Genomic DNA, 144,179 nt, shown 5'->3' with positions numbered 1-144,179 from the left:
CCTACACGAATTCCTGGACGTTTGTGTCATAGTATACATAGACGACATCCTCATTTACTCTAAGAACTCAGAAGAACATACCCAACATGTTCGTGCAGTATTATCAAAGTTAAAAGAAAATCATCTTTTTGCTAAGTTAGAAAAGTGTACTTTTAATGTCAACAAGGTGGACTTTTTAGGATACTGCCTGTCACCTCAAGGAATAACTATGGATGTAAAGAAAATCAGTGCTATTGCTGATTGGCCAGAACCATCCTCTGTAAAAGATATTCAGAAATTTCTGGGTTTCGCCAATTTTTATAGGAGGTTTATTGCACATTTTGCAGACATTGCAGCCCCAATAACTACCTTGTTGCGGAAAGGGCAACGATTTCTTTGGACTGATGAGGCGGCACACGCCTTTCAACTCCTAAAACAAAAGTTCACTTCAGCCCCAATTCTGAAACATCCTGATCCTGACTTGCCCTTTTTTGTTGAAGCGGATGCTTCACAAGTAGCTTTAGGAGGAGTTCTCTCTCAACGAGATGCAGTAGATGGCCAGTTACATCCTATAGCCTTCTACTCCAAAAAGTTATTACCAGCTGAACAAAATTACACTGTGGCTGAAAGGGAACTACTAGCTATCAAAGTAGCCTTTTCAGAATGGAGGCACCATTTAATGGGAGCCAAGTACCCAGTTACAATCTTTTCTGACCATAAGAACCTACAGTTTTTTGGATCACTTAAAGCACTAACACCACGTCAGATGCGCTGGTTAATTTTTTTTAGCACATTTGACTTTGTTATAACCTATAGACCAGGTGCACAACAAATTCCATCTGATGTGTTATCTAGATACGGACATACCTCAGACATGAAACAAGATAAAATAGGAGAACCCATTATTCCTCCCCAAAAGTTGTTGGCACCAGTACAACAGAAGGATTTCATCACAGATCTATATAATGCACACATGCAAATAGCACCTCAGGATTGGTTAAAGGATTCCCATAACACAATACAACGAGGTTTATTGTATCACGACAACATGCTGTTAGTGCCCACCTCTGAATTACAAACACAGGTGATAATTTGGCATCACGCCTCACCGTTGGCAGGTCATCCTGGTTGGGTAAAAACCCTGGAAAATGTGCAAAAACACTTTTGGTGGGACACTATAAGAAAGGACATTAAGCAATTTGTCACTACCTGTCCAATTTGTGCAAGACATAAATCTTCTCATAAGGCTCCTGACGGCTTGTTAATACCAATGCCAACACCCAAACAACCTTGGCACACTGTGAGCGTAGACTTTATTGTAGGTTTACCACCTGTAAAATCCTTCACAACAGTGTTGGTTATAGTGGATTTTTTATCTAAAATGGCACATTTTGTACCATTACGGAAATTACCCACGGCGGCAGAATTTGCCGATATTTTTATAAGGGAAATTGTGCGTTTACATGGTTTGCCAAGCAAAGTGGTGTCAGACCGAGGGAGCCAGTTCAACTCCAGATTTTGGAAAAAATTATGTGAAAAACTGAAAATAGATGTGGCCTTATCCACTGCTTTCCACCCAGAGACAGATGGACAGACTGAACGACTGAACCAAACCTTACTTCAAACGCTACGTTGTTTATTGGCTGATTATTCTAGTGAATGGTTGGAAGCTCTTCCTGTAGCAGAGTTTGTTTATAATAATACTGAGCATTCAGCTCTACTTTGCTCACCATTCTATTTCTTGCAGGGGTATCATCCAAGAGCTATACCCATTTTGTTAGAAGATTCCCTGTTGCCTACAGTAACGGATAGACTAACGAGGTTAGGTGACATACAAGACAAAGCCAGGAAACATTTATTAAAGTACAAGGAAAGCATGAAAAGACAAGCAGACAAACACAGGTCTGAGGCCCCAATGTATAAAATTGGTGACAAGGTATGGCTCTCCACAAAAAACCTAAACATAGAGGGATCCCGAAAGCTGCAACCACGTTTCATTGGACCCTTTAGTATAACTGCCATAGTAAACCCGGTAACAGTAAAATTAGATTTACCAAAAGAATATCCAGTACATACTACATTCCATGTGTCCTTGCTTAAGCCGTACAACTCAAAAACCCGACCTGAACCACCACCTCCACCCATACCAATTAAAGGAAATCTGGAATATGAAGTGAAAAGCATAAAAGACTCAAAAAGAATTAGTGGACGTCTGTTTTATTTAGTCGAATGGAAAGGATATGATGAATCTGAGAATTCATGGGAACCAGCATCATATGTACATGCCCCACAGCTGATTAGACGGTTTTATTTAAAAAATCCAGGAAAACCCCGTCCTGTAGGAGGGCCTTTGAGGGGGGCAACTGTTAGGGTTTGTACACAGCAAAGAGCATGTCCCCTCTCACTGCACTAGTGGGTTCTGTAATAGCTCCCTTTTAAACTTACTATTCAAAGCCTTTCTTGTTATCTCACCTTCCCCCCCCCTAGGCTTCTGTGTATGTTGTTTAATGTGCTGTTTTGTTTACACATTGGGCCTTGCTTTTACCAAGGCTTCTTTAAAACACTCCTCCCTAGGCCATGTGTTAATCCAACTCATTTGCATAATAACTGAAATTCTGCACACCTTCCAAGAACATGTGCAGCATGTGAGGACCACACCCAGCCCTTCAAACCACACCCAGCTCTTCGAACCACACCCAGCCCTGTCTATAAAAGGCATCCCCCGAGCCTCACCCAGTGCTTGTGCTCGTCTACCTCCCGCTTACCTGAGAACAGATCCCTCGGCGCTGGCACTCCTGCTCTTTACAGACTTTCTTTGACTTCAATTGGCGCAGCTGCTGGCTCTTCCTTCTTCCGGTTTCCGGTTCCTCCTTGCCTCAGCCTCTCTCCTACGAGTAACCTGCAAAAGAGAAAGAAGACAAGGTTAGACTGATCAGTATCTCTTGCCAGCAACAAGTAAGTGCAAAACTTTTTATTACCTGAGGGAGCTTTGACGGCAATTTCTGGATTCGTGTATAGGCGAAGTGCCTTCCACGAGCATTGTGATTAAGGCTCTTTGTTGCAGGATTATTTTGCAGGACTTTGTGAAGCGGACATTGTTTTTTTTCATGGAACTTTTGGGAATCGAACAGTGGAAACCATTGACAGCAAGGAAAACAGTAAATCAAGGACTTGCACAAATTACATGCTGTATTTTGATGTAAAAGTACAGTATTTGTTTTATAAAAGATTCTGGAAATATGCGAAAAGTGAGTCTGCTATTGGGAATTTAGGCTTTAGTTATATTATGATGAATGTTTGATATTGGTAATTCTGATAACGGTATTTGTTTAATTTTTTAGAAGCTTAACAGTAATAGAAAACACATCCCAGAGCAGTAACACATTCCAAACCTGGAAACTAGAGACCAGGATCCAAGAGGTACTTTTAGAAGAGAATTTCCAATAAATAAAGGGATAGTCAGGAACCCATTTAGGAATAGGTTGCACTTATCTGTTCTTTGTTTATGTTTCATTAGGCACCAGTTTCTACAGAAGTCAGAAAGGGCCGCAGATTTGTGCAGCACTTCAACAGTGGAAACGCAAGAACGGTGTTGTCTCTCTTTTTTTTATTTTATCCACTTCCCCCCTTCCCTTGAGCTTCTGTTCTTAGTGCACTGTTTTAAAAACTAGTGTGCTGGAACAAGCAGTTTCAGGGTGGGGTCGGATTGTCTTCAACCTCCATCAGAACTGAACAAGAACTCAGGTGAGCTGGGCTTTGACAGGATGCCATCATCTCCTCGCATGTCCCAGCGGACGGTGCCTATGAGGGACAACAGGGAGCACAGAGTCAATCAACCCACAAGTACGTAACCACAGCTTGCACAGAACACGATTCTTAATCCATAGAATGGCTTGTATGAGTGTTGATGCAAGGCCTAGGTATGTGTGAAGCAGTAAAAAGTAAGCCATGTGGGCCCCTGAAATGGCGGCTGCCTGACCTGTAAAGTGCGACAATTGGGATGTGACGTAACTGCGCTGGCGTTGCACACCGTGGCGGTAGGCGGTCGAAGACCGCGGCGCAATGCAGCATTGGTTAACATTGAACCCTATGGGTCTCAGGAGCCAATGACGATGTGCGCCGGCGGTCGCGGTACGCACCGCCGCAGCCGTGACCGCCATTTTCTATCTGCTTAATCACTCGATACCTGATCTTCGACAGGAGAGGACCTACACTGCAAGTGCTGCTGTGACCTCGGTCTGGAAGAGACAATGGCTCATGCGACTGGGGAAAGGGCCCCTGCCTTCACTGCGGAGCAGTTGGAGAAACTTGTGGATGGGGTCCTCCCCCAGTACGCGCTACTCTACGGTCCTCCAGACAAACAGGTAAATACACTGGGAGCATGCTTTATGGGCTATGCCTGTGGCGAGTGGGGTGGATGAAAGATGGGGGGGAGGGGAGCGATTGAGGCATGCATCAAACGACGGGGAGAGCATGGCAAGGGTAGGGATGGGGGGCCACTCACATTTAGGGTGCAGAAGGTAATGACTATTCTTCTCCCCCTGTACATTTCATATAGGTCAGCGCCCACCAGAAGATCAATATTTGGCGTGCCATCGCCAAGGACGTCCGGACCCTGGGGGTCCACCACAGACGGGGCACCCACTGCCGGAAGAGATGGGAGGACATCCGCCGCTGGAGCAGGAAGACGGCGGAGGCTCAGCTGGGGATGGCCTCCCAACGTGGGAGGGGTGCCAGTCGGACTTTGACCCCCCTGATGTCCCGGATCCTGGCGGTGGTCTACCCTGATTTGGATGGGTGCGTGAGGGCATCACAGCAGACACAAGGGGGTGAGTACACTCTCATTCTGCTGACTTTGCGCGCAGTGGAGGTGTCTGGGTGGGGGAGGAGGGCTGTGGGTATCCCTAGGCCAGGCTGATTTCTGTAGGCTAGGCCCCTCCGTAAGGCATGGCCCTGTGCCCCCACCCACCACCTCTGTAGGGTGCCAAGTACAGCTATTCATGGCCCTGTGTCATCTATGTGTGCAGATGTCGTCCATAGGCTTGTAGGCCATGTCCCAGGGATTGAGTAGTCGACCCGAAGTGCGCGGCGTAGTGCAGGGGGCTTCTGTGTCTGTCCTGTCCACCAACGGTGTCGCCAATGCATGCACTCAACATGTCTATATTCTGTTCCCCCCCCCCTTTTTTTGTGGTCTTCCTGTTCATGTGTGCATTAGCATCATCAGGCGGAGGAGAAGTGGCATCGGAGCACGAGGGAGCTGCATCCCACATGGCCATGGAGGGCCACGCAACGGACTCCGAATTCACCAGTGGGACGGAGGGCGAGGGGAGCTCCACAGCGGGGACTCGGGCAGACATCAGTGACACCGACTCGTCCTCTGAAGGGAGCTCCCTTGTGGTGGCGGCAACATCTGTGCCCCCCGCAACAACAGGTACAGCCGCCACCCACCGCACCAGCACCGCCCTCCCAGCAGCCCCTCAGCGTTTGGCCCGTGCCCGCTCACCCAGGAAGGTGGGCATCTCCTTTGCCCCAGGCACCTCAGGCCCTGCCCCAGTCACCCCTGCTGCCCTCAGTGAGGAGGTCATTGACCTCCTGAGGACGCTCTCTGTTGGGCAGTCTACCATTTTGAATGCCATCCAGGGTGTAGAAAGGGAGGTGCACCAGAGTAATGCATACCTGGAGGGCATTCATTCTGGTCAGGCGGCCCTTCAGCGATCGTTCCAGACTCTGGCCTCGGCACTGATGGCAGCCATTGTCCCTGTCTCTAGCCTCCCCCCTCCAACTTCCTCCACCCATACCCTATCACCTGTACCTCTGCCTATCCCAGACACACCATCAGACCAGCCTGCACACACCTCAACACCCAAGGGAAGCTCAGCCAGACATAAGCACCACACATCCCACAGGCAGTCAGACAAGCAACATCCACATACAGACATACCAACACCCACTGCCTCCACTGTGTTCCCCTCCTCCACGTCTCCCTCCTCCCTCCCTGTCACCTCTCCCTTCACACCTGCATGCCACACCAGAACCCCCTGCACACGTGCAGTCACCACCCCAACTGCCATTTACACGTCCCCTGTGTCCTCTCCCAGTGTGTCTGTGACCCCCCTCTTCCAAGATACACAAACGCAGGCAGCCACCCACCCAACAGCCATCCACCTCACGACAGCCTCCAGCCCAAGCACCTGAACCCAAAGCCACCAGACTTACAATTCCTACAACCAAAACCTCTTCCTCCACTCCCATACCCACTACACCTACCCGTCCCACTGCTCCAAAAAAGTTTTTCCTGTCTAAACTCAACCTCTTTCCACCAACTCCCCCACCCCGTCCATGTCATAGGACTACAGTCAGCACCTCAGCCACGACAAAACCGGCCCCTGTCATCACAGTCTGCCATGGACAGTGGAGTGCCCCACCCACCAGGGCAGCCAGTTTGGTGCGAAGCCAAGGCACGGGCAGCCCACCCCCGGAGAAACATCCCAAGATAGGCAGTGGCCGGCGGGAGAGGGTGAAAACACCAGGGACTAAAACCCCTACCAGGGCTCCGGCAGGGAGTGTGGAGACAGCTGGCACACCGCCCAAGGTGGGGAAGGGCCACAGGCGATCAGGGAAGGCTGGGAAGGGCAGCACGCCCGACAACACCGCCATCAGCCCAGCTGGCCAGGAGGGCCCCGCCAGCCCCATCCCAAGTGGGCAGGAGGCCACCAACAGGCCCAGCACAGCTGCCCAGGAGGGCCCCGCCAGCCACAGGACAGATGGGCAGGAGGGCCCCGCCAGCCACAGGACAGGTGGCAAATGACCTCCCCGCCATGGCCGGAACCGCTGAACTGGGCCCTTCATCTCAAGCACCGCTACACTTGGCACCGCCGTCTCAAGCACCTCTGAACTGGGCCCTTCATCTCAAGCACTGCTGCACTGGGCACCACCGTCTCAAGCACCGCTGAACTGGGCCCTTCATCTCAAGCACCGCTGCACTGGGCACCGCCGTCTCAAGCACCGCTGAACTGGGCCCTTCATCTCAAGCACCGCTGCACTGGGCACCACCGTCTCAAGCACCGCTGAACTGGGCCCTTCATCTCAAGCACCGCTACACTGGGCCCCGCCGTCTCAAGCACCGCTGAACTGGGCCCTTCATCTCAAGCACCGCTACACTGGGCCCCGCCGTCTCAAGCACCGCTGAACTGGGCCCTTCATCTCAAGCACCGCTGCACTGGGCACCGCCGTCTCAAGCACCGCTGAACAGGGCACCGCCGTCTCAAGCACCGCTGCACTGGCCACTCCATCGGAGGCACCGCTGGCCCATGAGCGGCAGGGGCTGGGCCGCATCTGTGTCGGGCAGGGCTGCACGAGGCACTCTGGGCACCAGGCCCCCTCCAGAACCAGTGGAGACTGTTATCCACTTGTGAGACTGTGGCTTTGCACTCCCCAGGATTGAGCAGTGGGCAGCCCACCCACTGTATAGACTTGTGAGACTGTGGCTTTGCACTCCCCAGGATTGAGCAGTGGGCAGCCCACCCACTGTCTGGGCTTGTGAGACTGTGGCTTTGCACTCCACAGGATTGAACAGTGGGCATGGAGGCCCCTCGTGGATCTGACGTCGTGCACTCATCTGGCTGAGGTGCCCCCCCTTCCCTTCCCCCTGAGGTGCCTGTAGTTTTGCTATCTGATGCCCCTGCAGTGTTCTCTCCGTTAGAGTCAGGTATCCTGTGTGGGCTTTGCCCATGTGATTTGGGCCCAGTGGTCCACGGACAATGCCTGCTACAATGCTCAGACTTGTACATTTCTGTATATAAGAGTTTTTGATGTGTATATATATTTTTTTGGCAGTATTGCAATATATTTCAATGTTTAGAATCATTTCCTTTTGTCTTTGCATTCTTCCGGGGTATTTGGTGGGTGTAACTGTGATGTATTGCTATGCATTGATGTGTGTGTTGTAGTGGGTGAGGGTGGGGGTGGGTGTGTCGCGTATGTGTGTCCCCGTAATTTTTTCCCTCCCCCCTCTCCTGTGTCGTAGGTGCAGTACTCACCGTTGTCTTCTGCGCCAGCGTTCATGCTCCTGGTAGAGAAGCAGGAAAACTATTGCTGGGAGTATGTGGAGTTCGGGTTCCATGCTGTCCTGATTCCTCGTGGGGTGTATGGAGGTGAGCGTTTTCCCTTCGAAATGACTGTTTCCGCCGTGTTTTTATCGGCGGGGCTACCGCCCCGGAAAAGGTGGCGGATTGGTAGGTTGTGATACTGTGGGCGGTACATTGACTCCCGCCTGTCTGTTGGCGGGGACGGCCGCGATGTTTGTTTGTACCACCGTGGCGGGCGGTGTGTTAATGTGGCGGTCTCTGTTGGCGGTTACCGCATTGGTCGGAATTCCATTTTGTTTAGCGCCAGCCTGTTGGCGGTTTTGCCGGCGCTTTAACACCGACCGCTAGGGTTGGAATGACCACCTGAATGTGTTGGTTATTAATGAGTGGTATATCTGCGAGATTCCTCCCTTGCCTAGGTTGCCCATTAGTACCTTCGCCTCCATTGGGGAGTGATCTGGGACGGTTGCGTCAGTTCGTATGTGTGTCGCTAAGGCGTGGCGGATCTGGAGGTACTTATAGAATTGCACTTTGTTCATGGAGAAGGCTCCCTGGAGATCATCAAAGGACCTCATGTGTGATCCCTCCCAGACATCCCCCAGTGTGAAGATCCCGATGGCGTCCCATTTCCGGAACCCCTGCAATCCCGTGACCTCGGCAAGAAGATTACCATGCCACAGTGGAGTTTGTTTGGTAATTTGTTTCCACCAACCGGTGATCCTCTGGGAGTCTCTCCATCCCAATAGTGTCATCTTAGTTACCTCGGGTGGAACTGGGAATTGGGCACCCATAGAGGGCATTGAATACTCCCGAGTATTTCAGTGTGCCGAGCTCAAGTCTGTATGCAGGATCTGACCAGCCGCCTCCGACCCAGTCATTGACAACGATGAGTTGCGTTGCAAGGTGGTAATAGTATAGGTTTGACATCGCTAGACCTCCATCGTATACGCCTCGCTGGCATGTAGTGAGTGCCAGTTGTGGGTGGGAGCCTTTCCATAAAAAGTGATGGATCGTTGAGTCCAGGTTTTTAAACCATCTCTTGGGGATTCGGAATGGGAAATTCTGCAGCAGGTAGAGAAATCTAGGGAGGACCATCATTTTAAAAAGTGCAACTCTCCCAAGTAAATTAAGGGGTACGGTTTGCCTACGCTGGAGGTCGGCTTTAGCTTTGGTTATGAGTGGCGTGACGTTGAGTTCCCATGCTAGATCTGGCATGAGGGAAACAGAGATTCCTAAATATTTAAAACTGTTTCGACGGATGGGAATGGTCTGTTGCCAATCAATGCAATCCCTTGTGGGATGCAGTGGGATCAGCAGGGATTTGCGGTGATTTAACGTAAGGCCGGAGGCCTCTGAGAAGAGGTCTAGGATCTGCAGAATACGTGGACCGCTTGTGGCCGGTTTAGCAATGTACATGAGAACGTTGTCTGCGTAAAGTGCCACGCAGTCTTCTGGACCAGAGGGCCAGGACCATCCCTCGATCAGAGGGTCTTCTCTGAGCAGCTTAGCAAGCGGTTCTATTACGAGCGCGAAGAGGAGTGGGGAAAGGGGACAACCCTGGCGTGTGCCTCGTCCTATGCGGAAAGGGTCCGACACAGCTCCGTTTACCTGCACTCTGGATGTAGGCTGAAAGTACAGAAGTTCCACAAGTTTCTGAAATCTGGGACCAATCCCGTTGCCCTCCAGTATCTCTCTACCTGGGGCCGGGGGTGTTCTCTGTATAGGTGCGCATAGTAAGTCGCGAAGCTTCGCGCAATGTCTTTAGGGGTTCTGGAGAGCACTCCGGACTCATCCGAGACCTCGGATATGATTCTGTTGGCCATTGGTCACGTGGCCAGCCAGTGCAGGAGTTTCCCATTTTTGTCTAACCACCCATATATTCGGGCGGTGGAGGCCCTCCACATATGCTTGGCTGATTCTAGGGTGAGGGCTTTGACCTCTTCGTGCACCCTCAGGAGCTGGCAGAGGCCTTGGGCTGAGGGAGAGGCAAGGTGTTTGCGCTCATGGAGCATTGCTCGTGATTCTAGTTTGGCTATTTGGGAGATACGGGCACGTTCTCTCACTCGGATGAGATGTTTGGCATGGCCTCTAATTGTCACCTTGCATGCTGCCCAGATCGTGCCCGGGGACTGCACTGATCTTATGTTATCTTCAATCATCAATCAAAATCTCTCACTGCTTCCCTGTATTCCTCCTCCTGCAGGTACCAGGCGTTTAGTCTCCAAGTAGGTCTGCTGGTTGGGTCGGCTAAGCCCAGGTGCACCTGTATAGGTGCGTGGTCGGAAACCCAGTGGGGAAGGATCTCGACTCCTGTAACACTAGCTATGACTAGCGCCGGGGCGAATATGAGATCGATTCAGTCGTGCGACCCATGTGCAGCTGATGTGTGTGTGTATTGTCTGGTTTTGGGGTGCCAGGTTCTCCATATTTCACATAGGCCGAGGTTGTCCGCCCAGTCCCTAAGTGTCGATGCTCTGGATGACCGGTTGGCTGTTCTATTTCCTGATATGTCCAGCTAGGGGTGTAGCACTGCGTTGAAATCACCTCCTATTAATGTGGTACCCTAGGGGAGGTCCGCTATGATCTGTCTGAGGGAGGTCAGGAAAGTCTCCAGTCCTGCTAGGGGGGCGTATATACTCACCAGGTTTAGGGGCCGCCCGTGTATTAGCCCGGTTACCACCATATATCTACCTAATGGGTCGGTGTTCATGGCCGTTATTGTAATTGGTAGTGAACGATGAAGTAGAATAGCCACTCCTCTGGAGCCTCTGGAGAAGCCCGCGTGATAGACTCTGTCGTATCCCCCTCTAGCTAGCATGGGGCATTTGGTCCCAAGGAGATGTGCCTCCTGTAGCAGGATCGCAGCGGGCGTATATCTGCGCATGGTGTTATATATCACTGATCTTTTAATTTTGTCCAGGAGGCCGTTTACATTCCAGGACAGAATTTTAATCATTGGGAGCAACGCGTGAGCGGGGTAGAGTGTGCAGAAGCTGGGCCTCGCCCCAGGTGTGCCTGTCTAGACACTTCACATCATGGAACAGGAAAAGAAAGGAAGAAGAAAAAGAAAAAGACAAATCCTCATGTCTAAGGAAACCTATGTATACATTAACTTGTAACTGAGGTGTGAACGTAGATCCCCCCAACCCCCCCCACCCCATACTTCCACCCAAGAAGCATCTGTAGCCCTAGTGCCCATTCTAACCAGATTAACTACTAAAGCTGGCTTTAGTGTGGAGTGGTGGACCCTCCTGGTACACGGATCTCTTGCAATGTTTGTTTAGAAGGTTAACCGTACCACACCCAATAAGCTTTGGGGCTTTGTCTCATAGCAAGCGTTCAGCACATACTCGATGTGTCCACATCGGGCCCAGTCCAACAGGGCTCAACAAGTCAGCCCAGCGTTGGGGATTAACTTAGATTGTCCTCTCTAGTTCCTTGACTCAAGTCACCCCCATCTAGGGTGGCTCCCGATGTTTCTCCTGGGTCAGGCCCCGGATCGACCCCTCGGCTCTCGTTCGTTAAGGCCACGGGCTCTGCTCCGTCTCCGCGTCCGGGTCCAGCGCGTCTTCGGCTTCTTTTCCTCTCTCTTCGGGGGAGGGAGTGGTCCCCGACCGCGGCATCTGTCTGTTCTCTGGGTTCTCTACTGGGTTTCGGAGCCTCTTCGTCAGCCAGGTCCATGCCTCCTCCGGTGTGTCGAAGAAGTAAGTATTTCCATTTAAGATGACCTTTAGGCGTGCGGGGAAGAGCAACATATAGGAGAGCTGCATGGCTCTTAGCTTCTGCTTGACTCGCTCATAAGACCGGCGCCTATTCTGTACCTCATGGGTGTAGTCCGGGAACACCAGGATTTTGTGATTGTCCCAGAGGAGGTTGGTCGTGTGTCTGGCCTCCGCAAGAACCCTGTCTCGGTCCTTGAAGTTAATAAAGCGAGCAATCATCGGCTGACGTGGGCCCCCGGGAGGTGGTCAGGGGGCCAGTGACCTGTGTGCCAGTTCGATCGAGAACCATGGCGACAGTGTCTGGTCCGGCATCCAGGACCTGATCCAGCTCTCCAAGAACTCTGACGTTTTGTTCTCCTCCACTCCCTCTGGGAATCCCACGAAGCGTAAGTTGTTCCTTCTGGAACGATTTTCTGCGTTCTCGGCTCTTCGGTGGAGCTCACCAGTCCCGGTTTGTAATTGGGCCACCTTAGCTTTAAGTTCAGCGAGGTCATCTTCCGTTTGCGAGACTCTGGTTTCCACCTCTGTTATGCGGCCCACTGCGTTTCTGAGGTCTTGCCTAATGAGGCCCATATCCACGCGCACCTCTCCTATCTTGGACTCCACTGCTAGCTGTGAGGATTGAATAGCCATGAGGATTGCGTTTACTCCGTCAGGTGTAGAGGCTCCCGGCAGCATGGTGGCTTCTCCATGGGGGTTCGCCGGGATGGTGTACTGTTCGATTTTCTGTTGTGAGGCAGGGGGTTGCCTGGTGGCCCTGTCTTTTCCCATTGTGTTTCTGGTTCCCCTCCTACTCGAGGGGAAAGTCTCTCGGGGGCCCCGGAGCTCCCGCAGTGAAGGGAGGACAGGCGGAGGGGCGGCCCCCACTCCGGTTCGGTTTCGGGCACGTGTCACCCTGGTGTACAGTCTGTGGCTACACAGGCCCCCATGGCAGGCCGGCCCACCGCGTCGGTGCCAGGGCTCTCCCACGGCACCCCCAGGGCGGATGCAGTAGGGCCCCCGCTGTCCCCGGATGGGGTCACGGCCCGACACGGCTCCTTCAAATATTCGTCCCTCGCGGGGCAAAGAGTCCGCTCACTGGGCCCCCGGTTGTCCTCTTGGGCAGCCCTCACGGGCAGGCTTCCCTTCCCCAGACGCCTCTTCTACTGGGTCCCCCTCAATGGCACTAGGGGCCCGGTCACTCACTGCATGGGCCTGGCGTCCAGTCCGGAGTTTGTCCGCGAATGCCTCCTGCTCCAACGGCCACCTATGACCCGTGGGGGCCCCCCCACGGCAGCCCCCCCCGTTGACCTCCAGCTCCAGGCCCGGGGACAGGAGATCCCAGGATCCGCCGCCACCGGCGTCTCAGTGCAGGCGCGGCCCCGCAGAGGCTTGCAGGATTCCGCTTGGTTCCCTCGGTCGGCTTCTGGTCCGGGCCGGTGTCGAAGGGGTCGGCCCAACCGCGGGGCCCGACCCCAGGCCCAGCAGCCCTCAGCTCTTCAGGGCCGAGTCGCCGACGCGACCCGCCAGCAGAGCCCGGCGCAGCCCCACTGCTTCTCCGGCCCCGCCCGGACACGGTCCGGCACCTCGCAGCCGGCGCCCCCTTTCATGCGGTGCTCGGACTGCTCGGCCCGGTTCCACACGGGGGCAATCACCGTAGCCCCTAGGTCCAAGTTTTGGTCTGATTCGCTACCTCACGGGGTCACGCCGGGCTAGCACCGACTCCGCTCTCCTCACAGCTCCCGGCACAGATCGCCTCGGGCATATTTCGGCATCGGATTTTCTCTGGCTCTTCTGCTCCCGGTCCAGCAGTGCCAGAAGACCCTCGGAGGATCCTTTAGGCTGCCTCCTCGGGTGTGGAACGGTTTGACCCTCCAGGCGGATGACGGAGGGGTCCAGAGCACTCTCAGAGTGCGACCGCCATCTTGACGCCCCCATCACTCTGTTTTATAGCATGACACTTTAAGACATTCTACGATATGCCAATCTATGCACTCTTCTCTATGACATACCTTTCTATACCACTCCATCTACGTCTCTTCATTGGATGCCACTCTGATGTACACCAGTCTACACCACAGCACTCTACGCCATGACACTGTACGCCACTTCACTCTATGCCACAAATAAGGGTGGGTCAGCAGAATTTTTAATTCTGCTGGCAGAATTGGAATAATTTGGTAGCTCCACATTGCTCATTTAATGCAGTATTGCTAATTAATTCCACCATTCCACTGGCAGAATAAAATCAACACTCTAATGGTACTTAAATATTGCTGAGAAGGAGCAGTCCTCTGTTTAAAAACCACTGCAGATTAAACTTTAATCTGAAGTGTTTTTTAAAGAAAGAGGGACTGCTCACTCTTCCAGCTCTGCTTAAGTATCACTGCCTTGCATGTACCCCTTGGTGCCCTTACCTAAGCGAGGTATGCACTGGAGTGGATATGGCTTGTTGGCCATACATACTCATGTAAGGGCACAGAGGGGTATGCACTACATTGTGGTGCACTGCATACCCCTCCGTGCCCTTAAATAAGAATGTAAGGGCACTAAAGTGCACTGCATACCCCTCAGTGCTCTTATATACTTATGTAAAGGCACCAAAGGGTATGCACTGCATTACATTGAAATTGCATACCCCTCTGTGCCCTTGCATAAGTATCTAAGGGCACTGAGGGATATGTACTGGAGTTGATACCTCTCTGTGCCCTTTTTTACTTATGTGAGATTGCCAAGAGGTATGCAATGCACATTGTGGTACCCACTTTGCCCCTAGTGGTATTCTGCAGAACTTTAATATAATTCTGCAGAATTCTGTGGAATGAAACTCCCCAATTCTGCCCACCCCTAGTCACAATACGCCTCTCCACGACACTCTACACCACAACACTCTATGCCTCTCTACAGTAAGATTCTGTAGAACATGACACTCCACCCTATGACACAGCACTTCACACTATGACAGGCCACTCCACTCTATGACATGCTGCTCTACTGTACGCCTCTCCACTCTACGGCTCTTCACTGTAAGACACAGTACCATATGCCACTCCACTCTACAACACCCTACTCCACTCTGTGCCCCTCCACTCTACACCAATCTCCTCTACTCTACTCCACTCTATGACACACCACCCCTCTCCACTCTATAACATGCCATTCCACTGCTCTCTGTGACATGCCACTCCACTGTACGATATGCCACACAAGCACAAGTCTATGATATGCCACTCCACTCTATAACACATCACTCCACTCTATAGCATGCCAGTACACTCTATGACCCTCCACTCTAAGACATTCTAGGATATGCCATTCTGTGACATGCCACTCCACTCTATTCTACTACATGCCATGCTACATGCCACTCCACTTTGCACTACTCCATTCTACACCACTCCACTCGATGCCCCTCCGTGCTACACCCCTTCACTCCATGCCCCTCCACTCTAAGACACTGTCTGACACGCCACTCAATGGCACACCACTCAACTATCCTGTACAACATGGCACTCTATGACATGTCACTCTGCTCCATGTCATGCCTCTACAGTGTACAGTGCTTCACTCCACTGTACGGCACTCCACACCACTCAACTGTATGACACACCACTCTACTGGATGGCCTTCTACTCTAAGACACTCTGTGACATGACACTCTATGACACATCACTCTACTCTACAGGGTGCTACTTCATTGTACACCTCTCCAATCTACTCTATGACATGCCATTTCACTCTACAACACCCCACTCTACGACACTCAATGCCACTCCACTCTACAACAGGCCAGTCCCTTCTAACGCAGACCACTCCAGTCTATGACATGCTACTCCACTTTACGCCCCTCCACTCTATGACACCCAGTCTATGACATGCCACTCCAATCTACTCGACGATCACCACTCTATCTCACTCCACTGTACTGTACTGAATGGCACTCCACTCTACTACATGCTTCTCCACTCTATGACACTCCAATCAAGTCTGTGAGACTCCATGCCACTCGCTCTACGACATGCCATTCCATTCTAGGACAGGCCACTCCGCTCTACGATATGCCACTCTACTCAATGCCACTCAACTCTACACCCTTTCACTGTAAGACACTCTATGACTTGCCACTCAGTCACCCACCACTCTACTGTACAACATACCACTCCACTTTATGCTACTGCACTCGTCAATACTCTATGCCACTCTCTGCCAGTCTACTCTACTTTATGACACACCAATGAACTCCTCTCTAAGACATGCCACTCTACTCTATAATATGCCACTCTACTTTACGACATGCCGCTCCACTCCACTCCATCATACTCCAGTCCACTCTACGACACTCCACTCCATGTCACTCCACTCTATGACTGGCCACTCGAGTACAGAAACACACCCCACACACTCTATGACATGCCACTTGTTAAAAATGGGGTCTCAGGTTAGTAGTCAGTTTGCACTCTGTCCAAGAAGGGATCACTCTAGTCAAGGTAAGAAAGATACACAGCTCAGATGATCCCTGCTCACCCCCTTAGTAGTTTGGCACAGGCAGTCAGGCTTATCTCAGAGGCAATGTGTAAAGTATTTGTACAAAACATACAGTAACACCGTGAAAACACCACAACAGGACTCCACACCAGTTTAGAAAGTTAGCCAATATTAATTTAAATTAAACAAGACCAAAATGACAAAAATCCACCATACACAAGCAAAGATATGAATCTTTAAATAAAAAGAGTCTTAATGCATAGAAATCAATGGATGCGTTGTTGTAGCACAAAGTACCTGGTATGCTTCAAAAAGAAAGCCGCAACGGCAATGGTGCATCAGAAAGGCAAGCAATGCATCGATTCCTTACTCGCAAGTGAGGCAGACCGTTGAGTCTTTATTCGCACCGGAGGCCGTGTGTCGATTCTTTTCTCACAAGGGAGGCTGTGTGTCGATCCTGGGCGTGCAGCCTCGGCTCCATTCAAATTTCTGACGCGCTGTGCAAAGAGTCTGCAGTGAGAACAGGTGATGCATTGTTTCTCCAGCCTCGAGGCAGGAGCTGTGTCAAATTTTCAGCTGCGGGAGGGGCCTTGCATCAATTCTTATGACGCGCACACAGCTGTGCATGGATGTAACCCCCCCAGGTTGCCAGCTTCCACTTCTAAAGGCCCAGGGACTCGATTTGGCACTAGCAAGTCAGGACTCCCAGTAGAAGAGCCCAGGCACTGGCAGATGAAGTCTTTGCTGCCCCTGAGACTTCAGAACAGGGAGCAAGCTCAGTCCAAGCCCTTGGAGAAACTTCATAAGCAGGATTCGGAAAGCAAAGTCCAGTTCTTTCCCTCTTCAGGCAAAAGCAGCAGTGGCAGGCCAACACAGCAAAGCAACAGGCAGAGGGGCAGGTCCTCCTCAAGCATCAAGCTCTTCTCCTTGGCAGAGATTTCTCTTGATCCAGAAGTAATCTGAAAATCTGGGGTTTTGAGTCCAATACTTATAATCATTTCTGCCTTTGAAGTTCGCAAACTTCAAAGGAAAGTTGCTCACAAGATCCTGCCTTGCCGAGGCCTGGACCCAGACACACTCCAGGGGGTTGGAGTCTGCATTGTGTGAGGACAGGCACATCCCTTTGAGGTGTGTCAGCTCCTCCCTCCCTCTCTAGCTCAGGAGACTTATCAGGATATGCAGGACACTCCCCAGCTCCTTTTGTGTCACTGTATAGTGGGAATTCACAAACAGCCCAACTGTCAGTCTGACCCACACATGGTTTCCACAGGCAGAATGGTTAAGCAAGAAATGTCCACGTTCTAAGACAGACAATCTAAAAAAAAACTCTACCAAAAGGTGGATTTTTAATTGTGGGTTTAAGGTCCCCAAACTCCATATCTCTATACACTCCCAAATGGGAGAGATAGGCCTTACAATAGTGAAAATCAAATTTGGCAGAATTTCACTATCAGGACATCTAAAACACACCAGTACATGTCCCACCTTTTAAATACACTGCGCCCTTCCCATGGGGCTACCTGGGACCTGCCTTACATGTATAAAAAGGGAAGGTTTGGGCCTGGCAAGTGGGTACACTTGCCAGGTCGAATTGGCAGTTTAAAACTGCACACACAGACACTACACTTTACGGCACAACACTGTGTGCCACAACACTCTACACCATGATGCTCTATGCCATGACACTCTATAACACAACACTTTATGCCATTTCACTCTACACCACTTCAGTCTATGCCACTCCATTCTACGACATTGTATGCCACTCCACCCTACCACACTGTACAACACTATACTCCACTCTTTGCCACTCCACTGTACAAAACTGTTCTCCACTCGATGCACTGCACTCTACTACACTGTACAACATTCCACTTTACAACAATCCACTCTATGAGACCCCACTCTACAAAAATGAACTCTACAACACTCTTCTCCACTCTACAACACTCCACTTGATAATACTCCACTCTATGATGCTCTACTTCACTCTACTGCACTAAATGCCACTCTATTCTATAACACTGCACTCTACACCACTGCACTCTGCCCCATTCTACTCTGCACTACTCTACTGTACTCCATTGCACTTTGCACCACTACACACCATACTACTGCATTCTACTTTGCACCACTCTACATCATGTCAGTGTATGCTAATCCACTGTACTCTACTGTATGCCACTCCACTCTATTCTACACCACCCCACATCACTCCATGCCATTCTTTGCCAGTCCACTGTTTGCCACTCTACGCTATGCCATTCCAGTCCATACAGTGGCCCACTCTACACACTCTATTTCACACAGTGCCACTGTACTGTACACCACTTTACTCTGCACAACACTATTCTATGCCACTCCACAGTGAGCAACTCTACACCCCCTCATTTTACTCTACCCCTTTTCACTCTACCCCACTTCACAGTACGCTGCTCTACACTATGCCACTATACTCTACACTACTCCAAGTCACTCTACACCACTGCACTGTATGCTGGTCTACTCTGCACCACTGCCGTCTACTCCACTGCACTCTACGCCACTCTAATCTACAATACTCTATTCTATGCCACTCTATGTTGCACTGCTCTACTCTAAGCCACTCAACTATACACCACTGCACTCTGCACCATTGAAACAACTGTGCACTGTATGCAACTATACTGTACTTTGCACCACTCTACTCTGCGCCACAGAACTATATGCCACTTTACTCTGTTCCACACTACTCTGCACCACTCTACTCTGCACCACTCTATTCTACACGTCTGCACTCTACTCCACTGCACGGCATGCAACAGCTCTATATGCTGCTGCACTCTTTTATACTCCACTCTATCCCACTGCAGTCTACGCCACTCGACTGTACTCTGCACCACTGTATTCTATGCCACATCCCTCTACACCACTGTACTCTACTCTGCATCACTCTGCTCTATGTCTCTATGCACTCCACACCACTGAACTGTACTGCAGTTCTGTCTACACCACTCTACTGTACTCTGCACCAGTCTACACTACTTCACCGTATGCCACTATATTGCACTCTGTACCGTTCTACTGTACATTACTGTACATTACTGCACTCTACACTGCTGCACTGTATGCCACTGCACTCTGCACAACTCTACTCTGCACCACTGTACTCTACACCACTGCACTATATGCCATGGCACCGTACACCACTCTACTCCACTGCACTGTACCACAGTGCATTATATGCCACGGCACTCTACTGTTTTTGCACCACCCAACTCTCCACCACTGCACTCCAAGCCACTCCTCTGTACTCTGCACCACTCTATTCTATGCCACTGCACTTTGTGGCAGTCTACTGTAAGCCACTTCACGGTACTCAGTGCCACTGCACATCACTTGATGCCACTATATGCCACTCCATTTTATGCCACTCCACTGTACGTCACTCTACTCTATGCCACACCATTCTACTCCACAAGTACTACTCTACTCTCCGCCACTCTACTGTATGCCACTCAGCTCTATGCCACTGTATTCTACCCCACTTCATGCTACCCCACTTCACTGTATGCCACTGTAGTATATGCCACTGTACTCTCCGCCACTGCACTCTACGCCACTCCCAGCACCCCAGTCCACTCCACTGAATTCTTCTCAACTCTTTGCAACTCCCCACAACTGTACGCAGTGCCACTCCACTGTACGCCACTCCAGAAGAAATTATCAATAAAGTACCACAGTAGTATTAAAATCTAAAATAATATTTTACATTTGAATGGTTTACACCAAAGAACATTCTATGATTAGAAACTCATTTTTTATAAAAGAAAAATAGAAATTCAATCAGAATCCCAAAGGTTGAAGATGAATTATAGTTAAGTAAAAATGTATTATTTCAACAGAAAAACAATTAAAACTACACAAACCTTACAAATTAAAACGTTCTAGTTATAACTTTGTTATAATTTCTGCCCCACTTACTAAAACCCAAACACCTACATACACGGTTTTGCTAACTTGCTAGCTAAACTATAGTAACTATAGATTGCACCTTCCCCATTCACAGCCTATACCTTTTCCTAAAGCATCACTTATACAATGCTAAATCATTGGTTTCGTAGCAACACTCATGACATCTCAAATAACATCTTTTAGGAGAACACTGTGCATGGTAGCAGGGTGAGTTATAGTTACTATTGTTTGGCTAGTGAGTTTACAACACTGTGTATGTAGGTGCACAAATGATAGTAGGTTTTGGGTGGGGTGGAAATTCTAACTTAAAGTTATAACTACAACTTTTTAGTTTCTACGTTTTCTGTAGTTTAAGTTGTTTTCCTTTAGAAATAATAAATTAAGTTTTTTTTTTTATGAATATATTTATATATATAAATATATATATATATGTATATATATATATATAAATATATACACATATATATTTATATATATACATATATATTTGTATATATTTTTGTATATATATGCATGCATGTCTATGTATCCATAGCTAGCTCTCTCTGTCTGTCTCTCTCTCTATACATACATATATAATTTTCCAAAAGAGGTGCTCTCTAGGTTCTTGTTGTGCATGGCAAATTTGGGGTGATCCATCAAGCAAAAAGGAGATCAAAAAAAGTGCATTTGCTATGTTAATTCCCATAGACACTTTAGACATGCCTGCAGCCCGAACCCTTGGACGGAATTGCACCATATCTGGCAAAAAGTAGCTTTTGGTCCGCAGATCACCCCTTTTTGTTATTTGGTGCAAATCTGTCCAGTAGTTTTTGATATATTAAAGAAAATCAAAATTTGTAGCATACACACAGACATCGGAGGACAAAGGAGGGTGGGTAGGGACACCAAGGTAAGTCAGAGGCTAAGCAGGAGGGCAATTATGGGACATAGAATTGGGCAACGAAGGGCAGGACGAGTGGGCAGGGACATCAAGCTAAATGGAGGGCAGTGGCAGCACATCGGACCAGGCAGGGCAGGAGGGGGGGGGTTGACGCATGGACATGGACCTCAAACACAAAAGAGAGTCAAGGGAGTTTTAAAGATCTGCAGAAGTTAAATCCTCAATCAATCTCATCAAATCACTACAAAACTCCCTCGCCCACCATAGGTGGCATGCTTCATCATTGGGAACATCCTCACACCTTGACACCTAGTCACAATGTGGGCTACAACCCCCTACAATCCCAGTTTCATCTGGGATGCACTAATAAAATGTTTGCATACCCTGTAGTCAGTTTTAGTTTCATTATTTTTGTTTTCTTTACACCCTGCTGCCCTCACCCCTCTTCGCTCATTATTGGATATTGTCTACACCTCTCAAAATATCTGCAGAGCTCCTCCCTTGCAGTGAAACGCATGCTTTAGAATTTGGCTTTTATCATTGATTGTTGCATGGACTTCTTTTAGAGGACTTTCATAGCTTGCCCAAAGTTTCCAGATCTGTTGAATGTTATCACTCAGTACGTATATTTGGGTGTGTTTCGATAGATTTTCCACTCATGGCAACCTTGTGTTAATTGCTGCCTACTTTTCATTTCCTCTGTTTTTCATTTTTGTTTATTTTAAGCTGAAATGTCACAGTCTAAATTTGTTTAGGTATTGTAATGCACTTATTCCATTAGAAACTGTAGAATCAAAGCATCTGCTTAGAAAAGGCGAATATTTGTTGTGCCTTTCAGCCATCCACACTGTGTTGATTCTTGTTAAAGCACTGCTAGGTTGTTTCTGTAAAAGTTACTTGGAATTGGACTGAGGCATCGTCGATGACTTGCTCCCATTTAAGCTGTCTGACATCAAGTTAATACATTTTACGTTAGTCTTGTTTGTGGGTACATTTGTTTAATTCTATTTTATACTTTTAAGCTATTGCAATACTTGTATGAGTTTTAGCAAGAATCCAGTGTACCAGATTACATCAACTGCAACAAAAAACAAATTGATGACAGGAATGCTTGAATTAATCTCTTTCAACGGCAATCACTTTGCGCTAGATACCAATCCATCATGTCCAGCCAGTACTTCTAGGCAAGATCCCCTTCAGACATGATGGACTGTTCCTACTGGAGCTGGACGAAGACTGATTTGCATATAGCTGGTGTCTGTCTAGCATTGTATAATCAGAGTAAACAGCAGACTAGAAGCATTTAATCCATGTCTTTGTTGCAAATTGTATCAATTATCTTTTTTGGACACTGATTAACCATGCATATAGGCTCCCGTCCCGAAATGTGTGTCATATTCGGTAATATGCCCTTCTGGACTTAAGTATCATGCTGAAACATTTTAACATTGCCAATTGTAGTTTAGGGGCTCTTATGTTAGAACATTTCATTAACTGCAGTGCAAGACTTGGAAAATATTGACTCGGGAACACATACATTTGGGATCAAGGTGTGGCACTAGAAAGGGGTGGAGTCACGTGGGATGGAGCTCGAAAATTAGTGTCTGACAGTCAACTTTTTCCTTTATTTTTCTGCTGCAAAGAAATTGGCAATAAGGACATGTGAAAGTAAATAGATTACATAGTTGGTCACAAGGAGGCTGAATTTAAATTATATTACAAGGTTAAGACACCTGCTGAAGCGATCATTGTGTGCCCGGCAAACTGGAGGGGATTATAATTGCAGTAAGATAACTCTATTGGTTAACAGGTCTGGGAGAGTCCTCTGTTTTGTCCTGTCAGCTTTTGCTCTTAAAGTGATATAGATGATTGATGTGCCTGCTGCAAAGCACATTGTGTAACATGCAGATCACCGATTTGTTTTTACTTAGATAGGTAAGTGCACTACTACTTTTGACACTGAGATCATTTTGTTACTTCCAGTTCACAAGATGCAAGTCTACTAATAAAGCACAATGCTCTATTTACTAGCATGAAGGAGCAGCGTGAAAACTGAAAGTCATAAGTTTAGATCCTTGTGTTTTTTCTCAATCTGGTGTTATCCTAAGATTACTAAGAAAGATTCCTTTGGCAAGAAATAAAGTCTTATTAGTACAGAAAATCACAGTGTTAGGCTTCATATCATGAATTTGTGTTTCTCCCATCTGTTTTCCCTTAACATTTAACATCTATAAGTATGGATGATATGGTATTCTTACACCTTATAAGTTATAACTCTTATTGTCTTATGTAACATTTCCTGTACATTGGTTTACACACTGTATCGTGTATTGTGCCTCTGTGTGTGATGTAAAGTGCTCTGACACCCTACAATGAGATGAGTAGCGCTAAAATAGGGAGCAAAAGTACATGGAAGTGGTAACATGTTGTGCACCTTTGTTTTCTTCTATTGCTTTGACGTTTAGGTGTCAGGCTCCTGATAGCTCCCATTCACTCAAACAAAAAGGAGGGCTGATAGCCCTTTAAATCCGGCATTTTTCAACACCAATAGCATTAACTATCATTCCAGCTGGAAGTATAAATAAGGAAGCCCCCTCCCTGCCTGCACATTGCTGCTTTGAACAGAATGCAGACAATTTGTGAGCACTGTTGAATTGTGTCCTGGTGTCAGAAAATGACACCAGCACGAATTCAGAAAGTTTGCTTGGAACTACATGGATCCCGGGTCTTACCAGAAATCAGTGGTGCCCACTGCATATGTCTAGCATCAGCGAGGGAAGGGGGTCAATGAGGGGCACGATAGGGAAAACAACATTAAAAAAAAAAATACTTACCTTTTCCCCCGCGCATCCGTCTCCTGCCGTCGCCAGCCGCCTCACTCCTCTTGTGGTGTCACAGCTAAACACAGCATGTAAGCAACTTCAGGATTGTTGTAAGCGGCAGTGACCGCCACTCAGACACAAGCCTGGGGTCTGTGCTGTTTCTCCAGCCCAGTTGCGTATACAGCTGGGTTGGAGAAATCTAAGTGCGCATGTGTGTTTGGCCGCCCTCAGAAGACCGGCCAAACACATGCGCACTTAGTGCACTCTCCCCACCTCCTGTGGCCCAGCCCGCCCCTCCCTGTACACTCTGCTGGCCGAGCCATGAGATGAAAAATAATGCAAAATAAAACAATAGCAAGCTATCCTTTCATTTTTTTATCTGCTGGCTCAGCCAGGGGGTTGTTGCCCCTCTGCCAATGCCAGAAATCACTGCCAGAACTGGAATCCAGTGGGATCCCCCTACTTTACAATACTGTTTATCTACCATGCCTGGTCTGTTTGCTTTGTTTAATTTTATGCTGTTCAGTTACTCATGCAGCTCAGCTGGTGTAACTGAAGTATACAGGGGTTATGAAAGTTTTTGATGGTGCTTTCCAGTTTAAGTAGCATGTTGGATGTTTTCATCTGGACTAGTGTCCAGCAACAGCTGTAGTTACGCTCTTCTTTCAGGAGAAAGGTGACAGTCCTTGTCTGGGTGCAGTAATGCCTTGTCCTAGCACTACGTGTTTAGTCAGTGGTTGCACTGGTTGTTTGGGTAGCTGTGTTAAAGTGTCAGCATGAGTCTTCAATTGTAGCAGTGTGAAATTGTGTTTATTCTGGAATCCGGCATAGCCCTGTCAAACTATTACTCCACCGTCCTTGTGTGTTGTAGTTTTGTAAGGTCGTTGTACACAGTAATGGTGTTGCAGTAAGTTGTAGGTGTTTCGTAAAACAAGTTGCCAGCTGCTATTAGAATATGTTTATTTCTCGTCAATTGAGCTTTGCAAGCTAACCAGCAGTCCATTTAGGAAAACACTGCATCCTTTAATTGGCAGTTGCTGTGCTGTACAACCTTCTCCCCAGCAGAGTTTGTTGCAATCTTTGGAACAGTTATGACTTCCTGATGTAGTCACTAATAATGGTGCCAAGTTTATTTTTAAGTAGATGAAGACCAATTTTATTTTTAAAACCTTAAATACCATTTTTCACAATTTTAATGAAGCGGAAACGGGAGGGAAGATGGAGGTGGGACAAAAACCAATGTAGCCATTGCCCACCAAAGAAAAGGCAATAAGTTCATGCATAAAGTTTTAAGGTAATTTAGAGATTATCTCTGCCTGACCCTGATATGTGACAACATTTTTCATCAAGGAAACTTGAAAACTCACGATGTTGAGCCATTATTCATTCTAAATTTAACACTCATAGCAATCAGTATCATTCCTTGTGGTACTCTCCACTTGGTGCTGCCGGCTATTCTGCCTCATTATACTGGTATTGGGTAGGGGCCATAGTGACTACATTTAGAGGTCTCAGCAGTTTTGTTACATTCTCATCCACTTGATGTATTACAGTTTATATCTGTTCTGTTCTTTTTATGGTCCTGGCAACAATGGCTGTCAGGACAGTCACTTGCAGCTTTTGAGGGTCATATTGCTTATTCACAGCAGGTGTAGAGGTGCGCTTAGCCAGCAATGCTCATTGACTGACAGGTAAACATGCTCTTTGACACTGACTATGCCCCCTTCTCATTGCCTGGAAGATGTACCGGGTCTACTCTCCCTCATCTGACAGGGGGAGCTGACTCTGCCAAAGCTGAAGCGCCATCTCACAGTTTAGCCCGAGTGCTCCCTTCCACACAGGGAGGAGTATCATTAAACCTATGGATGAGGGAAAGACAACCAGGAGATAACAAGTCAGTTCAAGCCCTTGTTTACAACCAACCTGCGAGGTGGCTCTGGGCAAGGCCTGTACCCTGGAAAGTGGCATCTAACTCAGGCCGCAGCGACACTGGCGCATTAACAAGCGCGCTGCTGAGGATGTTTGCCTAGTCTCGGTAACAGTGCGGAGAGTGGGGGTCAGAATTTAGTAAGAATTCAGCCACCAGATGAAGGCTCTGCTAGCGAGGACTGATTCTGTTCATATGGCTTTCTGCCAGTGGTGGGACTCGAAGTTATCCCGTCCTAGGCTCCAAGTTACTGAAAGTGGCATGAAAGTCTCGCAGTGGAGAGCAAGTCCGCCTACCCACTGACCACAGTGGCTCAGCAGCCAATGAGCAGCATTTTGCTAGGCAATTCCAGGTCACGGTGCGGTCTTCTAGAACCCACAGTCACAAGAAATTTCCTGACCCATTTCCAGTGCCAGCCTTCAAAGTCTGGTCAGGCAGATACCCTACATGACAAAAAGCTGCTCAAAACATAGGGGTAACAGAGTGTATTCCCCCAATATTAGCTCCCTCGGTACTGATCCTATTAAATATGCTTATGCTGATTAGTGCAATAAAAAAAACTCCGTATATCATGAGGGTTAATGGAAAATAACCAATGGATACGCAATGTCAGCTGATCAATATGTGACTGACTCTGATAACAGCCAATGGTTGTGAGGCTGGACATTTCCCACTCTCTTTATAAATGTCATAAGCATTTCTAAGACAGCTAAACCTGTCTTCAGCCAGACTGAAAATGGGTAATTGGTATAAATCAGGTTGGTGGAAGCCCTTGATAGATCACACTTCTAAATAGTGTTATATAAAGTTTATGTGATCTGTCCTCGCTTCCGCTTAATTGAATGGATCATAAATAAGTTCTACAACAGAATTATGACAATTTCATATTGCATGTCACAAAGCAAAGTAGTTCATGTGTATATTCCCAAAAATGAAAACTAGCTCATAGAGGTTATAGCTACTTTGTGCAAGTGGCATAGCCAGTGCCCTTGTGCGAGGAAAGAAATTGTCCTCTTGGCTGCTGTTTGAATTGTAAAATCAAATGATAAGTGTTCAGAGGACCACTCAGGCCTCTGGGTGCCACTGCACCTGCTGCACCAGTGGAAGCTACGCTCCTCTCTTTGTCCTGAGCTCCAGAGGGCTTCAAATTTGCATAAAGATAATGTTATTCAGAACTTTGATTTCCTGTCTTGCCTTTACCACTCACTATTTGCACTACACACATGCACACACATAGAGAGGCACTTATGCATGCATACAAACATAAAGAAAGTTTAGCTGAAAATACAACAAAATCACAACAATCTTTTATTAATGTAAATCAGATCATCACTGGACAAGAACCAATTTCTACCCATTACCATAACAGTTTGTTTCTAACAGAACAGAAAAAAATCAGAGGTGACTACCTAAGGTCAAGCGTGTTCCACCCATTCACAGAGGTATAGTTTCACAGATAAATAACCCCATGTACTTGCTCGTCATATTTACAATTTCCCATTAAATTAAGCATAAATAAATATATACAAACTTAAACATGGTTTGCCCACCCGCATTTTGAATGAAACTGACACTGAATCATGTTTGCTACATTAAGAAAATGAATGTTGTTGGAAGGGTTTGGTATATAAACAAAGATGGCCACCATACATGCCTTAAAGGGAATAGAATCAATTTCCATTTCATTTTCATCAAGCAGATATTGGCACAGGTGAGGAAAGTGACTCTCTAAGTTTTTTGGACTCTAGGTTGGTTTCCATTATGTTTCTCAAAGGTACTTTTTCATTTTTAATTGCATTACTTTGCAGCAAGTAGATATATTAAAAGCGAAAATGAAGTCTAGCACATGGCATCTTTCTTAGAATAAAAGCAGCAATAAACAGGAACAATGACTGACCATCTATTCTTAAAAGTAGATGAGTTTAGTTAAATAGCAGAACTTCAGAAACACACAAAAAAGGAAAATATAAACGTATAAAAATAAAGGAGTGGGCCACCAGCCCTGGCACTGAAGTGTTTTTCTTTACAGACAGCTGTGCACAAGCAATCAGGCTAAGTGCCATGACTCATAGTGCAAATCAGCCAATGGCTGAAGTGGGCTGACCCACTGATGGATGCTGTTTTGGGTCGAAGCAAAATGTTAATGACATCTCAAGAAGAAGGCTGAACAAAAAACCCTTTATTTATTTTTCTATATGTGTATATTTGTATTGTATTTTTTGAAAACAGAGTGGCAAAACAACCAAAGCGGGCTGTAGGCCACAACTAAAAATGACCCCATGAGCATAGCTTTCTGCACCCTACGTGACAGTAACAGAAGACACTATTCATATAGGTGAAAAAGCTGGTGTAACAGGCCGCCGCTAAATGGCTTGTTTTGAACCATGCAATAAAGAACTTTGAGGCTTATTTACAAGCCCCTTGCACCGCCATAGTGTCACATTTTTGTGACACTGCACATTTGACACTGATATTTATAAACTGGCGCAATGGGACCATTGTGCCAGTTTGTAAAGCCCTGAGCCACATTATACCTGCACCAGGTATAATTATGCAGGGTGGGTGTTCCCACGTTAAAAGCCACACAAAACCGGCACAGTGAAATTTAATACATTTCACTGTGTCGTTCTGCGACTTCACTGCATCAAAAATGTCATGCTTGCTCAGAGCAGGCGCTAAACTGACGCAGGGCTTTTTAACATGGGAGCCTTCCACGCATAGCTGGAGTAGAGTCATTTTTTGACGCTATTCCAGCAATGCATCAGTTTAGCATCACAGAAGCGTCAGTAGGGGGTCAAGGGCTGGCGGAAGAAAACTGGTGCATCGATTCCATTGCACCAGTTCCTTGTAAATTAGGCCTTTCATGTCTTCTGATCAGGTCATATTTGAATATGAATATAACTGAAAACCGGAAGCTGCTCCTTAAAGGCTTTTTTGTAGTTGAGAAGGGCTAGACAGTCTTTACTTTGGGGTGATCTGAGGACTGAGTCACAGACATCTTTTCAAAAGTTCAAAATGCACTCATATTTTCCCCATATACTCTTGCAGCTTTACAAATGCATTTTGAACTACATTCCAGACATTTCTAAGGCTTACAAAATGTCATTCGAATTTAAAAAAGACATAGCTTGCCATGAGTACTCCTACTGAACCATTCTTAATTATGTGGAAAATCCTTTAGCAGGGAACATATCTTCCCCTATGGAGAAACCACTTCCTCCATGCGGACACTAAACGTGGAGGAGATAGCTTCGCCTTCCCAGCATGGAAAGCACACTTTAACCTATTTTCAGGAGTAATATTGATCCATGTGGCTTCAGAGAGGGGAACATCGTGGAGAACTTTTGTGAATACCCACAAGGGTCCATCCTTGGGGGTGGGGGGGCGCTTATGAGAGTTTGCCTGGCTGTTCACCGCTCTCCACCCCCTACAAATATCTTTTGTCCCTTTTTACCTTTTTTTAGTTTCCCTTTCCACAGACTTACACAGGTGAAAAAGTCCTCCAAAAGTGCACTTTTGCACAGAAGTAAGGTATATTTGATTATGAAAATCAACACACCCTGATAAGGTGAATCAGAATTTAGATTTTACGAACACAGGACCACTTTTTATGCACGCAAGTACCCATTTGGTACAAGGTCGACAGACCACTTCCACCTGGGAACTGCAGGAATAACACCTGACTAGTGGACAAAGCATGTGGCTTAGTAGTATTTTGTTCTTAATAGAGCTTTGAGAGGATATTTCTGAACTGTGCCAGACTAATTCAATGTTGCAAGAATAAATGTGTCTGTGACTCTTTCCATTTCATAACTGGTGAGAGGAAGAGTTTTCTTGTCCTTTCTCATATTCTAAGTGATGCTTACCTTTTGCTATGTATGACTGTCTAGCACAACGAGGCGTGCCCTGGCTGCACTTTGGATAGTCCTTTAAACTGAAAGTGAAACTGAACCATGACCGGTATGGGCCTGCCCATCCTCTGCTGTGATGGCCTTGTGTGGCAGATGTAAGTTACTGTTGACTCCACTGCGGGGCTTTTTGTAGTATATTACTCTGTAGTCCTGGTAGTGCAGCTTGTTCCATTAAAATTGGAGTCCTTTATTTAACAAACAGAGGCATACTGAAGTCTTACAGGATAGCAAGATGACTGTAGTAGTGCAGTGAAGAACAGAACCGCGAGAGAAATGTACTATTTTGCAGAGCAACGCAGCAGTCAAAGTTGCCAGGCTGAGTTATGCTAAGAGTAGAAAGCAGGGCAGTGCCATATCTTCTAAGAAATTGTGCTGTGGCTCTCTTCCACAGCACTGGCACTCTTCCAGGCTGCCCAGCTCCCACCCCCCCCCCCCCACACACCTTAGTGCAAAGGAGTGCGAGTGATATCTACCAGAATTTGTACTGAAAAGGCACCATTGAAATAAAAAATCTATTCTTAGACATAATTTAAAACTTTTCCTATGTGATATCTGTGCCCGTAAGGTGCAGCACACACGCAATTAGGAGAAATAACATCTCTTTACTAGGACCTGGCGTAAGGAAAATAATTTTAGTAAATACGTCTACCACTGTAAATAAGTAGGGATTTGCATCAAAAGCCCTGGGTGGTGGCACTGGAACACCAACGTACCACCCATGGTATACTCCTCCGATGCTAAGTAACGCAAACCCAGCGAAAGTGCTATTTGAATTAAATTGTTGGGACGCTTTCCATTGCAAATAATGTTTTGCACTGGAAATAAAAAATAAAAAATCAAGACTTTGCACCAGCTACAATCACTTTTTGTGCCTTGAACCAGTGTAAATTATTGATAAATCTATCCCTGTGTGTGCACTATCAGGGCATTGAGACCAACACCCATTATCAGACTCAAACTAACTTCACATAGGGCTGGGGACACTTGTATTTTTAAGATGTCATTTGAGGGGCACACTACAAGTACTGAACTTCTGATTGAACAGTTCTGCACTGGTTGGCGGGCACTTTTCTCACCAGGATTTGCACTGTCCTGCAAGCGCAATGTGACATTTGCACTGACAGATCAGTGTAAGAACAACGATTTTACCAGCTGAAATGACGTTTCGTATTGTTCAGAGGGTGCGATTGCTGCTGCAAAGTTGGTTACTATTGTAAAACTGCTGACTCAGTGGCACGGTGTGTGCAACCCAGACCCTGGTGCACTGATAATGGCAAAGAACCGCAACTAAACAAGGAGTCTGAGTTTGAAAGAAAGGAATCATGCTCAGTGAGCTAAGCGTTCACTGGGTACACGGTGATTATTAAATTGGGGAATGGCAACAATTGTTTTTATAGCATCTAGAAAAGACAGAAATGGGGCACAGACAGTGCTTAATTTGTGCTTGTTGTTTCTGGTGCTGAGCACCGGCACTTATTTTTGCGGGCTGGGGCTTAATCTTCTGCCTAAAGCATTCGCTGCGAGCAAAATACATGTTTGGGAAAGATGGAGAAATAGAAAAATGAAAAAACGTGACAAAGTTAGAGAGCAGAAAGCTGCAAGAGCGAGCTGAGGAGGCAGGGAGTATCTGTAAATAGATGAAAGAGGCCCAAGGTGGCTTCAATATTACGCTGCCTCGGTATTCCGCGCTCGGGCAGCCGTGTGTTTCAGAGGAGAGCTTTGAGCACCGGCACGTTTCTATTTACAAATTAAGCACTGGGCACAGATCAATAAATAGCAAGTTACTAATATTATTTATTCATCCGAGGTAGTGTGAAGACGATGCTAGAAAGTTTTTTGATGGGCTAAAAGTTTTCAAAATAAAACGAAAAGGAATTCAGTGCACTTTTGTCAGTGAAAGCCTTTACCTTTCTATTGTGCTATCACTCAAACTGTTGGATAATACACACAATAAACTGGTGTTAAGTAAACAGAATCTGCTGAGGAGAGTTATTTAAGCTCGACCACATGTTCTCGTACTAACACATTAAGCCAAAAATACTGGCCAAAAATATGACCCTCTCCCTTTAAGGAACAGTGGCTGGAGTTGACATGGGGCGCGGCCTAAGGTACAGGCATCCCGACAGAATCCCAGCAAATTTCCACACTTGGTAGAGACAGCAGTACATTTCCACACGTTGCATGTGATTAAAGAACACCCACGTTCTTCCCCGACCGGAAGTGACAGGCAAATCATCAATGACCAGACAGATCATGCAAATCTCGACATAAAAATCAGCTTCCAATGTTCCAGTAGTTAGCCTCTTGTGTGAGAATTAATTCCCTATCTTCGCACTCTCACTTATGAAAGGCAAACCATTTGCATCTGTATGGCACAGCCTGGCATTCCATTTATCACAATTTGAAAAGTTATTTAAGTAAGAAGTATGCTTATAATGTAACTTCTTTGACAGGCCGCTCGAACTACAGACCAGTTTAATGGTGTATTGTTTTATCATGTTCAAGAATTTCAAAAAGCAGGTGGGCAAACACTAAAATAGTTGAAAAGCAAAACAACTGCTGCATTCCCACAGTAGAACGCAGCCATAGAAAGTTTTTTTTGTTTGCAGTTTTTAAAATTGTCAGACCACACAACATTGTAACAAATTAAATATATCGGGTAATGGACACGATGCTGGAAATATAAAAACTCCCAAATGAAAGTGAAAAGTCTTTCTTCCACGTGATTGCCACTGGGTACTTGTACGTGTTCTCCCCGAACAAACGAGACATCCCTTTGCCAAAAGCAGGCCTCTGCCTGCCTTCCTCAGTAAGTGCCTGGAGCTGTAAACACTGCTTCTGGGGGCTAGTAGAGGGTGGTGTTGCTGATCAGTAGAAATCAAGAGAGGACTAGAAATGCAGCAGCCACAGTTCCAAATAGTAAAAATCAAGAGAGGACCACAAATGCACCAGCCACAGTTCCAAATAGGAGAAAAGCTGTTCAAGGAGATGCTGAAATATTTTCATAATATGTGTTTTTAGTGACTGTGCGTATGGGTATAGGTGTGTGTGTGTGTGTGTGTGTGTGTGTATATATAATATATACACATACAAACAGGTATATGTTTATTTGTGTGTGTATGTGTGTCTATTTATACACACACACACACTTTAACATTTATAAACACATTTAAATGTGTACATAAAATATGCACACATTTTCTATAGAAATGCGTGTCATAAATATGTGTATGAAGGTTCATACGCACATATAGATTTATACACGTTTATATTTTCAATTTATAAATACATACACCAGCACTCACACCCATGTTCTATTCATACTGCAAAATATAAAACCAAAGGAATGACCGTACTGGTCCCAGCTCTTCCTGTAGATTTAACTTCTTTTTGTTTTGTTTTTAAATTCGTGTGTTTACTCCATTCCAAAACAGGTGAAAGAGATGAGAAATCCTGGACAAACGTCTCCAAGAGTTTTGTTGCAAGAGATTTGCTCCTTTGCGCACCTGGGATCTTTTTTGTGGCACAAGTTTCCTTCTTATATTTTTTTTAATTAAATGTTCTAATATAAGTTTTCCAAAACCGGTCCAAATATTTTAAAGCTAAAACGGCAGTGTGCGGAGAGCGCTTTCATTTCCGGTGCTTCTCCTCCTTGTCTCCGTTTTTACTTCCTTCCCCGGAAGTGTGCCTGTTGCTGGAATTGTTGTTCAAGAACATCTTGTCCATCCCTTTGAGCGCCTCTGTAAGGTAGTTCTGGAGGGCCGTGAAAGCGGCGCAGATGGCCGGCGCCCCAAACCCGTGTGTGATGAGGCTGAAGTGCGTCAGGCAGCTCTGGATCCCCGGGTCCAGAATGGGGGTGGGCCTGCTGTTGCCTATGGGCGTCCTGTCCTGGGCCAGCAGATCTGTGAACTCTTTGCAAAGCTGCCTGCAGAAAATAAAAAAATCGTAGAATGGTCATAACCACAGAATATTGTTTTGCTTTTGTACATAGTGCATTCCAGTACTTTTATATTTGCTTTGGTGCACAAAATGTTTGAAATGTATTTGCAATGTATCGCTACAGCTTTGCAAATTCCTTTTCACTACTGGTCCAGAAAGAGTTAGGGGAGAAAGCATTCATTCCTGGAGGGACAACATAGTAATGTTGGGGCTGCTGACTCCATGGCACGGGGATACCACAATCTCACTCCTGTTTTGTATTTTGTTCTGTAAATCAGTTTCACCAAGTGGTTGTGTCAGTGCTATTGGTTCAATGGAAACAAACTAGGACTACAGAACACATAATGCATTAGGCTGGAACTGGAAAGGTGACGTGCCAGTGACGCGGAGTAAGGTGGCAACCCTAACAGAGGAACCTCTTTGGGGGCTTGCTGTCACTATGTGGGGCTCTAACTGAGAGCCATCAGTGTGAATGTCAGATTCTAAATCTGATCATTCACTGCTGCGTCTCTGCAGTGGTGGGTTACAGATCTCATAACTCACAGCTGCTACCTCCTAAAGAAATTCAAAGGAATTCCAGGCTGGTCTGGCTGGGCTTTATGGGAGCCTGTCAGAGCAGCTTGGAATGCAGGGAGCTTGCACAGAGGGCGGTGGGGTGGGGGACAGGAGGTCAGGTATTGAGTTAACGTTTGGGACAGGGAGGAGGTGCCATGTCATGTATGGCTCCTCCATTACTCCTCTACCCCTGCATAGCAGTTTGAAGCAGAGGCAGATACATTGGGGGGGGGGGGGGGGGGGGGGGAGGGATATATAACATAAAATCATAAATGAGTAAAAAAGTGAATTACAGAGATATTTATAACCCAGGGTTCTGAGTGGCATCACAGACAACACTATCTTCACTCTCCTTGGTGAGAAACAGCCTCGTAACTCACTGTTACCTTTCTATAATTCCATATAACTATCATCTCTCAGTTATGTCAAGTACTCCAAAAACTCAATTAAAGCTGAATCCTCACCCCTGGAACGCTGTTTCGCTGGAACCCTACCAGTGGGTAAGAACGGTCCAACTGGAGAACCATAAATGGTTACAGATGCCTCAGGGCGTACACTCTTTTTCTATATTTAAAGATTTGAGATTGAGATAGTTCCAGTTATTGCTAGTTACATCTCTGTGTGTGCCCGGGCTACTTTGTACCTGCAAGCATTTTATCATGAAGAATATTCACTATTTATCCTGCTGATCATATGTAGTTCAACGCCACAGAACCTACATGAAATTTGTCAATTGGAATTTCCACCAGCTGAGGGACTTTGAGCAATAAATACATTAAGATAACACATTAAAAATGAGAAGAGGCTTTCATTAAATTGCACCATGCACGCATTAAATGTTTCACTTTGACATTTTTCTTGCTGTTAACTTAGAGATTTCTGCAGCTGAACACTAGGATCTGCAAATCTTAAAGGAACCTTAATTTTCCCACGTCATTTAAGGATACCGCCTGTGGTCGTCTGACTTCCTGAAACAGTTCTTGACATAAAAAACAAGGCACTCTTTGGAGGTGGGACATAAGAGATGTTCAGACAAAAACAACACTGCGTGTTTTGGGATTTAGAAAAAATGGTGCTTCCTACCCTTCACCTCCACCAAAAAGAAAGTATTCCAAAAATTAGAAGATGGGAAAATTGTTTAATGAAAGACAATCAACGACCACCGATAAGGTGAATAACATTTAGACCTGTTTCTAGATTGTAAATCAGTTGCTTACATTTCCCTGCAATTCCCGTGCTCCCACATGCTTCTCAGTCACAATAGGTAGGTATTAGTTGTCAGATAATCAGGAAATGCATAGTTTAAGATATACGAGGGACAAAGAACAATGGATACATATAAACAACGATAGATAGATAGATAGATAGATAGATAGATAGATAGATAGATAGATAGATAGATAGATAGATAGATAGATAGATTAGTTGCCCTTTTCTAGAACCAAACCTGCATGTCACTGGGGTCAAGGGTGTTTACTATAGTTAATTAAGCTGCCCTATTTGCCCGTGAATATTTCTTACCAATGTCCACGAGGTCATTCATTTAGCTTAGTTTGTTGCCTGGGTTGGGAGGCGTGTTCTAGCTCCATTTGCAAACTATTTTCAAATAAAAATCAATTTCCAACATTTCTAGATGAAGTACATATATATAAGCTTTAGGAGTCGGTCACTGCATTCCAATTCTGGTTTTCAAGCGTTGGTCCTGGGGCTCACTTAAGCTGTATAATATTTCGTGGTACTTTCAGGAAGGAAGACAAGGCGGCTGACGTCATGAGTCAGACTGGACGCCACTTCTCCTTCCACAAAGTGGTTTTCTTCAAAGCACAGGAGGCACAAGAAGTGGAGAGAGGTGAAGAAGGGGTGGTGCCCTCTAGAAGTCCTCTTTCCATCACGAGCTGACAGGGTGTTTGAAAAGTAATCTGAAAATCATGTGGGTTCAAGGTGTTATGGAGACCCTGGCAAGGGTCCCCGAAACATGTCTCATTCACTACACTGCGGCAGAAAGGGAAACTCTGAATATAGCGAAGAAATGCTAATGATTCAGAAATGTGAGCTCTTCAAAGCCCTCGCAAAGGCCTGCAAGCAATTAAAGCCCTGGGACATTAATATCTTTGGATCCAGCGGAACAGGGCAATCAAATTCAAATCAGGACCAGAAAACATCTGGACAAATGTGAGCAAATGATTTTTCATCCATCCATACATTTCTGTAAATGAGCATGTCAGGTAGCCCCCGCCCCCCACTCTCTGAGAGAAGTAAACGAATGACTGGTGCTGAGGCTGTGCAGGCATGATGCGCGTGTGTGGTCTGTCTTACTAACCGTCTGACTATCCATATGTCTGTTGCCCTACCTTTGGTGCTGTTTAGTTTTCTCCCTACTTGTTCTTTACTCTCTCTAGCTGGCTATTACTCTGTTGCTCCAACTGTCTGCTCTATCAGTCTGGTGTTCTCATTCAGTCTGCATATCTGTCTAATGCTAGCTGTTGCTATCTGTCCGGGAATCAACCTATCTACATACTCACCTGCTCATCCAGCCACACATTTATCCATGTGCCTCCTTTAATCCATCATTTCTCTGGGTGCCCGTCCATCCATCTATCTCTCTCTCTCTCTATATATATATATATACACTTCACCTATGATGCTGCTTTACCTACTGGAAACAGAGCAATTGCCCATTCCTGAGAAGGGTCTCACCGTCAGCTGGGACGGAGAAAGCCCGTATTTAGATTTGTCAACTAAGGGCCTGCTGAGGTGAACCCGACTACCACTACACTCAGAAAAAGATCTAGGTAGTATTTATTGCACACAAAAAACGTCTTAGTATTTAAAAAAAACAGGCCCTACTCCAAAGGCATTCAGTAAGCTTTTCTCCTGCATCAAAAGTTGTGCCCTCAAGCCCCGGTCCCGTCCTTCAGCACAGGTTTGTGCAGCAGTTTGTCTGAATGTTCTTTGCAGCTCTCAGGTTATTGGCCTGGGCCAATATAGGCCCTTTTATGTCTGTATACCAAACATATTGAATGGGCAACCAGTTGCTGGCTTTTATCCCGCGCTGCAATGAATGACTGGTGGCTCCACAGTAAAATCCTGCAGTCTGAGGAGGAGTGCTCCCTTGGCAGAGGCCCAGCTTCCAGGCTGCAGTGAGGCTGTTGCTATGTAGTTTATAGGCCAGGCAGAAGGTTTTGTGGGGCCCTGGGCAAAAACTACTTGTCCCGGTGGCCCCTGCTCGCCATCACTTCCATTTGCTGTTGGGAGGCACGAGGGAACTGACTTGCCTCTTGGATTACTAAAGACACTGTGATCAGGGCAGAAGGAAGGTGGTTCAGCAAGGTTATAAGTTAAAGTATAAACACTATCACTTCCAATAAAGGCCACTCCTAGCAGTGATAGAATCTAATATACAAAAATAATCGCAATTTTTAAAAAATGCATTTTATGAAAGTGAAAGTTCATACCTCATTTAAATAAATACATAGCAGTTAGTCAGCTCCCTGCTGAAGTGATTCAGGCAGTTACACAAGCAGCTGGTCTCAGAACTTCTCAGGGCTCTCTGCCTGTCTACTCAGCTGCTGTGGCACTGGTCTTGCCCACGGAAAATGTGGGACCTATCAGTGTTGCCCTTCTGGTGGTCGTAGCAAGGTGGCTGACTCTTGGCCATGTGGAGCATGGGCCCACGGCCTATGCATATCCACACACCAGTCAACCGCAGACACGTCTCGTCTCATAATGCAGGCATAGCAAGTTTCACAGCGCAGGCCAGGATTACAGAGACTTCTACGGTGACACTGCACACCCATGCAGTGTATCACCTACAGCGTCACCCTGGTGCGGAACCTCTTTAAGGAGCGTGTCTTGGGAAACAAGCCTTGTCTGTCCCACTTTTGAGGGTAGTGATAGTTTAACATAGCAACCGAGTTACTTTATCAATAAAACAACAAATTGTGTGCTATGCTTATTTATGTAACAATTTCAGGTGTTTTATACAGCACCAGCAGGCAGTTTGTGGCCACTTCCTGCACTTAGCTACATGCAATCATCACGTACTGCTGTGACTTAGCTCACTGATTTGAATGGTGCAGACAGTGCCTGAGAGAGTGCACCACAGCGAGAAGCTATTGTGAACAAGCAAGCGCTCACTGCCAGTCCAGTGTTAAAAGGGTGATCTGTTAGTTCATATTAAAAAGTGGAGATGGGGAGTCATGAACTTTAGATGGGATCTGGAGCAATTACAACCTATCAAGGGGAGGTGTGGTTTCACACTCTAACTTCCATCAATCATGACTAGGGGTAGGCGGAGCTCTCGTAGTTTCACTGGTTACATAAGAACTTTGCTAGAATCCACAGAGTTCTGCCAATGGGTGGACAATAGGCCGCTTGCTTTGCAATTTAGCACTGGTAGCATGAGCAGCTCTGAAAAATCAGCGCGAACGGCACCATGCACTGCGCTACTCGAGTAGAAAAATCAACAAGAATTGGCTCAAGTTCTCGTTGGTGCTTGCAAGGACTTCCAGTTATATATTGAAACTTATGTGATTGTAGGTCATGTAGAAGATTCCTTCCTACAGAGTGAGGGTGATTGAGAGCAGTGGCTGGGTCAGCTTTATGTTTGTTTTTATTATGAGGTTGAGGGTCAGTTCTCTGATGCATTCTTATGTTGATTTCCTTAGAAGGTACTACTCACAGCCAGAAGGGGGTTGTTTCCGCAGCTGCAAGGGGTGTTTTTTGGACCCTGTGTGTCCTTTCTTCCAGTACCGTCAGGTAAAGTGGCAATACTTGGGTTGAGAAAAAGGTCTGTATGAATCTGCCAGTGGTGGAATGTCCAAGTGAAGATGGCGGAATGAGATACAGACGGTTTAAGGGAGAAGAGGCCTCTAGAGAGGGTGTTGCTTTAGAACCATTAAAGAATTATCTCCTGAAGAGGCCCTGTCTTGGAAGGATCCCACAAAGGATGGGTCGAAACCAAAGGTTAACCCAAGAGCGAAACAGGCAGCCCTTAACTCCATCCTTTTCCACTAGCGTCTATTCTCCTGGAGCATCACCTTTTCTCCCCTCCAGTGGATGAAGTGGCCTAAATCTACGGGGTGACAATATACAACTGAGTCAGATGAAAAACAGTAAATGGCCATGTACTATTCACATAAGACCATCAACCCCAGTGTTGGGTCTGGGCACCAGGCAGCTCCTCCTTGTCCAGGTGGGTGGTGTTCTTAAAGACTGCTGCACACTGACATAAGGTTGAGACAGTTTCTTAGCAGAGGAGTCATGGCAGCCAAATTCATCATCATTTGCAAGGCAAGTTATTTACTGATGCAGAGTTGTGTGCTGGGTAAAGCCAGAGGTCCTGTCTTCACCTCACAACCATGCTGCGTTCATACCCATAGGCCTTTAAATGTTTCATTATGGAAGTGACTGGAAGCCCAAAGTGGATAGCCTGGAAGGCCTCACAACAGATGGACTAAAATATCCAGAGTTTAGAGCCTAGTTCTGCTCTCGACATCTCCAGGAGCTCAGATGCACTGCAAAGTGGCATGTGTGATCCCCCATGAGTTTATACACATGTTACCCAGAATTGACTCCCACTCCTGAAAGTTATTTTTTCATACAGAATTCCACATTCAACAAGCAGCCATTTTGTGTACCCTGCAATAAAGGAGGGTGGCATACAGAAAATGAGCCTGTGGTTGATGAGGGTCAGCAGATCATGATTTGCTACTAAGGATATAGGGACAGATGTACCAAAGGATTTTACCCATTCTGTGTCTATAGGAAAATGCTTTAGTACATATGGCCCATAGTCACAAAACCTGCACAACGTGCCACTCCTGTTATTCTGCACAGGTTTTGCCTCCTTCTGTTTTCCAACCAGGATAAGGGAGTAAGGCCCAATCTGGAGGCCTTACTACATGTAGGTGGTACGTGGGAGTAGAGAAAATTACATTTGCATTAGTCTATGATGTGTTTTTACTTGCGGCCATGTGCGTTTTTATGCTACATATTATTGATGGCTTATATTGTCTTAGATGCAACTCATCAGAGTTCATAAAAATACTTCAGGGAATTTTCTGATGTAGCTGAGAAAAATGAAGTGCTTTTACTTTCTCAGAACACGATTCTGAAAGGATGAGCTTTCATAAAGCAATAGATAGATCACTAAATCAGCCCATTGCTGAGCCATGTGAGATGTCACAGCTGCCACATAACACGAGAAAAGTTCATTAAATATTGATATTGGTCATGTTGCCATCTATAGTCCCCGGAGCAGTCTTATGTCAGACGTGTGAAACATTTTAACAAAAAAAAACACTTGCTGGTAACCTCACATCAGTGTGTAATTTTTAAATAATATGTGTTGGTGCCCAAATTATTCCTCAGTAGCATGTAGCCAGAGATGCTGAATGTCAGGCTTGCAGAATATTGAGGCCTCCTAGTCCTGATTGCACGTCATGCCTCTTTCATCCATTACCTTACATGTCCTGCCCTTTTACCACGAAGTTGTAGTTTCTTTTTCTCCCCTACTTTCTCCCTTTGGCACTATTTTTCTATCTCTCTCTTCCTCCATCTTTGCCCCTTTGTTTGCCTTTCTCTCTCTTGTTCTGGATCAAAATCTGATAATGAAAACTAAGCGCTGGTATCCGAAAAAGGAGTCCCTGTGGGCTCCACCGGAAACCACCGGCTCAAATTAAGCACGGCCTTGGATGGTGTATACAAAAACCCTGTGGCATTCTCATCACTACACCCACAGCAGCATGAAACATGTGGAATGTTCCGGTGGACCAAGGCGAGGCATTATCCAGCGTTTCTCCCATCCCTCAATGTCTTACCAGTGAGTAAAAGGGGACCAGGGAGTTAGAGTTGGAAATACAAATGATAGCCTGGTTCCCCTCAAAGTTGTATTGCTCCCATTTGCCTATGAGGTGCATGAGTTGCTGTCAGGTTCTCAGACCTGCTAAAAGGCTGAGACAAAACTTAGTCTCATATTACGATTTTTTATATTGCACCAAATCACCTGCTCCTCAGAATGTCTCAGCCCAGGCAGACACTCCACGCCATCCAAAGAAATACCCCACGAGGCTGAAAACACCTGCGTATGACCTAAACAGCTATTGATATGTTTTACAGTGAAGAGCCAAGTTTTGATGGAACCTGGAAAATATGAAGCTGTGGGATCTTTACAAGAGCCAAAAGAAGAGTAATCTCATAACATTGGCCTATTCCCGGGGGGGGGGAGGTCACAGGGCTTCCATATACAACAGTTTCCAGGTTTGGTGCTTGGTACCACTCAAGGGTTCATTTCCTGTGCCTGGGCACCTCCACAGGAACTCTATGAAGCAGAATGAAGAATTTAGCTCCTGTGGGTTGCTAGGCAACCAGTGCATCACCTTTACTTTGGGGCCAATGAGATTGAATCAGCAGTCAAGAGGGGAGCACAGCTTTGCTATAAGTAAAGCGTGTGGCACATCACCTTAGCAGGTCAAATAGAGAAGCATTCCAGTGTCACTTTTGCCCCAGTTCGGCTTCTGTATTGCTGGGCAAACAGCTCAGTTAAATGGGTTTCCAAGCCATATATAGTCCTCCGAGTATGAACATCTGAAGTCTAAAAGAATATCACTCCAAACTACCACTTGTGTTTGCCACCACTAACAGTGAGACAGCCACCCATCACTTCAGGAGAGGTTACTCTGGTGCCCTGAACTTGTATAAACATATGTGCAAGAGATTTTCATTTATTCTGCAGAAAGAGATAGAATCTTCTTTCTAGTGGTCTGTCTTCGAGATGTTAGACGCTCTGTTTCCCTGAATCCACTTGATATGCCACTCAGTAACTTGGATATAGGTTTATTCATTTAAATATTTTATAATTTGCATATGTGTAGATTTGTGGCTAATGCCCAGTAGTAAAAAAATGTGATCCATGTCTAGGCCATCTGTGAGGTTGTTGGGAAAAAAGTGCCAACGTCCCTCTGAAACTCTAGAAAACTAGTACAAGGGGGAAAACCAGACTTTCGATTTTCTTTATAAATAATGATAGGGTTTAGGTCTGCCTCTGAAAAGAAGCAGATGGCATTACATATAGAGGAATTCAGGGGACCTCTCACTCCTAACGTCATCCCACACGCTAGAAGCAAGTGAAACCACGTGCGAGTGTAGCCCACGTGCTCAGACGTGACGGCACGAGAAAGGGTGGTGGTGGGGAAGATTGTGGAAGGAGACCGTGGGCAGCTTCTCTTTGTAATTTCATGAAGCTGAAAAGTTATGGTCCCTCTTGGTCCCTGAAAAGTACCAGATGGTTGGTGGGGAGGGATATATGAGCAGTGGAGGCCATGTGTGTACATTTAAAGTGTACGTGTGTGTGTGTGTGTGTGTACACACGTGCGCAATTTTATGTGCGCAAAAGTACGAAGTCCTGCGTGTGTGTAAGTGTTTGTGTGAGAGCTGATGTGCGTTACTAATCTGTTTGTGTGTATAGGCACAAAAGTACGAAGGTCTGTGTGTATGTGTGCGTGCTGTGCATTATTCATCTGTCTGTGGGGGGCGACACCCACGGAAATGGATGAAGTTCGCGTGTCAGAGGGGAGGGTACGTGAGCGTTAAGTGACGACTGGCAGTTTGTGCATTCCAGCAGATTTCCCACTTGTGATTTCTTTAACCAGAGTACCCTTCAGCAACACGAGTTCTCTTGGACTATCAGTGTGTTGATAACCGGATTCATACAGGTGTGGCTGGGCGTGGGGGCCACATTGTGGTTAAAAAAACAAAACTTACTTTGTGGCGAGAAGCATGTTTTTTCGGGAGTGCAGGTCGCTGGGGTCCGTGTGCTGTCGGTTCAAATACTCGGAAACGGCCTTGGCTGGGAATTCCGTCTCGCAAATATATCCGAAGTCCCGTGCTAAGTGGACGGCTTCACCTGGAAGGGAAAATAAAGAACGCTGACGTCACTGTCCCGTGTAAAGATGCGAACATGTCACTTCAGCAACTCACATTCGGATCCCGGGAAATGCGATATTCGGCATTTAAGATACAATCTGAACCAGTGATAAAATGTATTTTTCTACACTAAGAATTTCTGTGGCTTGGGTTGTATAGTTCTCTGTTTAAAGGGCCATGTTTTAATTGAAAGGCTGTATAAAATATTTTCGTTCTACCCAGTTTAAAGCGCCAGAAAAAAACGCTGTCTCTGGTGGGCGCTCTATAATGTTCTGTGTTTTTATGGCCATGCGATGGACTCTGATGTTTCGCTGAGAACTCTGGTACGTTTTACTATAAACGACCAATGGCGTAGTTGTAAATGTCATGGTCTGAAGAGATGTCTGTGATTTGCAGATGGCGTGAAACTGGGTGGGATTAGACGGGCCGATCTTTAATGGTGCGTGAACAGCGTGCGGAGTTTACTAACACGCACATGAATAGGGGGTCATTATTAATAAGAACAGTTATGCATTTCATCTCTGCAGCCAGCCAGGCATCAGGCTTCGTGTCATCAACCCCCACGGATGCACTTTGTAACGGGGGACAATGCACGGGAGCTGTGCTCCGGGGCATTCCTGCAGATGGCGACTCTGACCCCAGCAGAGGGCTTGAAAGGGGCGCTTGAGGGCGGGCGGGGTCGGGGGAGGGTCAAACTATCAAACACACAAAGGGGAAAATCTGGCCTCGGTATTTTACTGACCCGGTCTCTTTAAATATGAAAGCGCGTGGATGCCCGATTGGGTGGACCTGTCTGCGTGAGTGGCAGTGGTGGTGAGTTGGTGGTGGGGGGGCACATCCTCTCAGCCCTGGGGAGCTGGCACGCGGTTTGGTAGGCCAGGGCACAAATTTCCAGTGGTGTCTGTCAATAAATGCTGGGGGTAGGGTAAGGAGGGGCCAGTCACTGGTGCCAATTTTTATGCCAATTTTTATGCAGATTTGTATAGTGCGAACTTGGCCGAAGGCGCTTTACATGGCCATCAGATTACATTACACAAGGTAAGATTCTCTTGGGTTTTTTTTAGGCACGGGGAGATTATGCAATTTCCCAGAATCACAGGATGTTGAGCTGACACCGGGACTCGAACTTGGTTCCCCATTTCCAAAGTCGATCATATCACCTAATTGTGCTTCTGCTGCGAAAATATGGGGGTCTCGTGATAGGCTAAGCGTGCAGTTACAAAATACTTTCTTCATATCTGAATACTCTTAACAATGCCTTTTTTAATTTCCAAATACACATTCAGCTAAATTCAGACATCTCATCAACTGGCACAACACACAGAAAGAAAACACCTAGACACACACCAACAACCCAACCGCACTTCAAAGCATTTCACACAGGCTTGCACATACACGCACGAAATACACACAACAAACACGAGTAACACGATAACACAAGTGCGAGCACACATTCTTAAACACACAGGCCAAAAGACACACAATACACGCATCTTTTCACACGTAACTCAAGTCACAAATACGCTCACACAACTTTCCACTTAAAACTAAAAGGCAGCACAAAATCTACACCGCAAATCTACAGACCAAAACACACACAATTCACGCCGAAAACGATTAAAGCTGTACACACAATCTCCACTGCAAACAGCACAAACTGTAGACGCAGTCTATATCAAACTCAAAGCACGTGCTTGCCTACGCCGCCATCTCACATCCACTCACGGTAAATCACACACCCGAAAGTGCAAACTACACTCATACACAGCACTACTGTGCACATATCGAACAAACTCCCAGCTCCAACACAACGCTTGTGCACCCAAACACATATATAGACTGAGTCCCACATCAATACACACACGCTGTAATGTTTGCCAAACACTTAAAACCACCCTAAACGTTGGCAAATGCATTTCCACAAAACATACACAGGAATACACACGTGGATGTACTCACAATACAAAGAGGCAATTTTCCGTGCTTGCGTACACACAAGGGGGTGCACACAGAAACGCACGCACAGAACCATCGTAACAAACGCTCAATTTAGTGCACACGAACCACCAGGAAGCATGCAGCCATACAGATGATGACAACCTCAGCATTCACAGTAACACACCCGCGGAGCGTGCGACATCCAATTTAAAATGTTACTAATTTAAATGAGCTGTGGGGCAAACGCGGGCTTTAATTATGCATGAAAACGAATGGCTTTGAGGTGGTATTTTAAACACACACACATCGCCATAACACAGGTTATGAAGCATCGAACATGCATTTGAGTCTTACTTTAAACATCCATGAATCAATCCGTTTGTTGCGTCCCCTTGTTTGTAAGTGTTACTTTATATTTGCGTGGTCCTTTCTGATGGTTTATCTGAACTGCCTCGGTTTTAAAATGTATAGGAATACATATACTCGGGAAATTAATTACTCCCAAAACAGGTCTTCTACATCTACTCGTGGAAACGCGGGTATCATCTTTTAACTTTGCTCTGCATATACAATTATTTACATCTGTACATGCGAATACACGTGTACCGCTCTGAACGGACGCAAGCAGAGGCATATAAAAATAACAATGACCGACACACGCGGAATTGGCGTATTTGTAAAATGCAGTTTTGAAATTGACGATTAGTAACTGTGTGATTGTCACCGGATGGACAGACCAGATTTCTTCGAAAGACGCACGGATTCTCCCAATTAATATTGTCTGCCTGTTTCTCCTCCGCAGACCGGCGGGACAGCCCAGCCCTCTGCACCGTATACCTGTGGCTCGCAGTGCAGGTGCGGAAGAATACCCGTGGGTCGCAGTGCAGGTGTAGAAGGATGCCTGTGCTTGCAGGTGCAGAATGATGCCGGAGGGTCGCAATGCACGTATGGATGGATACTGTGGGGTCGCAGTGCAGGTGCGGAAGGATACCTGAAGTTCCCTGTGCAACTATGGAACCCGAGGTTCGCAGTGCAGGTGCGGAAGGCTACCTGTGATTAGCAATGCAGGGGCGGAAAGTTACCTATGGCTCGCAGCTGCAGTTCAGGTAATGTGGTTGACAGCGGAGGTGTAGAATGATACTTGAGGGTCGCAGTACACGTATGGATGGATACCTGATATTCATAGTGCAGATGCGGAAGAATACCAGTGGTTAACAGTGTAGGTGCAAAGGTAACCTGTAGTTCGCAGTGCAGGTGGTTCGCAGTGCAGGTGCGGAAAGATACCAAAGGCTCGCTGTGCACCTGTGCTTGGATACATGTGGTTCGCAGTGCAGGTGAGAAATTATAACTGAGGTTCGCAATCCACCTATGGATGGATACCTGTGGTTCGCAGTGCAGGTGTAGAAAGATACCTGAGATTCGCAGTGTAGGTGTGGAAGGATACCTGAGGTTCATAGTGCAGACGCGGAAGGATACCAGTGGTTCGCAGAGAAGTTGCGGAAGGATACCTGAGGTTCATAGTGCAGACGCGGAAGGATACCAGTGGTTCGCAGTGTAGGTGCTAAGGTACCCTGTAGTTCGCAGTGCAGGTGGTTCGCAGTGCAGGTGCGGAAGGATCCCTGTGGGTAGCAGTGAAGTTGCGGAAGGATACCTGAGGTTCATAGTGAAGGTGGGGAGGGATACCTGAGGATCATAGTGAAGGTGCGGAAGGATAAGTGGAGATGCAGTAGGATACCTGCTGTCCATAGGGGAAGAATACCCGAGGTTCCCAATCCCGGTGCGGAAGGATACAGTAGTTCGCGGGGCGGGTGCGGAAGAGTCCCTGTGGTTCGCAGTGCAGATGAGAAAGGATCGCGGTGAGCGCTGCTCTTACCTTCCACCAGGGAGGTCAGCAGGGTGACGTTGGCGGCCTTGCGCCGACCCGCCGGCAGGTTCAGCCCGATCTTTTCTAGCCGCTCCCGCAACGATCTGCCTCCGTTTTTCGACTTGGCTCTGGAAGGGAAATACTATCACGTCAGAGGTGGTGATCCCCGGTTACAGCGCACAAATCACCACTTTTGGTAGCTGTCTGAAGGCGGGAGGCGCTTCCAAGCAGAGAGGGGAGCACCCTCTCCACACGGCACCCGCACTACCTGCTGCAAGATGTGAGTGGGTGTATTTCTGTGGGTGTCTCTACAGTGTGTATGTCTCAGATGTGTGATGAGTGTGTTTTAATTATTATTTTGAATTTGTCTGTGGGTCTGTTTATATTGTGTGTGTTCACGTGATAAATGTTAGGTGGCCCTCATGGTGTACGTCGGGGTGTACATACAAGATGCTTGTGGTTATGTGTTTGTGTGTGCACGTTCAAAGTATGTCTGTATCTGCTAACGGGGTGTACGCTGGACTCAAGCATTGCTCTGTGCGTCCTCTGTTTAGTGCGGAGATTGGAAATATGGGTTTCTGCGTTTATTGCATACATTGGAAGTGTGTGTGTATTTACAAGAGTAATTAGTACTTCCTTTGGATCGTGGGTGTGTGTTTTGGGTGTGGGTCGCCTATTGGGTTCATTAAGCCTTGATTGTGCATGTTGAGTATCTTTGTATTCGTGTTAAGTGTGAGGCTGTGATTTTCTCAACAGAATAAATAACACATTCATTCCAGCGCGTTAACCAATAAACCCACATTACAGATGATGACTGGTAGTAAAGCATATCTGATGTCCATATATATTGTATAAACACGTGCAGGGTGCGTGCAGTGCAATAATCCCAGCCAGCAGCAACCACCTGCCTGAGCACAGCGCAGCACCAGCGCTGAAAGTTGTTGTGCACACAGAACGGAGCCTCGAAGCTGAGTGACAGACCGCCAGACACACACCAGACCTCCCTTGTCATTTGTTACTCTACTGTTTACATCACAGAACTTGGAAACACCCTCAAGCAGTGGGAGGGGCGTATGGAGGACCTCAGAAAACGAACCCACACACGTCTAACGACAGTGAACATAAAGAAAACAACTAAGGCCCGTATTTATACTTTGTAAGTGCCGCGTTTGCGTCATTTTTTGACGCAAAAGCGGCGCAAACTTACAAAATACCAAGGCCCGTATTTATACTTTGTAAGTGCCGCGTTTGCGTAATTTTTTGACGCAAAAGCGGCGCAAACTTACAAAATACCAAGGCCCGTATTTATACTTTTTTTAGCGCCACATTTGCGCCGCTTTTTGGCGCAAAACGGCGCAAACATACAAAATACAATGGCAAATGCGGCGCTAAAAAAGTATAAAAACGGGCCTAAGCATTTTGAACTATCACGCTAACTTGACCAAATTGTGAGATCATTATCAAGTCGCTTTATCCGCCGAAAATGTAAGGGCTCCTAGAAGCTAAGCACTTTTAGAACGATTCTTGCACATTGCACACAGCGTGGGTGAGCTGTGTCCGACGTCACCCGTGCAGGAGGGGCAAAACTCGGGTGTCTCCTGGCTCAGCGGGCACTTAGGCCCATATTTATACCTTTTTAGCGCCGCATTTGCGTCATTTTCTGACGCAAAAGTGGTGCAAACTTACAAAATACAATTTACAAAATACGTTTGCGCCACTTTTGCATCAGAAGTTTGCGCCGCTTTTGCGTCAGAAAATGACGCAAATGAGGCGCTAAAAAAAGCATAGATATGGGCCTTTGAGTCTACTCTCGTCATAACTTCCGGCCGCATCCCAAGTGCATGTACCGTAAAAATGAAATCCTGCTTTGCAGTGAGGCAATGGCTGCTGCATCAATACTTGTTTTCTTTAACATGGTTTGTAACATATAAAACTAAAATGCAGTGGTGAAGTCTCCTTCATTTTAGCCATCGTGCACACGCTGGTTTATTCGTTAATAATTTATTCAGACATGCAGCCCTTGATTCACTCATGCATTTGTTCATCCCTTATTCATGCGCCGATGAGTTAAACTAGTTTGTTAGCACGCTCGCTGCTTGCTTCCTGAATTTATTTTACCGGGCACACTTGCATTCATCCTTTCGCTATTAACGTATTCATTCACTCGTCCTTTCTGTCGCTGTTTCATTCACGCTTCTTTATTTATTCATCGATAGATTCTGCCAGCCGATTCATTCATCCTTTCGTGCCTCCATTGGTGAATGCATTCATCCATGGACCCGCCCACTCACTGGCCGGCTGCTCATTCCATAGGGGGCTGTGCGTCAGTCTCACCTTCGGAGGACCCCGCCGAGGAGGGAGGCGTTGAGGCACTCTGGGGGGGAGAGGCGCCTCTGCACCTCCCCCACGGTCACCTTGTACTTCGAGGTGGAGCTGAGCAGTGACAAGCGGCCGGGCACAGAGCAGAACACCTCCCCGGCGTTCACCGACATGCCCCCCAGGAAGCCATCTTTGTTCATCATCAGCGAAGTCACCGACTTGGGCGGAACCGGAACTGCAGAGGAGAGAATGTGGGAACAGTGAGAGAAGGTGAAAAAATGGCAGGCAAATTCCAAAACAGATCTTCACAGGAAAAGGTTCTTATTTACAAGCTTGCACCGGGGTCAGAAGACATTTTAAGAACAGAGAAGTAAATCAAGTTTTTAACTATTGCATTTTGCTTAGTTCATTTGCCTAATTCATAGGTGGAGAAAGGAAGTGCCTATTTTATGAAAGGTTTTGCGTTTCCATCCTCTCTGTGCTAAGGTGGTGTCGAGTTCCTTCTTAAAAGCTGCCCACAGAAAGGTGTACAGCTAAATACGCCATGCAAATGAGAAAGCCTATTAAATTAATGTGATCAAATATGTATTTATTATTAAAGCACCCCTTCACCCTCCCCACCATATTTAAACTTTCATTGGCCGGGGCGTGGTCCATGGGTGACAGACGTTCACCTGGCGCAGTCATTCGTCCCATCCGCTTATTCACCCCTAAAAGTAATGAGAACAATTGCAATGGGGTGCGCGGCCGCACACGCACCCATGCACGCGCCTAGACGCAAGCACCTTCAGACCTATAAAGAGCCCAGCAAGCACACGTGCACCAAGCACACGCTTCATAACACATTCTTGTTATACCGTATTAATATATACCGTATTAAGTTATAAGAATGAATGAGATCCTATCTGTTTTTAAGCACAGTGTGACACAAAGGGTAAGTATACTGTAGACGATGGCACGGCCTACGAGTGCACATTTTCTTTCTGTGTGACATGCACACACTTAAGCACCCACCACACGAATAGTGTAGCAATGATACCACGAACCTTGGAGCAATAAATGAAAATGACCCCTTCTATTGCTGTAGTAAATACAGCAATTATCAGGGTCAATGGCCCTCCCTAGGTCCCGGTGCAACTGCACCGGCTGAACGAAGGTAGCCACGCCTTTGCACCATACACACTTTTTTCCTCTCACACTTTCTCTCTCTCTTTCTCTTTTACTTATTAATGTTTCCGGGCACAAAATTAATTTAGCTGCAGAAAGTGTGTGCCAAAGTTTGCCCTTAACATATTCATCGATGTACTCCCAAAAACTGTGCCAGCACCCACATCAAGTTACCAAGGCAAACGGAGCCAGGCAAGGAAAAAGGCGAATGTCTAAAAACAAACAGCCGAGAACAAGAAAGACTTTAGTATAGTAATTGCTCCACCATTTTGAAGAATTTGATGGCCCCAAGCGTGAACAAATATTGTTACAACAAACACTAAATGGAATATCTGCGTGAATGTTGACCGGGCATCCAAATTGATATTCATTCTAGCGACAATATTATGTAAAGCGTGCCTTCATTAAATATACCATAAACATAATTGCAGGTTCAAATAGTTCTTAAAGAAGCATTAAACTGGTGACCGCAGCTCTCATTTTGGGGCCAATTCAGCCTTTAATCCTCCGGAGGTGGGCAGACTGTGTACAGTGAATTACTCCGGTTATAGTCATCGCCTTAGAGCAGCCCATTTTCCATATGTAGAAACTGCTTCAGTTCAGGGATGGGTACCTAACTACAAGTTCTCTGTCTTTCCCAGCCTGGAGGGCACAATAATTCTAAGAGGGGCCCCGCACCGGGCAGCAGAAGCCTCACGCAGCTTTGCGCTGCTTCTCTACTTTCCACTGCCTGCTTCGGACGCGGTGACGCACTTAGGTCGGGTGACGCACGCAGACACCCAACCATAACACAAGTATGGCGGGCTGCTGGGAGTCTTTTACTCCTGTGGTTGTGGGCGTGGAGGGAGGGTGACTTCTATCACTTCACACCTACCTATTCTCTTCCCCAGTCAGTCTTTCTTATTTGCTTGCTTTTGCGCTTTTCTCCCTCAATCATTCCGTACCCCCTAATTTCTTCACTCTCCCTCCCACCCCTCAAAAGCACCCAGAAAGTAGCGGATTTTCTCAAAACAGCCAGGAAAATCAGAAAGAACAAAATATACTGCCAGTCACCTCCACAAAAGAAAAAAAGACACAGGAGGATACAAAAAAAATATGCTCACGTCAACATACAGCCCAAAACTACAGGTGCAAGCACGATTGGAAAGCAGGGTGAAGCCACCAAATCAAAACTAAGGCCTGCTGCTTGCTGCAAAGGCATCGTCGTCACCCACTACTTTGCATCCATAAACCACTGACACCTTGAAGGCAAATCAGATCCTAATGGCGAACAAACCGGACAAGACTAAAGACCCTGATACTGACCTGAGGTGACAGACAAGAACCTGGAAATATAATCATCACTGCATGGGTTCTGCACCGCCCCCCACCCCCAATCCTAGATGATCATGATTGCACAAACAATGCAGCGGCATGCTAAAACAATATTACAAATATAAATGAGCATGGGATGCAAGACTTAGATGAACTGATACCCTCTCTCCTTGGGGTTCTATGGCCTCCATAATATGACATGACTGGGCACTTTATTCCCCTCACACTGATCCATCCTCCCTACCCAATTCCCCGCACATCTTCTAATAAGTGTTTTTTTAAAACATTTGCATGCAAAGGTCGTAATGACGAAATGCAATAATAAATAAGCTGAACCAGTGACGATAACACTGCATCGCTTACAAATAAAAAATAAAAACTCCTGCACATAAAGTCGATTAATTTCCCTTTGCACTACAACAGCCCATGCCGGCTATTCTCATATTTAAAATGTCAAGAAAGTGCAACACGTAAAGCAATGTAGCACAAAAGCACGTGCCCCAGAAGCAGAAACCCGTATGGATGCATTACAGGCTCTCTCACGTTGGGAGTCAGGATTTCCTGCGCTCAGGAGCTCATTGTGAACTCGTACCAATCCCGCATGAATATTCAGCGCTTCATCGTCCAATGAACTGACAAATTAGAAGGAAGCAGGACCCAGGAAGTGTGTTCCAGCCCAACATGCCTTGATGTCTTCAAAGTAAGCGTAGGAATAGAAATAAGGTCACCAGATTGAAAACCAAAACCCGAATTATATCCCAGACAAAGACGTAGGACTGCAATTTCACAGTGACCCTAAGGCAGATGACGACTCAATTGACAGCACACATGGGCATAGAAAAGTGGTCTCAGGTACCAAGATTGGGATTTTGTGCAAACAGCACATACAAATTTAATGCACACACCACCAGTGTCACTTGAAATGCTTCACTAAGAGTGCTTCTGACTACTTCTGCAGAGGTACACGTTGAAAATCCTTCTACTTGGTCGTCAGTCTACTCTTTTTTTAAATCTAAATGTGCATTTACAAACAAAAAAGTGGCGAAGCTTTTCTGACAAATCTGGCCACCCAAAATGAAAATCACGCTCTTCCATCCTCTGTAGCTGCTCCATCAATACTCTAGTCAGCTGCACACAAAGCCAACCCCTTTATACAACATATCAATACATGTATGTTCATTGGCAGGGGAGTGCACATTCATGGCACCATTTTGAAAAATGTGGAAGGGAGCCTCACATTCTCCATACCTTCTTACTGCCTGAGGTCAGCCAGGATACCTGACAGGTATGTAAGGGCTCTGAGTCAAGCATCACTAAATGGTTTCTAAGCCATCATACTGAAAGCTCATGATCTCAGAGGAAGTGCTTGGTGGCTAAATTGTTCCTCTTGCTTAGCAAAGATGAGAGCAAACAACTGCAGCACAAGGAAATACCTTTGGCTTAATTTGGTCACAGTGGTCCCCTTGTAGACTGGCCTAGGGCACTCCCATTTAAGCACATCTTTGGCCTTCAGTCAATGAACACATATACATACATCCCATGTCAGAGCCAACCTACATACGTTCCCAGGAGTCAATCTAAGAGTAAGGCCAAGCTAAAGTGTTTCTATACTTGAAGGTGGTTAAATTCCCGGTCAAATATGGCACTTTTAGTGCACACACTTCAAGCTCAATCACCAATTGTCATCACACCTATTGGCCAAGGAGAATGAAGAAGAAACAGAAGAATAGACAGTCGAAAGTATCTACGTAGCTACAAGCCCTTCCTTATCCTCCGTAGACTGAGAGAAGGCAGCTAAAAAATGGCTTAGAAGGGCCTCAAGGCACTTCATCTTGGCTATAACAGTTAATGGGGATGGAGAAAAATCAGGAAAATGTGTCAGAAGGATTTCTAGGTACTTTGTCATCAACAATAAAGGCAAACAAAGTAGAGAAGTAAAAGAATAACATTTGGGTTAGGAGCGTCTGTAGGCACTTCATCGTCAGCCATAATATCCAAAGAGCCTGGCAAATGTTAGAAGAGTAGGGGATGCGAGAGCATATGAACACTTTGTCACGAATACTGCCAGCCAACAAGAAAAGAACAGCATCAGAAAGGAAAAAAAAGTTGTCAGGTTTAGGCTTCAAAGGCAGGGATTTTCAAATCTGTGGTCTTGCAATAGAGACACTGCTATGTGGTTTGGAAAATAAACAAGGCATTTGGGTATTCAATATTCATGCGGTTTGGAATATGAGCTGTTGAGAAGATAGGCGGGGCCTTAGCTGTGAATGCGCTACTGCAAGATACTGAAAAGCTTAACATTGATGCAGCCTTTGGTTGGTGCAGATGAGCAGTGCAGGTAACGTAGCAGCTTAGAAATAGTGTTTATGGGTCCTTTGAGTTTGGTCGAAGTCACTGGTTTCCCAACAGTTTATAAATACAATTGCAAGAGAACTGCATGATGGAGCTAAGGGTAGAAGAATAAGTGTAAAATGAGAGGGTGAAAGGAAAGAAGGGAGGATGGGATGAAGAGAAGGATGTGTGGATGGTAATGTAGAAAGATGGGCAGCAGAGGGATGGGTGGAGGAGGGATGCAGGGATTGATGAACACACTGATGGACTGATGCATGGAGAGAAGAATGGAAGGAAGGGGAGATGGAAGTATGAAGACCATGATGAATGTGATGACGGAGAGATGGATGGATGAATGTAGAGGGTGAATGGATGGACTGATCGAGCAATGGATGGGTCTATAGAGGGAAGTGGTGGTGGATGAACAGATGGAGCAATGGATGGGCAAAGAGGAAGAAAGGGGAAGGCAGAGAAGGATAGAAGGATGGATGGGAGGATGGAGGGATGGAGAGATGAATGGACGGTGAGAAGGATGGATGAATGAATGGATGAACGACTAACATACTTGAGAAATTCAGGTGTAAAAGACACCACCTAGTCACATTGCTTTCAGGATTTCCTCAGGCCCCTGTTCACAGTGAGAGGGGGCATTTTCTTTCTTCTGGCTACTCGTTTGTATTGAGTACCACTGAGAAGAGTAATGCTAACACTTCTTGTTTAACAGAGACATGAAACTGAGCACCTTAGCTTTCACATCACTCGGAATCTAATGCTCATCACTACTGTAAGCCTTGTAGTTAGTCACAGTCTGCACCAACTTAACAGACTAAAGAATATCTAGCAATAGTTTCTCAACTCTGTTTAAAATGTGCCAGAATAACATCATTGATGACAGAATGATTTAATATTTTGGATGCAGTTAACTCCCATGTGGACTGTCGATCTCAGTGCTTTGAGTGGCCAAAACTCAACAACTGTGAAAGAAGACTATAATAGTTTGACTGCAGTTAATTCCTGCATGGACTACTGAAATTCAGTTTATGTTGGGTTGTCTGCCAAGCTGGCTAGTGGCCTACAGAAAGCCACAAAGCAACCCTTTGGCCTTCCTGGGAGATGGGAAGAGACAACTGTCAGGCGTGCAATGAACTATCTCATGTACGTTGCCTGTGATTTCATTTCAGAGCAATGCTGCATGATTTTGGTTCCTATGGAACTACATGCCACTCTCTTGCCATTAAATGCTGTAAAGGACCATTTGTTGTTATCCAATTTAATCACACTTGTATCAAACTCAAAATGATGAAAGTCTGAGTTGGCCTTGTGGGATTCAAATGTGTGACCTGGCGATCACAGCTGATACCAATTGCAAGAGCTTAACTCAGTGAGCAATCTTGCCGGAGCTGAAATCCCATGTGATGATAGGGGGGGTCAAAGATAATGTAATGTCACTTCCTCTGATGCCATCACTGACCAAAGGATGTGCAAGCTTGCGTCTGGCGCCTCTGTGGTTGGGGAAAAATGAAGTCAGTATGGTCTGAAGAAAGAAGGAAGCAGGAAAACATGGCATGCGATGTACTCATATCATGTTTGTGTGAGCAATCCTATAACTGGGCAGCCATTAAACAAAGATCCCAGGGCCAAAAAAACCCACAGTTCCATCAAAATAACAATACAACAGACAAGCGCCTTTGCACCCCAAACCAATTCCCATTTAGATTTTTTAACGAATTATGGGATTTTTGTTGTGATCACCTGTATATAATGTTGACGAGTCATGTCTTATGTTCTGTAAAGTTCCAAAGCATCCAGAAGTGTTCATAAGGCAGCATGTCCTCGCTATACAGATCACAACAAATACAAAAATAATTGTATTAAATAAGGGGGTGGCAAGCCTATTCTGAAAAAAATGTTCTTTATTGGCAGACATTCAGATATACCAGTTACAGATGGTTTTAACTCTACCCAGGCGCACCATGTGAACTGCACACCATGAAAAACACAAGGGAAAATCTACTGAGTAAGTAGAGATATCGGCTAGAACTAAAAGCACACTGTTAAGCACCAATAGCGAGCTCACGGAGGAAACTAGATGGATGTCTGTATGTGTGTTTATTTGCAAAGTGTAGGCAGTGGTTGCGAGTGGCGGGCCACAGCACTGTCTTTTGTCGACCAAGACTAAGATGGAAAAAAATGAGGAAAACTGAGACATAGTGAAAAAGCAGCGTTGAAAAGAGCATGCAGGAGCCAGACAAAGAGACAAGGGGCAGAAAAAAAGAAGCAGTCGGTGATTAGAAAACTAGGCACTCTTAGTATGTGGCGACCCGGCAATCAACAACGCTGGCAATAGGCTCCCAAAATGGGTCATGCACTTATTTCATATCTATCCATCTATTTATTAGACAAATTAGCACCTGAGTGCAGACCTATATAGACAGAAACAATGCCTTGTAAAGAATTTGTGTTCTTTATGGATTTCTGCAACACATTTGAGAAAGGTGTGAATCAACAACCTCCACAGCAGTTCATTAAAAGTAAAAAAAAAAAAAAAAACTACTGTACTGGATGCAGTGCCAGCCAAGGGTAAACGGTCACTTGGCATATCCACCGGAGTTTACAAGGGGGGCGGGCTTTCCTGCCTTCCTCTCCATTACATATTAGCTCAGGCCAGTGGCTTCCATCCCATTTCTCAGCTTCATCAATCGCGACAACAGCCGCGCCGCTTGATTTGCTCGTAATTATGAGCCCCCCGCCCCCGCGCACGGAGAAGCGAGGCGCCTTGTAGCGACAGCAGGAAATGGCAAGGAAATGGAGCATGGCAGCGCCCCGGCGCGAGCCTCTCCGCTCTCCGTGTTTACAAACCCCCGCGCATACATTAGCGCGAGCTGTGTTTAAGATCTCAGTTGGGTCCCTGGACGTGACTTCGACGCAGCACAATAAGCGCGGCGCGGGTGCGTGATAGCGGCGGATTCCGGAAGTGATACCCGCAGCACCTCACCAATGTTTAGGAAATTTCACTGCAAGCGGGTGGCAGACAGTTCAGCAAGTCGAGGCTGTGGCCTGTACCATAACGAGCACATGACTTACTCGGACAGTCTAGTTCCTCTATCACTCCTAGTGTATATGCCAACTGCTTTTTCTAGAGTTAAAAAAAGCATTATGGTGCTGATTCAAAAAAGCATTTATGAGTATGGGAATTAGTACTACTGGAGTGCTCTTTCACGCACTTTGGTATGTCTTTGTGAATCAGTCCTAAAGTGTACACCCCCTTATTAGTAAAAGTGGATAGAAATTACAGTCCTTTTAACTTGCACTATTTGTACATTAATAGTCCCTGGCTATTCCCGTTTCGGCCCCACTTTAGATGCTTTGGGGCAATTCACAAGGGCACCTGCAAGTACATAAAGCAACAATTCAGCAATACTACTTTACTGCACAACGCCTTTCTCATTAGACCTGGGCGAAATTGGAGGAATGCAACCATAATAAGTTTAATATTGATAATTTAGCATTGCTTTTGGTTACACGAAATTCCCAAAATTACACGAATATGCCATATTGTTTAATTTTGAACCATTTACAGTAAAACAAAATTCTGCAAATATGCTGTCAGCAGTAAACATTTATGACAAACACAAGGGAACAAATCAAGCAGCAGAGCAGGAGCTGCTGCTGTTCGCTGTGGATTGTTTTTTTGCATTTTTCTTTTAGCACAAAATAAATCTTCAACGTGAGGACTCATTTCACGCTCCAATACAGCACTAAATGCCGGCTTTGCAGTTCACATAATTATGTGTAATTTCATGTGATTTTGCTGAAATTTCATGTAATCATGCAGAAGAAAGCACGATTCACATACCCCTGTTTGTAACAAGGAAATATAGAAATAATGGTGGAAAACTCTGGGCAATGACCTGAGGTTTTGAGTGGGATTGCTCTTGCTGGGATGGTGGCCAGGACCTGGGAGCATCCTGGTAATTGTTAATACACAAGCATGTGGTCATTTTGGGACAAGTAAGATTATACATTATTACACAATTCAACAGCATATAAGCAGCCCGGGGGCTATATATGCACTTTTGTCTCTTAAAATTACTGTAAACCAAACACCTTAAGGAAACCGTACACATTATGAATGCATCTAATTCGAACTAAGATTTTCCGCCCTTTCCTGAGGCAGTATAACCCTTTGCAGGGTTAAAAATCATGGTATACTCATACAGAGGAACACTTGTAGGCGCAAAAAAGAAAACAAACATTTGCAATGCAATGGGTCTTGCATTTGCTCCAGTTAGAGCTATTGGTGTTGTAAATTTCTAACTGGACTTTTTTTCCACATAAATAAAAAATGAAAAGCAAAACATTAGTTGACATAAGCGAGCCGATTGAAAGCGCCATGGCTGCCATGAGCATGCGTGCAAAGGAGAGACACAAAAGGAAAAAGAAGTTTCCTTGCAGTCAAAATTATCGTCAATTGTGCAATTATCCATGTAACAGGGTCAGTCTGGAATGCGGTAACACCACCTCTCAAAGGCAGGACAAACGTAAATCATTTACAAATAATTGCAAAGAATTTTTGAGAGGCAAGCCCACAAACAAGTGAAAGTGATGGGCGCATGGTTAAAAGCCCACAATACTTACAACAGGTCAAAGTGCTTGCGCGCTCGATCAGAAAAGTAAATTCTATTTGGCAGTACCTTGTATTGCCATTTAGTATTGTGTTCCTCCCTATTTGTGTGTGAGCTGTTTCATAGCTGAATTTAGTTAAATTAAAATAGAACTAAAACAATCTAAGAGGCCTAAAATAAATTGCGGGGAATGGAATATAATGTGTTTACATTCTTTTTTCTGTCAATTTCCAGGACACACCTCCTCCACTTATTACTTCCCATTCACTTTTCTTCCTTCTCTAATTCTTCTTCCTCTTCTCATTGTCCTCCAAAGGGGTTTAGCAATTTATAAGTCAACAAAAAAAGTAAACAACTCTAAATGAGACATCCTATAAAATTTAGTATGTGAAATGGGTATGCAAATGAGAACTGTAGAGCCCAGAAACAAAGTGGTAAGGAATCATAGAGTGTAGAATGAAAAAAGAGCAAAAGCAATTTTTTATGTTTATAAAGTTATTCAATTTATTTTATAGATGTCATGTAAGCGCTGGGGCATTAAATGATGTTTGTTACTAAAGAAAGAATACATTTAATGTTTTGATGACGGAGAATACACAGCTCCCTAAAATAAACCTTATAATGGTGCTATGTTGACTGATAGAGTGGGCACAGTGGGATTATCGAAAATCGTTACGTTTCTGCTGTTTTTTTCTACAAAGAGGTGATTTGTCTCAGCGGTGATGTCCGGAGGCTAGACCGCCTGTCTTAGAAATGCCTCATATTCTCATGGTTTTGCAGTAAGTTTAGATTGGATATAAAGAAGCAGGGTCCATAGGTGTACTGCTGTTTTTGAGTCTCACATACCAAACAGTGTACGTTGTCATGTTTGCGAAAAACATTTTGTCAGCTCAGAGTGGACTTAGGGACCATCCATTGCTTACCACTGTATGTGTTTCTTTTGCCCCCCTCTACCGCAGCTTGTCCGCTGCTTAACCGCCACCCCAGTGTTGCTTCCGGCCACAATCCCCCACTTAAAAAAAATGCTCTGTGCATTATTTCTTCATGTTTATCAATCTACCTCAGGTTAGTTAAAAAAAAAAAACACTTGCATTATTTAGTAAGTACGCACAAGTGGTGCACATGCATCATACCCTTTAAAAAAAAAAGAATCCTCTTTAGCCATTCTGTCCAGCATCAGGGATGTTGTACCCCAATCACTAAAAACCATTGACAAAGCCAGCAGGTCAGAAAGGCGAGATCAATTGGCTTTTTTTATTTTTTTGCTCACCTGTATTGGGTCATCTATATGGTTACATGACATAGGCTTTCAAAGTTATTTGTGAATCGACATAGAGACAGTGATGTGTTTTTGTGGGTAATAAGGTTTTTACCAGCCACATCCCGATATGAGGACCATTGGACCACATACCACAAAAGAGTTCTAACTTCTGGCATTGCAGAGATGTACAGCTAATCACCCAATAAACAACATTTTCTGGCATAGGAGAGGAAAAATTACAACTGGTCTAATTTTTCTGGCATCTAAGCCTGAGCCTAGCCCTACATGCTCATAACCTTTGCATTGCTGTGATTCCTCATGCTTACAGATGGAAAATAATGTAGTTCAAAAATATAATTATTTCTTTTATGTGAACTATTGTCTTATGAAATATCTACTATCGCTATGTCTCTGGCTGAAAATGGGCTATTATTTTACACTATCCCACCCAGTGCAAAATAATAGGTGTCGGTGTCCACAGCGCTGCTCAGACACCCGCAAAATGTCAGCTTGCCGAAAACCAAAGATGAACATATGTTGCATCCTATGTGCAATATTGCTAGGTTACGTAGACATGTTTTATCTCTCCTATGTGTAAGTCAGACTCATAGACCTAGGACCATTTGTGAATTGAGCCCTGATTGGTTTGAAATTTGCCTACGTAGAAGGAGGTATGCGAAGGTTGTATTGGAATGTGCTGACTAGAGATCCTTTCTGAGAATGAGACCTCACTTTATTGCTTAGAGTAACTCTCAGGCTTCCTCCTTGCTGCTTGGAGTGGGAGGATGAGTTTGATTGGAAGTGAACGGATGGTATGTTTAAATATGAGAAACAATAGCTCAGTTGCCGTTCAATTTGTTTTCGGAAGGTCATTATACCTAGTGACTTTATAATGGACATGCAATATTGGCCTAATAGCGACATATGTATTGCTGATGCCTAGCAAGAGCAATGTCATTACACAAAACAAGGTGCATGTGCTTCCAGAAAGAGGTGTAGCTAATACTGAACATTTTAAGTGATAGTGTCTGGTATAGGCCAAAAAGGTTGGGGGTTTTCTTGAGTCACGCACGACTGGTCAGTTATGGAAGACATGCTCTGTATTAGAGAGGAAAAGATGACTCCCACATTTAAAGCAAATTGTTAGCGGAGGATCTCATGACTGATGTATGTATGTTGGATTTCTGTAGCACAAACGTAGTCAAAAGACAGTGGAGTATAGTGCAGGGTCAAAGACAAACAAAGTCAACGAATGAGAGGTGAGGTAGCTGGGTTGTGGATGGTTAATGCATTGTGGCATAGTGTTCTTTAAAGAGATGAGGTACTGGTAGATACAGGGATGTTGTTCTAGATTCTGGGTTCATAGATTCAAAAGGCTGCTGCCTTGTTTTTTTTTTTTTACACTTCTTAGTCTGCAGCCTGATGGCGTCCTAGCTATTGGTGTGCCAAGAACCACCAGAGATGGTGAGCTTATCTGAAAGATAAGTGGGCGTACGGGTCATGAAGGCTTTGCAAATGATGCAACTAGTTTTGAAGCAGGTGCAGGCTGGCAAGGGGAGACAATGGAAATCCTTCAGTATGTGGGTGAGGAGATTAGACGTGATGCAGGACGTCAAATGCATTTAAGGGGTGCCAGTGTGGTAAACAATGGAGCAGGACATTATCACCACTAACTTTGGCAATTGTTTCACTCAGGTTCAGGAGCACTAGCAGGCATGTCTTACCTGTGTCAAATATTGTCACAAATGCTGCTCTTTCCGTTTGTTGACCCAGAAAGGAACAGTGTTTTAGTCACTGGTGGCTTTCATAGGTGTAAATGGTCGGTTCTAGTTCAGAATATGCCATTGTGCACTTTTTCCTCCAGTAATTTGCATACTGCTGGACAAGGGCCGCTTAAGAGCATTTGGGTGCAGATTATGTCTGGATCAAAGAGTTTTTTAATTAGGGATGTCACAATGTCTTTTTGGTTATAATTGGCACAGTTTGCTCTTTGTAGGAGCTACTGATTGCAACAATTATTAAGGTGATGGAAGGAATGCTTAAATTAACATCAGTCACTGGCGATTGCTCAGGGCCGCATCCCAGGCCATTGTTTTTATCCACTTTGCCACTCTAAACAGAGACCAGCCACATGCAAATCATTCAAATGTCTGCTCCTGCAGGAACAATCCTACACTGCCAGGCCAGGTCCACTCCGCATGGGGACACAGGCCACCCCTGACCAGTTTCAACTTACTTATGTCTAGTCAGTGAAGTATAGTTGAGTCCTGTGGCACAATTAACATGGGTCTTCGTACCCTGTTGCACTTAGGGTGTCTACTGCAACAAACAACAAGGTGAAGGAAGGAATGCTTGCATTAATTTTAGCCACTAGCAATCACTCGTACTGCATTCCAGACCATTCTTTTTCTCCCACTAATTACTCATCAGTTGATAAATGAGTTAAGGCGTTTGCCCATTTCTTAATGGTTTAATGACTTTGGCAAGTGTTATGTTGCTGAATGAGGTTAGTCCAATTGACATCTCAACATGTTCTTGATGGTGAACTAAAATATAAGTATGAGTGAGAAATTAGCAGCTATTATTTGTTCTGCCGCAGAGATATTAGGCAGGTAGGGGGTGGCACCTGGGTTCCATTGACTATCACTACAGGTTTGACAGTTTTATCTATGAAGAAGCATCACATTTCATCCCACAAATGATAGTATTCATTGGATGTGGAGTTCTAACACACCAACTGCACATAAGGCAATTAATTCTGACATACTAGTTGCTTGTACTGGTGCTATTAGAAGCAGGTCATGTTTTCTTTGTTTGTTGCATTCGTGGTACTCAGACATATGCAATTCAATTTCAAATGTCAGATGCAGTTTTGATTTGATATGTTAACATCGTGTAAGTGTGGACTTTATTGATGAAAAAGTCAACATAACTGTTAATTGGTGATGCAAACATTCATTCAGACCAGAAATTTCAATATTTTGTGGCCTTCATTACTGATATGTTTCATGGTCTGATAAAAATGGTGCACGCGGTAGAAGACTTTCCATGTCATAAGTGAGCACAGATTCTGTTGTAGTCAACCCGATTCAACCATAGCCAAACAATCCAAAAATATCAATGTTTTACCAACTCTGTCCCTATTTAGGAGTGCTAAAAAAGTATCAAATGCATTTGTCTGCTATTCTCAACCAACTTTTATGCCAAAGCAAAAAAAACTACAGATAGAAGCACTTTTTTCTGCTCTACCTTCTCAGTCACTATATGAAGAACATGAGTTGCTGTCCCTTTAAGGTGACATGCCTCTCCAACATATTATTTTCGACATAAATGTTGTCATGCAACATTTACAACACAAAGTTCCCACATTCCCAACAGAAGCTAATGTAGTTCATCTCTTTGGAGGCTGGAAGTGGCAGTTAGTCTCACAGGTTGCTAATTGTGGGAAACCTTGGGGGCTTTGAAGTCCCTAAGTAATGTGCCACAGTCCACTCACTTGATTTCTATGATCCTCGTTTAATCCTAAAGACCATCCCATTTTAGGTCTGGCTTAAAGACAGGTTTAGCTGTGTCACCGTTCTCATGTTTTCCTAAACAATGGTTCCCCAGTTCCAAGGCAGGTATCCCATTAAGCCACATCTTTTGAGTGATTTGTAAGATGCTGCATTCTTCTAGTGGGCCACTGCAGGAGAGGAGGAGGCGAGTGAGCCTTTCTATAGTATGGACATAATTTAGTACTGTTAAACGGGTGCAGGTAACTGTGAAGGCCGGAGTCCAGGTCCTCTTTGTGCCAATGACCGAGGCTTAGGGCGATCCACCTGGGATGGCCTTTTGGAACAGGATGGTGTCGATTACTTTTCTGAAACTCTTCTGCTGGGGGTCGTTGCTTTGGTCACAAGCTAATTATATTTTTCGTCTCGATGAAGAATGGCATACCCACAAAGATTCTGGGCTTGATTTAGATCTCGGCAGAGGAGTTCTCCGCCACAATGGTGTTGGGTATATGCCTCCCGTCGAAATCTAAATACCATAGAAAATAATGTTTTTTCGATTTCGGCAGATGAAATATCTGATACTGTTGTGATGGAGTAGCCCCTCCACTGAGATCCAAATCAGGCCCTCTATGTTTTTGGGCATGACATTTGTAAGTAGTGGCATTTAATGGCAAAAATCTGGCCTTCCATAGTCAGTAGTTTAACCTAACTAGGACCGAAGATTTGTGGTTATCTCAGTTTTGGGTATTAGTCTTCACACACCGTGGTGTCACAAGTGTCTAAATGGTTCTGCTAGTCTTAGCAGATGACATGGGCAACTTGGAGAAAAGATGCCCGAGAGCTGCTGCTCACTGATGCAAAATGGATGGCAAACCTCTTTCCCAAGCTCATTGCTACCTAATGTCACCTGTTGTTTTATAAGTTACTTTAGGCTTTTAGGGGGCAGGCTTGTCCAGTTCATGCATTTGTTTCACGACTGTACAGAAATGCCTAATGTGGTGAAAAAGGAAGCATTGTTTAGGAATAGTCTAATGCAGGCATCTCCAAGAAGAAGAATGTGAGCTACTTCTAAGCAGCTCTCCTATGTGAAGCCCAGCCTACTAAATTAGAAGCTTTTCTTTGGTTGAGTTCATGTATGCCTGACAAAATTGTTCACTGAAGACAAACTGTGTTATTTTCAGGATCCATGATCTGATGTTTGGAGAAAAGCGGCTGTATTTATGTTAAGATATATTTATATAAATATATTTAAATATGATTATTCAGTGATAACTCATGCGGGGAGACTTATTACTAATATTATTACTTTTGTGCCTGGGGACTGCAGCTCTGGCTGTAGTGTTACACATGTGAAGGCATGTAAAGGTATTCCAAATTGACACAGACTTTTTTAACATTACTGTTGGCAACTATGCCTGATCACCGAGGTGATCTTTGTTAGTAATTTTAGCATTAGTAGCTCACAATGGATTTTAGTGGACATAAGTAATTCTTATTACACAAAAGGGTGGAGACTCCTGCTCGAATGGATTAATGTAGGGGCTGCGAATGTTCACTCATCTCTCCAGCCTTTTCCATTTCAAACACTTATAGTATTAAAAAGTCTCAGGTAAAATTATCAATTAGATTGTAATCTTGTGGTGGGGTTGTTGATTTAAACACTGTCTATCGTCACTTCGTATAAAAACAATTTGTAGGTGCCACTAACAATTACACAAAGTTCTTTCCTCTTGATCTTGGGTTTAAGATTGGTGCTCTGTGTGACGTCCGTCATGCAATAGTTTGCTCGATGTAAATATACAAAGCTTTATTTTGTTCCAAGCATATTTTACTCTGTGTGTTTTGGAAGATCACCAGCCTGGCACCTTAGCTGCCTTAAGCTAGAGTATCGTAGCCACTTCGTCAGACTTGTGAAATTGAGCGACTGAACCCTAGAAATTCACCAGGTGTGAAGGGTTGCCTGCAGAAAAATTCAATAATGGAAATTAATAATACCTACAGCAAACCACATTATTAATCAGAATTAATTGATAGAGGGAGATTTATTTATAGCTGGCGCTCACGGCATATCCATCATACATCCTATAATGCGCAAAATTTCAATAACACGGTGCTCCCGGAAGGAGGATCCTCCCAATTCCTCCACACTTCTCTAGGAGAGAAACATAACAATGTTCAAAGTATCCGAGGCACTCATGTGAATCAATATGTTGATGTTCGTGTTTATTCTAGAAGATCCAATCTTCTTCTTGTCATAAGAATGTCCCAATACACACCAGTCAACAGCCAACAGCTTGGATCCAATCTTCTTATTGTTTATTTAGAGATGTATCAAACAACAATAGCTAAGAGTCAACACTGTTGTGTATTGGGACATTCTTATGACAAGAAGAAGACTGGATCTACTAGAATAAACACGAACATTAACGTACTGATTCACATGAGTGCCTCGGATACTTTGAACACATTATTAATCAACTTTGTGTCAGACTCCTAGTGTGAATTTACATTTTGATGTGTACATTCCAAAAATTGTTATTTTGTGGGAAATAAAAGTGAAAAGTTAAGATGAAAATTATGCAGCTTTTTGTTCACCCAACTTTAATGAGTTCTCCAAAAGTTATTAATTTTAGAAGTTTGTTAGGAATGCACTGGAAGCCCTTGGTGTGGCCACTGTAGAGTGAGTTTGAAGAGTTGAATATGTCAGGACACTGTCAGCAATAAAAGTAGCACTCCTTCCACTAGTCACATTTTATTTCTGATATCCTTCTTTTTCCCATTCGGGAATGAAGGCACACTAGTATAAGAAGCCATAATTAGTGCCTAACCTCATTAGTGACATTCAAAAATTGTTAAGGGGGGCCACTGGAAAAATGAAAGTCAACACATAGAATAGTTTCCCCTATGTGTATTTAATGTTTAAATATGGCAAACATAAGCACCAGGGACAGGGGATAACAAGCAGTGAATCTGACAACATTACAGGTGTTTCTACACGTTGTTTGATTCCCTGCTACAGCACTTAGTGCACAATGGAAGAGTAACATACAAAATTGCAATGAGTGCCCTCTCACAGGAGCCTCCAGGATTGAAAGCATGTGTGCAATGATAACCCAGGTATGCTACATACAGAAACACAGTCTCACGTCAATGATGTTTCAATCATGGCTAAGCCAAGAATACAACAAAAATGATAGACCATACACCACAAAGTGTCTCTATTCTCATTTTTTGCCTCCATACTATTAAAGGACTATCTTATTTTATTTGTGAATGCTTCCAGTTGTTAGACACATGCATTATGTCACGATTTACTATTCAATGCAAATTATTAAATGCTATGTTTACCAATATAATAATGCAATTTTTGACAAAAAATCTCTCTTTTAAAACTGTAAAAAAAACTTAACAATAAGTATATTGGCGTTTAGGAGTTAACACATTAAGTAAATTTTAAAATACCGTGAAGCTGTAGACCACCCATTTTTACCAATGCAGAATGACAGCTGTGAGACTCAACAATCAAAATCTATCGTGCACAACTAGCACAGGAGAAAAAGGTTAACAACTAACCACTCACCTAATTTTCCTAAATGTTTAGCACAACAGAGTAATTTTTTTTTTTTTTATCGTTTTTAATCGTTTATTGAGTCTTAGCCTCTTGCCGGCAATACAGTCTCTGTCATCTTTCTCACCAGATCTGCTTCTTCAAGTGGGTGCAGTTTTTCTCAATTTTTGGCCTTTTCAAGATAATTGCTATTTTTAGTCTGGTAATTATTTTGATTAGGGAAAAAAGCAGGCTTCTGTGCGTGGGGGTGTATCCACGTGAGGAACTGAACAATTCCATTTTGTAATCCCCCTCATCTTTATTTCAGGGATACCTCTTTTTGTGAGAAAGCTTGGTTTACTTGACAGGGGTGAAAGTTATTATCTATATGTTTTGCAGCGCGAATCCCTCTGAAGCCTGTAATCTTAAATGAACACTTTAGGAATGTGCCAAATAAACACGCTCTCATCAGGAAAGAAATTCCTGATTAACGACATGTAGATATTTGCATTTAATAATGTAAATATTAAGAGGAAAAACCTTTCATTTTCTGAAGTGTACTGTGCTGTCTTAAAACAGCACCAAACGTGAGCATAGTTAAAACAGAGGATAGCATTGACAACATGCAACTCATGCTGAAATTCTTTCCCTTCCCATCTAAATCCCAGGTTTACAGCTGTCAGTTCACATGTCAGCATGAAGCACCTATACCTGTGTGAGGCATGTAACTCTCAAAAAGTCTTAGAAACATTTTCAAGCACCAGAGGCATTATTGGGACTTGGACGAGCAAGTCCATTATCCGGGTAGATGTCCCATCTAGATCCTGTCCTAAGATGACTGGTTTCTTCTCTAACCAACTGCACAAGTGGTAAGTTTTGTCTTTGCAAGTAATGGAACACGGAGTAATGCATACTGATAATAGAGTGATTTGTTCTGTACGTCTCTGGACGAGGGCCACTAGTGTGGATAACTAGATTCAGATCCAGTAACCCACTGCCACGAAGTAATGGAGTAGCAACAGTTTTTAGCAAAAGCGGTTACCCACTGTTGCTGCATCAAAAAGACGGCCCCGGTGGCGCTGGCTGGGCTCCCAGCGAGCCTGTGAGAGCAGCACTGGAAACCAGGGGGCGCCACTTCTGGATGAAAGGGCCCAGAGAGCGGTGCAGGTGGGTGGCAGAAGGCTAGCTTTTCTTTTAAAAATGTGGACACCAAATAGAGGCCATGTTATATATGGTTCACCCATTACTCCTTTGCTCCTGCTGAAAAGAGGTGCTGATGATTTTGGGGGTCGCACGACATAAAATTGTAGATGGCTTAAAAGTAAATTACAAGGATGTTTTGCATCTCAGAGTTCTGAGTGACATTATAGACAACTCGAGCTTCACTCTCATTGTCTAGTTGATGTCACCCAGAATCCCTTGGTGAAAATATCAGCGTAATTCACTGTTACCAATCTGTAATTCTATATGTTCATCATAGTCTCAATATGGAGGGTCTAAGTAGAAAACCTACCTACATGACACCACAAACCACCTCAAGGTTTCAAAAGCATATTTCTAACATAAAACTACTGGAGTTCCAAACACAAAATATGAGGCATTCTTATCCTCATACACTAATAGCAATAAAGTTCAGGAACAAACAACAATACACACAAAATTCAGTGAGTGATGCGTTCATTGTAGGTATCTAGGAGAATGTGGCAGGCCATTTATTTATTTCTTGATTTCCTATAAGATTCAAACTTTTGAGTCAAATTGTAAGTTTCTGTTTGAGAGGGGAGCCCCCAAAAGTTCAAGTTGTTTTCTTTTTTGGTTCAAGTTCTGCACAGGTGAGCAGACCCTCTCAGGGCAGATTAGGTTGTTTTGCCAGATGTTGTGGATGAAGGCATCACTACATCACAGCTGTGCTTTTTGTTGGACTCAAGAAGTCTATGGCATGACCACTGCCCACAGAGTCAGTACAACTTTGTTCTTCTTTTTTATGGGGCAAGTTTTCTTTTTAAACACAAGTGTGTGTGTGTGTGTGTTACAAATGGGTACCACCTCCCACTTACCCCTTTACTGTTCCATCCCAGATTCTTTTTGACTTAGTACATAATTTGTTTAATGTGGCCGGTTACACAATACACAACATAACTGGAATGTGGGGCAGCCAGGTAAGTAAATCAATTAAAAAAAATCTGATTTCCTCTGTGTATCTACTTTTCCATGCAGCACTCGTGCCAAATAAATTGTGCCATGCCCTGTGAGTGGTGCTGTGCTTTAGGCTGACTATAATAATGAAAAATCTGGAATGCCCTCAAGAAGCAAGCCTTCTCCCGCTCGAAGGGGGTGACCGTAGAAAAGGTCAACACATGCTGCTCTGCCCTTCCCCATAGCGTCTCGCTGCACGATCTGAGATTCCCCCTCTCTAGCGCCCTCTATGGATATCAGGATCTCAGGCTAGTCAAAAAGCCGAACTTTGAGGGTGAGACACATCTTCAATCACGCACACATAGTGATGCAAGTTTATGCCGATTCGATTTAACCAAGACTAGTGCAATCAGGAGCAAACAATCGTCTCCTTCTTCCCGGAAACCGCTTCTTTGTGGCTGTAATCCTCATTTGCATTCCCTGCTTTTGGCCATTTCAATTTTGCATATGAAAATAAGATGATTTATGCTATTGTATCCATTTTCCCACCCACGCTTTTACATCGACCAGCATATTGTGCATGTGTAGGTTGTGCAAATTCAGCACATAAAAGATATGCAACTTACAGGTACAACTTAAGCGTTTAACCTTTGTGACTTGCATGTAGTTTATATAGTCACAACATGTACATATTTCCATGGTTTCCAACTCCTTGCAAACTTAAAGTAGATTTGTGAATTAGACTAGATGTATATGATTACTAACTTGCATGTTATGTTTGTGTTCCTTATAGAAGGTATACCAGAAATCAACCATATCACACACATTTAGACATTAATGTTACTCAAGATAGATAATAATAATGATATTATTATTGTCAAATAATTCAGCTTCCCAGCTATGGTCACAAATTGCGTGTATAATCATAATTTTAATGTGTACTATCCATAATTCCTCATTTATCTTATATCGCAGAGATCGTTTGGACTGATTTAAATGTGCTGTGTCCCCTGTGTTGGTCCTTAAAGTAAATTGATAGCCAAGGTCATTGCAAACAATAATTAGAAAACATTCAAGCATGAGTACATGCCAATGGCAGAATGCACGCTATATAAATATGCCTTCCACAAAATAACATAACTTTCATTACACTAAATACATTTATTGTGTAATAAGAGCACATTGTCATAGGTTAGGTTTTTCGTAAAATATTAAAGGTGATGGGACATCTTCTTAATGTTATATTTATGCCATTCTTTAAAAAAGATGGTTCTATTTAGGGAACCAATAGCACAATTGAGAATCTGCAATGTGAAAATTGTAACAGTTTCATGTGTCTGTTTAGAACTCTAGAAGCCACCACATCACCTTCCAAAGTATCTCATGCTGCAGCCATATTGTTGCATTATTAAAATAGAACCATCTATGCAGTGTCAGCTAAATCACGGTGGAACTGTGTAGCTTAACTACTCGTTCCTTGGAATTATACACAAGGTGTCTGATTCACAAAGAATTTCACAAATATGCACTTTGACATTTATACCTATGTGTGAGTGCAGATTTATGAATTTTACAAACATTTCCAACAATTCGCATGAAGAGGTGTTCATGGAGCAGATATTCAATTTGGCTTCCTTGGAAGGTCATGTGACATTCCCACTGGGATCATATTCCAGCTTTATGAAGCTCTCCATAGCGGAGAAATCCAAAGAGGGGGATTAGGCTCCCCAGCGCAAACACACTTTTTGTCCTCCAAAGGAAATATTTTTTTTTCCTCAAGGAGAAACTCCTTCCTATAGACCTCAACAAATCTGGGGTGATCCATTCCCTTTCCAGCTTTTGCAAAGGGATTTAACCCAGCGCTTTGAGTCCAAATGCAACACATATCATGGTGGGAAGAGAAATGAAAAGAGTTTACAAATGACGCAAACATACTTGTTTATGAGCATTCACAAACTTCCAAGGCTAACCACATCCTAAAAAGCCTTCAAACGCATCTCTTCAGCTCTTTAATGGACATTTGTATAGATGGTTGTGCTTGCCAGGAATCCCTGTGTGAACTCCTGGCTGCTGTAAAACAGGTTTGTGAATAGGGCCCATAGGGTGCATAAGTTATTGTGCACCATATGAACCACCGCTGTAAGATAACAGTAACAGAACCAAGCTTTGGAGAGTTTGGAATGTCCACAGTAGACATTGCAGTCATTGGAACTTATCCTAAGCCATTGCATTATCCTGTATTGTAGTTTTTCTATTACCTCTGTACAGAAGTGTTGAAAAGGGAGCTGAGAGGAGCAAAATATCAGACATTGGGTGAAATGCACGAGGGAGGAGGGGGGCCTGTATTAGTGGAAAGGCGTTCCACTGCTGTTTTTAGCCATCAAGTAATTCTGCTTCTTATTACAGATCTTTCCGCAGTTGCTAATACCTTGTGTTTATACAATTGCATTTGATAATAAGTCTTGCTATTTTCTCTTTGAAGCTCATTCTATCGGCCCAGCTGGGAGGTGGTAAAGTCATGCACGTGATCCTGGGAAGAGCTGCTTTCTTGCTGTGGATGAGGGGGCCCCAGATGATGCATGTGGAACAAGTCAATGCTCTCTGTTGTGTGTTGCCCAACAGGGAGCAAGGGACCCTTATGTCCACACAAGGAATTACTCAAATTACACGCCTAAGCAGTGTACAGTACCGTAATCTTTATTGTTTAGTTAATAAAAACCATAAGAATCAACTCATGATGTACAATATATAAAATTCTATAAAATTCCATAAAATCATTACTACTAAAATTATTACTAAAATCCAGACAAAAAATATATCTATAATCATATTTACAAAGCTAAAGTGCAACGGGCTGACTTTTTAACAGCTTTCAGTTCTAAGGCAGTAGAGAGACAAGATTAACCATTGAACATTCATTAAGACACACTTTGTACAAAACCCATATTAATACTACAGAGTAGAACAATTCTACTGTCGTGCCTAAGGAGTTAAAACATGTGAGCACAGGTACTGTGTCATCACTCACTTGTAGTGGGGTTTTTGCTACAGTGCCTCTTTGGGAGAGTCAAACCAAAACATGCGTAATGGTTCTAGATCTCAGAAATGGGACTGCCTGTTGAGAAAGGCAGAGTTGAGTGGATTGAAATAAAGAGCTGAAGAGAGGGGCATAAAGTGAGCTTGAAATCCCCTGTCAGAGGTCAGTGAGCAGCAGTGGCTTTAGCAGAATGACCTTGGAAAGTGCTTGTAAGATGGCTCAGTGAGCTGCATTCTCCCTGGTGACCTTTGTCGCGACCTGAAGATCATGGGTTCGATAACCAGCAATCCCCATCAGCCATGTGGATTTAGTATATTATGTGCCACTAAATTTAGAAATAGTGACGCCAGTTATTTACAATGGCTACAGACAGAAGAACTGGATTACAAAGCGCGTAAAAATATTAATTAATGTTATTACAAACCTAACTTTCATTAGCAGTGCAGGTAACCCCTGATTTTATGTTCAGGAAAAAACTATAGTCGTTTTATTTGCGGTTCAACATGGACGCTCATGGTATAACCTGGCTTTACTGCACATTTCTCAAGAGTCAAAATGTAGTGTTTATTTTTCATCGCAGACATGTAATAAAAGTACCCTATGGCACTCTGGGGGTCATTCTAACCCTGGCGGTAAAAACCGCCAGGGCGAACGACCGCGGTAGCACCGCCAACAGGCTGGTGGTGCACCGCTGGGCATTCTGACCGCCGCGGCCAGAAACGGAAAGTCGGCAGTGTCCCGCCGACTTTCCGCTGCCCTTGAGAATCCTCCATGGCTCCGCCGCCATGGGGATTCTGACACACCCTACCGCCATCCTGTTCCAGGCGGTTCTCCCGCCGGGAACAGGATGGCGGTAGGGGGTGCCGCGGGGCCCCTGGGGGCCCCTGCAGTGCCCATGCCAATGGCATGGGCACTGCAGGGGCCCCCATAAGAGGGCCCCAAAATGAATTTCAGTGTCTGCCTAGCAGACACTGAAATTCGCGACGGGTGCAACTGCACCCGTCGCACCTTCCCACTCCGCCGGCTCAATTCTGAGCCGGCGTCCTCGTGGGAAGGGTGTTTCCCGCTGGGCTGGCGGGCGGACTTTCGGCGGTCGCCCGCCAGCCCAGTGGGAAACCCAGAATGACCGCCGCAGTCTTTTGACCGCGGTACGGTCTTCTGGCGGTTCCCGCTTGGCGGGCGGCTACCGCCGCCCGCCAAGCTCAGAATCACCCCCTCTGTTCCTTAGAAGGGAGCTTGATGGATTCCCCTACCCTGCTAGAAATTACATTGATTTTGTACTACAAGGTATTTATGGTGTAGTTGAAAGCTAAGAATAGTTAAAGGGCTAATGCTTTAAAGATCTGGACTAATTTAAGAATAGGGTAATCTCATGATTTTCTTGCCAGTTCTTTTAAAAGTCTGTTTGGTAACTGCCAATCCTGAGCTGAAACCTCGTCCAACTTAAATTGTTACTTTTTCAACTGCTTAATTTTGGCAAATGTGCTCTTCGGTGCACTGTTTTATCCCAAACATAGGATGCAGTTATATTATGTTTTTTTCTTGACCATCATGGCTGTACTGTACATTCCTCTTTTCTTGCATAGCCCACTATTAACAACTCACAGTTCTGGCAAACGTCAACTGTGTCATATTGAAATAATTGTAAGTTGTATTTGCCATGGTCACTCAGAACATCAAGCTGAAGGATACAGTAGTCTTAGATTCACAGCCCACGTAAAGCCCATCTTCGACAAAAGCAGTACATTGCCTTTTTCTTGGATAACTTCAGTCATCTTAGTTCTTAAATTCATTTGGAGCCCTTCGAGTTTTTTTAAGTCTTATTTTTGTTCCTAAGTTCTCCATAGTTTTGGATGCTCAACCTTTCAACAAGTAAAGGGCCCATCCACTGAATGATGCCGCAGCAGCGTTCAAAACCCAAGATGACGTCATCAAATAAAGCAACATTCTAGAATGCCTGTTGTTGATGATTGTTAGGGATGTAGGGATGAGTAAAGAGAACTGCTTCTTATCTACAGTGGACAGCCACTTTAATATGGAATTCGTTTTTGAGTCTCCGTCTGCATCTCCCAAAGACTAGCCGATGGACCGTCATGTGACGCAACAAGGAGGAACAGCAATTGTGACAAGAACTGATTGCGTAATCTGACTTCACCTCACACCCATAAATAGTTTTCCTCTGAAAAATATACAAGCCACTGGGTCACTAGTTTAACACTTGCAGGAGTAATCTCTAAAATATGACATTAGAACAATGAACAAGATCAGAAGAGTTTTAAGTTATGCTTTCAATCTTAGGTCCATGCATTGTGGTGTACTGATACTGGAGTGCTGGAATTCCTTATTCTGGACAGCATTCCTGCACCGAAATCCACGGACTACAACCTTGTCCCCAGAATGGGGAATAACAACACAGAGCCGGAGATGCTCGTTCCTTTTAAGCATGGTTTCCCCAATTCAGGGGAGACAAAAGCAGACATTTTCAACCTGCTCTGCAGGTGTGAAGTGTCCGCAAAAGGACAGGTGTGGAATGGGGGTTAACTGGAGGGATGGGCGGTCAGGACAAACTTCAGTCGGTCTACCTGGAGCATTGTCTGCTCCCTTCCACCGCGGTAGGGTTGGGCAGCGGCGAGCGGTGGTGCTGTCCATGGGCCTTTCTGCAGCAGCATGTAATTCTAAGCCTGGAGACACTTGGAACTGCAGGTAGTAGAATTTCATTCATTGTTATCTATCCATGTGAACTCAGTGAGGGTCTTTGAAGTTACAAAGAAACTTTTTTATTCTTCTCCGTAACAAACCAGAATAAAACCCTTCAGGGTCCACTCCTAGGAAGACGTTAGCCCATCTACCTTGCACCTGTAACTACCCACCCACATCCCTGGAGTGGACCTCCCCAAATGTGGTTTCTCCATCTTGCCCGTAATTACTTTTTATGGGTTCACAACACTTTTTACCTCTCCGCCTCTTACATAGAGTGGCGATCCAAAAGGCCAACGGGTATTTACTCAAACCTGGCTTTTCGACTAAGACTGCGACCCAGCACCTCGATACCCTCAGGGGTGATTAGTTGCACTATACAAATATCCATTGATTGATTGATTGATATTTAGGTAAGTTGTGCAAAAGAAAGTGTGAAAAAGAAAATTAGCGCACTTAAGTATAGTTTCACTCTGAAGCTTAGCTATATATGTGCTAGCAAAACATACTTCTGTATAAGACAGCCAGAGAGACATGAAGACAAACGTATGAATGGTCGCAAGGACTAGTGAACAACACACACACGGGCAGGCTGGCAGGTAGACGGACAGACGGATAGATGGATGGATGCCAAGCAAGTATGCAGGCATGCCGACACATAGCTGTTGGGAAACAACTTTTATTTAACGTAATGTTAAGGATAAGCTCTTAAATGTCAAAATATAATAATAAAAGAAATGATGACCTGCAGGGGTGGCTCCTCCATATGGGCGGGGAGCGTCAGCCCCCCCGCTGCCAGCAGCAGAAGCTGCAAACCTTTCACCACGAAGGGATAATAAACATATTGTATGTTTATTATCCCTTTCGTGGTGGAAGGGGCGGGGCCATGTGGTGAGGAGCACCAAGGGGAGTGCACTGTGCACTCCCCTCAGAGCGCATGTGTGTTTGGTCAGCCATCTGGGCTAGAAGATTAGGGTCAAAAGAAGAGAAAATCAAGGTAGATTTGCTCAAATTTGTGTTCAGTTTTGAGGCATGAGTGGTTGCAAAGTCACTCGAAGCAGGGATAGGTTGCTTTGCCATTTCTTGTCTAAGTGAGTTGCTGGTGAAAGTAGTTGATGAAATGCACCCATTAGAGAACAACCCGTTTCGGACACTTTGCTAACATAATAGCCTTCATCAAACTTGTATGTCATTTTTGCAGTCTACCAATGTTTTATTTTGTATAACAAACTGGTACCAAATTAACAGCTGTAGTTCAAGCCAAATAAAGGTCTAAAACAAACTAAAATAGATGACATAATAGTGAATTAACACTCTACATGGCAAACAACAAAAAATATGAATCTCCTCTTGGTTCTCGTGTGATAGGAGCTACCATTGCCTTCTACAGTGGTATTTAGTTTAATCACCATTAACTTTACCGACCTTTTCTTTCCTGACATTTGTGTGCAGGGTCTCCCACCTATTCTTTAATTGGATTCTTCCAGGGTGCCCTGCTCATGTAAATACAGGCATAAAGTATTTACAGAAAACTGCTGCAATTTATCAACCTTCCTGCATGGGGAAGTGGTTCATGCAAAATACATTAAAATAATGAATTAACAAAGCATATCTCAGTGATCTTTTTTTTCCTCTGATATTAATTATACATTTCCTGTGCTGAAGTGCATGTTCAAATATATCACTAGGAAGAAATGGCTCAGAAATAGCTTACCTTCTGTGCACCAAACGTGTCTAAGTTTTCAGCCGTGCTACTAAACGAGTCTCTGAATTTGGTGCTGATGTATTCACCTCTTGTGTTCTGTGTGTCCACTAATATAGTCCATTGATTGCTGTGTTTGGGAACCTCCTACAAATGTTGATGGCTGTGTGACTCAGCTCTACAACTGTTAGTGTGAATTATTTTTTTCCATTTGAGTCTTGCCATAGTTACCAAATATACTTTAAAACTACAGAAACTGGTAAAAGCTTTCAGGGGCGGAAATATATCTGCTCCTTTCTGCCTTCATCTGTGTTCTATAATGAGGTTTGGGAATTTGGGTTGAGCTTGTCCCAGTCTATTTATGGGTCGTGACTTCAGTAGGTGAACAGTGGGAGGCAGTGTATTGTCCATTACCTATATGATCACCCACAGGAAAAGAGCTACACGGTCCCCCATGGTTCCCATGAGAAATGGATGCTTCCAACTGGTGCTCATTTACACAACAGGTCAAGAAAGGAAAAATGACTGGGATGTTAACTACACTATCCAATTAATGTCAATTTGTAAATTACAATGAGTGTTTTAGTTTTGTCTATGTTTGTGATTTGCAAGAATGAATTGGTATGTAATATTGCATCACTCCACTGCATGCCTCATTAGTATTATTTTGTGAAAGATCAACATTTTTTTTTCTTTTGTAATTTGGTTTATCCTTTCACTGGTGATTTGTAAATTTGAAGCTGGTTGATGATTAACTTTGTATTAATGTTTAGTGTTTATGGTTGAAATGTAAGGCACATAATTTAACAAATATGCAATAAAGGGAATCTTTCAGCATATAAACCTTTTGGATTGATAGATTTAGTCATGGTTGGTAAATACATGGAAAATGTAGTTGGTAAATAAAAGGGTGCTTTGACATAGTAAAGATAATGCAACACTGACCATGTGCCCTCCTGACTCATGCAATTAACATCTCCAGCTTAGCAAATACTTGCCTTAACCTTGCCAGCTTTTGCATTTCTTCTGATTTCAACATCACATATCAAGCAGAGAAGACCTCGTTAATCTAAAGCATACATTTAAATTCACACTCATTCGGGAGGTACCACAGTGAATTGCCAGGGAATACATTCTCTGCTTTCCCTGTCCAAAATGACCGTTTATAACAGAGCATTTCTAAGGAAGTTCAGGCGAATTAAAATTCACCTTTAGGCAAACCCTCTGTAAAACTGTGCAGTCTGAGAGGAGTGAAAGTGTCTCCCCAGTACAATAGACCAGGGCTCTCCAGCATGGGTTGAAGTAACATATGACAACATTTGTCAATGTTAGGTCATGCACTTAACCTGTACATCTCAACTTTCACATGTGTTTTGATGGCAAATCGGGCAGGGCATTAACCTATTCTCTGTGCCATGTTACAGATTGGCATAAATCATGCATGCAGCTGTGAGAGGTCCATCACTGTTGAGTTAGGGGGGAGTGTCATTATAGACCAATTAAAGAATGCAACCATATATAGCACCAAATGTAATATTGCACTTCTGGTGGCACACATATCAATCAGTTGCTGCATATCTCTTGTTCTTTCTCTCATACATTGGGTGACATAATCATTTATATCACAGAGGAGGTCGTTTATGATATCACAAATGTTACTGTAAATAAATTCACGAACTATTTGCACATGTGTTAATTTATTTTATCTGGCTTATTTTGGAGCTTTGGTTTCTGTAGTGTAAAGTGTAATATTTATTATCTGTTTTAAATGAACTGTTACATTAATTAAAGATTGTTCTTTGAATTCCATAACTTTTTAAATAGCTATTGGTTTCGGAATTCCAACCGCATAGTCAAAATAAATAGTACAAGTTTTGTTCTGTTATTAGGTTTTTGTAAATTGATAAGTAGATCAGTAGTCAATATTTGCTTAACGTTATTGAAAAAAATACTTTCTGGCCTTTTCACAGTGTGAGTTTTGAAGGCGGGAGTGCAAAAGATTTTAATTTCAGAAGGAGCCATTTCCTGCTTTCCATCACTGAGAGAGTGTGTTTAGAGTTTCACTCAACTGTGTATTTGCAAACTGTTTGTAGTGAGGGCTAAAACAAGTTAATTGTAAGTAATGGTCATCATACACTTTCAAACTTCTTTGCCGGACAACTTGAGGGAAAGGTGTGTAAAGACTCACAAAGTTACTATTTTTGCTAGTTTCAAATGCTAATTTTATAAGTTAGCAAAGAGGCGTGTGAAGAGGTCACTTTATGACTTTTTGGTATGTCCCAAGACACGTGTGGCTATATCACTGAAGTATGTGGCATTTAAAAAAAGATAACATATGTGAGACAGGTGGAGAAAGGGTACTTTGTCTCACTCTTTTCCTTTTGACTGGGCACCCAGAACACTCCTTTCCACCCCATGTCTAAGAAAGTACAAATCTAATGAACCATTGGTATATCCTGAAAACACTTCTCTTCTGGAGAAGGTTCAATTCCCCCAAACCAGCCTCTCCCACCATCCAGTACAACATTGTTTCAACACAGTCATTTAGGGCCAGATGTATCAAAGGGTTTTATCCATTCTGTGTCTATGAGAAAATGCGTTCATACATATGGCCCTTAGAGTCTTATATTTAGTTATATCATGCTATAAACTAACTTCGATGATAGTTCGAGTACTGTACCGAGAATAGGGAAAATGAAAACAAACAAAAGACTTAACAATGGACCAGAAATTCAAGAGGGGTTTGATTTAGAAATTGTTTACTTGGGAGAGTGCTGATGCGGAGACAGCTTCAGATCAGGATTATGACATGTTTTGAAATGGAAAAGATGTTATGGCAATCTACCTTGAACCTAGTGCATTATTGTGCAGCCCCAACATGAATATCACAGTATTAGAGCCAACAGCATTGACAGTGGCAAACAGGCACCAAATGAAACAATAGGCAGCATCGACTCAATGGTACCTTTGAATGAAATATGCAGTTGTGGCACGGATGCTTGCATATTCTAGCGACATATCTTATACTACATATACTCTGTGAAGCTAGGTATCAACACACTAATTGTAAAAGTATAGAGGAAAACCAACTGTTAAATAACTAAAGAAACCAATGATGAGTGTGTGATCATATTGCAGAATACTTTTCTTTCAGGATAGTTATTCTATCAGAGATGCCGACAAAGTCACTACGTAAATAATCCTGCACGGAAATAAGCTGAGGCTAAATTAAGTTAAATGTTGAGTAAGAAATAGTATATATTTAAATATCTATATTTTCCTACGCCTTCAACTCCCAATAAAGGTGACAGCAAGTATTCCACTTGGCTTGAACTCGCTCAAGAGTGTGTGTCTCATATCACTAGAGGTTGTAAAATTGTGGTTGATGTCATCAACCATATGAAGGTATTTATTGTATTACTGGCGCGTCTTATATTATGTAATTCAAAGTGTGCTTATGGTATAGTTAATGGCTGACTTTTAATTGCAGCTACACATTTTGTATTAATTTGAGCATCAATTTAACTTTATTGCTTTTCAAGAAACGTATATATTTAAATGAATGTAAAAATATAAAAATGAAGCAATGCACACTCCGTTTACCTTTTGTTACATTATCACATTAATTATGTTTTTATATTTACTGTGAGCATAGATGACTTTTGGGGTTCTTTACTAAACTACTACAGCTCTTGAGATAATGTGTGCATTATTTGTCTATTTATGGGGGTCTTAAGACAGATAATGGAACAAGACTGGTAGCAGCGCCCCAAATTCACTGTGGTGAATAACACTGCACACAAGATCCTTTCTTGTGCATCCGGTGAAGCCAATCACATAAAAGCCACTGTAGTCTTACGCAATAGCCCCTCTCCTTCACATTGCATTTGCTGCACATTGCAGCCTTCAGAAGGCAGGGGTCACAGTGCCACAACGAGAGGGACATTCTTACTTGGTTATCAGGGGAGGAAGTAACATTCCTAAGGTACTGGTACCTGCTCCATCAATAGTGAATGCCTTCCAGATGTTACCCACCCAGTGTTACCTTGCAGTTATTACACACCACTGTGCACCATAGACATAGGAGGCACAGAGAACATTGGCACATGGATGTGCAAAAGTATTTAAATGGATGCTGGTGAAAAATAAATTCATTTTTCTAACAGGTTGTCTAAGAGCCAGTAGGGAATAGCACCTGTTCAAAGCCTGCACATTATAGCTGCGCACTGTTTCCTGATAGTTAAATAGATGTGTGTGTGCTGTGTAAAGTGGTCTAGTAAAAAGTGATCCCTGTGCAATAGTTCTGAAAGCATCATTTTTACTGATCCCAGATGCTCGGCTGGGATTAAGTAAGAGTGGCCTTACTAGTGCTGATTGTTTCCCTTTGAGTATACTGTATGCATCAGTCCAAGACTGTGGTGCATATACCGGGTTGAGCGTAGTCTGATCTGGCCTCTACCTTTAATGTGAGAGGATGTGATTACTCATTCCAAACGTTTCAGACTCACAATAGAAGTTGGTGGAGAAATAAAAACCTGTATTGATTGTAGCAGGAATCACCAATGTTCCTAGGTGCCCTGAAGGAGGCGGGATGGGTCTATGAAGGTCTCTGCAAAAGGCCATGAGCATCAGTTACCTGGAGATAACTTACTTGAACACAGTGTGTGTTGGGAAGTGTGGGGATCATGAAAGAGACAGAAACAAAGAGAGGGGTTGGGGGAGAGCACCTCCAAAGAACAGAGATATCATCAGCTGATTGGAGCGGCTGCAGTATGGGACAACAACTAGATTTAGTGATCTTGATTATATGCATCGACACTTCCTCCCTTTCAGCTGTAGTGAAGAGATCATTATGGCTCTATGGACAAAAGTAGGCCCAGTTTTGTGTCATTCTTCAGTGGTCCTTCAGGGGCTTTGAGATTGCTGCTAACTTCACAAGGCATCTAAGTGTTTTTTACGGTGCACACCAATGGCAGCCAGGCAACGGTACAGAGAAGATGGGAGGATGCCCCATTCATGAGAGCTTCTAGTCTTATTCAGATGGATGAGATAGAGAAACCAATATCTACATGAAAATCCAGCTGGTGTATCTGTGCAACCTCCTCTTTCATTGGATGCAAATTCTGGGAGGTGCCCCAATGAACTCCACAACATGCAAAATCTTACGAGTTTAATGTGATCAGGATCTCAAGATCAAGTATCTGCAGTGTGTGAACGTTTAACTTTCAACTATATCTCCCTGACATGTCATTCACTTTTGGTCTGTAATCCTTAGCGATTGTCCTGTCCAGAGTGAGCTACTAAAACTCTGTTTACTCACGCCTGCTGCAACCACAGGGACTTCCGCTTATAGACAGCTAGAGCACTGTCGGATTGGTATAAAAAATACAACTTACCACCCTGGTGCTGGACAGCCCTCACTGATTGCCAGTTAACAGGACAGTAAATCTCTACACCATGCTCCCACACACTTGTAGGACACACTTGACTTACTACTTTAGTTAATTTATAAGATACATTCCAGCGAAGTCACTGAGGTCCAGTGACTTGTTTATAAGCCTAGCGCCCTGATTCCTTAAAGTTAGATGATAAAGCACTCTCTGACTAGCCAGGGGGTAGCCCTGGAGTAAGCTGCAGAAACAATCCAAAGGACAGAAGCTCATAGGGCAGCAGGTGCAAATGCCCCATGGCCAGGGTAATTTGGTGGCCGATTAAACTCAAATTATGACAGTCATTTACTCTCCAAAAGTGGGGTAAAGGGGCGTATTCCGTGCTTTCTGAATTTCCTGTGGCACGTTTGCTACGTTGCCATTTACCGATTCAGTGCATATATCAGCATGGAGACCAGTTTCTATGTATAAACTCTTGCCCCAAAGCAGAAGGCAGCTTTCATCTCCGGTCTTTCACTCATGCTGTGCTCTAATATTCTGTGCAATTCTGAGAAGGTCGTGCACAGCTCGCACTGAAAGCAACATAGCGCAGAGAATCCCTGTGCTGGTGGGCAGTTGTACGAAGCAAATGCTTCTCTCTCTTATGGCTTCACTTGAAAAAATATCTATGTAGATGTGTGTATCTTACACTTCTAAGTGCTTTAATAAAGACTGTGTGTGTGTGTGTGTGTGTGCGCGCGCGCACTTGTGTGTGCTGTGTGTCTGTTTACACATGCATGCAATAATGAGAGAGACTCCACGTTGTATGGCTTGGTTAGTGAACCTCAGTGCTGAAACATTTGTGCGCAACCAAACATAAATATATATCAGGCGCCCACAATTCAGCACAAACCCACAGGTTCGGCGACCAGCTCCTCCTCCCCAAAGACCACCAACTCACCCAATATCTGCGATGAATCTTATGGTCCTGAGCAGACAAGAATCATGTACAAAGGAGAAATACTGAGTTTTTATTGCAGAAAATGTCTTCAAGAGCCATCCATTCACTCATATATTCCAGATGTGCAGCTCGCGGTGGCTTTATCACCTTCCACATATAAGTAGGTGGTGTGTGGTTTGGGAGCTCTAGACATGTTTTCACCATTATCTACTTTTCTTCTGAACACCTGTCCACCTACTATCTTACTCCCTCTTTCAGAAACTTCTCACAACATCAGTTCCTGGATTTCTTGTTTTTGAATGAGCATGGAGGAGGCAGGCGATAGCAAGAGGCGTTCTCCAGTAATCAGTGGCACTTGGTGGCTTTCTGACACCTCAGCGCTTTATAAAGCCATTAAGCAAATAATGTAAATACAATCTGACTATAGATATTATAGTGTTTGGCAGAAGGGATCATGTAAGTACTCAAAAAGTACAAATAGTGTGCCAAATTGGTCCCTTTGCACTGACCATGCAGTCTGTGAAATTACTTCTAAGTACAGTTCAAAGTGATGACCTGCGATGATCCTCTGAGATGCCATGGTTATAATCAAAGAGACCGGGCTGGGATCGATTACCAATTGCAATTAGAATTTCTGAACTACTGCCTTTACGAGTTCTAACATTTAAATTAGATTAAATATGGTGTATTCTGGATGGATTGAAAGGGAAGTGTGGTGGGGGAACAGATCGAAAGTCCAACTGATCATCAGGCGTATGGACAGAGAAAGAAAAACAGATAAACAAATTCATTGATATATAGCTACCTACCAACAACGCACGTATGCAATCACACATATGTCCATACATTAAAATATACATATTTTGGATATATTAGCATTCCCGACTGCTCATAGCAGAGATATTGTTATATCTTGTTATTAATATTGTCTTTTTTATGTGGTGTTTCCAACAGGTCTTTTCTGTGGCATTTCATGACAGAATCACCAAAAAACAGCACTGGCCGTAGTTCTGTTTGTAAACACAGCATGGCTATCCCTCACACGTTACCGACCATGATTTGTAATGTCAACTAACTAGTTATGTGTGAGGTCAGGAGCAGTAAATAAGGGGGGGTTAAGGATGTGTTGATAACCGCTAAATGCTGAAATGTGTCCAGTTTTGCTTTAAAATAGTAATAGTCTTCGGTAGTATACACGTCTCTAAAAGAGATATTGCTGAAATATGCACAAAAACGGTGACAAGCCCTTAGTCACATACTTAGAAAATAGAAATTAGTATGGATTTGCAAGCGTTCTGAAACAACTCAAGAGCAAGAGATGGATGGAAAACTGATGGTTAAATCTAAAGGATGATGAAACTAAGACCTTTGTCTTTCTCTGGAAGCACCCAACAGTTTTACAAACTTCTCTAATTAAAAAAAGACATTGAAACTGCTGATAAACATCTGGCGCTTCCTGAATTGAGTTATTCTACTGATATTTACAAAGGCCATTTTAGCTCCTGGCTATACTGCTGAACAAGTGAAAAAGACACAGAAGACAAAAGCAATGGGAGTTGTAGAAAGGTAAGGAAGCACATGTTCTGAAAAGTCACAATACCTTCCCTACATAGTTCGTGTCTCTTACAGGAAAGCATCAAGCCTACAGATGTGAGCTCTTAGTCTATGGGTCTGAATCCTAAATCCCAAACTTCACCATTCAATCTAGAGAGAGAGTTGTTTGTTCTGAGCCTGACACAGATTGACTTGAGGTATTGATCTTGAACATTTGAACAGTTCGATTCTCCAAACGTAGTCACCTCTAGATAAAGACTGAAGACTCACGAGAGGAGAATAAAAGTACTAAGAAGTGGAACCAGAGCATCAGGTAAACAGGAAAGTGATCCTAAAGGAAGTCTAATGTGGGGTGAGAAGAATGACAATCCGGGGGAGATACATAACCAGGGATCTGATCTGTAAATGCCTGTGCCTCTCAACCACCGCTTTTGAGGGATCTTTGAGGGGGTATGGTTGATGGCTCTAAGTCAGAGGCAGAGGGCAGGTTCGAGTTGTGAAGGGCAAACCATTAGGATTTTGTGTCAGACTTTTAAGGAGAAGGAAAAAGTTGTAGCAGTCTATCAGAGGGCGACACTGCACAACACTCATAAATCAAAGATAAATCAACATGCTTCACAGGGAAATTTTGAAGGAACTTTGAAGAAAATAGAAGAAGAAATTATCAAAGATTGCTCTCATGAAATCAAATATAAAATATGCAAATTAATCTAGGACTATACAATACAACAGAAATAGGAAGGTAAGCAGACCTTTAGTGAGTGGGGACATTTGCGATCACACTCTGTAGTATAGCAAAGTTCTGGAAAATCATGATTGGATCTCCATTCAAATTCTTGACCTTATGTATAAAGAAAATCACACTGCTAAAAGAGAAAGGGTGGTTTGCTCTGGATAGATCAATAGAGTAACTAGCACAGTCCAAGGAGCAAAGCCCTCGTATTTTCTCTAATTTTTTTTTTTATTTTAAGCAGAGTGTAGTGTGTCCCCTATGGCCCCAAGGACATTGGGGCAAATATATCAAATAGAAGCCACGTGCCCTCAGGGGGAAAGATCAAACCCTATGAGGGTGCTGGCTGTGCATTGCTTGTTATTTGCAACACGCTAGTCTCTCTGACAAGGCCTTTTATGCAATCCACAGACTGAAACATGTCTCCACTCCTAAGAAGCCAATTCATTATAAAACAATGGATAATTTAAAGACTTGCTTTAAGGTCTGATTGACTTTGGGATAAACCACCTGAACCAATACAACTGTGGACCTCCATACATCGAATCAGCTCTCGTACTAATCACTGAATTTTCAAAAGATCACCTCAAGGGCATTTTTTCCTTTTGATACTTCAGTTTGATACATAAATATACGAATGTTTTTCATGCACCTTTTTGTAATATAAATTGTGATCAACGCACGAATTGTTTTCAACATAGTTGTGTCTATGATATAATGTGTACTTAAAAATGAATGAATTTCATATTGGGGATTTATTTTGATATGTTGTAAACAACAATTAAGGACACTCACTTTAATCCACTCCAAGATAGACTACAAACTCTCCAACTCTACTCTGATTTCCTCCTAAGAATGCCAAAATACAGATGAATCTTAGGGCCTCATTTACAAAGAAGTGGCGCAGCCCGGAGCTGCACCAAATTTGTCAGCGCTGCAATACTTCAGAAATGCGGAGATGCGCCATATTTAATACAATGCGGCAGACCCCTGTGTTTTCCCTAGCACTGGTGCTAAAATTAGCTGCCTAGCGCCAACGCAGGAACCCCTGCACTGTAGTGTAAGGGTGCCTGCATTGCAGGGAATGATTGTTTATGTGCAGGAGGGTATCACTTCCTGCACATAAACAGTCAATAATAACGATTAGCTAGTCCTATGTGTGCTGCATTGTGCAGCACACATAGGAAGAGCAAATCATCATTATTTAATGATTGTTTATGTGCACGAAGGGACACCTTCCTGCACATAAGCAATCATTAATGATGTTTTGCTTTTCGTATGTGTGCTGCAGAACGCAGCACACATAGGAAAAGCAAAAATGAGGAGAAATAAAAGGAATTTCTCCTCGTTGCACCAGGCTAACGCCATCCCTGGGATGGCATTAGCTTTTGGTGCTGCCTCAGGTTTACCAATCCTCGTAAATCTGGGGCAGCGTCAAAATGCAATGGGTGTTGCAGTGGAACGCCCACAGCAACACCCATTACACGCCCCTTTCATGCAAAGTGATGCGTGTAAAGGGGCTGTATTTACAAAGCGGCGTAAAGCCACAAAAAGTGGCTTAACACCGCTTTGTAAATATGTGGTAAAAGTGGCGTTCCAGTGGCACAGGACCCTTGTAGACGAGGGCCTAGGGCACATAGTTATACTTTTTTGGCTCCGTATTTTTCAAGTTTGTGCCATATTTGCATCAAAAATTGATGCAAATGCAGCACTAAAACAGTATAAATATGGGCCTAAGTGTCTTTCCCATAGCGATGGGGTGGGAGCAAGAGAGCTCTTGCATTATATGGTGTAGCGTTGCATAAATGTTAAGCAGTGGTGAGAGAAGGGAGCCGCAGGAATTCCTCAGTTCACAGGTGTATGGAATAATTGTATAACTCCTTCTCCAAGCACACTTCCAAATTGGAAGCATTGCTGAATGGGTGCAATATGGAAATGTCTAGGTTATAGAGATTTTCGATGAAACACTGAAGTTTCGAAACAAAATCCTTCTCAGGCATCTCTGACAGCTGTAGGAGACCATCAGTGAGAAAAGCTACTCTGCCTTGTAAGGTGTGAAAATATCTACAACTCACCAGTCAGACCTTTCCACTCAAACAACCATCTACACCAGGTCATTCTCTACCTCCAAAATACTCTGGTACTGGGAAAAGACAAATCACTGTACAAGAAACCAAAGTCATATACAGACCTACTCCAGTACATCAGCACATTACCCATCCTCTCCCTTGTCATAACAAAGCTCCCATTTTACCAAGAGCACACTAATGCCACTGCAGGTATCCCCTCTGTGAACTGCTCTTGGCTGACCCTGCGCAACTTCCATGCCCGGCTGCAACTTATTGCCTGCCTATGTTTCCTACCCTATAAAGTGCCAACAAACTGTGTAACTATTGAGTTTATAGCATGGCTAACTTAAGAACTATGAATGAATACGATCATTTCCTAATTTCATTATTTGTGGAAGGAGCGCAATTCCTTCGGGGTCTAGCAATTCTAGTCATCTACAGTTGTTGATAACCTGCAGGCCAACTACAAGTTGTCTAGGAAAAAGCCCAGTATTTCCCTTGCCTGTCGAGAATTTTTGTGAACTCACCTAAAGTTTTAGCTTTCCTAACACTCCTGATTTCTTCCATCCCATTGGCCTTCTAGTGGCATTTTCCATTTTCTTATTTAGGAGCAGGGATAATCTATCCACCTGATCAATTTTCCAATCATAAAATCCATTTGTGACTGTAAAGATGGTACTGTAAACATCAACAATTCAGTTTCAACCCAACAGGGGGGCATAGACACACTAACTCAGGTCCAGTGATCAGAAGACAAATTATAGACAAGGATGGCCACACCACCATTGTGGAAAGTGCACTGGGAGTGATGGGGTTAACAGGGGCAGAAGGATAGATTTCCACTTCCATAAGTATTTGTTTCAGAATGAGCATCTATTGGCAGGGCAAGGTCCCATTAAGGAAGAAAACTTATAGATGCTATCAATGTCTGATATTTAACAGAAACCTGCAGCCCTGGCAAGGCCTAGTCCATAAGAAAGCAACAACTTTCCAGAATTGACCTGACGATACCCAGGTGGTGTTACCTCTTTCCAGAGACCCAGGAAAACAATACGAAAACAGTGAGGGACATTTTTCCAAACCGAAGGAATTGATGGATGATGGTTAGTTAAGCCTTGGTGAGGAAAATCTGAGGTCCTCAGAATAGGTTCTGAGTAGGGACTCAGGAAGATTAACAAGAGTTATCCACACTTTCCAGCTGGCTCATCTTTGAGTAAACCACAAGACAAGGTCAACCTTAGGAGTACTTGTGCCTCTACTTTCAATGCCTTACTGTACCTGCAGCAAAGTTTCATCTGAAAATGCTAATTAAAAAAAAAAGTGTGACTATTGCTAGATGACCAAAGGGCAGTGATAAAGAGATCTGTCACTAGGTTATTAGATTATAATTTTCTCAGTATGGCTGAAGCAGCAAAATAGGATGTAGAACAGTGTTTCCCAACCTTTTGACTTCTGTGGACCCCCACTTTATCATTACTGGATCCCAGGGACCCCCACTGAATCATTATTGGAATCTGGGGACCCTCCCCAATGAGTCATTACTAAATGTTGGGCACCTAATCTGTTAATATAATTTCATTTTCTAAGTAGTTGCGAACCCCCTGAGGAGGCTTCGCGGACCCACAAGGGTCCCCAGACCACAGGTTGGGAACCACTGATAGCTCAGAAATCAGCAGACATGACGGCAGCCAATCTGCATAATTCACAGATCCTTGGAAGAGAACACTGGTCACAACAGGGTACACGCTACCCAACCCTTAGAGATGTGTGCTGGTGACAACAGGGAGCACAGTACAACAAAACAAGCGTGCACTGACCAAAACATGAGCGTATTACATCAACTTTTAGAAGACTGCATTGGCCACACTGTGAACATATTACACCAGCCCTCACACGTGTGTACTAGCCGCATTGTGAGTATATTACACCAACCCTTACAAGTGTGTACTAGCCGCATTGTGAGTATATTACACCAGCACTTACAAATGTGTACTAGCCAGACAATGGCCATATTACACCAACCCTTACAAGTGTGTACTAGCCACACTATGAGTATATTACACCAGCCGTTACACGTGTGTACTAGCAGCACTATGAGCATATTACACCAACCCTTACAAGTGTGTACTAGCTGCATTGTGAGTATATTACACCAGCACTTACAAATGTGTACCAGCCAGACAATGAGCATATTACACCAACCCTTACAAGTGTGTACTAGCCGCACAATATTACACCAACCCTTACAAGTGTGTACTAGCCACATTATGAGCATATTACACCAACCCTTACAAGTGTGTACTAGCCGCATTGTAAATAAATATTACACCAGTACTTACAAATGTGTACTAGCCAGACAATTAGCATTTTACACCAACCCTTACAAGTGCATACTAGCCACACTGTGAGTATATTACACCAGCTCTTACAAATGTGTACTAGCCACATTATGAGCATATTACACCAACACTTACACATGTGTACTAGCCACACTATGAGCATATTACACCAACCCCTACAAGTGTGTACTAGCCACACTATGAACATATTACACCAACCCCTACAAGTGTATACTAGCCGCAGTGTGAGTATATTGCACCAGCCCTTACAAGTGTGTACTAGCCACACTAAGAGCATATTACACCAACCCCAACAAGTGTGTACTAGCCACAGTATGAGCATATTGCACCAACCCTTACAAGTGTATACTAGCCACACTGTGAGTATATTACACCAGCCCTTACAAGTGTGTACTTGCCACATTATGAGCATATTACACCAACACTTACACATGTGTACTAGCCACACTATGAGCATATTACACCAACCCCTACAGGTGTGTACTAGCGGCACTGTGAGTATATTACACCAGCCCTTAGAAGTGTGTACTAGCCACACTGTGAGTATATTACACCAACCCTTACATGTGTGTACTAGCCACACTATGATTATATTACACCAACCTTTACAAGTGTATATGTCATACTATGAGCATATTACACAAACCCTTAGAAGTGTGTACTAGCCAGACTATGAGCATATCTCACCAACACTTACAAGTGTGTATTAGCCACACTATGAGTATATTACACAAGTGTATATAAGTCATACTATGAGCGTATTACACCAACCCTTAGAAGTGTGTAATAGCCAGACTATGAGCATATCACACCAACACTTACAAATGTGTATTAGCCACACTATGAGTATATTACACAAACCCTTACAAGTGTATACAAGTCACACTATGAGCATATTACACCAACCCTTACAAGGGTGTACCAGTCACACTATGAGCATATTACACCAACACTTACAACTGTGTACTAGCCACACTATGAGTATATTGCACCAACCCTTACAAGTGTGTACTAGTCGCACTATGAGCATATTACACCAACCCTTACAAGTGTGTACTAGTTACACTATGAGTATATTACACAAACCCTTAGAAGTGTGTACTAGCTACACTATGAGTATATTACACCAGCCCTTACAACTGTGTACTAGCCGCAATATGAGCATATTACACCAACTTTAGGAGAGTGCACTGGCCACAGTATGAGCATATTTCACCAACAATTATAAGCGTGCACTACCCACAATATGAGCATAATACACAAACCCTCAGACGTGTGCACTATCCGAAGCCTGACCATGTTACACCAACCCTTAGAGGTGTGTACTACCCACAATATGAGCTTATTACACCAACCCTCAGAAGCGTGCATTGGCAATAATATGAGCATATTACACCAACCATTATAGTTGTGCATTCACCAAATATGACCATAGTTCGCCAGCCCTTAGAAGAGTGCATTGGCCACTGTATGTGCATATTACACCAACAATTATCAGGGTGTAGTAGCCACAATATGAGCATATTACACCAACACTTTACAAGAGTGTGCTGGCCACAGAATGATCACATTACATCAACTTTAGAAGCATACAGTGGCCACAAATCAAACATATTACACCATCCTTGTGAACATGCACTGGCCACCATAGGAGCATATTACGCCAACCCTTAAAAAGGTTGCTGCCACAAATTTGACATATTACACCAAAATGTATAAGTACGAACTGGTAACAATGTGAGCATATTACACCATCCCTTAGAAGCATGCACTAACCACAGTACGAGTATATTACACCAACCCTCAGAAGCGTGCAATAGCCACAGTACGAGCATATATAACACCATCCCTCAAAAGCGTGCACTAGCGGCAGTATAAGCATATTACACCATCCCTCAGAAGCGTGCAATAGCCACAGTATGATCATATGTAACACCATCCCTCAGAAGCGTGCACTAGCCACAGTACGAGCACGTTACACCATCTCTCAGAAGCGTGCACTAGCCGCAGTACGAACATATTACACCATCCCTCAGAAGCGTGCACTAGATGCAGTACGAGCATGTTACACCATCCCTCAGAAGCGTGCACTAGGCACAGTACGAGCATGTTACACAATCCCTCAGAAGCGTGCACTAGCCACAGTACGAGTATATTACACCATCCCTCAGAAGCGTGCACTAGGCACAGTACGAGCACATTACACCAACTCTCAGAAGCGTGCACTAGCCACAGTACGAGTATATTACACAATCCCTCAGAAGCGTGCACTAGCCGCAGTACAAGTATATTTCACCATCCCTCAGAAGCGTGCACTAGGCACAGTACGAGTATATTACACCATCCCTCAGAAGCGTGCACTAGGCACAGTACAAGCATATTACACCAACTCTCAGAAGCGTGCACTAGCCGCAGTACGAGCATATTACACCAACTCTCAGAAGCGTGCACTAGCCACAGTACGAGTATATTACACAATCCCTCAGAAGCGTGCACTAGCCGCAGTACAAGTATATTTCACCATCCCTCAGAAGCGTGCACTAGGCACAGTACGAGTATATTACACCATCCCTCAGAAGCGTGCACTAGGCACAGTACAAGCATATTACACCAACTCTCAGAAGCGTGCACTAGCCGCAGTACGAGCATATTACACCAACTCTCAGAAGCGTTCACTAGCCACCATCCCTCAGAAGCGTGCACTAGGCACAGTACGAGCATATTACACCAACTCTCAGAAGCGTGCACTAGCCACCATCCCTCAGAAGCGTGCACTAGCCGCAGTACGAGCATATTACACCAACTCTCAGAAGCGTGCACTAGCCACCATCCCTCAGAAGCGTGCACTAGCCGCAGTACGAGTATATTACACCAACTCTCAGAAGCGTTCACTAGCCACCATCCCTCAGAAGCGTGCACTAGCCGCAGTACGAGCATATTACACCAACTCTCAGAAGCGTGCACTAGCCACCATCCCTCAGAAGCGTGCACTAGCCGCAGTACGAGTATATTACACCAACTCTCAGAAGCGTTCACTAGCCACCATCCCTCAGAAGCGTGCACTAGCCGCAGTACGAGTATATTACACCATCCCTCAGAAGCGTGCACTAGGCACAGTACGAGTATATTTCACCATCCCTCAGAAGCGTGCACTAGCCACCATCCCTCAGAAGCGTGCACTAGCCGCAGTACGAGTATATTACACCATCCCTCAGAAGCGTGCACTAGGCACAGTACGAGTATATTTCACCATCCCTCAGAAGCGTGCACTAGCCACCATCCCTCAGAAGCGTGCACTAGCCGCAGTACGAGCATGTTATCCCACCCATTAGAAAAGTGCACTGGCCACAAGCTGAAGGTGTTACTCCAACCCTTGGACGGGCGCACGGGCCACAACATGACAGACACATTCCGCCAACACTTTGTAGACTGCATGGGCCAGCGTTTGGAGCGTATTACACCAACCTTGCAAAAGTGCAGTGGGCTCAGTATGGAGTGCGTCACTACAACCCTTACGGGAGGGCACGCGTTCAGGTATAGATCAGATGACCCAAGCGCCCTCTGGCCTTTGTACCTTCAGCTTGACAACTCTAAAGGTTGGGAAGCTGGCATTGAAAAAAAACACTCCTAAACCAATGTAGCATTTCGCAAAATTTTAAAAAATAAATAAATAAATAAATATTGCTTCATTTTATTACATGCGGTAGGCGAAATACTCGCATCGTAGCAGTGTTATGTATTGAACAGTGTTCGGCAGCGCTGCGGTGACTTCTAAGCGCTGTAGCGCTAATCTTATGTTTTTTCTACTTAGGCACACTGGCAAGCCGTCTTCTTGCACATTGGCCTCGTGCTTTAACGCTCAGTGTTCAGCTGTGTTATGACTGTTACACGATAACACCACATATAAGAACACCAACCCCAACCCCCCCCCCCTTAGCCCAAATAGAGCCGCGAACTCGCAATGATTTTTTAATGTCTAGTTACATGTGGCGCGCGCTGATGTCCCCGGCCCCCTTCTCATTATTGCTTTATTGATCGCCCCGTGGCCAGCCCCCTTCAGCCCGTGTTAAGCAGGGGCCAGGGGGCTCTCAGGGGCGGTGTTAACGCACCGGCCATTATCCCCACGCTGGAGTCCGGGCTCGGCAGCGTAATGTTGGCGCTAATGGGGCCGCGGTCCCTGCCTGCTGCATTAATGGCTCAAAGGGGGCTAATACAGAAAATTAGCCTTAAACGAGCTCTGGAGAGCGCCAAATGAACGAGCCATTTATCACGCTGGCTACCTTAACTCGACTCGTTTGCTCTCCCTACTGGGAACAACTCATTTCCTCTTAACTAAATTACTCGAGAAATGTCAGCCGAGCCCGGCTTGGAACCATAACAAGGGCGAGCCTGTCAGGCAGGCGGCGTGGGAGCAGCGCGGGCTGCGAGGCGCTAGAAAAGGGGCGGCCACGTTTGTTCAGAAATATTGGGAAATGTTCTGGGACCGGGCAGCGGGTTTACACGCACCGCGGTGAGGAATGAGTAAGGATCTGCCGGGGCTGGGTATGTTTGTAACTTAGTAAAGTCTGTAGTGCATTCTAAGGGCACCCCTCTGTGCACCCCCCTCCCCAATCACCTCAAGGCGGATGTCACATTGATGGTGTCAACCACATCCACTGAAGTGCGAGCGTGTCTCGAATCCCAGCTTTGGTGCGTTTTTTTGTCGTGACCTTTCCTTGGGATTTCGTTCTGTAATTTTTAATACGCGTGAAGAACCTTCATGCAAAAATATTGCCGCGCGCGCGCGTACGTGTGTGTGTTATTTTTTTTCTATAAATAGCCTCTACTAGTAGGTGCTCATTTTTTTTTACAACACAGTCTTGGTCTGTTAGCAGGCTGATTTGTTTAGATTTTATATTTTTCGTCAAGAAATCTATATACTACAAATCTGCACGTGTTATAATGGAAGTTTTCCTTTTACAGGGCCAAACATTAGATGTTTTAACACACAGCGTATTCTGATAAGCTTTTTCTAGCAGCGACAATGTGTGTATTTGTATGCATACATACACGCACGAGCACAACAACATGCAAAGAATTACGCCATTTTATTGGCGGCCGCGCGCAAATACTGCAGGGCCGTACGCGCACCTGAGGAACTCTTAGTAAATAACCCCCAATATATCAACATAACGTGGCTGGGTGAAAATCGTCTATATTACGTTGCTTCTCTCGAGGCACGAACAAGAGCAACCCCCCTGTTTTATTTGCTTAAGAGAACGCATAAACGTGTGCAAATCGAGGCACTACTCCACGTGCCACGAGTGCTTCCAGGTAAAGCGCTTTATAGGACCCTGCCAGGTCATGTTTGGTCGTAATTTCCCAAACCATAACTTTGCGCCACCTAACAAAGGGGCTGTATGGGTTTCACCTAATACTCTAAACCGAACAAACGTGTTCACTGGCAGACACCTTACGAACCCCAACTCTTCTAAAGGAGCGGCGGCAAACGTCACGGAAGCCCCTCTCTGCGAGAAGACCTCGGAATGGCGCTCGCCCCCTTGAGGCCGCGCATGGAAAACGAATCAAAAACTCCACGAAAAGCCCAAGGAGCGCTCTTCAAAATAAAGGCGGAAATGACACAAATTGCTACGGCTGCCCTGGCAAGCGCGGGGGCCTTGTTCTGTTTTTTTTATCCGGCCCCCACCCCCATCACACACACACAAAAGAGTAATACGAGCCCCCCAACTACCGAAACTGTGCCACACGATCCAATGTCTGCGCCCCCGCACTGCCATGCAAAATAATTCGCTAATTGAAATAATTAGATGAAATTACAATAACTCCTTTCGGTCCTTCTGCAGCTGTTTCACCCCGTCCTGTATTTCTGGGATACCGGGGCCGTCGGTCCGTTTGGGGGCCGAGGGCCGTGTGTGTATGTGTGTGTGTGGGGGGGCGGTTGTTTCACATTTGTTTAGTGAGGTCAGCAGGGTGCCTCTGTGACCTGTTCAGCACAGATATGGTCCCATAGCTTCGGTATGCTGAACTAAGCTGGGGATACCGTCCTTGGTAGTCATAGGTGAAAGTGAAAGCAGTGGCCTAGCGCCATCTGCCCAAAAGCCGACTAATCGGCGCTACGTGCAATAATAAAAGCCGCAATACCTGTGTTCCCGATTCTACAATTACCAGAACGCTATTCCGAGCTACTGTGCGTCTCCCCGAGATACCTGTTCGCTAAAACAAATAGTATTGTGAAGTAAAGCGCTGGGAAACAGGCAAACGAAAACATTCGGCAGTGTTCGAAACACCTCAACAAATACCTGCGGTAATAGCGAAGACTTATCAATCGCTCACAGGTGGCCATCGGTCGAGGCAGTGTAATATTGCGTCATGGAAATATACTGCGATTGCGAGATTTTTGATTACAGCGAGTACCGCACTATTGCAAACGCTAAAATGTTCGTGGTAAACGCATATCACAGTGCATGAGGGGAGGGGGTTTGTGCGCGGGGAGGAAGGGGTTGCTTAGGGGTATAGGTGGGGAGGGGGGCATGGTACCTCAAATCACGGTGTATCAAGGTGCACGTTCTTTTAATTGTTAGGCAGTATTGAAAATAATAGATCTGTGCCAAATGTTATGCACTTAAAACCCAGGACAGATCGATAATACATTTGTTTACGGTATTTTTGTGTGTTGTGTATTTGAGGTAATGAGTACACCGCAGTTTGTTCGGTGATACCCTGAGGCGAAATAGCTTGACACAATTTGGCGATGTTACAACGCCCCATAGCAATTGCATGCCGGCAAAAGTCAAACATAACACAACCAGCAATCCGGAAGCAGACATTTTAATGTGTTCGTCGTTGTGTACTACAACGGGAAAGCGGGCTTGTGCAAGAACATTTGAACCCAACGATTGTGTGCCGATAAAACACGTATTTAGGTAACCACATGTTTTTATTCTGGCGTGGTATAATGATACGTGTAGTGTTTGAGGTGCATCGCAGCGCTGCCTCGCTTTTAGTACTGTCATTGGCGACAATCACAACGCAAACACAACAGACCACGCCAGGCTCTTGTGGTCAGCCCTGGTGTGAGATGGCAGGTTAAATAAAGCGCCAAGCAATTCACAGCCGGTTCCAGGATGAACTGGGGTTTTCTCCGCGGCGCTATCTCCGAAAACTCTTTGGGCAGTTACTCGATCAAAGAGACACCATTTGTAACTGCCCAACTGGGACACCACCCAGGCACAGATATGTGTCTTCAGCACGCAGCCTGACTGAGTCAAAAGTACACATCGTATTTTTTCACTTAGAGACATCTTTAAACCGTCTTATGGAAAAAACACTTCAAATTCAGCACGGCATGACATGCATTTTAAACAAAATTTATGAGTGGAAAAAACGGTGCTTAGTTATAACCTGCCGAGCTTTTTTTCTGACAAGGAAAATGCCTAATGTCCTGTCTTTCAAATCCTCAAATATTTCCTTTTTTTTCTAAAAAGGACCATCCGCTGTCTTTTGTCGTGCAGTTCTACCACAACTTTCACTATGAAAATAAAGATATAAACTACACCCTCCCTCCCCCAATTTGAAACATTTGCCCGTCACGCGCCTCCACCCTCTCCAGGGAGCCTAGGCGACCGGCTACTGTTTGTGGGCCACGTGTGTCTCCCCGAGTCCCCGACCCCCTTTTCAGTGCCGTTCGTGGTTGTTTCCAAGAAGCGGTAACAAAGGTGCGCACAACGGAGTAGTCCCCTCAATAGACGCAGACCAAGCCAGGCATTTAAACAATAAAAACCAGAGACGCCACCTTGAACCAGCCCCAGGTTTCCACTTCCGGGTGCCATTTGTGTGAGAACACGAGAAACCACACTCGATAACTAGCTTCACACACCCGATGGCTCGTACACAATTCGTAAGACACGTTGCACACCCACACGTAGGTGAACCGTGAGGGGCGCCACCCTTCACGCGAGGAGGGGGAGTGTGCACTGTGAACCGTGGCCCTCCTTTGCAGCCAACGACATTAAAACAAGAAAGACTAAAATAAAAACAAATACTTGAGGAAGACGGAGTTGTGTTGTACATGGTTTTCGTATATTACCTCACGCGCATGGAGCGAGCTGGTTTCTGATACTGGTTGAGGTGGAGAGTTCTGCTCTGGTGTCCCGAATCAGCCAACAGGAGGGGTCATTTAACCCCTTCACATGAAAGTTATTCAGAATATCACGATTACACGACACAGTCTTTGGTCGGGAATGGCGTCAGTGCAAGGAGCCCGGGCAAGGTGTAAACCGCCTGGTGGACAGGCCTTGATTAACTACACAACAGAGACACACCCACGTCTCGGAGGCATCAGAAACTAGTGCCTTCTCTAGGGTGACCACATCTTTAGAGCCAAAACCCGGGACATTTTGCGAAAATAGAAGACGGACTATAAGCTGTCATCAACATAGCGCCGCAGAATGACCGCTCTCATCAACATACAAGATACACTAAGAAAAAAATGAAATTTTTAAAACCAGCATCATACCTGTTAAGTAAATTGATTACTTCTAAGAGTTGCTAACTAGCACAGCTTTAGAACAGCTGTTCTAAACACATGGGAAACACAGTTCCCAAGTCGCCCCCCCTTAAAATCCAGGACATGAGTCAAATTTGCCAACATCTGAACGGACAGCTGGAGAAAAACCCGGACTGACCCTGCAAATCCGGCATGTCTGGCCACCCTAGCTTTGTCGTCCAACAATGTGCCTTGTTGTGCAACGGTAACAAGAACACAAAACACACAGTTGACATCCCCAGATGGACATGTTTTGCCACTGGACGTGGCGCGAGCCATGCACGCGGCAGTGTAGAACCATTGAGCAAAGACTCGCCCCCCCCCCCACACACACACAGGTCTAGGTGTGAGGGGGGTGACCTACACAAGAATGGGTGTTGGCGCATCTCCCGGCAGCTGCGCACGCGTGTGTGACACAGAGCCTCTGGGACTAGGTATATTTGCACCCGTGTGTATGTGATGTTTTCATTGTGTGTGTGAACTTTAATGTACTTTGCGGCTCTGGATGGTTAAAGACACGTGAAACATGCCCACACCATATCCGAAACACGCACATTCTATATATCCGCCCACAACACGTGTGCAGTTGGACCGTCTGATGTCACTGTGGTGGGTGGATGGAGAAATGGGCACTAAGAGGCCAGGCAGGGAATGACGTCACGGTAAAGGTCAACACGAGTCAACGGTATATCGATAAAGGAGGGGAGATGATAAATGGGAGATCCGGTAAGTTACGTCATGATCAAGGTCAAGAACACCCAAGTATCAAAGGGGAGAAACAAGATGATAAAAGGAGATCCAGTGGTGACGTCACGATATATGTAAAGAAGATGTAGTTGGGCGCAGTGAGACGAAGTCGGGCGGGTGACTAACAGGGACGTCCGGTAAATGACATCACAGTCGGGGTCATGACACAGCTATACACTGCTAGACTCGGGGTGAAACGGTGCCGAAGGGCATATCCAGTAAATGACGTCACGGTAAGGAGGTCACAATCCAACTCAAACCAGACCCCGCCAAGAGAAGGGAGCCCTGGGATCCTTACTGGCGGCCACCGCTGGTGCCGCTGCTCGCAGGACTGTGTAAGGGAACTGTGCTTGGCTGGATCGGCCCTTTCGGACTCACTGACGCCCCCCATCGGTCGCCGTCACCCAAACCATCAACAGCAAAGGAGCTATGGGCGACACTGTTGCCCCGCTTGCATCAGCACCCCCTACTTGTGTTATGGTTTGTGCCTCGACACGCGTTTTCACCTTGCTCTCTTTAAAGATGCTTCCAGCCAACGAAATAACAATGACTCTCAAATCCGTTCCAAGCGTAATCAAAGGGACCCCTGGGAGATGATAACGTTTGTGCGCGTGAGAATTGAAAAGGTAACTAATTGTTTTGAATGCATTTTATTTTATTAATGGTCGGCTCATTTAAACATTGTGCGGTTTCAGGATCTTTCTTTTCAGCTCGACTTTAGCTTGCCCGAGTGACTGGGCGGATGTAATTGCCTACCCTCCCTAGCTGTGGCAGCGGCCGGGGTGCACCTGGCTGTCAGTCTGTCCCTCTCCGGACCCAGCTGTCCCAGTGCCTCCAAGAAATGAATGTGTCCTCGTGTATTCCAACTGGTGCTAATGTAAAGAGCTCCAATACCTTCCCATCGAGTTCCTACTATAGAGAAACTGCAATAAATGTGCATCCCACCCACCGAATAATGAACAGCACAGCTGCCACAAGCAGAACCGCAGAGGGGCCACTCCTCGCCAGGCTGGCACTCTCTGTCTCGTGAAGGGGCCGCGGCTCTCTCTCGTTGAGCAGTGTCGAGGCCCCGCCCCTCCACATGCAACGTCCATAGGTAGCGGTTTACTTCTCAATGTATTGCTCTTATATGATGTCGGTGTGTTATACTGTGAATGGACCCCCGCTACAGCGCACAAGGACGCGCCGGTGTTCGCGGAACTTTGTGCTGGACGAAATTCTGTAAACTGTAAATTATATTCCTAACAAAGTAAACTCATCCTTCATCCTTCAGGGGTGGGTACACTAAGAACTCCAATTTGGGTAACAGCGACAACTGTTATTGGCTGGCGCTTAGGAGAGCCAGAAGTGCGGTACTTAGCGCTATACAAAACAACTTGTTAACGCGCGCACTCATGCAGGTGTAGGTCTACAGAGGAGGAGGGGGCTCGGTGCGCCTATACAAATCCATATGTTAACACTCATACATTAATGCACACCTGAGAAATCCAATCCATACCTTTCTTGATGACAGACTGGTCCAATAGGTTCATCCCGTTGTTGAGCTCGTCCACGGACTGTGGATGAAAGAAAACAGCAGAGATTACTCGCCGCCCCACTTAGCCCCCTCTCAGTTTAACGCGGTCTGTGCAAGTCTTCCCCCCCCCCCCCCCCCCCCCCAGCACTCCCCCGGAAGAAGCCCAGAGTGGGTTATTTCCATTTATATTAACTCCACGGGGGAGCGCTTATTATTCACAGCGACCAAATGAAATCCCACCAAATTGCCTGTCGCGCTATTAAAAATAAGGTGGGTGACATGCGTGATACGGGCTGTCACGATAATCAGTTGAATTGCACGCACACTTTATGCGATATATCGATTTAGCGGTTGGTAAAAACTGCATCGAGAGCTGGTAAAGCGTCAACGTTCATTTATTGTTCTTGCACGATGCATTATATGAGGGGCTGCTCTTGCATCAGAGTGCGCTGTGATATACACCCTGTCGTCACTTCTGGAGATAACAAAGGCGTACTGTATATGAAGACACCCCCTTCAGAAAGACCCCCGCTTCCTGGGGGAGACTCCTGAAGACTGTATCTACCCAGCCAGGGTGGGATTTGGAGATCTACAGAATTACCGTGGAACAAAACCTTTATAATACAGTATATAAAGCTGTTTTTTCTTTGACCGGTCAGTTAAAAAATAAATAAATAAAATAAATCTAAGGGTGTGACTGGATTCTGTCAAAACAATTTCTTTTAGGTAGCTTGGAATATCCACCAAGACACGCGTCTGGCATGGCGGCATCATCCATTCTTGAGGTATAAATTAAACGTTTAAACACCACAACTAACATGGGAACACTGAATATATAAATATTACTGCCTGTCCACTGCGCCTTTAACTTAGATTCAGGGCAAGCAAAGTAAAATGGCGGCCCTGTTGAGGCGAGACAGAAAGTAATGTCCATGACGTCATTTCATGCCTACCCTGAGGGTGGGCGGGGCCTTCATGCAGGTCGCAGGGGATACCAAGGAAGCCACAGGTGCAGGGGAGGAGAGAAATCTGCAATATGGCTGCATTTCCAACACTCACACACAGTGTAGCTGTAGAAAACTCCAGCTGACATTTTGCGAACTGTTTCTATGGGAGCCAATAGATGTGTAAAATATATCTATATAAATTCAGTGCTTTAAATGGGAGTGCAGAATTATTGGTACTCACTTCTCACAGTACCTGTGTTCTATTGGTAATTCCCCCGTTAAGGCACCCAGGACCATTTAAAGCACGTTTTATAATGAACTTATGTGGGAATAGTTTGGGGCGCTTCCAGTTGCACTTTAGACCTGATCAGCCCATTTATTTATATCGATATTGCATTTAAAGCGCTATGTGCTGCCTTAGAGTTACTTCGGAGAGCTTCTGGGTCCCAGTGATGCCTGATGGTTAAGACCGACATTTTTATTTAGTCCAAATAATTTCTCTTGTTAAACTGTCGGGACGAGTTGAGTTTGTCAATATGCAGTCATTGTGTCGCTCTTCATAGACACTGGGTTTATTCATCTCTACACATCACACAACTTCTTTCATTTCTGCACGGTTTCTTATATGGCGCAAGAAAGGCAGTGATCCCTAAGTTGCTCTAGTGTTGCGAATTGTTCTAATACTTTTTTTCAACGAAATCGTGTAAGTGAAACAATTTACTACTGTAGCAGAAAGACACACTGCCTTGATGAGGGCACCTTCCTTTGATGTGAATTCTTCTTCACAAGTTGCAAATGGTTTCTCCTGAATTCAGCTGAGGCGTTTTGTTTTTATTTTTTTATTTTTATAATCCGGTCTAAATATACCCACAGTGGAGACACAAACTAAGCAAAGCCAATGGAGCTCTGCCCTGAGCCGGTGCAAACGTAATCATCTGCCATTGACTGCTTAGCATTTCAGCAGAGCTTTAACAACAGCAACTACTACTCCGGCAGCTACTTCAGCCACCACTACTACAAGTACTACTCCTGCTGCTCGAACCACTACAAGTACTACTACTGCAGCTGCTACTTCAGCCACCACTACTACAAGTACTACTCCTGCTGCTCGAACCACTACAAGTACTACTACTGCGGCTGCTACTTCAGCCACCACTACTACAAGTATTACTCCTGCTGCTCGCACCACTACAAGTACTACTACTGCGGCTGCTACTCCTATCACCACTATTACAAGTACTAATACTGCTGCTGGTACCACTACTACTACTACTATTACTGCTACAGGTACTACTGCTGGTATTGCTACAACTACTACTACTACAAGTACTACTACTGCGGCTTCTACTACTGCCACCACTACTAGTACTACTCCTGCTGCTGGAACCACTACAAGTACTACTTATGTGGCTGCTACTTCAGCCACCACTACAATAAGTACTACTACTACTGCTGGTACCAATACAACTACTACTACTACCATTACTACTGCTGATACTGCTACTACTACAAGTACTACTACTGCGGCTGCTACTCCCACCACCACTACTATAAGTACAACTGCTGCTGCTGGTACCACTACAAGTACTACTACTACCATTAGTACTACAAGTACTACTGCTGGTACAGCTACTGCTACTACAAGTACTACTGCTGTTGCTACTACAAGTACTACTACTACAAGCACTACTACAAGTACTACTACTGCTACTACAAGTACTAGTACTACAAGTACTACTGCTGCTACTGCTACTGCTACAAGTACTACTACTGCTACTACAAGTACTAGTACTACAAGTACTACTGCTCCACCCCACAGCCCGCCTTGAACCTAACCCCTGCCCTTACACTTCACCCCGGTTCTCATCTGCCCCCCTCTCACCTGTATGTACCCCCTTCCTTCTCTCCATCTTCTGGGTTGGTGGTGGGCCCACGCTCCCTAACCCCCGCCAACCTCCTCTGGCTGCGGTAGGTATGTGACGGAACCCACACTACGTGGCCTGCCCCCCACCTCCCTCCTCTGGCTGGGGTGGGTAGTAGGTAGGTGATGGAACCCATGTTCCCTACCCCCCATCCCTGTTCCGGCCGGGGTGGGAAGGTAGGTCAGTGACGCAGCCCACGCTCCCTCTTTTGGTCGGGGTGGGTTGGTAGGTAGGTCGGTAACGCAGCCCACGCTCCCTTCCCTCTTCTGTCCGAGGTGGGTAGGTAGGTAGCTCGGTGACGCTGCCCACGCTCCCTCCTCTGGTTGGGGTGGGTCGGTAGGTCGGTGACGCAGCCCACGCTCCCATCCTCTGACTGGAGGGGGGTGGGTGGGTAGGCAGCTCTGTAACGCAGCCCACCACCCTCCTTTGTCCGGAGTGGGTAGGTAAGGTAGGTCGGTGACGCAGCCCACGCCCCCTCCTCTGGCCGGGGTGGGTAGGTAGGTAGGCGACTCTGCTCACGCTCCCTCCTTTGGCCAGGGTGGGTAGGTAGGTAGGTCTGTAACGCAGCCCACCTCCCTCCTTTGTCCGGGGTGGGTAGGTAGGTCGGTGACGCAGCCTACCTCCCTCCTTTGGCCGGGGTGGGTAGGTAGGTAGGTAGGTCGGTGACGCAGCCCACGCTCCCTTCCCTCTTCTGTCCGAGGTGGGTAGGTAGGTAGCTCGGTGACGCTGCCCACGCTCCCTCCTCTGGTTGGGGTGGGTCGGTAGGTCGGTGACGCAGCCCACGCTCCCATCCTCTGACTGGAGGGGGGTGGGTAGGTAGGCAGCTCTGTAACGCAGCCCACCACCCTCCTTTGTCCGGAGTGGGTAGGTAAGGTAGGTCGGTGACGCAGCCCACGCCCCCTCCTCTGGCCGGGGTGGGTAGGTAGGTAGGCGACTCTGCTCACGCTCCCCTCCTTTGGCCAGGGTGGGGAGGTAGGTAGGTCTGTAACGCAGCCCACCTCCCTCCTTTGTCCGGGGTGGGTAGGTAGGTAGGTCGGTGACGCAGCATACCTCCCTCCTTTGGCCGGGGTGGGTAGGTAGGTAGGTAGGTCGGTGACGCAGCCCACGCTCCAGCGGCAGCCTGGTTTAGTTGTTGCAGTTAATGAGGAGAGGGGGGTCCTGATTTCCTTTCTAATTACCGCCGCCTGCTGGGTCCTCGCGAAGGACATCCACGCAGCGTGTTAGCGCTTAATAGTCACAGAGAGCGTCATAAACATTTAATTAGGATTGCGGCTGCAGGGGCGAGGGAACAACTCACACTTTCAATTACTAGACTTCAGCAGGTACTAATGACAGACGGGGGTATCGGGGTGTCTTCAGGAGCCAGAGCTGGCTACAGCCCGGGGGTCTGGAGTGGGAGAAGTCAGGGCTCCGGGGGTCGCCCAAAATATCTAGCGTAAGGCTCCTAGTGCCAGCCAGGAAGTCACCGTCACTAAGTGCACGGCGGAGGGACACTGAAAGTAGTTTCATGATTCGTCTTGTACTAATGCAATTAATATGTGCACACCACGCACTCTCTTTCCATCTCTCTCTCTCTTTCTGTGCTTCTCTCTCTCCCCTCTCTCTCTTTCTGTGCTTCTCTCTCTCCCTCTCTCTCTTTCTGTGCCTCTCTCTCACCGTGCCTCTCTCTCTCTCTCTCTCTCTCTCTCTGTGCTTCTCTCTCTCTCTGTGCTTTTCTATCACTGTTCTTCTCTCTCTCTCTCTCTCTCTCTCTCTCTCTCTCTCTCTCTCTGTGCTTCTCTCTCTCTCTGTGCTTCTCTCTCTCTCTCTGTGCTTTTCTATCACTGTTCTTCTCTCTCTCTCTCTCTCTCTCTCTCTCTCTCTCTCTCTCTCTCTCTCTCTCTCTCTCTCTCTCTCTCTCTCTCTCTCTCTCTCTCTCTCTCTCTCTCTCTCTCTCTCTCTCTCTCTCTCTCTCTCTCTCTCTCTCTCCTTCTTCTTCCCTCCCCCACCCTCTCTCTCTCTCTCTCTCTCCACCACACGCTGTCGGGGGAAATAAACGAGAACTAATGAACGCGGCATTCAGAGGTTTTCACTAGTAGCCGCACATTCACAAATTTATTGCAATAGTGCAAACATCAAATTCCACGTCACCACAATTTAACCTGATTAATCGTTATTTATCACCACATATATTGTATGTTACAATCAATACACACAAGAAAAAACTCGTTCCCTGCTCACGGGCCTATGTAAAGAGAGTGGCCGCGTTTAATCTGTTGTGCTCAAGTTCTGAGTATTTATACCCCGAGCACATGATGAAACAGAATGGTACAAACCATGCATGAAAATGAGGCGAGACCAATATGTAATTTATTTTTACCATATACCAAAATAAATGGTCCTGCGAAATGGATTTAGAGACATCGCAGCACTATGCAGCTCGAGTAAATAATTAAATAAACGTTACACGGGGAACAACTGCATATGTGTTTTGTGTGTGCGTGCGTTTATATTTTTTCAGTCGTTACTAATTTTTCAATATATCCAACGCGTCCATATTTTGGCGCGTCGTACCAAGCATTATTTCCCACCAAATACATAGTATAGTTATACAAACTGACATTTCTATATATACACACATACAGAAATGTTATACATATATATATATATATATATATATATATATATATATATATATATATATATATATATATTTATATATATATATATATATATATATATATTTATTTGGTGTCAAGTTCCTGTGTAAATGCATGAATTGATGAAACCAGGGCGCAGCCAGAGGTTTGCCCCAGAGCTATTTACAAACACTGATATGGTTAGACCAATCACCCCATGGGGGAGGTTTGCACGTAAACTGCGTGACACCACGCCTCTCCCAGCGGTACTGTTCCCACCTGCCCTTACCATACCTGGCCAACAGGAGGCGGGCAGGCCTCTCACTTGTGGCCAGGGTTCCAATGCTCTGTAAGATCACCTGAGCAGTTTAATGCATTTAGAAGCCCCCTCAGTGCACCGAACAGCCGTCTACCGTTCAACTATAAACCTTTAAAACTAGGCCTACACATAAGTACACGTTTCTAAATGGGGGAGACGCATTGTTTACTAATTTGACAGCCCAGTGAGCACACGTCCACAGTCTAAGGTAGGCGTAAATGGGTGGTCCGTTTTACAAGCCTGTGCATTTATATTTTACGTACCGATGTGTACTATCGTGTCTTGCACCATCTAAAATTGATAATCACTTTTTAATGTTAACTGCGGTGAGATTAAGTCTCCTTAAATGCGGAATTTAAATATCTATCAAGTGCTTCTTGTTTTTTTTTATTTCAAGTGACTCTGATTCAGTACTCAATTTCGCTCCTTTAAACTTTTACTCTGTTTGCAATAGTTTAAAACGACTGTTTTCCTAGTTCTACTGCTCGATTCAACCTCAAACAAAAGGTTTAGTAAGTGTATTTCTAGAGAGGGCATTTGCTCAGTTTATAAATGTGTTTCGATATTTTTATTGGCCGCATAACGAGGTACATGCTAAAATGATACATTCTCACATTTGGCAATTCTTGCACGCTTTAGCGGGGCCCACAGGTGTTCAGAGGACGTACAGGGCACAGTACACCATTTCTGTACAAAGTACGGAAGCCCACAACGGACACACTCGTGCGAGTTTCATTTGCAAACTCCTGGAGTCCACGAAGGCGAACCCTGTGATTTTTAAATAACACACCAGCGGAGCAGAGATCCCTCGGGGTATTGTGAGCACCATTTTCGTACCCAGTTGTCGAATTGTTTTTTTTTTTTTAATTAATGGCTCCTTACAGTTTATCGTTTTTTTTCTAAATACCCTCGGATATCTCTAGGCCTCGTCACTGGCAGTAAGCGGTCTATATAAATGTAATATTTACAGGTGATGATAAACGAGGCATAGTTGTCTCGCGTGAAAAGTACGCGGAGATTAAGTGCACCTCGGGGAACTGTAAAGCGCCCGGAAGCAGCGCTTCCAACAGCTGTGGTAAAAGTAGAGAACGTGTAGGTTCACAGGAAACAATCTGAGAGTTCGGGCCGAGGTCTGTTTAACATCAAATACACCGCCTCCTGCCACAAAGTGGGAGCAAAGGCCTCTCCTGGGCATTCTGTGGGTGCCATTTTAACCCAGCGAAGCTCAGTGTTTTCAGTTATCCCGCGCAGCTGTCCGCGGGTACCACATGCACACCCCGCGTAAAGGTGACAGAATAATAGTCGTAATTCTATCACGTGATGATAGTGCTAATATTAATATAAACTGAAACTGCTGCCAGTGCAAACACAAATATTTCATGATGCTCAGAGCGACTGCTACGGCTTCCCACCCTGAGACACTAGCAGCTGGTGGTGGCATTCAGAGTTACGGAAGTAATACCCACAAATATGATTGTGACGAGTATGGTAACATTTTTGCTATTTCACTGGCGTAACAAAGTCACCCGCAGTCCTCGCTGTTAGCCACCCCCTCCCCCGAGCTCCAGGGGTCCCCTTAGCATAACACCTGTCCCGAGTGACTCCGGAGCCCCCGCCCCCCATGTTCTTTGCAGGGGGGCGTCCAGTTTCCTTAGCCACCGTGTTATGTGACACATATGTTCAGTGTAATGGCTGTAACAGTAATGATAATAACAACAATTACAATACTATTAATAACAACAATAGTAATAATAATAATATGTATAACAATAACGATAACAGCGGTAATAATAGTAATACAATAAAAACAATAATAATATTAAGATTATTATTATTATACTGTTATTATTATTATCGGCAGAATTATTGGTCTTAGTATTGGTATTATTATTATTAGTCGTAGTAGTATTGGTAGTGTTATTTTTATTATTATTATTGGTACTATTATTAATCCTTTTATTGTTATTATTATTATTACTGCTAGTATTATTATTACTATCACTACAGGTATTATTATTATTATATTATATTATATTATATTATATTATATTATATTATTATTATTATTATTATTACTACCAGTAGTATTAGTGTTATTATTATTATTTCTATTAATGTTATTATTATTGCTATTAATGTTATTATTATTATTATTTCTACTACTCCTAGGATTATTATTATTGTTATTATTATTTTCTACAGGGAAACATATCAGACAGTGAGCGCGGTGTTTGGGGTGCACGTTGTCAGTGCCCGCAGGAAAATAATGTGTTACTGTTGCCTAAGGTAGATATGCTCAGAGTATCAACCACAGGAATTTGAACTCAATTTGAAGATTAGGCAAATGTCAGCAGCGAGCGCTTAACTCTCAGAGCCGGCGTACTGTGACCGCTTAATTTGGATAAAACGCTAAATTACTGCTGTAGTGTTGTCACGGGCGAGAACAGTTTCGATTGTCTTCGGTAATCCCTTGTGCTGAGCGAGTGCGGGGGGTGCAGCTGACAGGGGGGACGTCCCCCCAGGTTAGGCGATTTCACGCCCAAGGAGCTCCCTTTGATGGGGCGAGGCCTGTTTACAGTCCTGGGGGACAACACCCGTTTATTTATGAGTGTCTCGGCTTGGGTCTCACTGAGTGCTACTGCCCTGAGGTGTTATACGGCGAGAGACAATGAACTGCCCTGAGGTGTTGCACGGAGTGAGACAATGAACTGCCCTGAGGTGTTACACGGAGTGAGACAGTGGTACTGCCCTGAGGTGGTTACACAGAAAGAGACAATGAACTGCCCTGAGGTGTTACACGGAGTGAGACAGTGATACTGCCCTGAGGTGCTTCCACAGAGAGAGACAACGAACTCCCCTGAGGTGTTACACGGAGTGAGACAGTGGTATTGCCCTGAGGTGGTTCCACAGAGAGAGACAATGAACTGCCCTGAGGTGTTACACGGAGTGAGACAGTGGTACTGCCCTGAGGTGGTTACACAGAAAGAGACAATGAACTGCCCTGAGGTGTTACACGGAGTGAGACAGTGCTACTGCCCTGAGGTGCTTCCACAGAGAGAGACAACGAACTCCCCTGAGGTGTTACACGGAGTGAGACAGTGGTATTGCCCTGAGGTGGTTCCACAGAGAGAGACAATGAACTGCCCTGAGGTGTTACACGGAGTGAGACAGTGATACTGCCCTTAGGTGGTTACACAGAGAGAGAGACAATGAACTGTCCTGAGGTGGTTACACAAAGTGAGGCATCCCTGAGGTGGTTCCACAGAGAGAGACAATGAACTGCCCTGAGGTGTGACACAGAGTGAGACAGTGGTAATGCCCTGAGGTGGTTACACAGAGTGAAGCAGCATGAGGTGTTTAAAGGGGGTGAGACACTGGACTGCCCTGAGGTGGTTACACAGAGCGAGGCAGCCCTGGGGTGGTTCTACAGAGTGAGACAATGGATTGCCCTGAGGTGGTTACACAGAGTGAGACAGTGGTACTGTCCTGAGGTGGTTACACAGAGTGAGACAGTGGTACTGTCCTGAGGTGGTTACACAGAGTGAGGCAGTCCTGAGGTGGTTACACAGAGTGAGACAGTGGTACTGCCCTGAGGTGGTTGGAGGTGGTTACACAGAGTGAGACAGTGGTACTGCCCTGAGGTGGTTGGAGGTGGTTACACAGAGTGAGACGGTGGTACTGCCCTGAGGTGGTTGGGGGTGGTTACACAGAGTGAGACAGTGGTACTGCCCTGAGGTGGTTACACAGAGTGAGACAGTGGTACTGTCCTGAGGTGGTTACACAGAGTGAGGCAGCCCTGAGGTGGTTACACAGAGTGAGACAGTGGTACTGCCCTGAGGTGGTTGGAGGTGGTTACACAGAGTGAGACAGTGGTACTGCCCTGAGGTGGTTGGAGGTGGTTACACAGAGTGAGACGGTGGTACTGCCCTGAGGTGGTTGGGGGTGGTTACACAGAGTGAGACGGTGGTACTGCCCTGAGGTGGTTGGGGGTGGTTACACAGAGTGAGACGGTGGTACTGCCCTGAGGTGGTTGGAGGTGGTTACACAGAGTGAGACGGTGGTACTGCCCTGAGGTGGTTGGGGGTGGTTACACAGAGTGAGACAGTGGTACTGCCCTGAGGTGGTTACACAGAGTGAGACAGTGGTACTGCCCTGAGGTGGTTGGGGGTAGTTACACAGAGTGAGACGGTGGTACTGCCCTGAGGTGGTTGGAGGTGGTTACACAGAGTGAGACGGTGGTACTTCCCTGAGGTGGTTGGGGGTGGTTACACAGAGTGAGACGGTGAGGCTGTCCCTGTAAAGTCCTGCGTGGTGAGACCCTGTGGGACACACTCTACGGCCCAGTGTCAGACTTCAGTCACACACTGAGTGTGACTGCTTTAAAGCCATCTCCCTCTGGCACGGTTGTGTTTGGCATTTTAAAGCCAGAGATGTGGGCTGTAGCCCCCCACGCCCACCCCCCACCCCCCCAAACACACACAATTCTGTACTTGCTTTCCAAACCATCTCTATTCCCCAGGTGGGAACTCCAGCTGACCAGTTACAAGGGGGTCCTAAGTAATCTGCGCATTTGCGTGATGTGGACTTTTGGAAACGAGGGCGGTTACAATCAGCTGGAAATATGCGAAGGCGGCTCTAGTCCTTAAATGAAAATTAATTCTGAAGCCAAAACCAACCGTTTACATCATTAACCAATCGTAAAATGAAACTCGAAAGGCCCATATTTATACTTTTTTAGCGCCGCATTTGCGTCAAAAAGCGGCGCAAATGTGGCGCTAAAAAAGTATAAATATGGGCCTAACTGTCTCCAGAACGCCCCGGTCTCTGCCCAGATCCTCACACCCCAGGCACTGACTCCAGAGGCAACCATTTGTAAATGGCCAACTGGAATTTCCAAGACAGGCAAAAATGCCCCACTGTACCCCTTGTTGCAACAGGACTTTCCGTGAGAAACTCGCGGCAAATCAACAGCGATCACTGTCACAGACCTCGGGCCGCAGGGCAGGGGCCACAAGGCAGAGGTCCTGGCGCTACGGGGTCACGTCTGGACAAATATGGTCGGGGCATTAACCCTAAATGTGAGTCCTCCCTCCCTCCGGCCTGCAACAGTCCGGACAGATTTACCTCTTCCCCTAGATTGCTTTGGAAGGGCGGCCAATTATCCCATTTCCTCCGGATAAAAGGCTGAGCACGGACTGAATGCACAGCGTGGCAGGGATGCTCGGCTACCGTGTATGTTCCCTGGGAGGGGTGGGGCGATTCCTGGGCGGGGGAGGCCACCCGTGGATCGAAAGCGGACTTTGACACTTGGTAATGTCAGTGAGGTGGTGGCGTTCTGACGTGAATCCTGCGCACGTTCCCCTGACTGGGAAAATCTTCTAGGAGCTTCTAGTGAAATGTGTCACAATAGATCCCTGACCCCGCCAGGCGTCATGAAACCCGTCTTTACGGCTGTCAGTGACGTGGGACAAGAGATGCTGAGTCTGTATGTTCACATATTGTTCCGTTCTGTTGAATGCGAGTCGCCCCTTTAAATTCGCTTTTCTTCTTAATCAATGCTGCCTTTTTATTACACACTTACAATTGATGTTCCATTTAAAGCCGTTGTTTCTATCGACTAGATGCCCCTTTGTTACCCTTGACTAGGCAGCCATTTCAATAAATGTTGACTCTTTCAGTAAATGCACTTCCCTGGTGGTTCTCCACCCTCGGCCTCGAAGCGCTCCCTGGACGCGCGCCTTACCTGCACGTCGTCCATGGGGTGCCCGATGCCATGCAGAGACAAGCTGTCCCCCATGCCGGAGTCCAGGCCGTGGTGGGCCGAGTGCAGCAGCACGTCCGGCCTCCGCACCGAGTGGTAGTCGCGCCGGGGGTCCAGTCCGGGGAGCTGGGGCAGCGAGGCCCGGGGCTGGGGCAGCAGGGAGCCGGCCTCGGAGCCCACCTCCTGCCGCTGGCGCTGCCCCCAGGGGTGCTGCTGGGGCTGGTGCAGCGGGTTCAGGGAGTACGGGTCGCTGACGTGCGAGTACGGGTCCTGGCTCTGGTGGTACGGCAGAGGCTGGTAGGGGGGCGGGAAGTAGGGCGGCTGGAAGTCCGAGGAGGGCGTGTGGGAGAGCGGAGGGGCGCTGGAGTAGGGTCCCTGGGACACGCCGCCCAGTTGGGACAGGCGGGAGCTGTGGCTGGGCACGCCGTCGTGCCGGTCCTGGAGGGAGGCAAGAGGGCGAGAGAAAGTGTCAGTCAAATGCAGAAAAGACGATTCGTGTCTCTCACACACACATGTGCAAGCGCCCCGCGCACACAGAGCCCCCGCACACACAATATTTCCAATACTTGGCGGCACAGAACATAAACATCTATTTCCCTCTATTTTCAGTGTCACAAGCACATTTCTTCAAAATGCTAAATAAAAACAAACTGAAAATAAACAAAAAAACAACTAACGCACCAGTCGAATAGGCCTCTCAAACTAAACAGGACTGGGAAAAGAAAAGTGTTTAAAAGTGGGAGAACACAGGTTCTTAGGCCACAGGGCGAAGGGACAAGAGACTGAAAGCTGAAAGTTAATGTTGTTTGAGGAAAATAGAAACAGAGCTGGTGTTAGATTAATATCTCTCCCCCTCTGTTCGTTTGCAGAGGCGCGTTTTATTAGAAGAAACTCGAAACAATCCTCCAGAAACAAACAGCTGAAACAACAAAACTAATAAATGGCAAAGCGGTGATTTCTCCAAATGTAGCTAGAAAAATAAAAAAGCAGCCTTCATCACTCTAGAGAAAAAAAAAAACTCCAATGAAAACAAGAGGAGCGTTGCCCAGGTACATAAACAAAGTTAAAAAAAAACATTTTTTTTCCTTAAATTGAAATTGTTGCCCAAATCGCCAAAAGCTATGCCATAAATACTTTGATTTTTTTGTTGTTGTCTTCTTATCCCCAGGCTGCCAACCATCTCCAACCCTTAATAAAATGCAGAGGTGCCCGAGGACAGAAGCAGCTGCTGAGGCAAGTCTGCAATTACTGACCTAAATTACAAAGCCAAAGGCGATCATGAGGAAGGTGGGAAAATGCAGAGCGCTAGCACTCACCATCGCGGAGTAGGTGTGGACTAACATCTGGGCAGAGGTAAAAAACACAGCGACGGTGCTGGTTGCAATGAAATAACAAAAAAAAAAAGAAAACAACTCTCGACAAAAGGAAAAAAAAATCAAGGTTGTGTGCGCGGGGCGCCGCTTAAGGTCTTCCCAGCGCTATCCATCAAAAAGTGTCCCCGGAAGAGGGGGTGCGCGCCCCCGTGGCTGCGGCGGTGCTGTCCGACCCAGGGCTAGGCTGCGACTGGCGGGCACCCCTCGCTCTGGCGTCTACACCGAGAGGCGAGAAGTGGAGCTCATGACTATTAATATCGCGGGGCTCCCGAGGAGGCTGCATGCGGGAAGTGGGGCGTGAAGCCTGCAGCCCGCTCCATAGCGCCCCGACCACTGGCGCTGACGCGCGCGCGCAGCCTGACGAGGTGCAATCAGGCGAGGGGGGCAGGCTGGAGGTGAAGGAGTTTAGCAGGGGGTGGGTGAGAGGGGGAGGGACGGGAGTGGAGGAGAGGGAGAGAGGGGGCCGGAGAAGGGCTCTGGGAGGCAAGGGGCGGGGGTGGGGGGGGGGGAGAAGAGAGGGGAAGGGGGACTGGGGCCGGGGGTGTTGAAACACTCAGGGGTGGGGGGAGAGAGCGAAAGAGAAACTAAAAGTTACAAGAGGAAAGGGATTGGAGGAAAGAGAGTGACTGGGAGAGGGGGCCACAGGGAGAGAATAAAAGGCTGATAAAAAGAGGGGCCTAAGGGTGGGCTCTTGGGGGGGGGCGCAGGGAGAGGGTGCATGAAGCTAAAGGTGAGAAAGAGACAAGGTTTGGAGGGAGTGAGACGGAGAGAGTGAGAGAGAAGCAGCGAGAAGCTGGAATGGATGGGAGATACAAATGAATAGGAGAGAGGGAGACACACTGTTAGGGGGAGACAGGGGCCTTGGAGAAAATGGAGAGACAAGGCAGAGAAAAGACTGAGTGTCCCAAAGGTAGAGAGTGCGAGACAACGAGAGAGGGCGACAGAAGAACAAAAATGTGGACAAAAAGATTGGGCCAAAGGGGGAGGAGAGAGGCCAGATATAGAGAGGGAGACAGAGAGGCAGAGACTCACCCGTGCGTGAGTGTGAGTACACGCACAGTCTTTACACACGCACAGAGACAAACTGCCCCATTTCTTTCTTAAAATGTTATTTCCAGTGGGAAGCGCCGTGTTCAATAAAACGCAAACGCATTTCTGTTTCTATTTAATGTTTGGACTCTTTTTTTTTATTTCCAGTGGGAAGCGCCGCGTTCAAATTAACCGTAAACTCGCTTCTTTTTTTATTTAGGTAGTGAACGTCCTAAAACAGAACTGCAGATATCGCTACTAAGAAAAATAAATCCGGGGCTGAGATCATTGTAACCTTCCTGTTTACTGTAGCAATTAGGCCTCTCGATGAACGTCCCCGTCCAACGAGGAGTTTGTTTTGCCTCGTTCTCCGGTCCGTGGCCGCAGATTGCTATCGGTGACTCTCGGCTGCACCGACAGCGGGCCGGCGCGGTGTGATCTTGCACAAAGACGGAAGAGCGCCGGTGTTTATAGACGTGTAACAGGAGGGAGGTGAAGGGGACCGAAGGGCTGGCTGCCCTGGTTCGCCCCGGGCTCCCTTGGTGATTGCAAGTCCCGGGATGGCCGGGGGCACAGCAAGGGGCTCTTAGCCAGAGGTTTCCGGAACCAGCTGAACTGGCCCGACGGCTCCTGTTAAAATTAAACCCTGGGCCCTGCCCTCGGCCAGGGAAGGAGCGGAGCCCTCGCCCCGTAGGAGCCGCTCCAGAGGCGCTTCCCCCGGCCTGGTCAGGAGCAGGAGTACAGCGCTTCGAAGGACCGCTGCCGAGAATGTGGCACTTCCGAGAGGCGGATTTCTCTTTTATCTAGTAAATGGCCTTAGCGCTCGGAGATCTCTGGGTGACAGGAAGGTTTGTGCCCGCTTCGTACTCACAGATCGGAGCTTTCGCCCCTCAAGTCTCCCACTTTGCCGTACTTGGCAGACAGACCGTTCATTGTTATTTTTTTATTTGTTAAATCAAGTAGGAACGCCTTTAAATAAAGAACATTTTTGAATGTCTACGAGACAAAAGCGTAACCCGAATACGGTAGCTGTTAATGCTTTTTACATTCTACTGGCTGGGTCTGCTTGATGTTCCCTTCATTTGCTTATTACTATGTTTACCTCATGTTATTAGAAAACACGTTTCTATTAGCACGGGCGCCTGATTTCTGCTTCCACTAGTGAACAATGCTTTCCCGATGCCACTCAGAAACACGCCTTTCCCTTCATCCTGCAACCAGAACCAGCCTTTTCTCCCCTCGGACTTTCTGTCACTTTATTTCAGCTCCTTCTACCAATGCGTTTTTTTCGTCCTCGCACTAGTGAACGGTGCCCCTGCCTGCCCCAGCATCAGCGGCGCCACTCACTCTTTAAGCCAGCCGACATGTATTTCAGTTCCTGGAAAAGGCCAACCCGTTTTCCCCATTCCACTAGCCACCAAGGGGTCCCCGGCTCCCCCAGCCAACACATTTATTTCCCCGGTGTACTTGCCAGCATTGTTTCCACTCCGTCTATAAAACAACAGCGTTTGCATTTCCCAGACTGTTTTTACCATCTCCCCCTTTTGGAACACAATGCCCCCTCGCTTTCTGTTAAGTGTGCTCACATGTTGGGGTGCGCATGCATAAGCAGGGCACTTGTGTCCGACGTGCAAGCTTTCTGTGAGACTTGAGTTGGTCACGGCGGGTATTTGGGAACTAGAAGCGAGTCTCGGGGCCTTCGTAGGTAGCCCCTCTGCCCGGCCAGAGAGGGGGGAAAGTACTGAAGGGGTGCAGGTGGGGATGTCGGGGGGAGGAAGGGGCGCCGCAGCTTTCCGCCCGGAACTAATCGCGCATATGTCAGTGTGCGACGCAAATAGCCCTGACGGGCCTTTCATTGGGGGCCCCCCAGCCGGGGAAGCGGCGTTCAGCCGGACACTCCAGCTGCAGCCCCCGTGCAGACCCCCATAGAACACTGTCAGACCCCGCAAAGGGACTACCAGGCCTCGGAAGAGAGAGAAAACACACTCAGGACCCCACAACAAACACCATACCCCCGCCCCCACACAACACATGCAGGGATTCCGGCAACATGAACCCCCCCAAACAGACCCCATAACAAACACTCTAAAGACCCCCCCCCCCCACACACACACACACATACACAAAACATTGCAGGGATTCGGGGAACATGAACGCCACCCGAAACACACCCCACACAACAAACATCCTAACCCCACCGCCCCAAATACACCCCACAACAAAAACACCGACCAAGTTCCTTTCAGCGCAAAAGACCTGCAAAGGAAGCCCACAATAGAATCCCACCTGAGACACGCGACACCCCCAGAAATTCCACGAACCAGTCCGTCACATGGACCCTGACTGACAGCTAAGACACAGGACGCCCCACAACAGACCCGCAGAAACTACACGCACCAGTCCGTCAAATGGACCCCCATTAATACCTAAGGCACAGGACCCTCGCAGCAGACCCGCAGAAACCCCACGAAGGGACCCTCACTGACAGTGAAGGCACAGAATCCTCACAACGGACCAGCAGAAACCCCTCGAGGGGACCCTCAGTGACAGTGAAGGCACAGGAAGAACCCTCTCAACCGAACTCGCATAAACCCCACGCACCAGAGAGTGGCGGGGACCCTCACAACAGACCCGCAGAAACCCCACGCACCAGACTGTCAAATTGACCCTCACTGACAATGAAGATTCAAGACCCTCACAACAGACCCGCAGAATCCCCACTCGGGGACCCTCACAACAGACCCGCAGAACTCCCCCGTCGCATTGACTCTCACGGACAGTGACAGCACAAGACCTCCGTAGGTCAGCCTCCCACGAGGCCATGTGCTTTCATTTATCTCAAGAAAATTCCAATTAAAAAAGTTCTCAAACACGTCTCCTATATATTTGCAAAACACTGCTCGATAAATATATTTTTTTCTACCACCAAACTTCTATTTCCACCTTTCCGCTTTTTTACACATTACATTTTCTCTCTACTTTCTCTTGCTAGCCATGTTTGTTTCTTTCGTTGTTTGTTTTACTTTCTTTATCATTGCCACTCGTTCCCTTATATTGCCCTCATTTTCACGTTGAATTCCTTTTTTGCAAACTTTTTTTCTGAAGCCAATTTTCCCCTCCATTCTCCAATCTTTTACCTTCTCCCATCCAAACATGCCCCCAGATACGAAATCTTTCCTTTCTGTGCGTCTGTGCCTTTCTATAACTGCCGGACTCTTTGCTGCTGAGAGCTGTCAGGGCTCATTCTAGAAGCAAGGGGAGCCGCGCCTTTCCCACCCCAACACACCGACTCCCCCATGGACGCAAAAACTCAAATAAATGTACAGTTCATGAATCAAAACATCTCGACAAAGGCAAACAGAAAAATAACTTAAAGTAACAATATGCAAATACGTCAATGTTCAACGGAGATCAGGGATGCGCAATATATACCCTTCATAACCAGCACAAGAAATGTAGATTTAATGACGAGTTGTGCGAGTAGAATACCCCTCCGCACTCGTACAATACAAATCCTAGTATATGTTAGATAAATTGTTTTTCGCACGTACAGCCTCGCAGTGAAACATCTAGTTTTTCAAATTATAGTTGCAATGTCTTCCATATGAAGACACAAAGTTCGATAATTAGCTTCTAAGCGCATGCTGTCTTGGCTGCTGTGAGCACCAGGCGTAGAGAGAAGCGCCCGATCAGATGTAGGGTCCTGGAGGGGCGGCTGAGCTTCGTTTACAGCACTTCCGGCGATGAAGCACTTTAAAAAACACATATTCTTCGCTCCTCTATGGGGGGGGGGGGGAGGGGGCTTGAACCCAAGGCAGGGCGTCCTTGGTGTGGCATCACCCGGGTGCACGGATGCAGGATGCCGTCCCTGCCCGGTGAATTGCAGGTTGCCTCCCTCTTAGAGTGTCTTCTCTGCCCACTCTTCCTCCCTATGTTCGAGTCTTCCTGCCCCTCGGTTGAAGTGCCCCTTCGTCCCCTCTGTCCGCATCTCTTTGCCCTTGTCCGGTGAATTGCTGGGTGCCACTCGGGCGGAGAGCCCTTCGCCCCACTTTGTTGTATCTCTCTGCCCCTGTCCCGTGAAGTGGCGGCTGCCCCTGGGTTGACGTGCCCGCTTCACCCCCTCTGCCCGCTGCTCTCTGCCCCTGACCTGTGAAGTGCCGGCTGCCCTCGCTTGAAGTGCCCACTTTCCTCACCGGCCCGTTCTGAGGTCCCATGTCCGGTGAAATGCTGGATGCCCCTCGCTTAAAGTGCCCCCACCCTCTCTGTCCGCATCTCTCTGCCCCTGTCCGGTGAAGTGATAGCTGCCCCTCGCTTAAAGTGCCCCCCACCCTCTCTGTCCGCATCTCTCTGCCCCTGTCCGGTGAAGTTATAGCTGCCCCTCGCTTAAAGTGTCCCCCACCATCTCTGTCCGCATCTCTCTGCCCGTGTCCGGTGAAGTGCTGGGTTCCCCTCGCTTAAAGTGTCCCCCAACCTCTCTGTCCGCATCTCTCTGCCCCTGTCCGGTGAAGTGATAGTTGCCCCTCGCTCGAAGTGCCCTTCATTCACCAGCCCGTTCTTAGGTGCCATGTCCGGTGAAGTGCCGGGTGCCCCTCGCTTGAAGTGCCCCCGCCCCCACGGCCCGCTCACCTCGTAGATGTCCTCATACTTGACGTTCTCCACGAGTTTCCAGAGCATGGTGGCGCCTGTTCACTAGAAGGGGAGTGCGCTCGTGTGAGCAGCAGATGCCTGCCTTCCCAGCACCCCCTGTCTGTAATGAGCCATCTATAATTGGAAAAGGGGGGCAGGGACCGAATCCGGCGGCCCTGTCTATCTGCAACCTCTACAGTGTGTCTGAAGCAGGGGGCGAGGCAGTGTGGCGCTCTCTGAGAGGGATGCATGAACAGGCAAACAGCTAGATATGTTTTGGATAGACAGACAGACACATTGATGGGCCACTAGACAAATCGATAGACAGACGTGTGGATGGATGGATGGATGGATGGATAGATAGATGATAGATAGATAGATAGATAGATAGATAGATAGATAGATTGATTTGGGTGAGTGGTGGATATGTATGGTGAATGCAAGAATAAATTGATGAGTAGATGGATGAAGGGTGAATAGGATAAGCAAGGATGAGGGAGGGAAGGGAGTGAAGGGGATCAGGGGCGAGAGGATGGGTGCAGAGTGGGGTGAGACGGGTTATGGGCTGAGGAGTGATGGGCAGGTGAGACTGAACCCCAGTTACACGGAGAGGATGGTCCCCTACTCGTGTTCACCACAGACCCTACACTGCCCGGGCCGGCCGCTGGACCCACGCACAGGGGCAGGCGCAGGGCACGGAGGGGTCCCGTGCTCTGCCCGGTGCAGCGCCTCTCACACCTGTGCGCGCCAAAGGACCAAAGTCATGCAAACTCGACAGGTGCAAAGCGAGGTTCTTTCCACCCCTCCCGGAGTGCTCCCCCCACTGGACGTGGAGGCCTCCCCTGGTGCGTGTGCAGGCCAGGGGGCGAATCTAGGCCTCACGTGCATTACACGGGGGCCTGACCGTGCCGGGCACCGGGGCCCGAGGGCAGGGGGTGGGGGTGTGGTGTGGGGGGAGGGGGAGAGGGCATCAGAATCCGTTCTGGGGCACAAAAACGTGCAAACCGCCAGTCACTTGTGCAAAGAAGAGAGGGGGCACCACACCCAGGCGGGGGTGAGGGGCAGCCCGCAGGTACCCTCTGAGGGAAGGTAAAAAACTCGAATCAGAGCCAAGGGGAGTGAGCTGAGCCCACCCCCGGCATGGGTGGGGCGGCGAGGGCGGGGTGGGGGCCTCTGGAGGAAGATACCCTGGGGCGGGGGGAGGGGAGATGGGGGCACGAGACGGACACTTCATAAGAGGGATACCACTGAGACCTCGTGCACAGCGCTGCGGGCAATAGCCGCAGGCTCTGGGAGCTACATTTTGCACACACAACCACATCACCGACAGCAGCACTAATAGTAGTACTACTAGTACTCACATTAATCATACTAATTATAAATTACTATTAGTAGTATCATAGTTATCATGATTAGTAGTAGTTTATTATTATTATTATTATTATTATTATTATTATTATTATTATTACGTTCATTAATTATTATTATCGTTTATTATTATCATTATCATTATTATTGTTATCATTATTACCGTTTATTCTTATGATCCATAATATTGTTATTAGTATTATTATGATTAGTATCATTCTTGTCATTTATCATTGTTTTTATTAGAATTATTAATGGCAGTAGTATTAGTATTTTTACTATTATTAGTACTATTATTATTATTATAAGTAGTAGTATTGTTATTGTAGGTAATATTGTTGTTTTAAGTATTATTATGATTAGTATCATTATTGTAATTATTATTATGGTTTTTATTAGTATTATTAATAGTAGTAGTATTAGTATTTTTACTACTATTATTATTATACGAAGTAGTAGTAATAGTATTGTTGTTGTTATTGTTAATAACTCTCTGATATGTAATGAACATTTAAATTCAGTTTTGAAAACTAAAATATTAATTTTAAAAACAAAAGAATCGTTCATCGGAGGGTGCTGTCGGGGGTGGAGGGCAAATGCTTCCCAGATTTATTTTGCAAGAACTTTGATTCGTTTCTTCATTGACTACCGAGGCGGTACTGATTCAAACCCGAGTGTGACACTGTTCACAACTGTCGGAGCACAAACATGAATAACCACGCCGACGTGATATGAGTCATTCACCAGCCCCAGGGGGGGTCCGAGCACCCTCCCCCCCCTCCCCCCACCCCAAGTCTCCAGTATAGTGATATAACTCACTTGTGCAAGTCACATCACAGCCCCCGGATCTCCAGTGTAAGGAGACTACACACTTGTGAGAGGTGACCTCACAATCCCCGCGGGTCTCAAATGTAGTGAGAATATCACCCGCCCCCCAGCCCCCGCGGGTCTCCATTTTAGTGTGAATATCACTCGTGCGAAGTCACCTCACAATCCCCGCGGGTCTCCAATGTAGTGAGAATATCGCCAGCCCCCCCCCCCCCAGCTCCGCGGGTCTCCAGTGTAGTGAGAATATAACAGGGGTCTTCAAACTGGGGGGGGGGGGGGGGGAGGGGGTGAGCGCCCCCCCCTAGGGGGCCTCAAGTGAACCCGAAGGTGCCAGGCTCTGGCCAAAAGAAGCATTATACAGATAAGAGTGCTTTGTTTTAAGCAGAAACGTGTTTCTACATTTTTAAATAGGTAACAGTAATTAACTGCAATGTTTAAATAAGTCTAGACATATTTAAACATTGCCATCTTTATAAAATAATTGTGAACATTTTGAGGGGGGGGGGGCAAAGATTTTTATTTTTCAACTGGGGGAGGGCGGCATTAAAAAGTTTGAAGTTTGAAGACTGGACTATAGGCTTGTGAGAGATGACCTCACAACCACTGGGTCTCCAGTGTAGTGAGACTGCTCACATGTGCGAGGTGACCTTACAACCACTGCGGGTCTCCAGTGCAGTGAGACTGCTCACATGTGCGAGGTGACCTTACAACCACTGCGGGTCTCCAGTGCAGTGAGACTACATAGGCTTGCGAGAGATGACCTCACAACCACTGCAGGTCTCCAGTGCAGTGAGACTGCTCACATGTGCGAGGTGACCTCACAACCACTGGGTCTCCAGTGTAGTGAGACTGCTCACATGTGCGAGGTGACCTTACAACCACTGCGGGTCTCCAGTGCAGTGAGACTACATAGGCTTGCGAGAGATGACCTCACAACCACTGCGGGTCTCCAGTGCAGTGAGACTGCTCACTTGTGAGAGGTGACCTTACAACCACTGCGGGTCTCCAGTGCAGTGAGACTGCTCACTTGTGAGAGGTGACCTCACAACCACTGCGGGTCTCCAGTGCAGTGAGACTGCTCACATGTGCGAGGTGACCTCACAACCACTGCGGGTCTCCAGTGCAGTGAGACTGCTCACTTGTGAGAGGTGACCTCACAACCACTGAGGGTCTCCAGTGCAGTGAGACTACATAGGCTTGCGAGAGATGACCTCACAACCACTGCGGGTCTCCAGTGTAGTGAGACTGCTCACTTGTGAGAGGTGACCTCACAACCACTGCGGGTCTCCAGTGCAGTGCGACTGTCAGGTGTGAAATGTCACGCTAGACCCCCTCCGGGCCCCAGCTGCAGTGAGACTACACACTTGTAGTCCCTCACAACTCCCGCGGGTCTCGGGGTAGTGAGACTATTCAGGTGTGACCAGTCCCCCCGGTCTCCAGTATAGTGCGGCAGCTCACTTACTCACTTTAGACTAGTGACCCCAGACGCTTCCCGGCCCCCTCGTAGTGACACTGCTCACGTGTGAGCACTCGCCTCCCAGGCCTCCGGAGTAGTGTCACTTATGACCAGTGACCTCAGGCGCCCCCACCCCTCGGTCGCCATATACCTAAGCCTCAGTGCGCCCTCATTGTAGTGCAGCTGCTCAGTGTGACCTTGTGCCCCATCCCCGGCGCTTGCAGTGTAGCATGGCTGCGCTCTTACAGCTTCACTGGCCCGCTAGTGCAGTGCGGCTGCGCCATTGTGACCTCAGGGGCCCTCTACTCCGCCAGTGCAGTGCGGCTGCTGCCCTGTGACCTCAGGGGCCCTTAGTCCGCCAATGCAGTGCGGCTGGCCATTGTGACCTCAGGGGCCCTCTAGTCCGTCAGTGCAGTGACGCTGCTGCCTTGTGACCTAACTGGATCTCTGGTCCCCCAGTGCAGTGCAGCTGCGCCATTGTGACCTCACTGGCCCTCTGGTACCTCCGTGCAGTGCGGCAGCTGCCTTGTGACCTCAGGGGTCCTCTAGTCCGCCAGTGCAGTGCGGCTGCGCCATTGTGACCTCAGGGGCCCTCTACTCCGCCAGTGCAGTGCGGCTGCGCCATTGTAACCTCACGGGCCCTCTAGTCCGTCAGTGCAGTGACGCTGTTGCTTTGTGAACTCACTGTCCCTCTGGTCCCCCAGTGCAGTGCGGCTGCTGCCCTGGGACCTCACGGACTCTCTTGTTTGCTAGTGCAGTGACGCTGCTGTGCTTCCCATGCCACTGGATTCAAGCTAGCCTGGCTGATGAGGGGTGGAACCCCGAAACCGGTCCCAGGATGCTTGTTTCCGGTCCAGTGAGGACCTGGCTTGGCAGTTCGGGCTGGACTGTTCCCATGAGGAACAGGGTCAAGACTGATTTGCATATGGCTGGGTCCAAACTGGGGTGGCATGGTGAGCAAAAAAACGATGGATTAAACCCAGATCTGTGACTGGGGGTGAGTGTCTGACAATGTTCAGCATTCCGTCCATCACTTGTTGTTTTTGCTTTGTCGCCCTAAGTGGGAAGGGTATACCCAGACGTGGGTCCCGTGCTTCCCCATGCCACTGGATTCAAGCTAGCCTGGCTGATGAGGGGTGGAACCCTGAAACCGGTCCCAGGATGCTTGTTTCCGGTCCAGTGAGGACCTGGTTTGGCAGTTCGGGCTGGACTGTTCCCATGAGGAACAGGGTCAAGACTGATTTGCATATGGCTGGGTCCAAACTGGGGTGGCATGGTGAGCAAAAAAACGATGGATTAAACCCAGATCTGTGACTGGGGGTGAGTGTCTGACAATGTTCAGCATTCCGTTCATCACTTGTTGTTTTTGCTTTGTCGCCCTAAGTGGGAAGGGTATACCCAGACGTGGGTCCCGTGCTTCCCATGCCACTGGATTCAAGCTAGCCTGGCTGATGAGGGGTGGAACCCCGAAACCGGTCCCAGGATGCTTGTTTCCGGTCCAGTGAGGACCTGGCTTGGCAGTTCGGGCTGGACTGTTCCCATGAGGAACAGGGTCAAGACTGATTTGCATATGGCTGGGTCCAAACTGGGGTGGCATGGTGAGCAAAAAAACGATGGATTAAACCCAGATCTGTGACTGGGGGTGAGTGTCTGACAATGTTCAGCATTCCGTCCATCACTTGTTGTTTTTGCTTTGTCGCCCGTGCTTCCCATGCCACTGGATTCAAGCTAGCCTGGCTGATGAGGGGTGGAACCCCGAAACCGGTCCCAGGATGCTTGTTTCCGGTCCAGTGAGGACCTGGCTTGGCAGTTCGGGCTGGACTGTTCCCATGAGGAACAGGGTCAAGACTGATTTGCATATGGCTGGGTCCAAACTGGGGTGGCATGGTGAGCAAAAAAACGATGGATTAAACCCAGATCTGTGACTGGGGGTGAAGGGTATACCCAGACGTGGGTCCCGTGCTTCCCATGCCACTGGATTCAAGCTAGCCTGGCTGATGAGGGGTGGAACCCCGAAACCGGTCCCAGGATGCTTGTTTCCGGTCCAGTGAGGACCTGGCTTGGCAGTTCGGGCTGGACTGTTCCCATGAGGAACAGGGTCAAGACTGATTTGCATATGGCTGGGTCCAAACTGGGGTGGCATGGTGAGCAAAAAAACGATGGATTAAACCCAGATCTGTGACTGGGGGTGAGTGTCTGACAATGTTCAGCATTCCGTCCATCACTTGTTGTTTTTGCTTTGTCGCCCTAAGTGGGAAGGGTATACCCAGACGTGGGTCCCGTGCTTCCCATGCCACTGGATTCAAGCTAGCCTGGCTGATGAGGGGTGGAACCCCGAAACCGGTCCCAGGATGCTTGTTTCCGGTCCAGTGAGGACCTGGCTTGGCAGTTCGGGCTGGACTGTTCCCATGAGGAACAGGGTCAAGACTGATTTGCATATGGCTGGGTCCAAACTGGGGTGGCATGGTGAGCAAAAAAACGATGGATTAAACCCAGATCTGTGACTGGGGGTGAGTGTCTGACAATGTTCAGCATTCCGTCCATCACTTGTTGTTTTTGCTGCTGTCTTGTGACCTCACTGGCCGTCTAGTCAGCAAGTGCAGTGCGGTTCTCCCTTGTGACCTCACGGACTCTCTTGTTTGCTAGTGCAGTGCAGCTGCGCCACTGCCACGTCAGACCCTCTCTGTTCCGCCATTGTAGTGCCGCTGGACACTTGTGACGTCACACACCGCCCCATGCTATTGGTGCTGCACGTCTCTGACGTCAAACGCTCTCTGCCCCCCACTGTAGGGGCTGCTCCCTTGTGAGCTGTCAGACCAGCCGGGAGAAGTCCTGCCAGGGGCCCAGGCCGGATGGGACATGTGGCCTCACGTGAACACAGACACCGGTGCACAGGAAATATATTTTTGAGCCGACCGGCCTGTATTGCCATATTCCCCAAGTAAAGGCAACATTTGTATTCTATAAGTACAAGACGGTGCATTGTCCGAGAAAATCATTCCAATAAAAATCGAAAACCTGTCTGCAAGTAATCCGTAGTTTGAACCGAAGAAGAGTGAATCGCAGCATTCAGCTGTATCACTTCGAGAGGAGGTGTGGAGAAATAGGGAGCTGTTGTGACAGTGAAAAGAAAGAAAAAAAGAAGAAAAATTAGAAAATGTGAGATAGATAGATCTGTGGTGAGGAGGAGCACACAGTGTGTATGTGGGGCAGTGGGCACGGCTGTCAGATGTTCTAGTCTCTGGCTGCATTAAACCGCTGGCCTGGACCTGCCATATATTAAGCCGGACCACGCACCATAGAGTCGGGGTGGTGAACCCCCTGACTGAAGCATGCGTGAAGCCGGGCTGTCTGCTCCCCAAGTATACACACACCTCTCAAGGTAGCATGGGTGAAAGGATTCTCAGGTCTCCAGTCTCCAAGGGGTTTCCTTTACAGGGAAGACCCAATTGCATGAGCTAGGGGTTAGGTGGGGGAGGCCTTGCGAAGGGGGGGGCGGGTAGGAAGGGTGGGGTGAGTTTCCGTACACCTTTTAAATAACAGTGGGCATATCTACATTGGCAGCACTCAGGGGGAAATACCGTCCCAAATTAAGGCTCAGTGTCTGAGGGCCACAGCGCCATAGCTGAGGGCATGTCAACAGTATCTTCAAAAGACCCCAAAAGCTCTCCGTATCCCAGGAGCAATAAGATTAGGTCTCAGCTTTCAGTAATGACTCAGTGGGGGGTCCTAAGATTCCAATAATGATTCAGTGGGGGGTCCCTAGATTCCAATAATGATTCAGTCAGGGTTCCGGGGTTCCAGTAATGATAAAGTGGGGGTCCACAGAAGTCAAAAGGCTGGGAACTACTGCGCTACACCCTAACAAGGCGGGGGGGATCAGACTCAACTACGACCCCCATCACGGACACAATGGAGATACCACTGCCCAGACTCAAGAAGGCTCCCCAGCCAAGACACTGGAAGGACCTTACAGCCCATACTCAACAAGGACCCTACAGCCCAGACTCAACAAGGACCCTGCAGCCCAGACTCAAGAAGACTCCCCAGCCAAGACACTGGAAGGACCCTACAGCCCAGACTCAACAAGGACCCTACAGCCCAGAATCAACAAGGACCCTACAGCCCAGACTCAAGAAGACTCCCAGCCAAGACATAGGAAGGACCTTACAGCCGAGACTCAACAAGGACCCTACAGCCCAGACTCAACAAGGACCCTACAGCCCAGACTCAAGAAGACTCCCCAGCCAAGACACAGGAAGGACCTTACAGCCCAGACTCAACAAGGACCCTACAGCCCAGACTCAACAAGGACCCTACAGCCCAGACTCAACAAGGACCCTACAGCCCAAACTCAACAAGTCCGCTCCCCCTCTCCCCAGCCATAACACAACCAAGATCCCACATCCCAAACTAACACGGACCTTCAGCCAAGACTCGCCCAGGACCCTACAGCCCAGACTCAACAAGGAGCCAAGGGCCTGATGTACAAAGCTATTTTCTGTTCGCAAATGACCTGATTTGCAGAATCGGGCCATTTGCCACCAGAAAATTGCATTTTTGAATCAACTAAACCCTATTTGGCGATTGGGTAATTTATTCCAGTATCGCAAAATGGGTAGCGATTCAGTATTAGGAAAGGAGGTGCCGAGGGCGTCCCTTCCTAGAAGGAAGCCGCACTGCTATGTAGGAATGTTTTGCGACGAGAATTTACCCGAAAACCATTCGCAGTTACCACCAACTTCATGCTGGTGGTAAGCCATTTGCAAAGGGGAAGGGGTCCCCAAGGGGCGCACACATTTTTTAAGAGCAGGCAGTGGTCTCATGCACCAATGCCTGCTCTTAAAAAAATGAAAAGAAAACTTTTCATTTTTCTTTTTGCAATGCAGACGGTTTCCTGTATTACAAAAAAAAAACCAAAACTGCTTTATTGAAAAAGCAATCACAGACACTGCAATCTGCTAACCCCAGCTGGCCACCACCCCTGGCATGGTTGCCACTCACAATAGTTCAAAAATTGTGACCTGCCTCATGAATATCGATGAGGCAGGTCCAATTGCGGCCCACTGTGAATCGCTAACAGTGTCAAACACACTGTTGTACATGGCAGTTTGCGATTTTCTGATAGCAAATCGCTAAAATTCGCTATTAATAAATCGCAAAAACACAATTTTGAACATCATGCCCACATACCCCAAGATCCCACATCCTAGGCCTAACAAGGAGGTACACCTGTGACTTTAAGCTGACAGTGAAGGGTAGACAGTCAAATTTGAGTTTTTGTCTTTGTAAATCTTTATATTTATGAAACATTCATCATCCTGTGTAACTCGAACACCATTACCTTACATCTAGATAACATTGGAAAGTCTGTGGGAAACTCCCAACTGTGAAAAAAAAAAAGAGAGAGAGAGAGAGCATTTAGGTGGCCATTGTGCCCTCAGGTGAGTGGGACAGGTGAATATCGGAGACTTGCATTAACCCGTGGCAGTATTTACACAAGTCATGGATATGAACCGGATTCAGCCTTTTGTGGCATGGGAACAGGTCGTACTAGGAGGAGTGTCTCCATTTAGTAGTAGAGTTGGGCCTCTGAGTACAGGCCCACTTGCCACTCGATTGCCGAAGCCAGCAAACTGTATATTTTCAAGTCCCACTAAGGGGCGTAGGTGTGGGGTGTCACACCCTCCTAGTAGATGTATTTTCTTATAAATAGTTGAGTACAGGTGCTTTCAGTTGCGTATTGTCAGATAGTCGGATTTCAGCAGCTATTTTTATATAAACAGGGAAAAAATACACAAACTGTGCAAGTCCTCAGAAATACTGGTTATTTTACAGAATATCGTGCTATCTTTCTTAGTACTCACGAAACCGCGTTCCTCTCCCTTTCCACTGCCCCTCAGGCCCCACTTGCACCCTGTTTTTTATATAATGTATTTATACATTATATGAGCGGCCTGATTGTCAGAAAATCTGAAGCTCAGCCCACCCCCCCCCATCTTACTGACCACGCGCCCCGGTCCCACTCATAACTCAGCGCGTCACACTAACAGATGCCGATTCTAGGGCCTAGTGTTGCCCAGTTTAAGGGTCCTGGACTTACGTACCCGAGAAGAATGAAAGACCGAATAGGCAGGGATTCGGGCTCGTGGCCTACAGTCCACACATAAGGCTCAGACTGGCCTAAAGCAGGACAGTGCCTGAAAGGCTGGTCTGACAGGTCAGTGCTTGGGCCGTTTTTTGCCTGTTTGTGGATCTGTTTTGAGCTCGGATGCACAGGTTTCTTCTGTTGTTTCACAAACATTTCCTGCAGCCGGCAGAAATGCTTGCAGTCTCCCATAGATTGCAAACCACTTCACAAGTTTAAAACCTCCCTGATTTTTTTCAGTTGTCTCATTTGTTAATGGGGGCACTATTTTTTTGGGGGTGGAGGAGGAAGCGGAGGGGGACTTTTATTTTGGGGTCCCGTACCTGTTTCCTGTCCCAGTTTGACCGCCCACACACGGTTTCAGGGGCGAGTCTTAACTCGCTGAGCCATCTGCTGAGGGGCAGCGGGATTCATGCCCATCTCTGATTTGGAAATATGAAGTGGTGATGCCACACACCCAGGGTGGAACTCTGGAATGTAAATAGGAACAATACAACTTAGTGAACCTGCTGGTCAGTGCCGACATAGGAACAATGCAACCTTCAGGGCGCCATTGTCACCAACTCATGGCAAACAGAGGCCTACCTGTTGGAAAGTACTCCAAAGGCCACTCTATAACTGAAACACGGAAAGGCAACTTAATCAATGCAGGAAAACATTCCTTATTTCGTTTGCTGCATTTTATTTCCCGGAGTATGGAAACACATGAAAGCACACCAATGCGTGAACGTGCATTTTAGCGCCTGAGCTGACGGAGGGTCGGACCAGGACAAAAAAATAGGCCTGGGCACCAAACTGGGTGGGTATCTATGTGGGCACAGAAATGGGCCTACCAGAACGTCAACGCTTGGTCTGACCAGGCGTTAAATAATGATGCTAATCAGGCTTAGCGCTGTTCCTACGGTCTGCCTCCTAGGTGCGCGTCATTTCAGCATCAGGAGTTGAATATGGCGCTGGGCGGCTAGCACCATTTTTAGGGAGGGAACGCCTACCTTGCACCTCATTGTTGCAATGAGACGCAAGGTGGGTTGGCCCTTCCTAGAAATGGCGCTAACTCCAGTATTTTGACGCTAGACGGGTTTAGCGTCAAAATATAAATATGGAGTTTAAGTTAGAGTTTGCTTCAGCATCAAAATAAATGATGCTAAGGTTGCGCTTACTTTCCATAAACTTTGGCCACATGTGCCTCAAAACCTTCACCTAAATTCATCTGGTAACTGTGCAAAGACTCCGCCCTTAATGTTTACAACCAAGTCAACATCTCCATGCCCAAGGTGTGTTTTTTCACATCACTGTTTATTTACACCTCAGGCTCGGTGTATGGATAGACACTTTCCCGCTCACACTGCACTTTCACACAACCAAAATATACAGGCCCGTATTTATACTTTACTTGCGCCGCATTTGCGTCGTTTTTTGATGCAAAAACGGCGCAAACTTGCAAAATGCCATTGTATTTTGTAGGTTTGCGCCGTTTTGCGTCAAAAAGCGGCGCAAATGCGGCGCTAAAAAAAAGTATAAATACGGGCCACAGTGCATGGCCCCCAAATCCGAACAACTAACGAATGCAGAAAAAAACTAAGGCCAATATTTATACTTTTTTAGCGCCGCATTTGCGTCATTTTTTGACTCAAAAGCGGTGCAAACGTACACAATATAATTGTATTTTGTAAGTTTACGCCGCTTTTGCGTCAAAACATGACGCAAATGCAGCGCTAAAAAGTATAAATATGGGCCTAAGATTTTACCGTAAAGTAAACACGCGGGAATGATTTCTCATCTGCCCTCTCTTGTGCATATTTGCATTTTTAAGCCACAGAAATACATTGACATTAAAGGATATTTTTCGGACTGCAAGTGCATCATTCAGGCCTTTTGCAATTACTATATTGATATACATATCCGGATAATGGACAGCCACGATTATTGCCCTATAAACGAGCAATCATTTGGCCAAATTGTTTTGTGTTTTTCATTACAAATTGTCTGTCTCTGCATTTCCATAATGTATTTTGGATTAATGGAGCAGGCGGCGGCAGGACACGCGGCTGCCCATAAGAAATAACAAGTTAAGCAAACAATATTGTACGATAATTAGAAGTCTAAATAAATTGTTTCAAATGACCTGGCCTGCGAAATCTCAGCCTTCATAATGGAAACATCAATGCTGCGCGCTGTGAAGCAACGATGAGCGGGATAATGGCGCCCTCTGCTGGGCTCTTGTCAGACTCGAATAGCGAGCTTATTTGTAGTAGTAACTTCTATCTGGATGGTAAACTGAGCTTTTTTCAGAAAAACATAAACTTGATTTTTGAACTGCTATTTACTTAGAATACCGTGCGCAGTCTGGGTTATATTATATAGGGTTTACCATTTGATCGCACTCAGATTTTGCCCAATTGTATAAAGCAATTGTTTATAACACGGCCGATCGTCTTCAAACACCGAAAGGAAAACTCCACTCAGGATTTCAGGATACCCACGAACAATAAGTAAGGGGCAAACCTATATATAATTAATTCCAATGCATAGCATTTGAATGGCTCTTTGATCATTTTGAAAAAAATGGATTTTATATTGTACTGCATCATGAGACCAGCCCTCAGTCCCTTGTGACCCTTGTTAGAGAGCAAACATTTGTACTAAAATCCGAGTAACTAAAACATAATAAATAAAGTGTGTTAAAATACCTAATTAGAGAAACTCATAATTAAAAATAAAAGGTGCATGTTGAAATGTGGTTGACATGGTGTCCGTCACATCGAGTGCTATGTGAAATAATTAATGACTGTGAAAATGTATTTTGATGAGTCATAACTACATGTACTGACAAAAGATGATTACTATTAATCAGTAAAACTAACGATTCAAAATTATTGCATTGTTTTATTCGTCATGTGTTAGCATCAGTCAAAAAGCATACGTTTTAGTATTTTTCCACAAGTACAGTGTTGAAATGTTATGCTGATTTTACTGAAATGCTTTTGCATACGTTGTTTATTAGACATCCCATTGAAAGCTCACAGTGGAAATCTATTGCTTTTTCCCTTTGCTCATTCTGTACTTCCTTGTGATAATATTTGAAAGTTTTAACAATGGGCCTTAGTTTCTGATAGGAAGTAATGTTAATTAAATGTCATGTTCTGTGCTGTTTTCTACAATGTTTACATTTTGCAGAAACTGCGGACTGAAGAGGATTGTGAACACCACCTTATCTTGGAGAAGGAATGAAAAAAAAGATACAACTGAAGAAGAAACGTAATTCTATTGGTTGCTCACTGTTACACCTCATAGTCTTGTCCAATAGAAGCCTAGCTACTGATGTGTAGGCCTTTAATTTAGCAAAGTTCTAGATGATGTAAGTTCAGTTCTCTTGAGTTTCAATTCTGTGCAGTTTTTTTCAGTGTAGCGTAGAACTTTTCAGCTATGTTCAGATGCAATTGTAGTGATATAGATGACTTATGATTCTAACAGGTCAGATACCTTTTGGCCCAACCTTACTGAAATGTTGCCCTTTCCATGTTAAGGATGCTGATCGCTGAAGACCTACTATTCCTGTGCTCTGCCGACAACGACTCTGCTGGCTGCTGTCTCATTTAGGAGAGGTATAACCAATGTGCATTTGTTTTTCTTGCAGGTTGTCCTTTAGAAATTCAACCACATATTTTTGTAAGCACCATAGTTTAGATGTTTTTCCAAATTAATTTTTGTCTTATTTTAAATTTTTGCATGTGACAAAGTCCAGCCCCAAACATGCTTTTTGATTTAGAATTTGTTAGTTAGGATGCTTAACCCACTATTTGAATTAACTGTTTATTAATTGATTGTGATTGATTCAACTGCACAACTAATGAAATCTGTTGCTATTTCTCAAATTATTCTATTGTTATTTTGTATAATTCTTTAGGAGTGTCTAATGGTAATTGCTCTTATAAAATTGAGCTTCTTGAGATGATTTGGACAGCCTGGATTTGGAGCTTTTGTATTGCTATCATTTGGTTTTGCACATCATTTGCGTGACTTTAGCATTGTTAATATAAAGGCAATAAATGTTTCAATTTTACTAAAATTGGTGTGGTGATTCATGACCACATAGATCATGGTGAGTGTAAATTACTAACTCCCTATTGAATATTGTTGTTGTTTATAGCTATTGGTTTTCTTTGTTTGATTTGATGATCTTATTATTCCTGTCTGAGTCAAAAGATTTGAGTCAACCTCTGAGGGTAGTAGATGTCACTGCCCTATTAGGTGTCACCTCATCCTAATTTAGGAGGTCACATGCCCACACCCTCAGTCTGGATCCTGCCCCTCCACCTGTTTAGAGTTTGCTGTGTTTATTCCAACAAATCATAAACATAACATTTAAGAAAACAGTGTTGCAACCATAATATTATTACAATGTAATGGGGTTACCCAGTGAAACTCAGGACCCGGGTAGCATATGATACCCACAGAGAAATGCCCTGTCAGTATTGCACACAAATATTTGTAAGGGACTTATATTTCTTTAAGACACTAAACGCATAACTCAAAGATACATTTGAAAAGAAAAAAGCTTTTTCAAAAAGGAAAACAAGAAAAATTCAACCCTGGGGCAGAAATTACTGCACAAACCATGTATATTTATCCAACATACATGAAACAATGTATGCACACATCAAATGAGTGTTGCTCTAACAAGGGCAAAACTCTGATATATGTGCTTGTACAGAGTGACGTGAAGTATTACGCTGACTGAGCAAAACAACATTTTTTACAACTAAAACTAGAAACCCAGTGGAAGCTGCCCGCCGGCTGTCTGTCAATTAAATTATTTTTCCAATATACAGAAGGTAACTAGGAGGATTCCTTAGAAGTCTCCTGGGGCAAGGTAAGCCTTTGTCCAGACTACTAAAAGAGCATCAACGTTTGTGCCTATAAACTGCATGGTTGAGAAAAATCATCAGGGAGGGTCTTCATCAGGATGTGGGTGGATGAGCGACCTATAGTCGCGAGATGATAACTTCTTCTGAAAAAGAAAATTATGAAAGTATAGGATGGCAGCCTGCTCATCCCATGAATACCTTATTGACAGTCACTGGACTGAAATGGGCTACAGTGGCCACTCACTAAAAGAACCTCAGAGCTCTGATGTTATTGCAGTGAATGGCCGCTATAGCTCATTCCAGTCCAAAGATAATGGAAGGGTGCCCTGGTTTCACTACTAGTTGAAAAAGTTACTTAGCCGAAAGTTTCAAAGAGCGTTTGATCTGTGTCTTCTAAGAAATTGAAGCTGACTATTAAGAAGATATTCATGAGATGATCAGGCTGCCAACCTATATTTCCATACTTTTCTTTTTTGGAAGAAGTTATCTCACAACTACAGGTTGCTTAACCCCTAAACCGCCCACATCCTGATGAAGACCCTCCCTGGTGGTTTTACTCAACCATGCAGTTTATAGGGTCAAAACGTCAACACCTTTTTATTTGTCTGGATGAAGGCTCACCCTTCCCCCAGGGGACTTCTATGGAAACCTCCGAGTTACCCTGTGTGAATTGGAAAAATAATTTAATTGACAGTCAGCAGGTGGCTTCACTGCGTTTCTAGTTTTAGTTGTAAACAAAATCGTCTTGCTTAGTCAATTTAATCCTTCACATGTCACTCTGCACGAGCACGTCACAATTTTGCACTTGTTAGAGTAACCCTCATTTGATATGTACATAGATTGTTTCAAATACGTTGGACAAATATACATGATTTGTGCAGTAATTTCTGCCCTGGTGTTGTATTTTTCTTCGCTTTCCTTTCTGAAAAATTGTTTTTTCTTTTTGAATGTGTCTTTGAGTTATGCATTGGGTCCCTTAGAGAAATATAGGTCCCTTACAAATAATTGTGTGCAATACCGACAGGGCCTTTCTCTGTATGTATCATATGCAACCATAATCTTTACACAATTTTCACAATGACAACTAAAATCACACACTGCCATGCTGTTTCATAGCACCCTCCAGTACACACCTATCAAACAGTGACAAGCTGTTTAAAGAAAATTAACATGTACATTTATTATACTCATTCATTCCCTGGTGAATGCAACAGCACTCAGTTCTAGCATTCCCTCCATTCTATTGGACCACACAGGTGAAACTGCTTGTATATCTGTGGGGCGGTCCCTAATCTCTATACCACAGGGTACATACCATGGTTTCCCCCTCCCCCAACGCCAGACCACCAAAGAAGGGCACACAATTCTGGGAGAAAGGCCCATGTCCTACACTGCTAGGTGAACTGTGTGCCTATGACCTGACCCAGTGTGAAATCCTGGCAGAGTAAAGATTGCTTCTTGTCAGCGTACTGCTGTCATAAGAGGTAATTGGTTGAGAATATAACACTCCAGACATGAACACAGTGTACAAATTTCAATGTTAAGATGCTTAACCAACACATTATTGGCTGGACTTGATGCCCGTGGCCTCAAACAGCCCAGGTATCATATGAGACCAAGCTATGTAAGACCAACCTAGCCAAGCAAACTACTTCAAGACACATCCTTTCAATTCCCCTCTTTGCATTTTTGTCAGGTCATTACCATCAAGGTGAACAACAATGAGGTCTTGACATTGCAGTCCCTTAAGGCTGTTTGCATCCTCAACCATCTCTTGCAGCTGTGAGATTTTGTGCCCTCCAACTCCGCACCATCTAAAGAAGACACTCCTGAATGCCACTGGCATAAGCTTACAGAGATGTTGCAACCAGTACACTGCCTGTCAAATGAAGGAATGACAGATGACCCACATGGCCTTGGATGACACCAGTAGTTCAAGAAAGCAAACAGTGACCCACAAAAAAGGAGGAACAACTATAAAAATTCAGGACAGATGTAACACTTAAAGGGCGACGATGACCAGTGCCCCATATGCTTAACCTTTTTCGTTGTGAAACCTGCCTCGGATTGCAAGGGTGTCTGCTGCTATACTAAAAGATTGTAAGGAAATATTGGATTGGTTAACCCAGGTTTCCCTCGGGGTGCAGCAAAGACTTCAAAGAAGTGGTAACACAAGGGACCCAATTCACAAAGATAAACTTAGACCAAAAGTCTAACTTTAAACCTAACGTCTAACTTTACTGGTAGTAAAGTTAGACTTTTGGTGTAAGTTCACAATTTTGGTCCAAGTTTAGACCAAATGTATTTATGGTGAGCTTTAAGGATGCATTGGCGTAAAATACAATTGAACCAGTCACTTCAGTCTTCTCTTCCAAACTTACTGTCATATAAACTTTAAAACCAAGCAGCCTCTTAATGTTTGTTTTTTCCCTTTGTTGCATCTTTTACATCTTTCCATTTTGCTTCAATGTCCTTGTACTTTGCACCAATCAAAGAGAAAACCTCAACAAATTATACCCTTTCCAAATGTTTTGCTTATAACCCCTGGTACATGAGCCACAAGTTTACCCGGTTTGGAAAGTATGATCTCCTGGACCCCTTTTCCAAACAGGTTGATGGAATCACTTTTTCCAGAAGAATGTGCAACTTTCTTAAGCTTGTCTTGAGCCAGGGATGAGTCTTTGCTTCAGGAAAGATCCCCCTCTCAATTGTGGTGCCTTTTTGGTCCCCATCCTCTTTTGCTAATTTGGCAGCAATAGAAGCAACCTGTTTTTGCAGATCAGCAATGGCACAGGCCACACTGTCAAATGGTATCCAATGTACAGTTGGGCACAATTTACATAATTCCTTGTAACTTAACCACTCAAAATTACTCGAAAGTTATGTGCAATTATGTGGGATGCGTCTTGGGCAAGTCGGATCAGAAAAATGACAACAGTGATGTTTTTTACGCTCATAAGCAGCATGAATTACATCTCACAGTGCGCAAGGGCATGGCCATTTTGTTTAATCCAACCTGCTGCTGCCTAGCAATTCTGCTTCCTAGGCTCCATCCAACCAATTTACCCCATGCTGCTCTACCTGTCACCCTTTCTTCAGAATTGTTTCACTCCTTTATTAGTTACACATTCTCTTGTGGTTATTTTACCTTTTTGTTACCCAGTTTTGTCTTTTTAATATTTTTTGTACCCATCGCACCCCACCCGGCTATGACAGAGGTAGGCAGTGCTGTTACAGTGTCCCGCATCCCTTGTGTGTGACAGCGGTGTGAGGGAGTGATGCCTCAGCACATTTGTTCTGAGGTGGAGGAGGCAGACCTAATTTCTTGTGCAACACCACTCCCTCCTCATGCTGGCAGCCAGTGGCAGATCTGGCAAGGGCTACGGTCTGGTGGAGTGACACCTGCGGTAGGGGAGAGTGGGATCTTGCATGCACCACCACAGACGGGTCTTCCGCACCCAGGAGCAAGCCAAGCATCCCTGGGCTGACATCCTGGGCCAGGGGCAAGACCCATTCAACCTGCCAGGCATCGAGGTGGCAGAGCTAGGTATATGATGTCTTGTAAAATTTGTTTTAATATTATGGGGGTCATTCTGACCCTGGCGGTCATTGACCGCCAGGGCCAACGACTGCGGAAGCACCGCCAACAGGCTGGCGGTGCTTCCTGGGCCATTCTGACCGCGGCGGTAAAGCCGCGGTCAGAAAAGGGGAACCGGCGGTTTCCCGCCGGTTTTCCCCTGGCCCAGGGAATCCGCCATGGCGGCGCTGCTTGCAGCGCCGCCATGGGGATTCCGACCCCCTTCCCGCCATCCAGATGGCGGGAACGGGTGTCGTGGGGCCCCTGGGGGTCCCTGCACTGCCCATGCCACTGGCATGGGCAGTGCAGGGGCCCCCAAACAGGGCCCCACAAAGATTTTCAGTGTCTGCTTGGCAGACACTGAAAATCGCGACGGGTGCCACTGCACCCGTCGCACCCCAGCAACTCCGCCGGCTCCATTCGGAGCCGGCTTCATCGTTGCTGGGTCTTTCCCGCTGGGCTGGCGGGCGGCCTTTTGGCGGTCGCCCGCCGGCCCAGCGGGAAAGTTAGAATGACCGCCGCGGTCATTTGACTGCGGTGCGGTCTTCTGGCGGTCTCCGCCTGGCGGGCGGCGCCCGCCGCCCGCCGGGGTCGGAATGACCCCCTATATGTATTACTTTTCAGGCAGCCTTACATCACAGGTAAGTTAATGTGGTGTATATTATTATATATATAAATGTATAGAAAAATAATGTTTTACAATATTTAATATTAACTATTGTTTTATAATGTATACAAATATATTTTGCATATAATAAACATACATATTCACAATATATAATATATAGCTGATAAATGTTATATATAAATATGAATGTGTTAATTATATGCTCATATATTTATATATATATGTATATGGATATATATATATATATATATATATAGATATAAAATATCCAAAGTCAATCCGATGACAGCTGGAATGCTCACTGCAGTGAGTAAAGAAGTGTTTATTATCTAAAGCACGCCATAACACATTTCAGTCACAAAACTATGGTAATGCCGAGTAGAGTGGCATTGAGTGAAGTGGTGTAGCATAGAGCAGGGTACAGTAGAGTGTTGTAGCATACCATGCCTCTGGGTACAGTGAAGTACAGTGAGGTGTGGTACATTGAAGTGGGGTAGAAAGAAGTAGGGTCGAGTAGAGTGGCGTAGAGTAGAGCTGCATACAGTATAGTGGTGTAGAGTGAAATGTGGTACAGTGAATTGTGGTACAGTGAAGTGGGGTAGAATAAATTGGGGTAGGGTGAAGTGGGGTAGAGTAGAGTAGCGTACAGTGGAGTTGCATATAGGAAAGTGGGGTACAGTGAAGTGGGGTACAGTGAAGTACCCCAGTAGAATGCAGTAGGATAGAGTAGAGTGGTGTAGATTAGAATGGCGTAGAGTACAGTGATATAGAGTGGAGTTGCATACAATATAATGGTGCAGATTACAATACAGTGGCACAGAGTGCAGTGGCGTAGAGAAGATCGGTGCAGAGTAGAGTAGAATGGCTAGAGAGAAGTGGGGTAGAGTGAAGTGTAGTAGAGTAGAGTGGCATATACAATAGAGTGGTGTACATTAGAGTGGCGTAGAGTGAAGTGGGGTAGAGTAGAGCTGTTAACGGTAGAGTGGCATAGAGTAGAGTGGGGTAGAGTGAAGTGGGGTAGAAAAAAGTTAGCTATAGTAGAGTAACATACAGCAGAGTTGCATAGAGTGAAGTGGGGTATAGTGACATGGGGTAGAGTGAAGAGTAGAGTAGAGTTGCATAGAGTGAAATGCGGTAGAGTAGAGTGGTGAAGAGTAGAGTACAGTGGCATAGAGTGCAGTGGCATACAGTAGAGCAGTACAGAGTAGTGTAGAGTGAACTAGAGTGACATAGAGTTGATTGGAGTACAGTAACTTTGAGTGACACAGAGTTAGTGGCATGGAATACAGTGCAGTGGCGTAGAGTACAGTGGCATACAGTAGAGTTGTGTAGCATGAAGTGGTGATAGAGTAAAGTGGTGTAGAGTGAAGTGGGGTAAACTGAAGTGAGGTAAAGTAGAGTGATGTAGAGTAGAGTGCCATGAAGTAGAGTGGCATAGACTGCAGTGGTGCAGAGCACAGTGCAGTGGCATACAGTAGAGTACAGTACCGTGGTGTAGATTGGAGTGGAGTAAAGTGGTTTGCAGTGGCATAGAGTGCAGTGGCATAGAACAGAGTGGTCCAAAGTAGAGTGCAGTGGTATAGACTACAGTGGTGTTGAGTTGAGGAGAGTGGCATATAGTTCAGTGGTGCAGAGTGGAATGGTGCAAATTGCAGCAGCATAGAATGAAGTGGCATAGACTACAGTGGTGCATAATTGAGTAGAGTGGCATAGAGCATAGTGGTGCAGTGTACAATGCAGTGGTGTAGAGTGCAGTGGCGTATCATTGTATTGTACAGTAGATGGCATTGTGTAGAGTGGAGTGGAGTACAGTGGCACTGTGTGGAGAGGAGGTGCATGGCATACAGTAGAGGGGGATGGAGTTCAGTGGCACAGAGGGCAGTGGCCTAGAGTAGAGTGGTGCAAAGTAAAGTGGTGTAGAGTTCAGTGGTCTAGAGTACACTGCAATGGCGTAAAGTTCAGTGACACGAAGTGGTGCAGGGTAGGGTGGTGCAGAGTAGAGTACAGTACTGTAGAGTGCAGTAGCATAGAGTACACTGGTGCAGAGTGGAGTGGCACAGACTGCAGTAGGGTACACTGCAGTGGTGTAGACTGCAGTGGTGCAGAGTTGAGAAGATTGGCATAGAGTGCTGTGATGCAGAGTACAGTGCAATGGCATAGGCTGCATTTGCATCGAACGGAGTTGCATGGCATAAAATAAAGTGGTGTAGAACAGAGTGGTGGAGTGTATAGTAGACTGCAGTAATGTATAGTGCAGGGGTGTACATGGCAGTGGCATAGAGTGTAGAGTAGAGTGGCACACAGTGCAGTAGCATGGAATGCATTGGTGTGGAGTACAGGGGTGCAGAGTGGAGTGATGCAGACTGCAGTAACATCTAGTGAAGCGGCATAGATTGCAGTGACGCTCAGTGGAGTAGAGTGGCGTAGAGTGCAGTGGTGCAGAGGTGCAGTGCAGTGTCTGGAGTGCAGTGTCATCAAATGGAGTGGCATGGCATGGAGTAGAGTGGTGTAGAGTAGAGTATTGCAGTGTACAATGTAGTGGCATAAAGTACAGTGGTGTAGAATGCAGAACACAAAATAACTCATTATACCTCAGCCCAATACATCACTCAGGGCCTGTTTATGAGTTTGGCGATCGGACTGCCAGACCGCCAGACCGCCATGTTGGCGGTCCCAAAAAGATCACTGCACCGGCAGTCCCCAGACCGCCTCATTATGAGGCAACCAGGCAGGACCACTGACCCCCAAGCAAAAAAGGCAGTCCACCAGCGGCACGGTGGCTCGTATGTAGGTGGTCTGACCTCCAGCTCCATCAGCGGTGCGGCCAAGCACCAAGCCTATTACAATCACACAGTCACCGTGGTGGTCTCCTTGTGGCAGTTAGCCAATGGCAGTTGACCACCAAGGTTCGCAGTCAGCAAAGTAACAGACAACTGCACATTGGATGAATTAAAGAAAACACACAGCTGACACACATTGCTTCAGTGGATACACCTGCAAGACACACTATAAAACACACCCCTTCACAGACCACAATCCTATGCATCTCCACTGGAAGCCAAAGAACCACAAACACCTTTGTTTGATTTGTCATAGATTAGGCTCCCCTTTTTCATCCATCTCATAACACCTTGCACACACTTTTGTCCATTCACTCTCTATTGCACTTCCCCTGTTAGGTAAGTACCTGTCACCTTTTTTTTTTCCAACCATGTCACGTCCAAAAAATCCCTGTTTCTCCAAAGATGAGTTAAAAGTCATGGGGCATGAAATCATGAGTAGAGCCACAATTATTTGGAGCCCAAATCCAGCACAATACTTTCAGTAGTGAAATGGAAATGTGGGACAGGGTAGTCGACAGAGCAAATGCTGTAGGCACCACCCTGCACACATAGGAGGACATTAGGAAGAGGTGGAACCACATCAGGGGCAAGGTGCATTCCCTGGTCTCCAGGCACCAGCTTGAGGTGAAGATGACTGGCGGTGGCCCAGCTAGTGCCCCATTACAGCTGTTTCCCTGGGAGGAGAAGGTATTAGCCATCCTGCAACCTGAGGGCTTGACATGAACACATATGGGAGTGGAGTCTGATAAGTTACAACACAAAAATGCAATGTCATGCATGCTCAGCTTTTGCCACTGTCTTGTTCATGTACTTCACCAACAATCAATACCAAGAGTATGTGAGTTTAAACACTGTCAATGTGTATCATTGGACCCAACATTAGAGTTACCAAGGCCCATCACATTGCCATATGTCCAAATGGTGACTGGAAATCTCATAACACCAAAAACAAATTCCAGGATTCATGAGATGTCCCGAAATGTAAATGTATGCTCAAACCTAAATGCAGCCTTCATAAACATATGTAATACCCAACATTTGTCAAGTGTTGGGGAGTAGAGAGAGTGACCTGACTGCAACTCTCAGGAGGCCATGTGTCTGTAACTTCAACTACCAGCCCAGTGTTTACTTACCCACCTATCCCTGTTCGTTAACTCTCAAATGAAGTTTACTCACCTGGGAGGATACCATTTGTCTAGTGTTGGTAAGTAGAGAGATATACCTGACAGCCAAGCCCAATAACCTGTGTTGCTGTGACTCCAAACACCAGCCCAGTGATCACTTGTCCAAATACTCTTGTTTGGTAACTCTCAATTGAAGTGTACTCATCTGGGAAGATACCATTTGTATGGTGTGGGAAGTGGAAGGAGTGACATGACTGCAACTCAAAGGGGGCCTTGTGTCTGTAACTCCAACCACCAGCCCAGTGTTCACTTGTCAATAAACCCCTTTTTGTTAATTCTCTAATGAAGTTTACTCGCCTATGAGGATTTATCAAGTGTTGGAAAGTAGAGGGCTTACTTGAGTCCAACTCGCAGGAGGCCCTGTGTCTGTGATTCCAACCGTCAGCCCAGTGGTCACTTGTCCAAATACCCTTGTTTGCCAAGTCTCTATTGAAGTTTACTCACCTGGGAGTTTACCATTTGTCTGCCTACCTAGCTCCATCTTGACTTGCTAACCCAAGATGAAGCTATTGAGGACAGGAATGACACATTACCCAGTGTGTTCAACAAGTATTCCTAAAGCCTCAAGATGTATCACCAGATTGGTATTGGCAGCAGACACATTGACACAGCACTGTGCATATGATGACCAGGCATAAAATGGTCAAAGCCATATTTTGCCTCTCCACTGTGTTGGCTGCTCTGGTGGTAAGATGTAATTTTCATTCCATTATCCAAAGTACAACTGATCTGCACATCTCATCAGCTGCTTCAGTCAAATAGGTCCGGCATGCTTCACACATGTCATGTCAAATCACCCAATACCTTGGTTGCTTGTCACAATTGGATTACCTACAACTTAACTTGGTCCAAGGTCTCTGCTCATTGTAACACAAAACATTTGGAGGTAGATGTTACAATTCAACCAGTAAAAATGTATGTTTCTCATCAACAGGTGGATCTGCCGCTGGGCAAACAAATGTCACAGAACAGACTACCACTACCCCCTGGATGAAGCCCTCAGTGACGGCAATACTCCTGGACTTGTGGACGTGGAGAAGGTTCTCGCCCATCTGGGCAACTGGTCAGATAGCAACAGTGAGTTCCACTGTGCCCACAACATCACCTCCCAGCCCTGTTGCATCAACATCACAGGAACCCATTCACCCCCCCAATCTGTGAACATAGCACAGTTTCCACCATCTTGTGTCCACCAGTCCTGGATCCTGAGATGCAGCGCCACACTACAGACACTAAGATTCCAGGACCCTGCTGGAGAGGGCACCCTGTGTCAAAGACATAGGCTTGTGGGGGTAGGGTGCATGGGAGGGATGGTATGGGCCAGCGGAGTGGGACCACTGGGGCTGCTGTCTGCCAGGACACCATCAGCCACATCCTGGAGGTTTATTAGGAGTCCCAAGGCATGGTGGGCCATGTGTTGACTATGCCCAGGGAAATCAAGCAGCTACAGAAGGACATGCATAGGGACATGCGTGAACAAATGGAGGCCCACAATTCCAACATGGCCTCCCTGACAGGGGTGCTGAGGGACATACACACAACAATGAGCAGGGCTTCCTAAAACCAATCTTCACCTTCCTTTGGCTCATCAAGTGCAAGTCCATCCAGATCAGCGCCAGCAACAGGTAGGGAAGCCCTGCCGAAGGAACAACCAACCACAGATACCCCTCCCTCTGTAGCAGCTGATTCCCCCCTCAACCCCACAAGCAGGGATGTTCAGCAAAGAATCCAGGAGGAGCAGATGGCAACACACACACTACTGCCAGCAATAACCCTCTTCCTTAAAGTCCTCCTTTTTGTGTTACACATTCACTCTGTGGACTGAACCTGAACCAACTTCCATTTCCAATGGGAGGAGTACTCTGGACTGTGGACTTCGAATGGTGTGGCATCTACTCTAATGATTTCATTTACCATGACTGACCCCTTCACATTTCTTATTTTTTTGTTGATTCATGTCACGTATATGTGATGTTAGTTGTAGCTTCACAATAAAATCACTAATCGCTGACTTATTGTTTGCTGATTTTGATTTCTTATTTAGCCATGTAAATATGTCAGACCATGTGAACCATATGATGATGATCCAAGGTACTTGTTCAAGATGGGATATGATGCATGTGCACTGTGTACAGCTCAGGATTCTCACCAATCCACACAAACATTTATATACAAGTATGTGGTCAAATTAAACATTTTATTACAGTGTTCAGCACATAGACTTTCAATATGT

General features: G+C 45.7%; 1 protein-coding gene across 4 annotated transcripts; it reads right to left on the bottom strand.

Moving 5' to 3' along the window:
• Nucleotides 1-27,123: 27,123 nt before the first annotated feature.
• On the bottom strand, nt 27,124-119,244 carry TFAP2B (transcription factor AP-2 beta). Of its 4 annotated transcripts, none has more exons than XM_069236134.1 (8): nt 119,047-119,244; nt 112,001-112,456; nt 100,434-100,491; nt 55,854-55,937; nt 49,305-49,524; nt 46,980-47,098; nt 43,007-43,148; nt 27,124-33,674 (listed from the first exon to the last, which is right to left on the bottom strand). In XM_069236134.1, exons 1-8 carry the CDS (start codon nt 119,092-119,094, stop codon nt 33,380-33,382), a joined length of 1,422 nt encoding a protein of 473 aa, XP_069092235.1. In that variant the 5' UTR covers nt 119,095-119,244; the 3' UTR covers nt 27,124-33,379. The 4 variants fall into 4 exon arrangements, with proteins under 4 accessions (XP_069092235.1, XP_069092237.1, XP_069092238.1 ...); XM_069236136.1 differs by lacking the exon at nt 119,047-119,244 and adding an exon at nt 113,335-113,779; XM_069236137.1 differs by lacking the exon at nt 55,854-55,937 and having other exon boundaries at nt 119,047-119,241.
• Nucleotides 119,245-144,179: the final 24,935 nt, after the last annotated feature.

This window comes from Pleurodeles waltl, chromosome 5 (assembly GCF_031143425.1).
Source record: "Pleurodeles waltl isolate 20211129_DDA chromosome 5, aPleWal1.hap1.20221129, whole genome shotgun sequence".
Taxonomy (NCBI): Eukaryota; Metazoa; Chordata; class Amphibia; order Caudata; family Salamandridae; genus Pleurodeles; species Pleurodeles waltl.
Note: the sequence above shows the minus strand (reverse complement) of the source record. Positions and strands in the feature narration are given on the sequence as shown.

Bases quoted from the DNA above. Each gene is read 5' to 3' on its own strand.
- TFAP2B (XM_069236134.1), bottom strand. From the start codon at position 119,094: ATGCTCTGGAAACTCGTGGAGAACGTCAAGTATGAGGACATCTACGAG. The intron at 49,525-55,853 runs GTGATCACAACA...TCTCCTCTGCAG, and splicing joins CTCGTCAACATTATATACAG to TTCCGGTTCCGCCCAAGTCG. The intron at 43,149-46,979 runs GTAAGAGCAGCG...TTTCCCTTCCAG, and splicing joins GCTGACCTCCCTGGTGGAAG to GTGAAGCCGTCCACTTAGCA.